Raw genomic sequence first — 122587 nt, 5'->3', positions numbered from 1 at the left:
TGTAACCCCAGTCTAGCCTTACAGCTGAAATCCCTCACCCTTGGAAGCATTATAGTGAATTAATAGCCAACACACAGAACTCTTGAAAGATCTTGCCTCAGCATGCTGCACCACAGCACATCATTCATTGTGCTCCGAACTCCAGGTGCTCACTTAAAGGGGCCTTGGTTTCATGTTTCTGCCAATAAGGAGCAGCTCTGCCAGTGCAGGACTCCCTCAGTGCTACACTGGATTCACAGCACAGGATTGAAGTTTGTCACTAAATGCAGCAGCACATTCCATTTCTGAATTATGGTTCCACTGAAGCTGAAAGAAGCAATGTACAATCTCTTAGCAAGCAATTGAGGATGGATTTCTCCCTCTGTACGTTCAGGTCTCTAGAATGGTACCTCCTGAGCCAGGATCAACATACAGTTATTGTCGTTCCTCTAATGGGAATTTAAGCTCATATGTCCTATCCAGTGGCTCGTTTAGAATCAGATTTATTATCACTGACTTAAATGATGTGAAATTTGTTGTTTTGCAGCAGTACAGTGCAATCCATCCAGTGGCTCACTAAGGAAATTGGATGGTTTAAGAACAGTAAGAAGGAAATGTGTATGAAGCACACATATCAGACTGAAAATTTGCAGAAGTGGAATGTAAATTGTTGCTCCCTGCTCCCAGATGACCACTGAAGATTTATTTTCTGATCTGAGGCAGTGAAAGGCCTTGAGAGCAGATTGGCGCAGGTAATGTCATTAAACGTCTGTTGGTGGAGCTGCTGAGCTCATTAGCTCTGCTGACTCAGCAGCACCACCGCCAGATAGGTTTTGGGATTGCATGTGTTAACAATTCAGGTGTCCACACACCAAGAGCCATGGAAAATTTAGGGAACTGAAAGAAGCCATTCGACCTATTGTATCCATGCCTATTGAAGCAGGCCACCCAGCCTAATTCCCAACAGCCTGGCAAATCACAGCTCGAACTACACATGACGCTATGTACCTGTGATCCTGCAACAAGTAAGTTTTTCATTGCACCTGTGCATGCATGTACTTGTGCATATGACAAATTTGACTTTGACATCCAAGTCCCTCTGCACTTCTACTCCACTCTTCAGGCAGTGAAGTTCACACCTCCACCTGCCGCTGGATGAAAATAAATTCTCTCTACACCTTCTACCAATTACTTTTAACTTAACTGGTACCTTCCAATTTACTCCATTTCGGCTCACCTTCCAGCACTTGGTCCCCACCCCAGAGGGTCACAGCTCTGCAACTCATTGTGGGCACTTTACAAATGCAGTGAGGGGTTGTGCCTTTTCTACACTTTCAGATGGTTTCTCCTTCGGAGTGAAAACATTCTGCTTATCTCTAATCTTTCCAGCAATTACTTTAAATCTATGCCCCCTGTCTGCGAAGGGAAATAGGTCTTTGGTAATACTCTTTCTACCCCCTCATAATTTTATCCAGCTCAGTTAAGTCTCCCCAAAGTTTCCTGTTCACCAACAAAACCAATCCCAGCCTCTCCAACCTTTCCCATCCTGGCAACATCCTTATAAATCTCCGTGCCATCTCCACTGTGGCCATGTCTTCCCTGTAAAGTGGTGACCAGAACTGTACACAATACTCAGGTGTTGGCCTGAGCATTATAAATAATTCAGCATATTCTCTCTTTTCTCATTCTATGTCTTGTCTAATAAAATAATATCCATTTGCCTTTTAACATACCTTATGTGGCTGTCCTGCTGCCTTTACAAACCTGTGGAGATACACTTGAAGTCCCTTTCAGCATATCACGAAAACCAGCCAGCCCTCCATAGACTCTGCCTACACTTTTCACTTCCTCGATAAAGTAGCCAACATAATCAAAGACCCCTCCCAACCCGGACAGTCTCATTTCCGGCAAGACCCTAATCATTACAGCTTAGCAACACTATGACTGCTTTGCAGTAAAATAGACTTTGTTTTTTTGTTCTAATCATGTTTTCTTGTAAAAATTTGGTATTGGTATTGGGTTATTATTGTCACTTGTACCGAGGTACGGTGTAAAACTCGTCTTGCATACCGATCATACAGGTCAATTCATTACACAGTGCAGTTACATTGAGTTAGTACAGAGTGCATTGATGTAGTACAGGTAAAAACAATAACAGTACAGAGTAAAGTGTCACAGCTACAGAGAAAGTGCAGTGCAATAAGGTGCAAGGTCACAACAAGGTAGATCGTGAGGTCATAGTCCATCTCATCGTATAACGGAAGCATTCAATAGTCTTATCACAGTGGGGTAGAAGCTGTCCTTAAGCCTGGTGGTATGTGCCCTCAGGCTCCTGTATCTTCTACCTGATGGAAGAGGAGACAAGAGAGATGACCTGGGTGGGTGGGGTCTTTGATTATGCTGGCTGCATGTTTTTTTCTTGTGAATGCTGCTTATGTGACGCTCTGTGCCTGTGATGCTGCTGCAAGTAAGTTTTTCATTGCACCTGTGCATACATGTACTTGTGCATATGACAAAATACTCAACTTGCTGTCAATTTCCACTCTTCCCTCAATTTCACATGGTGCCCCTCTCACTCCTCTCCCTCTCCCTGCTCTGTCTCCATTCTGGGTAGTGGCTTTGACTACATTAACTATAAGCACACCAATTCTCACAGCTTTCTTCCCACAATGTCTCCAGTGTGGAATCTGTTCCATTCTCCCAGTTTCCTGATCTTTCTTCACCTCTCCAGTATCTCAGCATCTTGAAATATGGATAGGCACGGTAGTGTAGCAGTTAGAGTAACCCTATTACAGTGTAAGCGACCTGGGTTCAATTCCCGCCACTGTCTGTAAGGAGTTTGTACGTTTTCCCCATGTCTGCGTAGGTTTCCTCTGGGTGGTCCAGTTTCATCCCATATTCCAAAGACGTAGGGGTTAGGAAGTTGTGGGCATGCTATGTTGGCGCCGGAAGCGTGGCAAAACTTGCAGAACTGCCCCCAGAACTGCAAAAGATGCATTTCACTGTGTGTTTCGATGTACATGTGACTAATAAAGATATCTTATAAACTTGGAGTACTGCCAGTAGCCAATAAGTTCCCACCCTCAGTGCTGTTACTGGAATAATTTATGAGTTCTGTATTTATTTTAGCTAATTAGGAAATATTGATTTAATTGAAATACACTGGTAATTCTAATGTAGTTATAAATGGAATAATCCAATCTGTGTATTGCAGTCCTCACCCTCAAACCTTACCTTTGTCCAGCATTGTCACTTTGTGTTTAATGCCATTGTGTTCACCAAGGGTTTATACATCTCTTTGTTCCCATCCCACACAATGGGATGGGAAGGTCACAACTGAGGTCACATGTTGAGTGATGGTTACTCATTGTTACCTCTTTGGGGAAGATCTGAACAAGAGCCAATCACCACCCTTGCAGGGTGTCACCTAATATCAGTGAGGGAATCAACAGGGATGAGGTTCCAGCAACAGTGAGCAGGAGATACAGTTCCAGGGGTGTGGTAACAATTATAGTCTCTGCTTGGGATGGAGAAGGCTGGATTGTTGAGTTCAATGGGTGAGGTGAGGTCAGTCAGCGATCTCACAGCCTGAGTCAGATGTTTAGGCTGGGGCTTTTCTCCCAGAGTGTAGAAAGATGAGGGGTGACTTTATAGAGGTTTATAAAATCATGAGAGGGCATAGATAATGTGAATGGTCATAGAGCATTCCCAGGGTAGGGAAGTCTAAAACTAGAGAGCTTAGGTTTAAGGTGAGAGGGGAAAGATTTAAAGGGGATCTGAGGGACAAGTTTTTCACACAGAGGGTGGTGACAATGTGGAATGAGCAGCCAGAGGAAGTGATAGAGGCAGGTACAATCTCAATGTTTAAAAGACATTTGGACAGGCACATGGATAGGAAAGGTTTAGAGGGATATAGGCCAAACATGGGCAAATGGGACTAACATGTGGGCACCTCGGTCAGCATGGACCAGTTGGGCCGAAAGGCCTTTTTCTGTGCTGTATTACTCTATGACTCTAATCTCCCACCACTTTTGTTGCGCTTTATCTAAAAAAATCTAGGAGATTTTGCCGAAACCCTTCCAGCTTCAGAAAACAAATAAAACTGCAGATGCTGGAATCCGTGAATGGTTCTGTTTCAGATCCCTGCAGTTTCATTTGTTTTCCGATCCGGTTGAATTCATTGTGATTCTCCTCCAGGTACGCCTATATTGAAGAAGTTCTTTCTCTCTCCCCGATGGGATTCCCTTCAGTCTCTTTCGCACTCTTCAGCCTCAATGATTCCTGCTTCCCCTCTCGTGAAGGTTCTGGCCAAAACTCACATCCACAGCCACATTACTTTCCTCAGTGAATGTCTCTCTCCCGGGTTCATTGGAGAGCTTACATCCATTTCTCCGCATTGGATTCTGTGCTTGAGACCTAAAATGTCGTCGTGGGCGAGATTTGATGGGTATCACAGAGTTCCCAGTGTTAGTCCCTGAACTGCTCTGCTGTGACTGATCTGACTTTGGCAATCAACAGCCTGCTGGAGGAACTCGGTGGGTGGAGCAGCTGCTGTAGGAGGAAAGGAATTGTCGACGTTTCGGGTCAAAACCCTGCGTCAGGACTTTGCCAATATTGGATAAAGCAGCACAAGGTAAAATCCAAAGATCCTTTAAAACAGCCAAGTCCATCCAGCCTAATATGTTAAGGCAGAAGATCAGAAGCAAAACTGAAATTAGCCTGTCTTTCAGTCATTGTAGTGAAGAGGTTTCCAGCTACCATTTACTGATTGATAGTTTTCCTAATAGCTGAGCATGGCACAGTGGTGCAGCAATAGAGCAGCTGCCTCACAGCTCCAGTGACCTGGGTTCAATCCTCTTCACCAGTGCTCTCTGTGTGAGGTTGCATGTTCTCTCTGTGACTGTGAGGGAAACCAGGTGTTTTGGTTTCCTCCCACATCCCGAATATGTGTGGAGTGGTAGGTTAATTGGCCACTATAAATTGCTTCTGCTGTGTAGGTGAGTAATAGAATCTGGGGGAAGTTAAATTGGTAAACTGGTTTATAATTGTCTCACGTACCAAGGTACAGTGAAAAACTTTGTTTTGCATGCCATCCATACAGATCATGTCATCACATCAGTACATTGAGGGAGTACATGGGAAAAGCAATAACAGAATTCGGAATAAAGTGTAACAGTTACAGAGAAAGTGCAGTGCAGGTAGACAATAAGGTGCAAGGCCATGACGAGGTAGATTTCGGCCTTGTCGGATCATATAAGGCGACCATTCAGTAGTCTTATAACAGCAGCATAGAAGCTGTCCTTGAGCCTGGTGGTACATGCGTTCAGGCTTTTGTATCTTCTGCCCGATGGGAGGGGGGAGCTGAGGGAATGTCTGAATGCGAGAATTTGATGTAAATGTGGGGAGAATAAAATGGGTCAGCGTAGAATTAGTGTAAAAATAGGTGCTTAATGATCAACATAAAAAGCTGTAGGGCTTGTTTCCGTGCTGTATCTCTCTGTGACTCTATGGCTGAATGGATTACCTTCTCTCCAAGCCATTGTATTCTATCCCATCCAGGGGTCTGAAGGCTGAAGGAGAGCTGCATTGTTACCACTCCCTTCCACTGGCTGAGACTTCAAACTGAAGCCCTGTACTTCCCATCAATTGCACACAAAAGATACCATAGTACTCTTCTCCTCACTGTTCTGGAGATATTTATGTGGCAGCTGAAGCAATGTCAAGTATCCCCTCAGGCTTTGGGAGGGTATTCTGCTGGCTAGGAAGAGGTGCTGGGAACCACAGTGAAGGAAGGACACTAATTGACATCTGGTCAGTATCAATCAAGAGCATAGCTGAGACAGTTTTATAGCCCTGTGTACCATCGCGTTGTAAACCATCCCAAACTGTGGGCCACAGAACAAGAAAATGGGGATGTTCTGGTATTTAACATCTTGTGGAAATGACGATTTGTGTGTCCTATTCCTACGTCAGTGTTTCTGTTGTTGTCACCACTCAGGGACTAGGACGAGGGGGATGACAGATCGGATTAGGCTGTGGTTGTCCAAGTAGCCAACACCATTTGTCATGGTGTATACAATGTGGACATCCCCACAATCCCTTCATTGGATGATCACAATCAAGCAGGTACCAATCCTTGGATCAAGGATGTTGCTACGAGGGATTTTACTTGTCTGATGAAGCTCTGTATTAGTGATGACCGTACCAAGTGTTTTGTCAGGGTGAATCCTATGTTGGAACGAGCTTTCCCTGCTCCCTCCTTGCCAATCACTCCTTTCCGGAGATTCATGTCCGTACCAACTCTGACACTGAAGTTGCCAAGTAGGATCAGCTGATCATTGGGATACAGGCCAGGGTGAAAGGAGTTTCTTCCTGCACAGATTCAGAATTGGCTCGTCCATAGAAGACAGAGGGTGGTGGTAGATGGTGCGTTTTCTGCCTGGAGGTCGGTGACCAGTGATGTTCCGCAGGGATCTGTTCTAGGAGCCCTGCTCTTTGTGATTTTTATAAATGACTTGGATGAGGATGTGGAAGGGTGGGTTAGTAAGTTTGCTGATGACACAAAGGTTAGTGGTGTTGTGGATAGGGTAGAAGGTTGCTGTTGATTATAACAGGACATTGACAGGATGCAGACCTGGGCTGAGAAGTAGCAGATGGAGTTCAACCCGGAAAAGTGTGAAGTGATACACCTTGGGAAATCGAATTTGAAGGCAGAATACAAGGTTAATGGCAGGACTCCTAGCCTTTCATACCCTCTTTCATGCCAAGGAGTCCCCACTTCTGCCATACAACCTCTCCTCCCCTTCACCCAATTGCAACGTGATTGAGTAGTTCTAGGACATGACCTTCTTCTGAACATAGAACATAGAAAATTACCTCACAGTACAGGTCCTTCAGCCCACAATGTTGTGCCGACATTTTATCCTGCTCTATTATCTATCTAACCCTTCCCTCCCACATAGCCGTCCATTTCTCTATCATTCATGTGGCTATGTAAGAGTCTCTTAAATGTCCCTAAAGTATCTGCCCCCACAACCTCTGCCGGCAGTGCATTCCACGCACCCACCACTCTTTGTGTAAAAAACTTTCCTCTGACATCCCCCTATACCTTCCTCCAATCACCTTAAAATTATGCCGCCTCATGTTAGTCATTTTCACCCTGGGAAAAAGTCTCTGACTGTCCACTTGATCTATGCCTCTTATCATCTTGTCCACCTCTATCAAGTCACCTCTCATCCTCCTTCTCTCCAAAGAGAAAAGCCCTAGCTCACTCAACCTATCCTCATAAGACATGCTCTCCAATCCAGGCAGCATCCTGGTAATTCTCCTCTGCACCCTCTCTAAAGCTTCCACATTCTTGCTATAATGAGGTGACCAGAACTGAACACAGTACTCCAAGTGTGGTCTGAGCAGAGTTCTACACAGCTGCAACATTACCTCGCGACTCTTGAACTCAATACCCCGACTAATACAACAGGTCTTTTTGGAGGAGGTATAAATCGAAGAAGATGAACATTTGGTGAAATTACCTTAAGAAGAAGAAAAATAAACTGTGAACACTGGAGATATGAAATGCCAGGGGAGAGATTACTGGTTATCTGAAATCAAAACAAAAAATGTTGGGAATACTCGGCAGGTCAGGCAGCATCTCAGAAAGGAGAAGCAGTGCTGTGTAAGAGAAAAAAAGAAGGGGAGATGGAAGGAAGGGGGAAGAGAGAAGGAGAGTCATAGTGCCATCGTCATACAGCATGGAAACAGGCTCTCCGCCCCAACTCGTCCATGACGATCAAGATGCCCATTTAAGCTGGTTCCATTTGCCCTCGTTTGGTTCATATCCCTCTCAACCTTTCCTATCCACATACCTGCCCAAGTGTCTTTCAAATGTTGTTATTCTACCTGTCTCAGCCGCTTCCTCTGGCAGCTCGTTCTAAATATGGACCACCCTCTGTGTGGAAAAAGTTGCCCCTCATATCCCTTTAAAATCTTTCCCCTCTCACCTTAATCTTATGCTCTCTAGTTGTTTGATTTCCTTTCCCTGGGAAAAAGACTGTGTGCATTCACCCTATCTATGCCCTTCATGATTTTATACACCTCTATAAGGTCACCCCTCAAGTCTCAGAGAGGAGTGGAAAAGAGAGGGGATGAGAAGCATTTTAATGGACTTCAGGAACATGTAGGCTGCTGTAATGGGTTGGCTTCAGGCAAATGAAACTTAGCACTGAAGAGGTAGAACTTTGTCTTTTGGCAGAGAGAGTTAGAAGAGGCAAGACATAAACCAGGGAGCACAATTCTAACAGAGGTGGAGGGATGACATGATCCAGAGATACATGAAAGTGACAGGGCTGGTTGAGAATGTGGTTCAAAAAAGCACATGAGATCCTGGGTTTTATTAATAGAGAAAGGGTTCAAGAACAAGGATGAACTAGTGGTTTGGTGACATAACGTATCCAGTTTTGGATGGCACACTATAGAAAAGTGTGGAAAGAATTTACCAAGATGCTTCAGAATCAGAATCAGGTTTATTATCGCTGACCTGTGTCGTGAAATTTGTTGTTTTGCGGCAGCAGTAGAGTGCAAAGACATAAAGTCATAAAAATGCTATAAATTACAAAAATAAATAAATAGTGCAAAAAAGGAATAATGAGGTAGTGTTCATGGATTCATGGATTGTTCAGAAATCTGATGGCAGAGGGGAAGAAGCTGTTCCTGAATCGTTGAGTTTGGGTCTTCAGGCTCCCGTACCTCCTACCCAATGGTAGTAACAAGAAGAAAGCATGTCTCAGATGGTGGGGGTCCTTAATGATAGATGCCGCCTTCTTGAAGCACCACCTCTTGAAGACGTCCTCGATGGTGGGGAGGGTTGTGTCCATGATGGAGCTGGCTGAGTCTACAGTCCTCTGCAGCCTCTTGTGATCCTGTGCGTTGGAGGCTCCATACCAGGCAATGATGCAACCAGTCAGGATGCTCTCCACTGTACATATAAAAATTTGTAAGGGCCTTTGGTGACATATCAAATCTCCTCAAACTCCTTGTGAAGTAGAACTGCTACACATGCCTTCTTCGTGATTGCATCAATGTGTTGGGTTCCAGGGCAAGAATTTTCAATTTTGTGGGTAGACGAGTAGATCTAGGGCTGTCCTTTCTTGGAACAAAGATGATGGTGAGGGGACCTGACAGAGGTCTTTAAATTCATGAAGGTCTAGACAGAGTAGACAGAAACTGCTTCCATTGGCAGTCGGGTCAAGAACTGAAGGACAGAGAACAAAGGTTATTGGCAAAAGTTCTTGATCTCCTCAACCTTTCATGTGGAAAAATGCTTCCTGACGTCACCTCTGAGTGGCTTCACACCAGAGGGTGATGAATCTGTGGAATTCGTTGCCACAGAGGGCTGTGGTGGCCAGGTCGTTGGGTGTACTTAAGGCAGCAATTGATAAGTTATTGATTGGTAAAGGGATTGAGGATTACAGGGAGAAAGCAGGAGAATGGAATTGGATTTTTAAAAAAATCAGCCATGATTTAATGACGGAGCAGACTCTGTGGGCCGAATGGCCTAATTCTGCTCCTATATCTTATGTCTGCTTCCACCACCTCCCTGGCAGCTTGTTCGAGGAACCTGCCACACTCTGTGTTTTAAAAAAAACCTGCTTCATAAATCTCCTTTAAACTTTCCCCCTCTCACCTTAAATCTATGCCCTCTAGTATTTGACATTTCCACCCTGGGAAAAAGACTTTGAATATCTACCCTATCTATGCCTCACATAATTTTGTCATTGTCGAGTTTATGGTCTAATTCTTAGTCCCAGTGTAGGGTCTTGACCCTAAATGTCGACTGTCCATTTCCCTCCACAGATTCTGCCTGACCTGCTGAGTTCTTCCAGCAGTTCATTTTTTTTGCTCCAGATTCCAGCATCCGCAGTCTCTTGTGTCTCTGTCCTAATTCTAGTTCTGTGTAGCTCATCCTAGCCTTTGTTCATGACCTCCTCACCAGAGGCAATAGTCCCAGTCTCACTGCCTTATCAAATCCTCTGGCCATGTTAAATAGCACACTTAGTTCCCAACTGAACCTTCTGCACTCGAGGGAGTACTAGCCCAGTCTATGCAACCCATCCTATTTTAACCCTTTGAACCTGGGTATTATTCCAGTTACATTATCTCTTCAACCTGTTGGCCTTCAGAATAAAGCCACAGCTGTGCACCACCGTGCAAATAAATTAAAACCCAAGGCTATGCAGCTCAATTAAAAATGAATTCTGTTCAATTATTGACTGAAGTGAACCCTGACCACAGTTAGCCACCAGCACTCATTTAACTTAATGGATTCAAGAAGTGTTTAAAATCTGCACAGACAATGGATTGATTTATTGAACACATACATTCATCTTTTCTCATTTCGGAGTAAAGATCTTCTTCTTATCCACGATTATTACTTCCTTTCTTCCTGATTTGAAGACAGCTTCACTGTCGGAAACTGGCTGCCCAACTCCCGGAGGGCAAGTTGCTGATGTACAAATAGCAGCAGATGAGGTAATGTGCCAGTCAGACGCCTTGGGAGTTTAAATATTGATAGGATGTGCAGATTTTGCTAATGCATTAAACCTTTAAGACTTGTTCTGTGAGTTGGATATATGACGAGTGATAGAGACTGACTTTGTATTTAAGTAGGTCAGAAGCGGAGGCAGTCTGCCCAGTTTATTTGTTTTACCAACACCTTCCATCTGAATACAAGATTCCCTCTTCATGGTTTGTAGAAAGGGCATTGCCAGTGTCCAACAATGCAGCATTGAAGACCCCAGACTATGGCTGAGATTCAGCAGTGTGCCGTAACAGTGAACATGTCTTTGGAACATGGGCTACAACTAATGCCCATCCCCAGTTGCTCTTTGGAAGCCTTAAGTGACCCACCTGGCCATCATGGACAGACCAGTTGACCTTCATCTATTTTTTATATTCATTCAAGGGATGTGGGCTGAGCCAGCATTTAATTGCCCATCCCTAGTTGCCCTTGAGAAGGTGGTGGTGAGCTGCCTTCCTGAACCACTGCAGTCCTTGAGGTGTGGGTATGCCCACAATATTGTTATTGTTCCAGGATTTTGACCCAACGACAGCGAAGGAACGGCGATATATTTCCAAGTCACAATGGTGCGTGGCTTGGAGGGCAACTTCTGGGTAGTTGTGTCTACCATGCTTTTGCTGCCCTTGTCCTTTTAGCTGGTAGAGGTCGTGGGTTTGGAAGGTGTGGTCTAAGGAGTCTTGGTGAGTTGCTGCAGTGCCTCCTGTCCCTCATTTTCAGATATTTGTAGGTGGAATGCAAAGAGAAAAGAGGAGGGGGTGACAGGTTAATTCTATCCTCAAAGGCAGGTCAGGGGACATCTGGGGAGGAGAATGAAACACTGATGTCTTTCTTCCAAAATGAAATGAAAAAGTCATCAGCTCTGCTTCTCCACAGGTACTGCCTGACCTGCTGAGTATTTTCAGCATCTGATTTACCAATATTTCCAGTCCTTTGCTAAGGTAGCAAAAAAAACCTGATTTGGTCACAATACGGTCATCTTTATAACATACAGCCAATTCTCACTTCTCCAGGATAATGGAATTGTAATGAATGGAGTTCTTGTGCCTTCAAAAATAGTTCAAAAACATGGATAATATAAAAGAGAATGAATGGATCGAAGGATTATTGTTTTGATAGAAAGAGTAACTAGTTGCACAACTGGGAAGTGCAAGAGACCCCTGCGTTACTGCAGTTCAGGTGGTGGAAATTCGTCCCTACGGAATTCACAAATCATTGCCAGAAAATCTGTCATGTGGAATAAAAGTTTGCTCTCACGATAGCTATGTGAAAAGAGTCAATATTTAAATACAAAAATTTTTTTCAACTCACATCTCTTGACACATATGCAGATTGCACAGCTTCGTGTTACAGAAAATCACAATGCAGGTCATTTTCTAGGAACACAATCCACTTGTAATGCAGGGGTTGCTTCTATGTAAGGTTAGATGTGCCTTATTTCAACGTGTAGATAATGCTTCAAACATCAATTTCAGTCCATATGAAGGGACTCAACCTGAAACGTCGACTGTCCATTTCCCTCCACAGATGCTGCCTGACCCACTGAGTTCCTCCAGCATCTTGTTTTTTGCTCCATGAATTTCAGCTCTCCCACTGCAAAGCAGTGCTCTAAAGAGACTTAAGGGTTGGAGAGAGGATCACAACATCGTAGCATAAATTCTCTAATTCTAGCTTCATTCATGCATAGTTCCTGTTGGGATAGGGATATTGCCAATGTGCCTTCACCAGTTTAAAGTAAATTGGATCAACCAATGACATACTTTGCAAAGAACCTGCGTGTAGTAGTTGACCTGTTACTTCCAATGGCTATTAAGTGTGCAGAATGCATTTAAAACATGTTGGGATTACATTACTGGAACAGCAGAGAACAAGTCTCCAGAGGCTGTCCATTTGTCAAACATTACCTGGGAGCACATGGCTCAATTGGAGAAGATGCAGAAAAGAGCATCCTGCTTTCCCCCATTTATGAGCTCCAGGTTTATTAGGAATTGGGATTGGTTTATTATTGTCACGTACCGAAGTACAGTGAAAAACTTGCCTTGCATACCGATCATAGAGATCAGTTCATTACACAGCAGCACAAGGTAAAACAATACAAAATGCAGAGTAAAGTGTCACAGCTACAGAGAAAGTTAAGTGCAGGTAGACAATGAGGTGAAAGGCCATAACAAGGTAGGTTGTGAGGTCAAGAGTCCACTTTATCGTACTAGGGAACCATTCAATAGTCTTATAACAGCAGGATAGAAGCTGTCCTTGAGCCTGGTGGTACGTGCTTTCAGACTTCTGTATGTTCTGCCTGATGGGAGAGGGGAGAAGAGAGAATGTCCCGGGTGGGTGGGGCCTTTGATTATGCTGGGTCCCACCAAACTGGCTTCCAGACAAAGCTCGTTTGTCCAGTGCAATAGGGAGTTCCCACCTCCCTGCTGAAGCACAACACGTCCACTTTATGATAACGAGCTTCAAATTCTCTTCCTCAAAGGGCAGTGGAAGCAGAGTTGTTGAATATTTATAAGGCAGAGAGAGATAGATTCTTGAAGAGTAAGGGTGTAAGAATCAGATCAGAGACACAAGAGACTGCAGATGCTGGAATATGGAGCAATATGTGAAGGACTGAAGGAACTCAGCAAGTCAGGCAGCATCTGTGGAGGGAAATGGACAGTTGACGTTTCAGATTGAGACCCTTCATCTAGACTGAAAGAAAGAGGGGAGGTAGCCAGTGTGAAGAGGTGAAGGGAAGGGGTGGAGCAAGAGCTGACAGGTGATAGGTGGATCCAAGTGAGGCGGGTGATAGGCAGGTGAGGGAGGGGGGAGAGCGGGAATGATGCCAGAAGCTGGGAGGTGATGGATGAAGCGACAAAGAGTCGAAGAAGATGGAGTCTGATAGGAGAGGACGGTGGAGCCTGGAATAAAGGGAGGGAGGTGGGGAGGGGAACCAGTGGGAGGAGTGTGTGGGAGGTGGGCAGATGGAGAGGGTGTGGGAGGTGAAAGGGATGGGGTGTTTGGGGCCAGGTGGATCAGGAGGAAAGAAACGGGAAAAGGGACAGAGGGGGAGCGGTTACCGGAAGTTTGAGAATTTGATGTTCCTGCCTCGTTGGAGACTACCCAGGCAGAATATGAGGCGCTGTTCCTCTAATTTGTGTTCAGCCTTGACCTGGCAGTGAAGGAGGCCGTGGACAGACATGTCGGTGTGGGAACAGGAAGTGGAATTAAAATGGCTGGCCACCGGCAGATCCAGGCGACCACGGCGGACGGAGCGAAGGTGCTCGGTGAAGCAGTCACCCAATCTGCTCCCAATGTAAAGGTCGTCAATAGCAATGATGAACCTTCTTCTGGAAATGCTCTAACAACCCACTCAGTTGTCAGGGAGGTGCCTCTCTACTGGGGTGGGGTCTTTCCCCTTATTAATTCCCCTCAAACGTCTGTCCAATTCCCTATTGCAAACCCTGTCTAACCCTATTTCCACCGTCAGCCCTAGCTATATAAGTTGCAGAAAATAACAACTCTCTGTGTAATAAAAGATCTTCCTCATATTTCCCCTGTATCTTTTACCCTTCAATTGAAATCTGCATCCCCTTGTCCTTGAACGATCTGCCAATTGGAGTAGCTTCCGTCAAATTTCTCTGTCTAAATTCATTACGACATTGTTCACCTCTGTTAAATATCCTCTCAATGCTCTTCGTTCCAAGAAGAAGAATTCGTCAGCTATCGTTACAGAATTTAAGATCTCACTTCCAAATCTTTTGTCTTTGCATCTAGATTAGGATAATCCAATAATTTAACTTGTACACTAGCAGAAATAAACAAAAGAAGCAGAAAGATAAGGGGGCAGGGAGAGCAGCCTGAGTCTTTCTCTCGAGGTTGAGGATGACTTGCTTCCACACCAGTCCGAGAAGCCTGTTCTCTGAGAAATCCATGCGTGACGCAGCTTGGAGATGAGGATATGAGTCGGTTTGTAAAGAGCAGAAGAACACATGAACACAAGGAAATAGGAGCAGGAGGGGGCCAACAGGACTCTCAAGCCTGCCTCACCACTCAACATGATCATGGCTGGTCTATCCCAAGCCTCAACTCCTTTTCTGTGCCAGATTCCCCACAGCCCTCAATTCCCTGATTTTTTAAAAATCTGCTTTCCCTTTAAGTACCTCCCATGATCTAGCCTCCACTACCCTCCGGGATAGAACACAGAACATAGAACATCGAACAGTACAGTACAGTACAGGCCCATCAGCCCACAATATTGTGCCGAACTATATAAACCTACTCTATGATCAACCCTTCCCTCCTGCACAGCCCATAACCCTCCCTTTTTCTTACATCCATGTGCCTGTCGAAGAGTCTTTTAAATGTCCCTACTGTATCAGCCTATACAGCCACCCCCTGCAGTGCGTTCCAGGCACCCACCACTCTGTATAACAAAACTACCTCTATAATCTCCCCTAAACTTTCTTCCTCTGACCTTAAACTGACGTCCCCTGGTATTGGCCATTGCCGCCCTGGGGAAAAAGTGCTGGCTGTCCACTCTGTCTATGCCCCTCATAACCTTATACACATCTATTAAGTCGCCTCTCATCCTGCATCACTCCAAAGAGAAAAGCCCTAGCTCGCTCAACCTTTCCTCAGAAGACAAAAGAGGAATAGTAAATTCCAGAGATTCACCACCCTCTGCAAGAAGAAATTTCTACACACCTTGGTTTAAATGACCAGCTCCTTATCCTGTCACGATGTCCCCTTATTCAAGACTCACCCACAAGTGAAAACATTTCAATATTTACCCTATATCATGCCTTCTTACAATTTTATATGTTTCAGTAAAATTGCCCCTCATTCTTAAATTCCGGCCACTGCCTGTAAGGAGTTAGTACATTCCCCTCCCCCGTGTGTCTGCGTGGGTTTCCTCCAGGTGCTCCGGTTTCCTCCCACATTCCATAGACGTACAGGTTAGGAAGTTGTGGGCACGCTATACTGGCGCCGGAAAAGTGGCGACACTTGCGGGCTGCCCCCCAGAACACTCTACGCAAAAGATGTATTTCGATGTATGTGTGACTAATAAAGATATCTTATCTTTTGATACCTCTTAATTTGATGATCTCGCACTTCACTACATTAAACTCCATTTGCCACATTTCTGCCCACTCACTCAATTGATCCATACCCTCTTGCAGAGTGACAATATCCTCATCACCCTTCCACCTATTTTTGTGCTTTCATACCTTACATTCTGCCCCCTCCTTCAGATTATTAATATAAATAGTAAAGAACAGATCCCTGCAGTACTCCACTGGTTCTCTCCTTCCCACCTGAAAACAACTAACTTATTCCAACTCTCTGTTTAGTCTGTTTTCGTCAACAGTTCAGTGCTGGTACAATTGGTCATAGCTTCCTTAGAGAAATGTATGGTTTTTGGTGAGCCGTTTTATCATCGGTGGTGGATCTATCTGTGACTTCATGTTCTACCAGTGTAAATTAATTCTAATTATTTGTCAGTGAGCCAGTGTAAATCAAGGCTGTAATCTTAACCAGGAAACTAATTGGCAGCTGGCTTAATCCAGAAATCACTGCCCCAAACTATTTAAATTCATTGTATTTTACTTTAAGGGTAGCATCATGACCCATCAGATCGTGCAACGGTCACACAGCTTCCACTCTCTTGTGCTCAGCCCTGACCTAGGGTGCTATCTGAGGTTTGCATATCCTCCTTGTGATTACCTGCTTTCCCTTTGGATTCTCTGGGTTTCTCTATCAAGACAAGCACTTGAATCCCTTTCATCACCCCCCGTCCCCCACCCACCTACCTTCCCCCTCTCACCTGGACTCACCTATCACCTGCCAGCTCGTACTCCGCCCCCTCCCCATCCTTTATATTCTGGCTTCTGGCCTCTTCCTTTCCAGTCCTGATGAAGGGTCGTGACCTGAAATGTCGACTGTTTATCTCCCTCCATAGATGCTGCCTGACCTGCTGAGTTCCTCCAGCATTTTGTGTGTGAAGTACTTGCTGGACCCACCTATACTAATCTCATTTACCAACACTTTGTCTTTAGCATGGACAGGTGGGCTGAAGGGCCTGTTTCTGTGCTGTATAACTGTATGACTTCCATATTGTATGTGTAGCGGTTAGCGTAACGCTATTACAGCACCAGCGACCTGGGTTCAATTCCCGCCGCTGTCTGTAAGGATTTTGTACGTTCTCCCCATGTGTCTGTGTGGGTTTCCTCCGGGTGCTCCGGTTTGCTCCCACATTCCAAAAGACGTAAAGTTTAGGAGCTGTGAGCATGCTATGTTGGCGCCAGAAGAGTAGCGACACTTGCGGGTTGCTCCCAGCACATTCCCAGTAACACAAAAAGATGCATTTCACTGTGTGTTTCGATGTATGTGTGACTAATAAATAAATATCTTAACCATCCTAAAGATGTGCTAATCAGTTGGTTAATTGAGTACTGGAAATTAACCCAAGTGTCGGTGGGTGACTGGAGAGCTGATGGGCATTTTAGAATGAATACAAGGAAATTAGTAGGGCAATGTGATTGATGGAATTGCTCTGAGAACTGACGTAGACTTTGAAGGGCTGGATGGTCTCCTTCTCTGTTGTGAGAAATTGTAGAATTGTTGCAAACACATGTTATTCAGCCCAATTTGTAGAACAATCCAGTCAGCTTTTTTCTTCCCCCAGAGCATTAAAAATATTTCACCTTCAGAAATATATCTAATTACATTTTGAAATCCAGAACTGAATCTTCACCCTCTACCTTGTAGGCCAGAGGTATACCAATGAACAGCAGTTAAATAAAAACAGGAAGATGGTATTGAATTAATCTGGCACATGATATCTGTGAAAGACATTTGGTTTTAGCTTCATTCCTATGACTGAATGACAGAAAACAAACTCAGTATCGAATTTTCCCCGAGTACCAGTTCCTGATTCGGACATTCCAGTCTACAGCCACACATCTCTACCACTAGATGGAGGCGTGACGTTCTTTCAGTCTTGAAGGAGGCTCACTTCCTGAACCAGCAAGGATGAATTTCTTCGAATGCATCTATCTGAATTCATTGTCCCAACTTTGGAGGAAACTTTGCTAATTCAGCAAGTTATTGTTGCTGTAGTGCAGTAAAAGGAGCCAGGGAAATTTGCCTCCATTAACTTGTCTGGTATCTCTTCAAGACAATATTTTATAAGAGAGTGGACAGAGCCTCAATTTAACTTACTCTAAAGATAATGCAACACCTAACAACTCAGCTCCTCCTCAGAACCCTAGAGTTTTCTCTCTTCCTTCTAAGAATTATAGAAATATACAGAACAGGAGGAGGCCACTTGGCTCTTTGTGCCTTTGCCAGAAATTCCAACTGGTACAAAAATAAATTACTGGAATGTACACAAAATGGATTTCCAGATCAGTAGGTTAAGGAACCAACCAGGATATTTTCAATTTAGTGCTGTGTAATGAGAAAGGGTTCATTAATAATTCTGTAAAGAGGCCCCAAGCAAAGAGTGATCATGATAGAATTTTACATTAAGTTCAGAACTGATGTAGCTCAATGTGAAATCAGGGTTTTCAATCTAAGCAACGGGAAGTATGAAGGTTGAAGGGCAGGTTGCCTGTGGTGGATTGGGAAACTAAATTAAAGTGTATGACAGTGGAAGGCAATGGCTAGCATTTGAAGAAATAATAAAATAATATGAAGTAAAGACACAGCAGAAAAAGTGGTGCAACCATCAATTACAGGAGAAAGATAGTATTAAAGGACAAATCTAATAAAGTTATCAGAAAAAAAAGCAGTAAGACTGATGATTGGGAGTGTTTTAGAATTCAGGTAAGGTTGACCAAGAAATTGATAAAGACAGGGAAAAAAAGACTATGAACGTTGGAGCTTGTGCAAAAGGGAAATGATGAACAAGGGCTAATATTGGTCCTTTACAGGTTCACAATGGGGAATAAAGAAGCGGAAGAGGAATTAAACAAATACTTTGTGGCTGTCTGCGTGGAAGACAAAAAAACTTCCCTCCAATACTGGAGAGCCACAAGTCCAGCAGAAATGAGGGACTAATATAAACTATTATTAGTAAAGAGATATTACTGAAGATGTCAAATGAACCTGAAAACAGAGCAATCCCAAGGACCTGAAGATCTATATCCCAGAATTTTAAAAGCAGTGGCTATATAGACAGTGGATGCTCTGGTAATCATTCTCCAGAATTCTATATTCTGGAATGGTTACTGCAGGGTGGAAGGTAGCAAATGAGACTCCACTATTTAAGAAAAAAAGGGAAGAACAAGGAACTAGTTCACCTTTTCAGCAGATTAGTACAGGTTGAAACTCTCTAGTCCAGCATTCTGTGGTCCAGCAACTCCCTTATCTTGAATCTATAGTACAGATCTATACTAATTAACTAATTCTAAGACTTAAAATTAACCAAGATCTATATTAATCTGTAGTTTATTAACCTACCAGTGCAACTTTTGTGAGCTCAGCCAACAGCTATCTCAGCTGACAGCATTACCGAAATTGCCCTGTATCCTATGGGCTCTAACCTTTTGGATCAAACTCCCAGGTGGAACTTGACGAAAGCATTACTGAAGACCATGTATGCTACATCAATACATGAACCTCATCAACACACTACTCACCTCCTCAAAAAAAAGTCCTATCAAATTAGTCAGGCAGGATCCCCCATTAACAAAGCTATGTTGATGATCCTTGTCTGTCCGAATGCAGAGTCCAGATGAAGGGTCTTTACCTGAAATGTCAACTGTCTATTTCCCTCCATAGAAGCTGTTCCTCCAGCTTTTTGTGTGTTGTTGCAGGTTAATCCTGTCCATTTTAATTTTTTTACACTATTTTCCCTACCACTTACATCAGACTCACTGGCCTGCTATTATTTCTCTCTTATAGATGCTGCCTGACCTGCTGAGTTCCTCTTGCATTTTGTGTGTGTTGCTTCAGATTCCAGCATCTTCAGAATCTCTTGTGTCTCCATTATCTGGCTTATCCTTGCTGCCCCTATTTGCTCTCCTTCAGTCTTCTATGGCCAGAGAAGATTTGAAAATCTCTGTCAGAGCCCCAGCAATCTCCTCCCTTGCCTCCCATAGCAACCTGAGATAGATCTCATCAGGCCCTTGGGATTTACCCACCTCTAGATATGCTAAGACATCTAATACCTCCTCCTTTTCAATAGTAATGGTTCTAAGATCCTGAATTCTCCAGCTACAAATGATCTTCACCCATTGTGGACACAGATGAGAAGTCAAAGTCAGTCAAGTTTATTGTCAAATGCATAAAGTACATGTCAGTGAAAAACTTACTTACAGCAGCATCACAGGCACATAGCATCAGATACACAACATTCACAAGAAAAAACATTAATTATACATGAACTATATCAGAAAGAACACAATTAGAACAAAAGAAAACCATTGCAGTGCGAAGCGGTCATCGTGTTACTATACAGAGGTAGTGGCTAGGGTTGTGCAGGTTGGTTCAAGAACTGAATGGTTGAAGCGAAGTAGCTGTTCTTGAACCTGGTGGTGTGGGACTTCAGGCTCCTGTATCTCCTGCCTGATGGTAGCTGCAAAAAGAATGGCATGGCCCAGGATCTTTGATGATAGATGTTGCCTTTTTGGGGCAGCGCCTCACGTAGATACTTCTGATACTGGGGAGGGCTGTGCCAGTGATATATTGGGCTGAGTCCACTACTCTCTGCAGCTTCTTATGCTCCTGTGCATTTGAATTGCTGTACCAGACCATGATGCAAACAGGATACTTTCAACAGTATTTATCAGTGTTCAGTGACATGCCAAACTTCCTTAAACTTCTAAGAAAGTATTAATTTATGAATCCCTATTCTATTCTAATAAGTGTAACCTCTGTTGTAATTTTTTTTTTGCTTGCTAAATACCTCCCTGAATGTCACAATGAAAAGTTTGTCAAAGTTGCATTAACTCTTGTTTGTCTGTTGTCAGCCACTGTCGCTCCTCCCCATCTCCTCCGGAGCTGCATTCGAAACGGCCACGTCTCTAGAGTGACGTCACCCGGCTGCTCACCCAATCAGGGCGGCCGGAGCCGCAGTGAATGGGGGAGAAAGTTTTCCGACCGAACTTACAGACCTCGTGATGGGGAAGTGCGCGCTCCTGTCACCCGTTCCTTCCCCCCTCCTGATTGGTCCAACGGGGACGATTTCGACCAATGAGAAGTGGTTACTCTTTACCCACAGCGGATTGGATGAAAATTATTGAGTGACTCAGCGTCTGACCAACCAAGAGAAAGTCTGGCCATTACAGCTGAAAAACACTCGATCGTAAACGATTGGCTGAGGTGCTGAGTGACATGGAAAGCTACCAATGGAAAGTGGAAGGTGGTCCCGGAATCCACTCGTTGATCGCGCATTGGTGAATTAGAAATGATTGACGGGGGTTAATCCAATGAGGGATTAGGAAGGAGGTCGACGCTGAAGACACGGAGATACCCCACAACAAACAGCGGATCGGAGTCAGGCTGCTGGTGGTCGGTGATTCGGTGCCGGACGGTGTGTGGCAGTGGGAGTGTCGGCGGCTGCTCGGCTTGTTCATGCTCTATCCATGGGGGTCTGCGGTGTCGGCGGCCGCGGGGCTGAGGTCCCGGTCCTGAACCTCCTCTTGCTGCTGCTGCTGCTGCTGGTGGTGGCGGCGGCAGCGGCAACCGTCGGAGTCCGCAGCGAGGCCGCGCCGGGCGGGGGCCGGGCTCTGAAGGCGGTGGCGGGATCGGAGGTGGCCGGAGCCGGCGTGGACGCGGTGGTGGAGGACGACGAGGCCGAGGAGAGTGAGCCGAGTGGAGAGGAGAAGCCCCGGTAAGGATTACCCACCCCCCAGGACCCCCTACACCCCAGCCCCCCCTCGTCCTCCCAACCCCTTCACCCTCACCCCTTCCCCACCAACCCCTTCACCCTCACCCCCTCCCCAGACAAAACCTCTGGTGACCTGTCAACCATCCTGCGGACAAAATCTTGTGGAGCATCCAAATCTTCTCTCTCAAACGTTAGGGTCCCATTTGGGGATCTTCGAGCTTCCCCTTACTGTGGTATTAGATGATGGAATGGGTGAGAAGACGGTGCTGCTGCGAAGACAACTGAGATCGCAGTTAGAACTAGAGGTGAAAGATCCACGGTGCTCTGACAGAGGAAGTGGTTGCTTCTTAAAAGGTTCATTTTTTTTCTACTCTGAGACGTAGTTCAATCTATTTAATAAACCGGATGCAACCTTACCACAGTTTTCCTCTGCTCTTGAACTTCATTCGTTGTTGCTCTGCCCTGTTCGGCTCTATTTACCATCTTACCTGTTGGATGCCATCCAGATCAAACAATAAAATATATCATGCTCTTTAAGTAAAGTTAAGTGAATGCAATCACCTTAGTAATTATAACATCACTAAGCCAGCCCGTCACCGCCAACTTGTCAGCCCCTGCTCTCGGCTAATTGGATGAACTCTTGAGGTCTAAGTTCAATTTAAAAAAAACCCAAATATAACAGGTGGAACAGTTTCTGATAAGATTTTAGAAGCACTTCATGTGTGGCTATCGTCTTGTTTCTGTGCACCTGAATTTTTTGCACTTGAATGGACTGTTTGTCTTGAGGATGTAACACTTGGTCTTGAACATTTGGCATGTCAATTCCCAAGTCTCTGGAGTGACCCATCCAAACAATGCATGTGATCTAATTTCAGGATTTGTGTGAGGGAGGAAATGAGTATTGGTTTTTATTGTGAGATGTTTTGCAAGACCTTGTTGGTAGACCTCATTAGTATAATGACTCTGTGATCCTTGGCTTTTGTTTCACTACTATTTTTCTTTCACCTGAGGGCAAAACTTGTCTTTACTGTGCATCACCATAAACTGGTTCCACCAAAGGCAGTGAGCTTCAGTAATAAGATTATTGGGAATCACGGTTTCAAAAAGGACAAGGTTGGCATTTAACAGAATATGGGATGTACAAATATAGTGAAATATGTATAGGGAGTGAGTGGGAAGAGAGATCAGAATGGATGGAGGCTTGGCGTACGAGTACTGGTCTGGGCTGAAGAGCCAAGAGTTGTGTGGAAGATTTTATGTTGTACGTTACAAGGTCTTCTCTGTAGGCACCATTTGAACCTAGAAGTCCATGAAAATGGTGTTGAACCTCAACAGGGACAATGCAAATATCACCAACCAAATGTTACTGAAGTTATAGTAATTAATTTTCTGTTATAGCAATAGAATCTGTAAGAACAGTGGTTTCGATGGTGAATACTATTTGTTGGAGGTCCTTGCCTGCCTTGTACTTTAAAGCTACTTGTGTTTGCGTGCAGGTCCCTGGTTATTATTAGTTTGATGGATGGGCGCATTGCAGCATTGGATCCAGAGAATCGTGGGGTCAAACGGTGGGAGCTGGATGTTGGTGCTGGATCTTTGGTTTCATCCAGTCTCAGCAAGCCTGAGGTAAGAGCCAGTGTCAGCTTTTGATTCTGTGGTATTGCCCATTCATGTCTGGTGTTAAAACTCTTAACCATGGCCCTATCACTTTGGCTTGGCTATGCTAAATCTCTGCTTTCCAACCCTGGTAACTGCATCCTATCTCAGTTGAAGACTTCCTCATAATTGCCCTTGAGCTCACTGAAGTGCTTTGGTATCCATCCCACAATGACATAACATTTTAAATTCTTGTTCTTGTGATTAAATCTCCTCTTTGTGGCTTGATCCCATCTTACCTCTAACCTTCTTTAACTGTGAGATCACCTCCACATTTATCGACCTCTCGTGAATCTCCCAGCCCTTAATGGCTTTGTCTTCAGTTAGGTCCCAAGCTCAGATTTTCCCTCCTTAAATCTCATTTAAGACTTATCTTAAAACCTACTGTTTAATCAAGCTTTTAGCCACCTTTCCTAATGCTCAGCCTCTTGGGGCATTATGTTGAAGTAGATATATTTTTACTGGAAATATATGTGTTCTAATGGAAGATTTTGTTGAGGCCTCCTCTCTGGTTGTTTATTTTGGTATACAAGCTACAAATTCATTGCATTCTGGTGAAAGCTGAAAGATTGTGGGATACTTAGATCTACACTTGAGGTTTGTCTGGAAGAAGTACTGCAATGTTATATTAATTCTTAAACCTGTTTTCATATCCAAGTGCCTGTTAAAGGTCTTCTGGCCTGGGTCAGATGAATGCTGAGATCTTTAAGAATGTGTTCAATGTATATTCTTTGAACATCACTGCAAACAGGGCATCTGGCCACTTACCCCATTTGCTCTTTAGTGCTTCTTGCATTAAAATTGGCTTAACTAAATGTGCATTTGGTCATGACAAACAGAAAAAAAATCGCACAATGTAAGAAGTAAAAGCGGGAAAGGTCAGACAATCTCCAACCTGTTCTGCATTAAATGATCTCATACTGTTCCTGTGCATTGTCTACTTTCCCACTTGGTCCTCGTACCCATTGGTTCCTTTTGTTCAAAAATCTATTGACTGGAAACATATTGACATTCCTTCATTGTCATTTGCTCTGAGCTCTCACCCAATAACACCTGGGTGTACCTTAATCTTGAATTGCAGCAGTTCAAGATGAATGCTCGCCATCTCTTTGAAGACTATTATTGATTGACCATAGAGACTGACTTTCCAAGTAATATGCACCACCCATTATTTAATTTTTAGAGAAAAACATTTTGAAAATTGAGGAGTTTTCATTTTCTGATCTGATTCCTGTCCTGTCTTGCCCAGACTTTACTTGCTCCTGTCTGTCACCTTGACACTTGGGTGAATCTTGAGATCAGTTGTATAAATGTGTAGTTTATCCCATGGATGAATGCTGAGCCTGCAGCCACCTACCTGTTGATCTTCAAAGGGCCTCGGGGCTGTTGGATGAAGGGCATGATGTTGCTTAATTTATATTACTCAATCAATATCACTGATTAAATACTATTACCAAGTAACTTGCATCATGTTCGGCTATGTAACAGTCACTGTACTCAATAAATAATCCAATTTGTAAAGAGTGTTTTATATAAATGTGATAAAATCCTTCAGTTATGGACCTGTGCTTCTGATGTGAGGATCACCTGCAGAGGTTCCAGCTGAAATTAAAGTTTGGGATGTATTGTGTAGTTTTTTTCCCTGTAATATAAACCTTAGTATAATTTTGGTAATTTTCTGCTGTGCTCCTTCCTAGCCCTATATATTCTTAAGGTGTGCTCTCCAGGACTATGCTCAGTACTCTAGATCTGGTCTAGCCAGGGATCTGTGTATTTCTAACCCAGTTTCTTGCTCTTTATGTATAAAGGCTGCCGTTCCAAGTGATTTTTTGGATAACTTTTTGTCTGACCACACCACACTTTGTGGTTGGTCTCCTAGGACTCTTTGGACCCAAACAGTTTCTGACTTTAATCATTTAGAAAGTACTCTTCTGTTTTTGTATCTAAAGGTGAATGAACTGGGTTGAATTCTTTTGCCACAACATTACTTTGTCATTAAATTTATTAATTTCTCTTAGTAAATATATTTACAATATGAGGTTTGAATAGGTATTCAATATTGGTATATAATATTGAATTGGTAGAGAGAAAGTAAGGAAACACTGTCACATTCACAGCTATTGAATTGAAATCACTATTGTAAACTATTTGCCCAGATTTTCAGTGAGAAGTATTTGCTCCCAGTTACAATAAATCAAATCTGGCATGATAGTGTCAATTAATATGGAAATTCAGAGGTTTTTGTGTTTGCTTCCTCCTCCACAAGAAACGCTGTATTTCCATAGTCTACAATGTAGTCTGCAGAATTTGATGACTCAGAAGGAATATAGGTATTCTCATTTTATTTCCCTCACGCACAGCAATGGCTGAGTTTGTGGCGCCCTTGCCTTTGAATCCACTCCTTGTACTTGGAAGTGCAGAAATTCAGATTGGCTGTCCAGTGCAATACTGAAGGTGCTTTGCTCTTAAAAGGGCTGTTGTTCAGTTGAGATGCTAAACGGTGACTCCATCTCTTTTAGATGCACAAAAGATCGAATGGCACTATTTTGGGTGGGGAAGAGAGTTATCCTGACTCCTGTATTATGTTCCATGAAATAATGACAGAAGCATTCTGAAATGGAAATGAAAGTTGCTGTGTAGATTATTTCCCAATCCATGATTTTATTTTAATGCATTTCTTCATTTTTTTTTGTGGATGTGGATATTGCTTTCTTCAAGTTTTGTCCAATGACAGTCTTGAAGTACCAGTCATTCTGGTGAGGATGGTTCCATGATGCTGTTGGATGGGAAGTTCCAAGAGTTGGATCCAGCAGCAATGAAACAATGACGGTATACTTGTCAGCCAGGAATTGTATTGTTTGTGGTAAAATATTAGAAAGCTAGGTTAGAAATACTGTGCCTTCTGCTTTCTGGGAATTCTTCAGTACAGTTGGGTCTTACATCATGTTTGATTACAACACTGTTGTTGGATGCCAGAAATCCCCCAGACTTGCAGGAGTTGTGGGTTATGTTTAACTGATAGTTAAAAGTTGGAAACACTCAGCAGATCAGGCAGCGTCTCTGGAAAGAGAAGCACAGTTCAAAGACCCCTTGTCAGAAATGGAAAAATGAGCATACAGATTAGTTTTAAGTAGTCGAGAGGGTCGGGGTGGTGGGGTGGGGAAAGGATGGATAGGAGAAAGTGACTGATAGCAATTGATGCCTAGTAATCCAAGCTAGATATATCACAAGATCATTTTTCTTTATTCACTAAAAACACAGAAGGAGGTCATATTCTGCTCATTGAGCCTATGTTGCCTTACAGAGCAATACCATTCCCTCACTAATTTTTCTGTGTAATGTATTGTCCCCACATCCCCACTAATTTCCCTTCAGATTTTATCATTTCCACCACATGCTGGAGGTAATTTACAGTGGCCAATTAACCAACCAACCCACACCTTCAGGCTGTGGGAGGAAGCAAAACTACCTGGAGGATCTACAAACTCCACTTAAACAGCACTGGAGGTCGGGATTGAACCTGGGTCACTGACACTGTGAGGCAGCTCCTTCACTGGCTGCACCACTGTGCCACCAATTTTGTGTTATTTTTCCTGAGGTGAGCACCATTGCTTCAAAACTGACCTCAAAATTCCAGGCAGGTGTGCAGAATGTAGATTTTCCTGAAATGTAAACGTGGAGCTCTCTACTTTTTAATATCTGCTGACATGACCTGCAGGAGTTGTGAGTTATGTGTAACTGATATTTAAAAGTTGTAAACACTCAGCAGATCAGGCAGCATCTCTGGAAGAGAAGCACAGTTCAAAGACCCCTTGTCAGAAATGGAAAAGTGAGCATGCAGATTAGTTTTAAGTTGTAGAGAGGGTCGGGGGGTGGGGGGAGGTGGGGGAGAGGGATGGATGGATAGGAGAAAGTGAATAATGCTGGTAGGGTGAGACCAGGGGTGCTCGAGTGATAAGCATTTGGTAAAGTCATCTAGTTGATAGATTAGAGGACACAATAGTTAGAAGGGAGAACACAAAAGGAATATGTAAAAACTCTGGATTGCAGAGTTGTGAGAAATGTCCAGTTGTGGTGAGATTGCATAAATTTGGTCATGACATGAGACTTCTGGAAAGATAAAGGCCAGTGTCTTAAGATAAACTCACCTCTGTTGTTAAATTGTACACTTGGGCTTCTGCCAAAATTGCCTTTGATTGGTATTGTTGGATTTGGGTGCGGCTGAAGGTGGAAATGCTGTGATCTGTGGAGTTGCAAAAAAAATTTGCAGCAAATAATCCAATATTTGTTGGACAGTAGCATAATCATCCAGGCAATGGCATCATAGAGGAAAAAAGTCACTGCTCTGATCTTTGAGGTTGGATTAAAGCCCAGAATAGCCAGTTGTGTTTAGGATTTCATCATTTTCTGAACCTAAGAATAAATACTGATGCATGATGCAAGCTGAGAAACAGTAACATTATTGAGAACATTTTTATGCATCCCTTCAATGAAACATAGTAAGTTTTATTCTCCAGATTTCTTACTATTCTGGATAGAATCTTACTTTTAAATGGTTCAGGTTACAACATTAATCAGAGGCACCAGCATCCACTTGCAGGATGCAGCTCTGAAAGTTCGTGTAGGTGCCTTCAAATTACTTCAATGTTTGACCATTCTGCCACGCTTTCTGTTAGTTTACAATGAAACAGAATGCCATTTAGTCCATTTCTCTCTGCTGATTATTTATTTGGGCAAATGGATAAACTAATGGATCTTGGGCAAAATGTTAACATTTAAATGAGATTACAGTAAAACCAAAATATTCATGAACAGCCTCTCATTTACATTATTACATAACTTAAAAACTTTTTAATTTAAAAGGCACGGTGAGGCTTGAAGGATTGTGGTAGGATTTAATCCTCAAGATACTAAGCTTCTAACAAATTATGTAGTGTATCAATTTGGTATTTACATTGAATGAATACACCTGTGGAATAATCAGAGCAGTAATGATCATTGAATGTCTTTAGTTGGTGCTTGTGTTGACTTTTTGCTGTGGCTGAAGAACATTTTAGCTTGCCGTTTATTGCCTTTTGACTGGGTTTCCTCCTCCAGACGTTCTGAAACCTTTCCATCATTTATAACCCATAAGTTAGGTGCATAATGGAATGCTGTCCACTTATCTAGTTGCATGGAGTTCCAATGATTCCCAAAGCTCAACAGCATCCAGGAAACAGTGGCCAGCTGGATTGATACCCCATTCACCACCCTAAATATTTATTTCCTCCATCTCTAATACATAGTGACTGAAGTCTATCATCTACAAAATTCATTGCAGTTACTCACTTGGATTCCTCTAACAGCCCCTTCCAAACCATCAACCTCTACCATCCAAAACATCACGAATATCAGGCACATGGGAACATTGCCACATTTTCCCTCCTAAGTTGCACGGCATCATGACTTGAAAATATTTCATTGTTTCTTTATCATTGCTGCATCTAAATCCTCCTCAAAAACCTGTGGCAGTACCTTCATCTGAAGGAGTGCAGTACTTCAAGAAGGTGCTCTCTATAACATTGTCATTACCAGTGATGCCCAAATACCAGAAAAGAAAGAAAAAAATACTGCCACACATGCTGATCTTTTCAATGATAACATCTCAAGTTATTATGTCATTATTCTATACATGTTCATGGACAGCAGCCTGAGAAAGCAGGGCCTCCAGATTTGACAAAGAATTGATGGATGCTGCAGCAACCTTCCAGGTTAGAATGTAAATGTGATGGCATAATGGTAGGCTGATTTATAGTGTGTGGTGTCTCACCAGATTTACTATTGATCTTTATGGTGAAAGTAAGATGTAGGAGGACAAAATGAGTAACCAGTGCTAGGTTAGGCTGAAACTGAGTAGTTTTGTGTTTGACATGCTGATACCCATTGTAGCCGTAAGAAGTGAGAGCAAAAGTAGGCTTTTCTATATGATCTTTCAATATCATCGTGGCTGATCTCTTGCCTTGGGTCCATTTTCTTGGACTTACTCCATATAACTTGACACTTAGAGCTTAAAAAGATTTTTAGACATTGTCTTGAATATGCTCTGTGACTGAGCCTTCCCAATCCTCTTGGCTACAGAATTGCAAAGATTCACTACACTCCTGGCAATGAATTTTTTCTTGTCTCTATCCTGAATGGCTGAGCCCTTATTTTGAGACTGTCACTCCTGCTTCTAGACACCCAGCTAAGAGAAATATTATCCTTGTATTTACACTGTCTAAATCCACAAGAATTTGATATGTTTCAGGAGATTCTCTCATTCTAAACTCCAGAGAGTATACGTCCAGTCTGCTTAATCTCTCTTCATTCAGCAAACCTGTCTTCCCAGGACTCAATCTGGTGTAATTGTACAGTTCTTCCTCTATCGCAAGTGCATCCTTCTTTGGATAGGGATATCAGACTAGTACACAATATTCTGGTTATGGTCTCGCCTATAAAATTAAAGCAAGATATTTCTACTTTGTACTCCAGTCCTTTACTAATAAAAGCCAGAATATCATTTGCTTTCCTCAAGGTAAACACTTTCTTTTCCTCCTCCTCAGCCTGTCCAGTAACTTTTGACACAGTCCATGTGTCATGGTTTTCCAGGGCTTCTCCACTGTTGAGCTGGGTGTCTGTTCATTTCCCTGGCACTACAATGCAGTGGTAATCCGCGAATTGCTACCAATGACTTCCCTTTCTGTGCTTCAACCATTACTTATTTCCACAGAGAGTCCATCCTTGACTCTCTCCTATTTCTCATTTACAGACTCTCCTCAGTAACGTTTTCTGAAAACAGTTTCAGCAAGGATGCCAATCAGACCCATTTCCAGCAGACTAACACCCTTGATGCTGCATCTACTAATCCTGACCAGACCTTGCACCGTCTCTCATTTGTTATTCAACATATTTGACATTCGTTACTGCTTAAGCAGAAATTTCATCCGTATTGGGAAGAATATAACCATTGCCATCTCCAGACATAACTGTTCAATGCTCTCCAGTTGGATTTCCATCTTGCATCCTCTGCAAATGAGCCCATCTAAAACCATGATATCTGTAACCTAACTTGTACCAGATCCTCACACACTACATTAATCTACAGTAGTAGCTGGTTCACAAGCTGTGATCTTAAAATTCTCATCCTTGTGTTCAAATCCCTCATGACCATACTCCTCCTTATCTCTAGTTTTCTCTTTGACACCTAACTACACAATTGTCAAATCTTTTTCCTCCACAACTTCCGGACTCTACTGTGTCCCTGAAGTAAATTGCACCACAACTGGTGTTTGAGTTCTCATCTGCTGAGGCCCTAGGGTTTAAACTTCCCACATCTCTGCATGCACTTTAAGATCATTATTTTTAAGACTGATTTCTTTTGGTCACCTGTCCAAACAGTTCCTTTAAGTGATGCATTGTTAAATATATTTTCATAACACTTCTGTGCAGAGTTTAGGCATATTTTATAAAGTAAATAAGTTGTTGCTGTTGGCTAAGGGGCAAAACATTTACGAATGACTAAAAGCATTACATATGTGCATCAGCATGAAGAACTTTTCATAGTCTTCTGCTTAATAAGCCAAGGGACCCAGGGCTAACTATTGATTATTTTACTATTGGAATGCAGTTGAGCTGTATTGATTGGTTTGGCAACTGATGGCTTGTACATTGGATAGTTGTGGGACAAGCCTGTAATCATCCTTTTCAGGCATGTAACAGTGAAGCAAATTTGAAAAGAGACGGGAAGTGCTTTGACAACTTTGTTATGATTTCATATGTAGTATATGTGACTGCCTGCAAACACTATTCTTGTGACATGTAGTGTTGACTTCAGTAGATTGAAGAGCCACCGATTGCATTGTTGTCTTTCAATACCTCGCCCCTGGGGAGGTTGCATTCCTAGAACATGGTCTGTTTTGAGATGTTCCATAACACACAACCATGTTTTCTGTGCATGCGTCAAGTGATGCGAGTTGAAAAACAAACTTTATTTATTTACTTTTTTTCATGTATTTCAAAAAAGCAAATTTTTATTCTATCTCCCAGATTTTTTGGTAGCGATTGTGAATTCTGTAAAGGCAAATTTCAGTTACTGAACTGCTGTAATGTGGGGGTTGTCTGTAATCTGTAATCTGACTGTTTTAGAAATCCTGATGGTTTGGCATCTGGTTCACCAGGTTTGTTTGCAATTGTTCCTGCTCGCTGACTACTCTGGGGCCCCAGTTTCCCTGTCTCTTGCCTGTTTTCTCATTCCCACCTCTTGGATTACAGTCCTATTGGATAATGGACCCTTACCCAAAGAGTCATTATGATTCTTGCCTGTTAATGTTAGTATCATTCTTACAAGTTTAGCCAGTGTAAATTGCTCATTCTTACTTCCACTGTGAGAGAGTGCATTTTTGCAGTCAATGTGCCAAGGGTTTTCGGAGAGCATCATAGTTATTTTATACTACTGAGTGCTTTGTTAGGCCACTTCAGAGGCCAATGAAAAATGAACCATGTTGCTATTTGTGTGGAGTTGTGTATGGTTGAGACTGGGCAAGGACAGTAGATGTCCTTTCCTGAGGGACTTTAGTGCACCAGGTGGGTTTCTGTTGTTGCTGTTACTGACATTGGGCAATTGAATCCAGTTTTATTTCAATAACTGAATTTAAGCGGTACACCTGCTGAGAAAGGAGTTGAGTGAGTTGAATTTTGGATTCTGGATAAGTAGCTCTGGCTTCTGGTATTATCTTCAGCCACAGGAACCTCCTGACTGAGCCTACCCTTCTTTCCCAGTGTCTGACAGCATGCATTTCCATTGGGTATTACTGAAGAATGGTCAGGTATCTGAAATTAGGATGGAGATTTTATTACTCTCTCTAAACAAGCTGTTAGTTGGAAGGCCCTTGTAATACATTTTGATATTAACAATCATAATATAAACTAAAGATGGATCTTTGGACCCTACTCTTCCTTGTGCCTGAGCTTTCCACTGAGAATTGGAGATGTATTTGGTCTTTGAAGAAAATTGATGATAACATACATTGGTGATGGACAGTCAGACTTTTTCCCAGGGTGAAAATGGCTAACATGAGGGGGTATAATTTTAAGGTGATTGGAGGAAGGTATAAGGGGATGTCAGAGGTAAGTTTTTGTTTACACAACGTGGTGGGTATGTGGGACAGATACATTAGGGACATTTAAGAGACTTAGATAGCCCTTCATTTTTCTATCATTCATGTGGCTATATGGGAGGGAAGGGTTAGATAGATATTAGAGCAGGATAAAATTTCAGCACAACATCGTGGGCCGAAGGGCCTGTACTGTGCTGTAATGTTTTATGTCCTATAACTTTAATTTTTTTATATATATTGACTTTGGATTCACATCAACTGAAATCGGTAGAATAATCTCCACACCAGCTGTTGATTGTGATCATGAATCTATGTAAGTTTTGCACTTACTGAACTGTCTGCTGATGCACTAAAAGGGTCTTAAGGTGGCATTGCTCTGTTGGCATATGACCATTTTACACAAACTGGAAAGTGTCAAGAATGATTATAGTAACGATATGATGGCTTTAATCTGTTTGACAGGTCAGTAGCCATTTGTACATCTTGCCATTGACTTCAGAATATGTCATTATGTTCTTGTTTCACAGATTCTGACAGATCACCAGTTCCTTGTTGGTGAACATTTGTGTAGCTTGGCATTGTGCTTTGTCATGCTGTGGCAGGCTCTGCCTTTGAGCCAAGTTGCATCTTTGTTGGGAATAAAAACAGAATGTGCTGGTGCTGCTCAGAAGGCCAGGTAGCATCTGTGGAAAGAGGAAAAGTTAATGTTTCAGGTTGATGCCTTGCATCAGAACTAGTAAAGCTGGGGTTCAAACATGTTGCAGAGAAGTGGGAGGGGTGGAAAGAACACAAGGAAAGATCAGTGATAGGTAGAGGGCAGTAGAAATGAAAGATAAAGGGTGGAGATCAAGAAAGGTCCAATGTCGCAAAGGGTTATGTTGTCTGCGAGAGGGCAGTGAAGGCCTTTTAATCTGTTTGTAGAAGATTTAAACAGAAGGAGATTAATGAGGGAGAAAATAGCTGGAGCTGAGACATGAAACCTTGCAATTGCTGAAAATATGATTTTTTAAAAAAAAAGTAGAGATATTCAGCAGTATCTGTGGAGAGAGAAAACAGACTTAACAAGATAGGTTGATTACTTTGTCAGAACTAGCCATTTTGATACCAAACAAAGGGTGATTATCTGAAGTTATTGAATTTAGTGTTTAGTCTTGGAGTCAGACGATTTGATGCTGATCTTTGAACTTGCCTCGATCCCCATTGAAACTGTATAAGAGGCCAAAGCCAGAGATGTCAGAATTGTATTGGGATGGAGAATTAAAGTAACAGGCAACTAGAAGGTCAGGAGCAGTCTTGCGGACTGAGTAGAAGTGTTCTGCAGAGTAGTTACCTAATGTTTGTTTTGTTTTCTGGTAGAGGAAAATACAAGTGATTGCTGCTTCACTTGTAAAGTGTTTTTGGATTTCTGGCTGGTGGGAAGGAAGTGGTGAAAAGGGTGCTGCATCTCCTGCAATGACACAGGAGGGCAATGGGTGTAAATGGAGAGAAGAATGAACCAGGGAGTTACAGAGAGGAGGATCTGTTTAAAATGCTGAAGTGGGAAGGGGAAGTGTCTGTGGCATCATGCTTAGTGTGGATCTGTTGAATGTGAAGACCGAAGGTGAGCACACTTGCTCTGGATGGGAGGAGATGGGCAAAGAACAGAAGTGTGGGAAGTGGAACAGAAAGAGAAAGCTTGATCAAAGGAAGACTCTTGGAAGCACTGGTGTGGAAGGTATCATCGTCATCAGAACAGACTTGAGAGAGTCGGAGAAATGGAAATGTGGAAGCAGTGCGAGAGCTGTGGGGCTCCGTGACAAGCTTGGAGATTCCCACATCATTGACTTCATTTTTTCTGACCTAGCTTTCAGATATTCATTACTTCATTCTGACAAAGGGCCTTAACTCTGATTGTCTTCCCACAGATACAGCCTGACCTGCTGAGTAGTCCCAGCATTTTCTGTTTTTATTTTAGATTTTCAGCATCTGTGATGTTAGTTTGTTTTTTGTTATTTTTACACCATTCCATTCTACTGGTTTCTCTGGCTTTGTTAGATATCTCTCAATTAGGACCCCAAGCCCCAAAACTCCTGTGTTTCAAAGAAAGCCTGTTGAATCTTTCTGTCGAATTTCCCAGTCTTGGCAACATCCTTGTAAATCTCCTTTGCACCCTCTTGTGCAATCATATCTTTCCTATAATGTAATGCCCAGAATTGTGCATAATACCCAGAATGTACACTAACAACTATTTTACGATTCCTGTTGTTTTACTTTGGGGAAATAGCAGAGTTAGAGGGACAGACTTCCTCTATGAATCATTTTGTGGCTAATGAAATCTGAGGACTGTGGACTGCAAAATCTTCCCCCTTCCCCAAAGAACATTTGTGTATCCTGTTCTTCCCAAGTTTAAACTCGACTGCCCTCTGGCATTCTGTGTGATGTTTAAACATTTGCAAGGGGAATTACTGTTTGAAAGCAATGCCACTTGGAAGCATTAAGAATGCCTTCAGTCTGGTATGAGTCATACTAGCAGATGAGCTGGTGAGGTAATGGTCTTTAGAGAGAGAGATAGATGATGTCACCTCCTTTCACACTGCACCTTCAGCATTGCCACCTGCTGAGAGAGCCGAGCTCTGATTTACTGAGCGTTTGTCATTGATAAATTCCACTGCTGATCCCCTTAACTGGAGCTTTTCAATAAGATGTCAGATTGTGTTATTGTAAAATATTTATCTGTGCTTAGCCTTGTGCTCAGCACCCAATAGATGGAATTGATGCAGTGCAGCATCATTTATTCACTGCCTCCTGATGTAATTTGCTGAAGTCATTCTGCATGCAACTACACTATGTAGTATTTTTCAGAGGAGGGAAGAACTTCAGTTAACTTTTTTTCTTTGTTAAAGTATATATTGGATATTGCATCATACTTTGAATCTAATTATCTGCCCATGTGCAAGCACTGCACCTTGCATCATGCATAACAATTTGTTCTTTTTCTGACTTTGGTCTGCATCTGTGCAGTGTAGCCTTTTGTTTAGAGCTTCATATAAACTCTTCAGATAAAATAAAGTTGTAATACTTTACAAATGAACAGATTGTAAATTAAGTTTGCAACAGTGCCTTGTACGTTTCTATTCACATTAGTCATTGTGACCTTAGGAACATTTTTACATAATTTCCTGTTGAAAGCTCTTGTTTAATAGAAGTCAGAACAAGGTATTTAATGGCAAGCTGTGAGGACAGTAAACACACTTCCATTAAGTCCTGAACAATTGCTGATTTATAATTGAAGATCTCGTTCTGTATATTGAGAGTCTGATGAGACATAAGTAAAATACAGAATTCAAATTTTATGACTTCTATTAATAACTGTAATCGCAAACAGCAGGCAAACAGCAAACTGTATCACTTTGGACAGTTGAGACTTCTGCTCTGGAGAGTCTATGCAAGTTCACACCCCAATGACTGACATGAATTGGTTTTGCCTTTAGTGTGTTTCAAGTGGATATGAGAATCTTTATTTGGAATGTGTATTCTCTCTGTTGCTCTTGTTAGATCATCAAAAGCCAATGAAATGCTAATATACTACTTTCTTCCAGCAATTCTTTTTTTTGGTTTGTTCATCCAGAATGACTTGTTTCCTCATAGTAACAACTAATTATTTCTTAATTGATTCTATTGGGAGTCCATTCAACACTAAATGAACTAGTGGAACCAGGCAGTCTAGTGGCATTTAAGAGGCTTTTAGACATAGGGATATGGATGATGTACAGGAAGAGGACATTTAGTATAAAGCGGCATCAAGATAGGCACAACATTGTGGGCCGAATGGCCTGTCCCGTGCTGTGCTGTTCTATGTTCTAATTAATTTGAAGTAGAGAATTTTGTGATGCCACTCTTTTTTACTTTCTAAATTTCCAAAGCTCTTAATTTGGATGTCTTGTGTAGTATGGATTTGTTTCCATGTTATTTTATCTTTCATCTTTCTTGACCTTGTGACTATCTCAACTCCTTTAAAGTCAATGAAGATATGGTTTCTCTGGCCATTGAGGAGATTCAGGAAGGTGTTTCAAACAAAATGAAAAACTTTACTAAATAATCTGTTTTGGTGGTGTTGATTGAGATTATTATATGATGCCCTGAACACCAGGGAGAACTCCCCAGTAGTCATCAAATTTTCTCTTTTGCATCCACATGAGAGAGCATGTATGGTCTGCCTTTAATATCCTATTCAACGACAATTACAAAGTTTAAATGGCATTTGGACAGGTAAATGCATATAAAAAGGTTCAGAGGGATATGGGCCATATGCAGGCAAATGCGACTTGCTCAGGTAGGTATCTTGTTTGGCATGGATGAGTTGGGCAGAAGGGCCTGTTTCCATGCTGTATGACTCTATAATGGCACCTATCATTGACAGTGCAACATACTGTCAGTCCTTTCTAGGCTCCTAAACCCAAGCTTTTGTAATTGTTGCTCAGCCTCTGGGATTATTTAAGCAGAATTTGAATGTTTCCTATTTAAAATTGCTTGGAATGCTTAATACTTTGACAGTATCTTCTAACATTTTTATTTGCATCCATTGCTATTGCAGCACCAGTTGTGGAGTATGTCTCTGCCTTTTCTTTGCTTTTGCGTGAGCAGTATTTTACATCTGGCATTGGCCACCTTAAATCAGGGCAGTGAGTACAGGAGTTGGGATGTTATGTTGAAGTTGTACAAGACGTTAGTGAGGCCAAATTTAGAGTATTGTGTGCAGTTCTGGTTGCCTACCTACAGGAAAGATATCAATAAACTTGAAAGACTGCAGAGAACATTTACAAGGATGTTGCTGAGACTTGAGGACCTGAGTTACAGGGATAGGTTGAATAGGTTAGGACTTTATTCCCTGGAGTGCAAGAGAATGCGGGGAGATCTTAAAGGTATACAAAATTATGAGGGGTATAGATAGGGTGAATGCATGCAGGCTTTTTCCCCTCAGTTTGGGTGAGACTAGGAATAGAGGTCATAGGTTTAGGGTAAAAGGTGAAATATTTAAGGGACATCTGAGGGGAAACTTCTTCACTGAGAGGGTGGTGCGAGTGTGGAACGAGCTGGCAGTGGAAGTGATGGATGTATGTTCAATTGTAACATTTAAGAGAAGTTTGGATAGGTACATGGATGGGAGGGGTTTGGAGGGTGTTACGGACTCAGTGAAAGTCCCTTTAAGATAGAGAGTGTGTGTGTGTGTGTGTGTGGGGCATGCTTACATCAATAGAAGATAAAGGACATAATGACGTTGTTGAAGAAGTCAGAAGAAGGAGAGAGAGAGAGAAGGGAGAGAGACACCAGCCTGCTTTTTTTTCTCTATCGATGGATGAGAAACAATAACTGTGTTTGCCACTGAAATCCATGTATGGAAGTTGGAAGTAATCCGGTGGAGTTCACTTTATTGCTGACCTGTAGAAGGAAACAGGTATTTATGTGTGGACGACCACGATTCGGATGCTTTTCGGGGTGAGGAAGTCACTACCGAGTAAACACTGAAGTGTCGTTTGGGTTCCATCATGGAACATTTGGATTTCGTATTTACTCTCTCTATGTTTCCCTACATCTACGTCTTATCTTCTGACAACGGTGGTTGTTGAAGAAGCCCTTGCTCATGTTTCACCTTATGGCTTGCGGAACTGAACTTTAAGAACCATTCCGGAACTGGGAGTTTGGGACTTTGTCACACACACACACAACGAGTTTAGTTTTGGGGTTAACGTTCGAGGTTTAACATTTTTGAATTCTAACATACTAACATTTTTACTTTTATTTTACGTATTATCATAAGTAGTAATTAATAAAATAGTTTTTAACACTGAATCATGCTCAGTGTGTTTCTTTTGTTGCTGGTTCGTGACAAGGGATATGGTCCAGGTGCAGGTAGATGGGACGAGGTAGAAGATCAGGTGGCATGGACTAGATGGGCTGAAGGGCCTTCTTCTGTGTTGTAGTACTCTGACTCTATCTGCATGCATTTTTCTCCTTGTATTTTTGTCCATTCAGATATTTCGGCAAACTATTTCTTGATTTCTGAGATGTCTTCTGATCTTCCTGCTTGGGTACTACCTACAATTTGATTGCTCCCTGTAAATAATACTGTGCTGAAAATTGGCCATTCAGTTCTAGGAGAAGGAAGGGCAGTATCACGTTGGTTTAAGTGCAACTTCAACATGCTATGTGTTCTGTTGATGTTCACTGCCATCTGTAATGTACCAAGGTTATTGATAACTTGGAAGGTGTGTTGTGAGTTGGGCATGATGTTTTATTCTTGATGTTTCTTTCACTTTATGATGGGCAATCTGGCTTTGAAACATGTGTTCCCAAATCCAATTTAGACTGATTTCCAATTGAAAAAACTAACCTGACTCTAATTATTCTAGTAACCCATACCCCCCTCTTGCATACCTTTTATAAAACTACCAAGTATTTCATTCTTAAATATTAATTGGTTTGGAGTTTATTAATTGGTTCCACACATGGTTTGGAGTTTACCTTCAATGACTGATAAGATATCTTTATTAGTCACATGTACATCGAAACACACAGTGAAATACATCTCTTGCGTAGAGTGTTCTGGGGGCAGCCCGCAAGTGTTGCCACACTTCCGGCGCCAACATAGCATGCCCACGACTTCCTAACCTGTATGTCTTTGGAATGTGGGAGGAAACTGGAGCACCCGGAGGAAACCCACGCAGACACGGGGAGAACGTACAGACTCCGTACAGACAGCGGCCTGAATTGAACCTGGGTCGCTGGCGCTGTAATATCATTACGCTAATTGCTACACTACCCTGCCTGCCCATAGAGTTGCAGGTTTTACTCCACCGTATAGTTATCCAGTTCGCCCTTGAAGGCGACAATGGAATCTGCCTCCACTACAGCTGTAAGTAGCTACACTACGTAAAAACAAAATCTGCATGTCACTCTTAACTCTCTCCCTTTTATACCTGTGACCAGAGTCCTTGTAAATCTTGTAAATAGCTTAAGTTTGTGTCAATCTAGGTTTTTTTACTTTTGATTCTATTGTAAATTTACTGTAAGTAACTTTAGGATTTCTACATTAAATTACCTATGTCCAGAAATCCCAAGATACTTTAAGTTCATGGTGTTGCGTTGATCATTTTTCTGTCTTTACTATTGCACATTCTAGCCATGTTGAGGTTGAGTTACGGTCCTACTTCATAGTGTGTAGGCGCAAGAAAGGTGTTTTGTCTTAGACAGCTTAAACTGATGGGGCTGTCTAAGATAATGTAAACTGCTGCCGTCTGTGACTGTAAACGTGTGTTTGTATCTAGTCCATAGCTTGTATTGCATGTAGAATGTGATTATTACTTGTATGCAGGTCTTTGGGAATAAAGTAATAATTCCGTCTCTGGATGGACACCTTTTCCAATGGGACCGAGACAGGGAAAGCATGGAGGCGGTTCCGTTTACGGTGGAGTCTCTCCTGGAATCTTCCTACCGACTTGGCGATGATGTAGTCTTGGTTGGAGGGAAGTCACGGACAAGCTATGGGTTGGATGCTGACACTGGAAAGGTAACTGAGGATGAGTCTCCTTTATGTACCACCACAGAATGATACAGTACTGAAGTAGGTTGTTTCGTCTGAGGTAGCCATGCTGAAAAATCTCCCAATTCGTTTCAGTTTTTTGCTTGCTCAAAGCCCAGTACATTGTCCTTTCCACTAAATATCAGTTTTGTTTTTCATTGGACTTTGTTACGTCGCAAACAAATTCCCCCGTCACATTTGTTAAATTTCTCATATTAACTTTAGTTTGGAATTGTTTTATTTTGTAAGACACAGACCAATCATGACACTTAAAATTGCACTGTATTAACTCTGCTTAATTAGCAGTGCTGCAGCTCTGTCAATTGGTTCAAGACCTGTATTGGTTTTGGTGTTGGTTTATTATTGTCACTTGTACCGAGGTACAGTGAAAAGCTTGTCTTACAAACCGATCGTACAGGTCAATTCATTACACAGTGCAGTTACATTGAGTTAGTACAGAGTGCATTGATTAGGTTTTGAGCTCATTTCATCCTATGTGCTTCTCGCTACATTGTTCCAGGTAGTTGAAGTCAACCAAGCAGACAAACAGACAAAATCCCTGATAAAAGACCAAGAAATGAAGCCAGAATTCTTTCTCCCTCTGGAGGGATGCTGTCCGAAACCACCTTCCACTAGGTTTTTGTTCTTTTTCTCTACAAGATCTTTTGAGAAGCTTGCCTGAATGCAGGGAGCATATTGATCAAGCTCTTGGTGTGATATCCCATCCAAAGGTAGTTCCCAACATTTCCGATGAAAAGTATTTACCTGAAATGTTAACTTGATTTTTTTTTTCCCCCACTTTGTGGCCGGCTGGTTGTCGCCAGTGTTTTCTGTTTTTATTTGGCTTCCAACAGTATGGTTCTCCTGGACTGGTGGCCTTTTTTTTATGGGCTCGAGTCCTTGAACCCACAATTCTTCTGATTTGGATGAGAATCAGACATCTCTAGATACCAGTGGACTTTGATTATTTGATGCAGTCAGGTTTGTAGCAATTAACATTTCTCATCTTCATTTTTGATTGTTAAATAATAACCTACACTCTGTGATGGAGCTTGTGCAGAGACCCTCTATAATTTGTCAGCATGCATTTGTAATACCGATCCCATTCTTTGGCCTAGTTGAACATTGAAAACGTATGTACTCGTTCCTGTCCCATTTCTAAACTATCACATTACACACCATTACATTGCTTTCTTTGATGTGAGGCTGTACATTTGATAAATTGTACACATTGGTCTTAATCTTGCCAGAGTAAGGATGTGTGTGCCATTATTTGGGTATCTGGGACATTAGTGAACAGACTGCATTACTTTAACCAATAAGATTAGAATGCCACTAAGATAGTCAAATCAAGTGCAGAAAGCGTAGAGGACGAAAGAACAAGTGGATTAAGAAAGAACTTTGACAAAAGCCGTACTTTGGAGGCTGCTGAGAATAAGTTACATGCTGCAGGACCGTGAGCTCCCAGCTTGGCTTTCTGGGCTGGAGAGGTTGATTGGGTTTGCATCTGCAGTTACTGCATCATTCAAAGGATACTGCTGCACTGTTAATGACGACTTCTAAATTTCTGCACCAAATTTAATGTGCAAATCCAGCAAGTTCTTAAAATTAATGGGGAAGCTGAGAGCAAAGTGCTGAAGCAGCAGTAATCGACCAGCAAGTCTTGGAAACTTGCAAACTGTGTTCCAATGATTTCTATTTCATAATGATGTGTGCTGTCAGTTTTCTAGCATCATGTATCTAAAGGCTGAATGAGTATCTTCTCACATTAGAGAAGGGTGCCCTTCACTGCAGTCCTCAAGAGGCAAGTTGGCAGCTGTTCTTGTCACTTGTCTCAGATGAGAGTGACTCCACTGCAGTACCAGCCAATCCAAGTTCACCTACGTGATAAAGCAGGAAGTTGTACCTCGACTGAAGCCCAACTTGGACCTTCCCTGATGCTGTTCGTAATATTGCAATATAGTGTTTCTCTGCAGCTTTGTGCCACCTATCTGGTTTATTGAAAGAGGTTGTCCTCTGCTCTACCCTCTGCACCTGTCCTCCCCACCCTACTCTATCCAGATGCGGTACGTCTGTTCTACAGGGGGTTGCAGCCGCTGGGAGGAGGAGACGACCGACCAGGGATCTGATCTGCTGCTGTTGCAGCGCACGCAGAAGACTGTCAGAGCTGTGGGACCTCGCTCTGGTGCTGAGAAGTGAGTGTGATTCATGGTTCTGCTCAGTAAGGAACCTGTTTTAAGTTGGGGTTGGAGAAGGTGGTGGTGTGTTTTGTGATATTTAAATAGGGGGGGCTTTTGGAGAAGAACATTTTGCTTTGAGAGCTGTGTTTAGAAAAAGAATATTAAGCTAAATGGAGGAAATGTTTATCTCCCAGTCCACCTGTGGCCCAGTACTATTGCAGTTTTACCATCAGCACCAAGCATTTGTAAGTGTCCATGAGCACAAAGGATAGGGTAATTTGGGAGCCAGATGGATAATCGAGCTACAGACCATCCACTAACTCAATGGTTCTTGAGCTGATCTCGCATCACAGGATTAGCTAGTTTTATGTGGCACATCTGAAAAGATAGCAAGTTTTGTTTTAAAATCCAGCAGACTTAATCCCAGTTAAAGTGATTTATTTAATGGTTCTTAAGGTCCACTGTATATGGGCAACAACTAGAAACCAGTTGCTATCACTTATCAGAGGTTTAACTTTTTAGTCAACTTCAGGTTTGGTAGTGCTTTGACTTTAAAAATTCTCTGTAAACTTGGTCTAAGAACTCCTGGTGTCTTTGCACTAAGTTCTATTCACCCATAAACAGAGTGCTCGCTGATTTACTTTTGCTTCTGATATGATAGCAAGAGAACAATTTACTGTTAAATCCCTCCAGTGCCTTTCCATTCCCTCAGTAATCTCCTACAATCTTCCAATATCTGCATTCCTCCATTTCTGACCAGTTGAGAACCCATGTGTTGCCTATTAAAGTTTAGTACCTGGTAACCACACCAATGACTTTTTCCTGATTACTAATCATGATTAATGAAGTATAGTTTAAACTACTCAAAGATTCATTGCATAGTTTCTTTAGTTACACCACTATTATGTAATTAAACTACCCTTAAATTTAGTTTCACAACTTCCAACTCCCCCTGCCTATTTGTATTTAGATATTACTAGCTCTAGATGAATCTGGCTGAGGTTTGAACCGACAAGTGCTTTGAGTACCTGATTCAAGGTCTTCTGTGATGATTATTCTCCACAGTTGTTGCTCCCAATCATCCTGTGGGGCACCTTTTTTATACATTTCTTTCCATACCTCCTTGACATTGTTCCAATTTTGTGGCTAATTGTATAGTGATAAGTTCATTACTTTCCTTGTATGTACTTGGTTCTTTAACCATAGAACCATACAGCACAAAACAGGCCCTTTGGCCCACCATGTTGTGCCATCCATCAAACCACCTTCACACTACCTAACCCTTTCCTCCCGCATATCCCTCTATCTCACATTCCTCCATATGCCTATCCAACAAACTCTTGAACCTGTCCAATGTATCTGCCTCCACCACCACCCCAGGCAGTGCATTCCATGCACCAACCACTCTCTGGGTGAAAAACCTCCCCCTGACATCTCCCCTGAACCTCCCACGCATAACCTTAAAGCCATGCCCTCTCGTCTTGAGCATTGGTGCCCTGGGAAGGAGGTGCTGACTGTCTAATCTATCTATTCCTCTCAATATTTTATATACCTCTATCATGTCTCCTCTCATCCTCCTCCTTTCCAGTGAATAAAGCCCTAGCACCTTAAGCCTCTCCTCATATTCAATATGCTCTAATCCAGGCGGCATCCTGGTAAATCTCCTCTGCACCCTCTCCAACGCCTCCACATCCTTCCTATAATGAGGCGACCAGAACTGAACACAGTACTCCAAGTGTGACCTAACTAGAGTTTTGTAAAGCTGCATCATCACTTCACGGCTCTTAAACTCAATCCCGCGATTTATGAAAGCCAACATCCCACTGGCCTTCTTAACTGCTCTTTCCACCTGTGAGGCAACTTTCAATGAAGTGTGAATATGAACCCCCAGATCCCTCTGCTCCTCCACACTGCCAAGTACCTTGCCGTTTACCCTGTACTCTGCCCTGGAGTTTGTCCTTCCAAAGTGTACCACCTCACACTTCTCGGGATTGAACTCCATCTTCCACTTGTCAGCCCAGCTCTGCATCCTATCAATATCCCTCTGTAAACTCCGACAGCCCTCCACACTATCCACAACACCGCCTATCTCAGTGTCGTCCGCAAACTTACTAACTCAGCCTTCCACCCCCTCATCTAAGTCATCTATAAATATCACAAAAAGTAGTGGTCCCAGAACCGATCCCTGCGGGACACCACTAGTCACTGCCCTCCAATCCGAGGGCACTCCTTCCACCACAACCCTCTGCTTTCTACATGCAAGCCAATTCCTAATCCACACAGCCAAGCTTCCCTGGATCCCTTGGCCTCTGACCTTCTGAAGAAGCCTACCATGAGGAACCTTATCAAACGCCTTACTAAGATCCATGTAGACCACATCCACCGCACTACCCTCATCAATCTTCCTAGTCACCTCCTCAAAGAACTCTACCAAGCTTGTGAGGCAAGATCTTCCCTTCACAAAGCCATGCTGGCTGTCCCTAATCAGTCCATGATTCTCTAGGTGTTCATAAATCCTATCCCTTAGAATCCTTTCTAACAGCTTACCCACCACAGACGTGAGACTCACCGGTCTATAATTCCCTGGCCTATCCCTATTACCTTTTTTGAACAAGGGGACAACATTCGCAACCCTGCAATCCTCTGGCACCATCCCCGTGGACAACGAGGACTCAAAGATCCTTACCAGCGGTTCAACAATCTCCTCCCTAGCCTCTCGAAGCAGCCTGGGGAAAATCCCATCAGGCCCTGGAGATTTATCTGTCTTAATATTATTTAACAACTTCAACACATCCTCACTCTTGATATCTACAACCTCGAGAACATTACCCCTACCAGCACTCCCTTCCACGTCATCAAGACCCCTCTCCTCGGTGAATACCGAAGAGAAATACTCATTGAGAACTTCTCCCATTTCCGCCGCCTCCAGGCACGTTCTCCCACCTTTGTCTTTAATCGGACCTACCTTTACCTTAGCCATCCTCCTACCCTTCACGTACTTGAAAAAGGCCTTGGGATTTTTCTTAACCCTACTAGCCAACGCCTTTTCATGTCCCCTTCTAGCTCTGCTCAGCCCTTTCTTAAGTTCCTTCCTCGCTACCCTATATTCCTCACGGGCCCTGTCTGAACCTTGCTGCTTATACCTTATGTACGCTACCTTCTCCCTAACAAGTCGTTCCACCTCTCTCGTCACCCACTGTTCCTTCACCCTGCCATTCCTTCTCTGCCTCACTGGGACATATTTATCCCTAACATTCTGCATTTTTTTCAAATTCCTCCTGGCTTTCATAATCACTTTAACCCTTTAATCACCTGGTCTTGAGATTATCAGGGTGTCTGTCTCCACTTCTGTGTAGGATGTCTGTTCCCAGACGTGCCTGTCTGTTCTGTTCCGGGGACAGTGGGGTAGCTCACAGGGGTTGTACAGTTGGCTCAGCTGTGTTCTCATACTAGCTGTTCAAGTGTCTAGGTGTCCAGATGTCAAACTGAAAGCTGTCTCAGCTATGTCCATCTCTGACTGCACCTGACCTGAATTATTTGGTGAGCCATGTTATAGATAGAGACAGTACAGAAATGGGCCATTCAGTCCATGAGTCTGCAATGGCCATCGAGCACCTGTTTTTGCGAATCCAACATTCATCCCATTTAATTCTCCCCACAGTCCCATCAATTCCCCTCAGATACGACCACTCCCCTGCACTCTACAGGACAATTTACAGTTGTCAATTAACCTACCAACCTGCATGTCTTTGAGATGTGGGAGGAAGCCAGACCACCAGGAGGAAACCCACACTGTCATAGGGAGAGTTTGAAATCTCCACGCAGACAGCACCTAAGATCAGGATTGAACCTGGGTCTCTGGCACTGTGAGAGACTGGATCTACTGGGTGTGCCACTGTACCGCCGTTTCAGAGGGCAGTTGAATGTCAACCACGTTGTGGATCTGGAGTCGCACCTGGGAAAGAAATCTGATGGCCCTTCCTCTAGGAGAGTGTGGTGAATCTCTGGAATTCTCTGCCCTATAGGGTTGTGGAGGCTAGACCATTGGGGGTATTTGAGGAAGTAGATAATTCTTGAAAGATCAGGGAATTGAAGCTATTGGAAATTAGCACAGAAGAGGAGATGCGGGTTGAGACAGATTATGTTGAATGGCAGGATAGTTTGAGGGGCTGAGTGGCCTCCTCCTGCTCCTGTTTTCTTATATCAGTGAATCTAATCAGGTTTTGTAACATTGCAAGAATTTCAGGCACGGTAGTGTAGCAGTTTGCGTAACGCTCTTACAGCACCAGCAACCCGGGTTCAATTCCGGCTGCTGTCTGTAAGAAGTTTGTACGTTCTCCCCGTGTCTGCATGGGTTTCCTCCGGGTGCTTCGGTTTCCTCCCACCTTCCAAAGACGTACGGGTTAGGAAGTTGTGGGCGTGTTATGTTGGCGCCGGAAGCGTGGCGACACTTGCAGGCTGCTCCCAGAGCGCACGACGCAAAAGATGCATTTCACTGTGTGTTTCAATGTACGTGTGACTAATAAGGATATCTTATCTTATTTGTCTTTACAGTTACTAGCATGACATTCTAGATGTGATTGATTACTTTGTGGCGACTCACCGTCTAGTCGGGCGAACTGGCTCGGCAGTCGGGTCGTGCAGCGTCGGAGCGACGAGGCCCAAGATGGCGGTGGGCCTCGTCTTTCCGAGCGACGGGGAGAACCCGCGCGCGGGAAAGTCCTGATGACGTAGGACTTACGTCATTACCAGTTGTTTTTGGGCAGGAACATTCTCCCTTAAAGGGCCTGCGCAAGGTGGGAAAATAAACCAGTTCTGTTTGGCAATCCTCCAAGCAGAGTCTTGTTTTATTCCGCGGTAGCAACCGCTACAACTTGAATTTAAGTTCTCTATCTTGGTGGGATTAGAGTTCTAAGGTGAATAATTCAGCTGTTGGGATGCAAGTCCACTAACATAAAACTATGTCACCATATTCTCCCTAAACTTCTCTGCTCCTTTAGGACCTTCATTAGCATCTACTGCTGACTAAACTTTTACTTGCCTGTTTTGTTGGTTCATTGTCAGTTTGCTTAAGCCCCTTGGGACATTTTACAATGCGTGGGTAATTGCAAGTTGTTGTAGGCTGTGTGGAAACCAGAATAATTTGTGTACTCTTCAAAAGGTGGAACTTCAGTGTTGGGCACTACGACTTGAGGTTTGTTCGGGATGCCACATCTAGTATCAACTACATCGAGAGTGATTCCAGTAGCAGCCACTGGAGCGGTCGATCAAAAGTCCTATCCGATGTGGAACAGGACAACACCATCAGGGACCGAGTCATAAAGATCTCTGTTTCCGACTGGAAGGTGATGTCTTTCAGTAATAAACGAGGTGGACAGCTGGAATGGGAGCACCAGGTAATGATTAGAAACTTAAGAGCTGGTGACCTGAAATAAAAACCGAAAATACCAGAAATGTTCAGCAGGTCAGGTCTCATCTGTCAAAAGTGAAACAGAGTTAGCATTTCAGGTCCAAGACCCTTTGTCAGAAGTAGGGAAAAAAATTGGGACACTGTTATCGTATCCAAAGGAGATTTTATGTAGGATTGATCAATTTCTAAGTTCTGTGTACTCTGAAATCTCTGTATGCCGAGGTTTGATAGTAATGGTGATGTGTCCTTGCCAACTCTGCTTTGCCAGTTCTGTACTCCAGTTGCATCGGCCTGGTTGGTAGAGAATGGAAAAGTGACCCCAGTCAGCCTCTTCGATGATGCCAGTTACTCAGCCAGCCATGACAACATAGTGGATGACGAGGAGGATCTCGTGGAGGCAGCAAGGGGAGCAGCTGAATCAGCAGAATCCAGTGTCTATCTTGGTAAGAGTGGAGAAGCCAATTGGTTGACCTCATCCAAGGGTGTAGTGCCATAGAACAGTTCAGCACAGGAACGGGCCCTTTTGGCCCACGATGTCTGCACCAAACACAATGCCAAATTAAACTAAATCTTTTTTGCCTGCACGTGATCCATAAGCCTCCATGTCCTGCATATTTGTGTGTCCATCTAAAAGCTCTTAAACGCCACTATCATATCTGCTTCCGCCACTACCCCTGACAGCCCGCTGCAGGCACCTACCACTCTGTGCATTTTTAAAAAAAACCTACTCATCTCCTTTACGCTTCCCCCTCTCACCTTAAATGCATAGCCTCTAGTACTTGACATTTCTACCCTGGGAGAAAGATTCTGGCATACCCTATCTATGCCTCTCCTAATTTTATAAGCTTCTATCAGGTCTCCCCTCAGCCTCTAATGCTCCAAAGAAAACAACTGAAGTTTGTCCAAACTATCCTTGCAGCTCATGCTCTCTAATCCAGGCAGCATCCTGGTGAAGCTCTTCTGTAGCCTTTCCAAAGTCTCCACATCCTTCCTGTAATGGGGTGGCCAGAATTGTGCACAATATTCCAAGTGCGGTCTAACCAAAGTTTAATATAGCTGCAACATGACTTCCTTACTCTTGCATGCCATACCCCTTCTTTACCACCCTATCTACTTGTGTGGCCACTTTCAGAGAGCTCGGGACTTGGACCCCAAGGTCCCTCTTTACATCAATGCTGTTAAGGGTCCTGCCATTAACTGTATACTTTCTGCTTACATTTGACCTTTTAAACTCAACAGCTTGGTTTCCTGATGTGCTACTATCAAGAGCATAAGGAAGCAAGTTGATTGGGGTAATTCCCCACATGGTGAGTTCCAGCCCATTGAGTGGATATTATAAAAGAAGGCACTGTGCTACTTGACTAATATGAGTTGCTGTGTCTGGACTATTGAGAGTCAAATGTTCTACAGGAGAGACTAGTTAGTTAAACAGATGCTCCATGTAGATATTGTTTAATACACACAACCTAACAGCAAATTTATGCACTGCATAATGGTCTCAAATGCCAGTCAGCAGATAGTCTGTGAATGAGTTGGAGGTGAACATGATCAGAGTAGTGGGGCAAACTCCCATGTGATTGTGTTTAAAGTGAGCAGGGAAGAAGTTCGCAGGAGGTATTAGTCAGCATTTGAAAGAGTAAGGAATGTTTTATGTAGTCCAAGCCTCTCCCCTTCCCGTTATTGAAGAGCCAGAGTCAACACGATATATTTCCAATGTCTTCAATTTGTGATTTTTTTTTTGTATCTCCACCCCCCCCCCCACACACAGAATTTAGTGCATTTGGGGTCAGTGCTGTTTAGCAGTAATGTACACTGAATATTACAGCACCCCAACTCTTGAGCTTCTTCCTGACACTCCCAACTTTTCACTTTGTAATTCCAGGTATGTACAAGGGGCAGCTGTACATGCAGTCATCTGTTAGATTATCAGACAAATTCCCATTGATGGTGCCGATCACTGAGGAAAATGGGAAGACTGACATCGTCTCTTTGCCTAACATTAGGTGGAAGCCTCTAATTCGTAAGTTACTTCAGTACTGAAGCAGTACTCTAATACTTTGCCATGCAATAATACTGAACTTCAAACAAAAAAATATATAAAAAGAACTATCATTATGTGAGAAAGCCAGTGCACTTCTATTTTTATGCCCAGTTTAAATACTAATGGTATCCATTTATAGCACAGAAACGGGCTATCGGCCTCAGCTGGTCTATTCCAGTCCTTGTGCTTCTCCCATCTTGCTTTTTCTTGTCCTCTCAGCCTATGTATTTCTCATTCTTATCTGCCTTGTCTAGATATTCTAACCACCCTCCATGCAAAGGGTTTGCTCCTGATGGAATAAGTACACATCATTGCATGCTGTGGCTGTTTAAATCTATTTAACACCTGAATGAGTAGGGCCAGCCCCTCAAACCCACTTTGTCAATCAATAAGGTCATGATTGAACTGATTGTAACTAGCTTTGCATTCCTGCCAAGTCCCTGTAACATTTCACTTATCAAGAGTCCATCTACCTGCCTTAAAGATGTTCAAAGACTACTACTGTCCCTTGAGGAAAAGCCTTCCAAAAGTTTGCATTCTGGAAAGACACATTTTCACTTCATCTGACCCAAATAGTGAACCCCTACTGTAGATATTTTTCAGAAGGTGAAATATCCTCTCCACATCCACCCTGTCACGTCCACATCTCATTCTTTTAAATTCCATTGGATAGAGGTGTAGCCTGTCCAGTCTTGCCACATCAGGCAGCCTATCAAGCAGTTCAGACATTTACCAGACTTGCAACGTGCTAACATTATTCCTTAAATAAGACAAGATGAGATATCTTTATTAGTCACTTGTATATTAAAAGACATAGTAAAATGCATCTTGGTGTAGAGTGTTCTGGGGGCAGCCCGCAAGTGTCACCACGCTTCCAGCGCCAACATAGCATGCCCACAACTTCCTAACCCGTATGTCTTTGGAATGTGGGAGGGAACCGGAGCACCTGGAGGAAACCCACGTAGTCACGGGGAGAACATACAAACTTTGCAGACAGTGGCCGGAATTAAACCTGGGTTGCTGGCGCTGCAATGGCGTTACGCTAACCGCTACACTACCGTGCCTGCCCTGTGACAGCTTCTGAACTGCATGTGTGCATATTTATGGGGAGTCCCAGATTCAATGGATCTGTTATGCCTCTAGTTTTAACAGCACACTAAGGCTCTTAAAATAGGGAGCAACTGGGTTAAGCATTGCTATTACTATCGTGCCTGCCTTGCACTGCCAATACTTTGCACAGTTCTCCAGGTGTAATCTCACCAATGCTCTATTTAACTGGAACATAATCTCCCTACTTTTGTAATCTATTCCCCTAATAATAAAAGATATTGTGTTGTCTTAATTACTAGCTTCACCTGCATATTAGTCATTTGTGAAGCATGCACTAGATCCCTCTGCAGCCTCTCACCACTTAGATAATATGCTATCTGTTTCCTACCAAAATAGATGTTTTCACCTTTTCTCCCATTACACTCCATATGTCAGACCTTTGCTCATTCACTTAATCTACATCCCATTATAGCCTTTTTTGCATCATCAGAAAATTTAGCAACTACACCTTCAATCCCTTCTTTGAAGCCATTTATATAAATTGTAAAAAGTTGAGGCTGTAGCACCGATACCTGTGACACACCACTCTACGTTTTACAATCAGAAAAAGACTTGTAATTGTCAACTCTCCAGTTCTGTTCAGTTCTTCCATCCACACCAGCAATGTTACCTACTGTGCTATGAGCTTTTGTTTTCCACAATAATCCTTACCCCATGAATTTTTTTTCTAAGTACAGCGTCTTCAATAACTTCTATCATTTTCCCTATGATGGATGTTAAACCAACTGGTCAGTAATGACCCACTTTCTGTCTCCCTTTTTTTTGAATAAAGGAGTCACATTCACTCTTTTCCAACAAAGTTAATCTGCAAAATTTAAAAAGGAATATTTTAAGTTTTGATTTTTTTTTTTCTGGTGTACTAGTGGGAAACTCTATTTTGAATTCCTGATAGTTGATTGGAATAAGCAGCACCAGATCTTCCCCACAGAACCCCTGCACCCCAACATAACAAGCAGTAGTTTGTTATTTCGACTCTAAACCCTACCCCCACCGTTGGCTCAAATTCTCACTCATTCATCAATCTCTAAGCCCCTGCTCCCCATTTGCCTTCTCCTATTTCCCATTCTCGCCTTCTCGCTGCTGTTAGGTAAACATTCCTGTTCATTAGCTGTCACCCTCCATTTAAATTTCCCTTTACTACTAAGGCTCTGACGATCTATTTCCTTTCCCACTGGCTTGCATTACTTTTGGGCACTGGTCTGTTAAAATGGTGCAATTTCCACTTTGTCCACCAGGTTGTGGTGCTGCACCATTCTGCTCAATGTATTTTTGAATAAAGGCTTTTAATGCCTTTCAGAACCTTGGTCATGCAATGCCTTGAAGCTTTTGGAGTATTATAGAAAATATGGTGCTATATGTTCACAACCAGCTCTCACACAGTAACCTGATACCTGTTTCAGTATTGTAGGTTGAATGATTAAACATTGCCAGGAGGGTAACAATGATAACTCTCCTGCTCTTCATTGAAATAGTCTCGTCAGATCTTCTGCATGCAATTGAAATGGCAGACCGAGCCTCTATTAAAACCTGCTTGAAAGATGGCTGCTCTGACCATGCTGCGCTCTGCAGTGACAATGGAGTGACAGACTAGATTATGTGCTCAAATCTCCTGATTTGGAATTGGTTTATTATTGTCACATGTACTGAGATATAGTGAAAAGCTACTCTTGAATACTGCTCATACATATCAATTCATTACACGGTGCATCGAGGTAGTACAAGGTAAAACAAAACTGAATGCAGAATGAAGTAACAGCTACAGAGGAAGTGTAGTGCAGATAGACAATAAGCTGCAAGGTCATAAATAGGTAGATTGTGAGGTCAAGAGTCCAACTTATTGTACTAGGGAATTATTCAATAGTCTTATAACAGCGGGATAGAAGTTGTCCTTGAGCCAACCAGTACGTGCTTTCAGGCTTTTGTATCTTTTGCCTGATGGGAGAGGGGAGAAGAGAGAATGTCCCGGGTGGGTGGGGTCTTTGATTATGCTGGCTGCTTACGAAGGCAGCGAGAAGTATAGACATAGTCCATGGAGGGGAGGCTGGTTTCTGTGATGTGCTGGGCTGCGTCCACAACTCTCTGCAGTTTCTTGCAGTCCCAGGCAGAGCAGTTGCCATACCAAGCCGTGATGCATCCAATAGGATGCTTTCTATGCTGCATCGATAAAAGTTGTTGAATGTCAAAGAGGACATGCCAAATTTCTTTAGCCTCTTGAGGAAGTAGGCGCCGATGAGCTTTCTTGGCTGTGGCATCTATGTGGTTGGACCAGGACAGGCTATTGGTGACGTTCACTCCTAGGAACTTAAAGCTCTCAACCCTCTTGACCTCAGCACCATTGATGTAGAGAGGAGCATGTGCACTGCCCCCTTCCTGAAGTCAACGATCAGCTCTTTTGTTGACATTGAGGGAAAGGTTGTTGTCATGACATCATGTTACTAAGCTTTCTATCTCCTTCCTGTACTCCGACTCATCATTATTCGAGATATAGCCCACTATGGTGGTATCATCTGCAAACTTGTAGATGGAGTTAGAGCAGAATCTGGCCATGTAGTTGTGAGCGTATAGGGAATAGAGTAGAGGGCTGAGGACGCAGCCTTTTGGGGCACCAGTGTTGAGAATAATCGTGGCAGAGGTGTTGCTGCCTATCCTTGCTGATTGTGGTCTGTTGGTCAGGAAGTCAGGGATCCAGTTGTAGAGGGAGGTGTTGAGTCCCAGGTTTTGGAGTTTGGTGATGAGTTTGCTTGGAATTATTGTATTGAAGGCGGCGCTGTAGTCAATAAACAATAGTCTAACATGGGTGTCTTTACTGTCCAGATGCTCCAGAGGAGTGTAGGGCCAGGGAGATGACGCCCACTGTTGACCTGTTTCGGCTGTAGGCAAATTGTAGTGGGTCGAGATTGTCTGGAAGGCTGGAGTTAATGTGTGCCATGTCCAGCCTCTCAAAGCACTTGAATGCACAACCTGATTTGATAAGATAAGATTTCTTTATTAGTCACATGTACCTTGAAACACAGTGAAATGCTTCTTTTGCGTAGAGTGTTCTGGGGGCAGCCCACAAGTGTTGCCACACTTCCAGCGCCAACATAGCATGCCCACAACTCCCTAACCCGCACGTCTTTGGAATGTGGGAGGAAACCGGAGCACCCGGAGGAAACCCATGCAGAGACAGGGAGAACATATAAACTCCTTGCAGACAGCGGCCGTAATTGAACCTGGGTCGCTGGCGCTCTAAAGAGTTATGCTAACTGTTACACTACCGTGCCTGCAGTATTTACCACTGAGCCATTGTGAACAAGGAGCACAAATTGATTGCTGCAAGATGTCACTTAAAGTTTTGTTTTATTTTGTATATAAAGATTCACCTGCTAGAACACCAGCGTTGGTCCGGTCTGATGAACATGATAAATGTCTCAGCAATGATAGACATTCACACGAGGAATACAGTCTTGGAGCTTTGTCAATATTGCAGTATCCATATGGTAAGTGTTATAATTTCTGTAAGTTAGTGTTTATGTGAACTTTGCACTACATAATTCCGTACTTTATTCTAGCATCACTTGTTTTTAGTTCCCAATTTGAATCAGTCACTTTGCTTTCCAGATCTCCTCAATTTTAAGGTTTTACAGAAGGTTATAGAACCTGAGCGCAAATGGGTTTACACCCTCAATCTACAGCAATGGGGTTGACTAGATTCTCATTTCAAAGCCCGTCAGAAGCCGGAAGGTGCGGCTGCTTTCTTGATCAGAATCCACTTTTTTTGCTACAACTCTGAACAGAAACCTTGCCTGAAAATGAAGCACAAACTATTCTCATTCACTCTACCAGCAGGGGGTGTTGAGAAGTCGCGTATCACGTTTTGCCAGCATTGTTAGGGTGAGGGGCTGATTGCCCAGATGTTTTCACACCCACACTTGGCATACAGTGCTTTTACCTCTCCCTCTTCTGGTCTTCTCCCATTTTTTTGGTGCTGACTCTCCGTACTTCATTCTACAAGAGCCATCAGCTAGGTCCAGACTCTGACTGCCAATAGCGTTTTCCAGTAGGAGACTGAATTTTGCCATGACTCTAAAGATGAACCTTACCTGAGAATGAATCAAGAAATATCCTCATGCACTATACCAGCATGGGGTGCTGAGAAGCCAGATATCATTCTGAAAGAATTGATTTGTTTCTGATTTCTTTCTTTTAGTTGCAGAGTAATGTTAGATGTGGGGTCGTTACTATTGCTGAAGTAAACACTTCTGTGTTTCTGTTGCTAGACAATGGATTTTATTTGCCCTACTATGGGAAAGAGCGAAGCAAGCGTGACACCCAGATTTCTGTCAGACTCTTTGAAGACCTGAAGCCGAAGAAAAAGAAAGCCACAAGGAAAGACCCCGGCCTGCTGCTGGAGTGGTGGGGGGAAATAGCTGGCACCATCCTCTTCTGCGTCCTCGCAACCACTTACGTTGTTCGTAAGCTTGTCCGGCACCCACCTTCAACCGGAGTACGTACTGAGCGTCATCTTGTCCAAAAATGCTTTGCTTTTAATTCCTGGACTAGTCCGCACTGGATAAATTATCCTTCTCCATTTCTATATCTGATTATTCCTGCGTCTGTCACTGAAGTCCTCCTCCTCTTCTGAATGTGACATCTATAAACTGATATTATTTTTGGTCTCTAGCCAGTACTTGTGGAATTGTGCAATTTTCCAAAAATGTCCCCTGCTCCCTCTTTTTCCATTCTTGCTCTCTAATGTTGATCCTGTAAATTAATCTCACACCAAGCTTTTGGTTATCTTCCCTAATCCTTGTGCTCTGTCATGGAACACAGGAACAGGCCCTTCAGCCCACAATGTTGTGCTGAACTAATTAAACTGTAATTTCTAATTTAACTAATCCCTTCTGCCTACACAATGTCCATATCCCTCCATTATCTGCACATTCATGTGCCCATCTAAGAGCCTTTTAAATGCCTCTATTGTATTTGTTTCCTCTGCCAACCCTGGCAGTGCATTTCCTCCCTCTCAACCTTGACATTTCTACCCTGGGGAACTTGCCACTTCTGACATTTCTACCCTGGGAAAAAGATAACAGCTGTCTGTCTATGCCTCTCATAATCTCAAACTGATAGGTCTCCCCTCAACCTCTGCAGCTCCAGAGAAAACAACCCAAGTTTGTCCAGCCTCTCCTTGTAGCACAGGCCCTCGAATCCAGGCAGCATACTGCACCATTCCAAAGCCTCCACATCCTTCCTATAATGAGGTGACCAGAATTGAATGCAATACTCCAGATATGGCCTAATCACTTTTATAAAGCTGCAACATTGCTTCCTGACTCTTGAACTCAATGCCTTGACTCATAAATGCAGCCACACCATCTGCCCCCTTTATCACCCCGTCAACCTGTGTAGCTGCCTTCAGGGAGCTATGTCTTTTTTGTTAATGATACTACAGTGAAGTGCATTGGGATATTTTACTGGTTTAAAGGATATGTTTCCAGTTGCTGCTACATGTTGTTTGAAAGACCCAATATTCAAGGACTCCACCGGATGGGTGCTGAAATATTCCTGGGTGCTGAAATATTCCTGGGTACTGAAATATTCCTAGGTGCATGCCTGAGTAGTTTTTGAACAGAGATGGAGGAAAGACCTTGGATATTCTACCTTTTTAATTTCCTCCTCTTTACGTTTTTAATTTCCTCCTCTTTACGTTTCTTCTGTCCAGTTCTGAGAGATGGACTAGGACCTGTGGCCTGGTGTCAGGAGAGGTCCATGTGGGCCGATTATTGAGTGGAACCAAGGGGAGACTTGGCAGGTGGAACACCCTTGGCTCCCCCAGTTTATTTGTGTAATTATCCCTCATTCCTGAGACCATTCCTATAAATCTTATGCACTCCTCTAAGCACTGTTTCTCCTCTTATGGTCTGGTGCCTGGAAGTGGGCACTATATTCCTCCAAGGGTAGGTTTATAGAACTGTGTAACCTTTTATTGCTGCATAAGGCCTTAATCCTAACCCATACTATATGCTTTACCTTTGTTAAACTGTCCTGCCATCTTCAAAGAACTGTGCACAAACATTGCTGGATCTTTCTCTTCTTCTATCTCTTTGTACTATTTAGAGTGTATTTTCTCTCCATTCTTTCAACCACATTAAATCTTTTTTTTGCTTTGAATTCCAGTGGCCTTCTGGTCACCTATTCCACCACACTGTCTATCCTTGAAATCTACCAACATGTCCCATTGCTTGTGTTTGGTGGAGTGAGGGTTGACTAACTTGAATTCCTGTGTTTGCTTCCTCTCTGCAGCAAAGGAGGGAGTCCGAGCTACCATGTCAGACTGAAGGTACCAGTGATGCAGCTTCAGAAGCAGCAAAGGTTGAGTTGGGAAGTTCCTCTGGGATTGTTGAATATGTGTCCAGGTAAAATTTGTGTATTAGCGATCATCTGGGGTTCTATTGTATTCCTCATTCTCTGACAAGACCCACTTAATGCTCATCTCATTGAGAAGATGGCGCAAATGATCCTATTTCTGAAAGGACTATTTGAAGTAGACCAGGGGTTAAGTGACTGAGTCAGTGTTTGTTTTTCATTGCTTCATTGTGTTGGTTTCTTTGATGTTCGGTTTTGATACTTCCTCCTGTTGTGGCTGTGCCTCCCCAATCTACAATTTATCAGTAATCCAGGCTGCTTGCAGATATCCACCCGTTTACCTGGCAATCCTGCCGACCCTCCCTTTAATTCCCTGATTAATTCTATAATTCCCAGTATGTTGTGTCGTCTTTCCAAATGTTGTCCAGTTGTGGTTGGTCAAAGGGCTCGTTTCTGTGCTATACAACTCTGATTCTGTAACTTGGGCTAAATCTAAGGATAAACCATTTAAGACTAAGAAGAGAAATCTCTTCTCTCAGTGAGAACTGAACCAGTGGAATTCTCTTAAACATATTCAAGGAGTTGCATATAATTCTCAGGACTGGAGGGATCAAGAGAAATGAAGGAGAAAGCTGCTGAATGTTTATGTTCAGCCATGATGATATTGAATTGTGGAGCAGATTCGAAGGGGTGAATGCTCTACTCCTGCCCCTGTTCTTTTTTTAATGCTTCTATGGATCATGAATATCCATTGGAGGCGTAACTGCTGTCCTTCCCAGATCCATGGCTATATGGTTGACTTCTTCTCTCTGAAATGGGAACAATTGGGAGGGACAATCAATGCCAGACTTAATAACAAGGTCTGAGTCCTTGTGTGAATTGCATCGCAACTTGGATGTAGGTTAATAGCATACTCTTAAGATTTGCTTTTGGGGTGGATTTCCAGACACACAAGTCCTCTTGGGATTAGTAATTGAAACAGTTGTGAAGCAGTTCACATAAGGATACAGATGTTGCTGGAAAGCCTGGCATTGATTGTCCCTCCCAGTCATTCCCATTTCAGAGGGAAGAGTCAACCATATAGCCATGGACCTGGGAAGGACAGCAGATATACTTCCGTTGGATATTCATGATCCATAGAAGCACCTTAGAAGTAGCAGGAAAGTACTTCACAAAATTCCAGAAGTTTTAAATCTTCTAAAATGCTCTATGCTGGATTTTGACATTGTCAGGCCTTGAGATTGACATTTTGTTTAAGTTAGAGTTTTAATGATTAAAGATCAAAGTCATTCAAATGGAATTGACATTCAGATGGATCATGGCTGATCTGAATGACAAAGCAGGTTTAAGGAGGTGAAGAGCATATTCTTAGATTTGTGGTTGGAGTGGGTTTACTTTTGTATTTGGTCCTCGGGATCAGTAATTGCAACAGTTATGAAGCGTCCATTGTAAGTGATATCAGTAATGCAGATGTCGCTCTTTCAGATGTCTTACTGACTTTGAGTTGGTTCAATGTCTTGGACGTGGTGGATTTGGAGTAGTTTTTGAGGCAAAAAACAAAGTCGACGACTGTAACTACGCCATAAAGAGGATTCGACTCCCGAATCGGTGAGCAACCACTGTGAAGTTTCATTGTTTTTCAATTTTTATATTTAGCAGGGGGAGAAAAAATCAGGGTCAGTGAGGTCCATTAGGAGAGAACTCTGCTACTCCCTTCACTTGCCAGCACCTTGATCCACTGCAACTCTTAATTGGCAAGCTATTCTTGTATTATTCAGCTGTCAAGCAAGGAATACCAACCTTGCTAGGACTGCCCAAATCTTCATGAATTAATCAAAAGATTTTCAGGAACTGCATTCTCCTTTTTTTTAAAGTGTAGACTAGATTGATTCTTAATTTGGGTACCCTTGTCTGCAAGTTTTATTGTAAGAACGGGAGAATTAGGAGCAGGAATAGGAGAGACCACCTGGCCCTTTGCTCAACAAATTTCCAAATGAGTTACTACTTATTGTCAAACTGTGACCTGGTCCTAAACTGTCAGGAGAGGCATCTTCCCTGCATCCAGGCTGTCAAGTCCTGTCAGAATACTGTAGGTTTTGATGTGATCTCCTCTTTCTTAACTCCGAAGAATACAGTCCACACAATCTCTCTTCATAAAGTAAAGCTGCCATTCATGGCGCCAGTCTAGCAAATCTTTGCTGCACTCCTTCCTGTGCCTCAGAATAATTCTATCCATCTTTGTGTGCTGACGATTTGGGGGTGGTGTACCCACACCTTACTGTTTGTGATTCTGCAGTGATCAAGCACGGGAGAAAGTCATGCGGGAGGTGAAGGCGCTGGCTAAACTGGAGCACCCAGGGATCGTCCGCTATTTCAACGCCTGGCTGGAGGCACCACCTGAGGGCTGGCAGGAGGAGATGGATCGGCAACTGCTGAAAGACGAAGGGTAAAGAAATAGCAAAGCAACGTATTAACAAGTGTTACACAATGCGTACACTGCAGTTGCATTGCCAGTATTGAAAGGTCATCAATCAGTCCCAAGCTCTGTTCCAAATTAATTGCAGCTTACAAGTCTCCAGTGATGCGTATGTCAGTTGTAGAACGTTAAAAACAAGAGTATTTGACTTGTTCTATTTTCTTCAGGTCCGATTTCTCACATCTTTTATATTCCCCTTTGAAATTGCTGACTTCCCAAAGAAATGCTTGTTTTCTCCTTAACCACCTAACCAACTTGCATCTGTAGCTTTCTGGGATGATAATGGATGTATTTTTAATTTAATGAGTTTTAATTCAAAGATTGTGTTCTCCCAGATCTGTAGACTTGTTTAAATGTTAACTCCGTTTCTCTTTCCAGATACTGCCTGACTCAGTGTTTCCAGCATTTTATATTTTTTTAATTTTTAATTTATTTGATTGGGTATCTAAATCCATTTGTTCACCTGCTCCTTAGCACACTCCCTGTCTTGATTATAATACTTGTGCATGAAGTGAACTGTTTCACTGTTTTGTTAAGCTTCATCCATCAGTGGTCTACCCCTTGTAATCTATTGCAGACCTTTTGACAATTCCTACCTTCAGAATTGGCATCCGCTGGTTTTGTTTCATCTGCAAATCTTGTTTCAAAGTGCAGGTCACTTTTAACTGTGCAACTTTTATATTTTCACGTGCATGCATGCATACATTTGTTTTCCTTCTATATACATTTTAACCTCAAGTATTTCCATTGTGAATTCATGTGCTTGCATTTATAGTGGGAAAAAGGCAACTTTTGCATAAGGTTGTGGCAAGATTTTACTTGAGTTTCATTCTTTCTCTGTTTTGATTTTTCTCAGCACTGAATGGCCTGTGAGTTCTCCAGAAGTGCCCTCCATTAACCAGATGAAGCCTCCATTTGTGGAAAGCTGCGCAGGGAGTTCGGCACCTTCGGTGAAATTCAGTTCCTACTCTATGATAGCTGCAAGTCAGCCTTCTTCATCGGACTTGTGCATGTGCCTGGACTTTTCCACAGACGTCACCCAGCCTTCAGAGCCCCAGCAATGTGACCAGAATAGTCTTCTGTCAGAGTGTGAAACTGAGGGGAATTCCAACATAGCGCATTCCTTTGAATTATTCCCTGCAGCTGCTGATAAAGTCAAGGGCGAGGATAAGACTGCATCCTTTGATGTAGTGTTTGAAGATTCAGGCTGCTACAGGGTCTCCGAGCCAGGCTTTGAGCCATCATGCCAGAGTACAAGCAGCATTGGGAAGCAAACCACCAGCTCTCGCGTGGAGATGAACAGTAGATCTGAGAGTCTGCACCCTGACTGTATTCTATCACGCTCTCCACCAAGACCCACCTCTCTAAATCTGGGTCTGTCTAAAGGAACGGAAGAGAAAGTGAAACAACAGAACTCCCCCAAAGTTTACTTGTACATTCAGATGCAGCTCTGCCGGAAAGAGACGCTGAAGGACTGGATGAATGGTCGCTGTCGCATGGAGGACCGGGACCGAACTGAATGTCTGAGGATATTTTTACAGATGGCTGATGCTGTCTGCTTTTTGCACAACAAAGGACTAATGCACAGGGATCTTAAGGTATAATGAAATGTGTGTGGGACACTGAGTTATCACCTTGAAGGGACTGTTTCTGTATGTGCACTTGTCTGTGAAGTAGTACAGTTTCAAATGTAGGAATTGGTGGAAAGTATGATAAATTAGGAGAGGCACATTAATATTGTGGGTGATCCCAGTGTCTCGAAGGTGTACTCAGACAGGGTTGATAAAATTCGAATTGGTTTATTATTGTCACATGTACGGAAGTACAGTGAAAAACATGTCTTGCATACCGTTCATACAGATCAATTAATTACACAGTGGTTTGAGGTAGTACAAAATGAAACAATACAGAATGCAGAGTGAAGTGTCACAGCTGCAGAGAAAGTGCAGTTCAAGTAGACAATAAGGTGTAAGATAATAAGGTAGGTTGTGAGGTCAAGAGTCTATCTTATCATACTAGCGTACTGTTCAATAATCTTATAACAGCAGGATAAAAGCTGTCCTTGAGCCTGGTGGTACGTGCTTTCAGGCTTTTGTATCTTCTGCCTGATGGGAGAGGGGAGAAGAGAGAATGACCCGGGTGGGTGGGGTCTTTGATTATGCTGACTGCTTTACCGAGGCAGCAAGAAGTGTAGAAGAGAGGTTGGTTTCTGTGATATGCTGAGCTATGTCCACAACTCTCTGCAGTTCCTTGTGGTCACGGGCCAAGCAGTTGCCATACCAAGCCATGATGCATCCGATAGGATGCTTTCTATGGTGCATTGATTAAAAATTGGCAATGGACAGTCGACAGTTCAGGTCGAGACCTTCATCTGGACAAAGTTAAGAACTCCGCAGTGTGGGATACAGTATCTCAGCTGTGTATCGCTTATGTGAAGTGCTGGTGGTTACAGTTCTTTCAACAGTGGTGGTCCTGATGAGATCAAGGTGATCAAAACTAGATGAGAAGGGCACTTGACCCATTTAGTTCATGCATCTAGCAGGAACCCAACACAGACTATTTTCAGGTACTTTACCCCTGGGACTTTCCATGCTTTTAATTAATTGTTCTTTATCTCTGTCCTACCATCTCTTGAGTATGTCCAACTTGTTGAGCTGGTTTATTTTGTTGGTTTGAGAAACGTACCACGATTGCACATGCACTGGTGCTTGAAGATGCCCTCCCCCCACCCCCATCCACTCCAGGGTAACTGCAGCTGGCCAGTGCATGCTGGCCGTACAATCTGCATAATATCCAAAAAATCTGAACCTGTAAGTTGTGTCAATCCACTCCATCCCGGCACCTAGGCGCAAAATCCTTCCAAACAAGTGATCGGGTGGCATAGTTCATATCTAGCATGGCACCTAGGAAATATAAATGTAAGTAATTAAATGTGTCTGCAATTTTAACAGTTAATACCAGTAATGGTGACCATGAGACCATGTTGTAAAGAATGCATCTGGTCCACTAATGTTGTTCATGGGAGGAAATCTGCTACCCTTGCACTGTCTGGGTTTCTTGGTGACTCCATATCTATAAGAGTGTGGTTGACTTTTAACTGTTGTCTGAATTGGCTTCGCAGGCTATTTTGTACAGTAGGAATATAAATGCTCATCTAGACAGTAATGCCCACATCTCAGGGCCAAGTTTCTCTGTAGAGTTTTGCCAGACTTCCTAATTGGATTTATTAGCTACCATATTACATCCTGGTTCTTCCATTTTTGCTTCAAACTCGGCCTCCCCATCTTGTATTTATCCTCCACTCATCAGACGATGTTTTAAATTGAAGAATGTGTTGAATTTCGCGTGGTTGTTTGGCAAAGACTTTCTGATTCTTGGGGTTTTCCAGCAACAGCAGCAACAACACTTGAGTGAATAAGGTGAGCTTGGGTGCTCCAGACAAGTGGTAATAATGAGCTGGGTGTTGGAGGTTTGTTCAGTGCATGCATATTCCTTATCTCTGTGTAACCAAGTCTAATCCAAACAAGTTCTTTGAAATGGTTGTGGAGCTATAAACCTAAATCTGGATTTAATTTCATTCCTCACCCAATTTGGTCCACATTTGCCTTGTATTTTATTCCTTCTTTGGCTAAACTATTTCAGAGGGAGTACTGTAAGCACTGGTTTATCAGTAAATTAGAGTTCTCTGGTGCCACAGCTGAAGGACTTTGGATCCATTAGATACACTAATTGGCAGACTTTCTACAAGAACTTGTTTTGTGGGTGTCATCAAAGGGGAGCATGTAAAGAAACCTATCTTGTTTTTACCATAACATTTCTGTTTGGAGAGTTTCAATAATATGCTTAGAATAGTTACTACAATCTCAACAGTGTAATGTCACACAACAGTGACTAAATAATTCTATTCTTTTTGCCCTTTGCAGCGCTACGTGGAAATGTTCTGTGATAATCAGGACTAGTGAGAGAACTTGAGCCTTGTAGAAGGTTTCAAGGGTCAATAAGCAAGTCACCTGTTGGTGTGTCATTGTTCTGCCTTGCCCTTGTAGTCAGGCAAGCTGATTTGGTCAGTGTAACCAAAGGGGACTCGGATGTGGAAAGTGAAGGTTCTGTTGAAAGATGTGGAGAGTTGGCTAGATGGTCTTTGCCCATCATTTACTGCCACCTGTCACTTGTCAGTCAATCCTGTATGATCACCAGGTCCAGCTGCAGCTTATCACAGGCCAGTTCATTAGCAGAACTGCTTCAATTACAGCTGAGCATTGGAATTGTTGGTCTGTAGCCACTTCAATCCTTTAAAATGGGGAATTTGTGTCACTGAAGTGCTGCCAATGCAGAGTACTGCCATGGTGTGTACATTATTCAAGTTAAAACAACTTTTGAATGAGGTTGTTTTGGTTTAGTCCAAATTGCATTTCTTTAGATAACATCCTTGAAGATCACCCTCTTTCCTGTATTCTTTTGTTTGAAATGGGCTCCTTTTTTTATTTCCTTTTTAAGCCTTCAAATATTTTCTTTACATTGGATGATGTGGTGAAAGTGGGTGACTTTGGGCTGGTGACAGCAATGGACCAAGAGGAAGAGGAGGGGTCTATACTTACACCAATGCCGGTGTATGCCAGACACACAGGGCAAGTGGGCACTAAACTCTATATGAGCCCAGAGCAGGTGAGTGAAGTCATTCACACATTTTCCAGTGAACTTGGTAAATGCTACAGCTGCCCAAGGATGGATGTATACGATATTGATGATATAATTCCTTTTGCAATTTGTAGATATCTGGAAACACTTACTCCCATAAAGTTGACATCTTTTCCTTGGGCCTGATCCTCTTTGAGTTGCTGTATCCCTTCAGTACACAAATGGAAAGAGTCCAGGTAAGCACAGCTGTATATCATCCAGCTTGTGTATTCAAATGGTGGATTGGAGTGTTGGGGACTAGTATGATATGTTTACCTACAAGGTTAAAAAAAACAAATATATATAATTTGAGTGTAGATTTCTACATTGAGTGCAGAACTAGGCAGCAGAGTCTAAAAATTGTGGCAAAGCCTTTTATGAGTGAAGTCAAGAAACGGAGGTTTCATAGAGTTGTAAAGCACAGAAACGAGCCCTTTTGGCCCTACTTGTCAATGCCATCCAAGATGCCTATCCAAGCTGGTCCCATTTGCTTGCATTTGGTTTGTATTCTAAATCTTTCCTATCCATGTAGCTGTCCAAATATCATTTAAATTTTGTAATTATACCTGCCTCTACCACTTCCTCTGGCAGCTTGTTCCATATATCCACCATCCTTTGAGGGAAAAACTTGCCCTTCAGGTCTCCATTAAATCTTTTCCTTCTTGCCTTAAACCTAAGCCCTCTAGTTTTGGACTCCCCTAAGCTGAGAAGAAGACTGATTGATTGCCCTATCTGTGTCCCAAGTCCCATCCTTGAAAGGTGATTGATGTTTGGTCAATTGGATTTGAGGGTGTCAGATCATTGTAATCTAAAGGTATTAAGAAATATGGGGGGGGAAGGGAGGGAAGATGAATGGTGATGTCGCAGATCAGCCACAATCTAATTGACAAGGTGGGCTTGCGGAGCTACTTGGCACTCTCCTCTTCCTCTGAATATGTTCTTTTTTTTCCTTTTCCAAAGGAGGTTTATTCAGTGATTACAGCATCACATTATTACAATACTTCAATATTCCATGATTCACACTATTTATAGTCAATATAGTTTCAAATTATTACGCAGTCATCTCTATCCGGAACACACTCCAGCCCCTGTGGTGCCCACGGGTCCCGGAAGCCCCCAAATCTACTTGTGGATACCGTGTGCTCCTTCTCCAGGGACACATGGGCATGCACATATCCCTGGAAGAGGGGCAGGCAATCAGCTTGGGCAGAACCCTCAACTGCCCGCCGCCTAGACCCGTGAATGGCCACCTTGGCTAGGCCCAGGAGCAAACCAACCAGGAGATCCCATGACCGATCCACCCCCATGAATGTGTCCTTTACCTAGACTCTCTTCCATTTGTTACCATATACCATATTGTAAATGGCAGTCTTCTTGAGAGGAGTTGGGGAAAGTTAACTGAAAGCTGAAAGCATTTTGTAAGGAGAATGGAGGAATAGATGTATGAAGAGACGAGGGACATCCACAGAGTGGATCGAAGGTTCTGCTTCCTAAGGTGCTGTGCAGACTGCCCATGATTTTTGGCTTCCCATCTCTATTCTCTTTCCTTTGACTTTGAAGTCACCTGTAGGTCTCCTCCTGGCTTGGCTGTCACTAGGTAATTCCATACATCTAGGATCCATTCTATCCCCTTCCTCGTCTGTAGTGCAGTTGACAGAAGCCATTTTATCCACAGAATCATCCCTGAATTTTGTCAGTTGTTTCTAATATTTCCTTATTTTATTCACTCAATGGCTGTGGGCTTTGCAGGCTGAGCCAGTGTTTAATTGCCCATCCCTAATTGCCCTTGAGGAGGTGGTGGTGAGCTGCCGCCTTGAACTGCTGCAGTCCTTGAGGTGTGGGTGTACCCACAATGGTGTTAGGGAAAGAGTTCCAGAATTTTGACCCAGCAACAGTGAAGGAACAGTGATATATTTCCAAGTCAGAATGATGTGTGGTTTGGAGGGCAACTTCCAGTGGTGGTGTTTGAGTGCTTTTGCTGCCCTTGTCCTAACTGGTAGAGTTCGTGAGTTTGGAAGGTTAAGGAGTCTTGATGAGTTTTGCTGCAGTGCATTCTATAGATGGTACAGATTGCTGCTACTGTGTGTTGGTGGTGGAGTGAGTGAGTGGTTGTGGATGGGGTGCCGATCAAGTAGGCTGGTTTATCCTGTATGGGATTGAGCTTCCTGCATGTCATTGAAGCTGCACTCATCCAAGCAAGGATCTTGTTTCTCTTTACAGACATTAACGGAAGTTCGGGATTTGAAGTTCCCCTCTTTATTCCTAGAGGAATATCTTCAGGAGGTAAGTCATTGAGGATGTAGTACTGTATGAGGTTTAGTGTTGATTTGTACCAGATACTTGATCAGTGCAAATGGTAGGGTGGCATAGGAAGGAAACTTGGAGGAAATGGCTGTGGTCTGTTCTTTCAGCTCCTAGAACTTGGCTTATTTCCAGTGTAAAGTGATGAGATTAAAATCCCATTTCTAGTGCAGCAAGTTGCCGTATGTCCATTTCTTCAGCAGTAGCAAACAACTTGCATTTGTATTGAATCTTTCAATGTAGGAAAATGTCCCAAGTTCTGTCATTCATTTTTGGACTAAATTTTGACACTGAATCACACACATTGACTCTGCTTCATCAAAGACCTAGGTTTCAAAGAAGTGAGGAATGTAGCAGTGCTAATGTTTAGGGAGAGCGCTGCAGAAGTTTGGGATCCAGGCAGGGGAAGACATGGCGATGCAGTGGTGTGGGGAACAAGTTCACTGGTGTACCCAAGGTGACAACAAAAGGAGGATCTAGATCTAACCCACCTACTGGCCCACTCCAAATGGTTCCAATTTGAAATGGATTTTAAAATCTCATTTAAAATCTAATCTAATTTTGAGGTTTCAAAGCTTGATCTCTTCCTGCAGGGTGCATTCTCAATCTGTTGAGAATTATACAGGGAAGTACGAAAGAACTAGATGGGAATGCACAACCCTGTATGTAAAACTGGGGTATATGTGGCAAAGTATGATGTACCCAACACCCCCCTGCCCCCCAGTCCCACCAACCTCTTTTGGGGACTTCAACTTTGGGAAAGCACCTCATTTGAATTTAAAATACATTTACCTTTTCCCTGTCAGCTTTACTACAATAACAAAAAAAACACAACTTTTAAAACTGTATTTATTCCATTAATAATATAAAGTTATGTTTGATAGATTTATTTTGTCCCAAATAAAATACGAAGAAACATAAATCCAAACCTTAAGATGAAAAAGCACCATTTTGAAAAATAAATGTTAGTTTTACCAAACGTAATTCATGGGTGTACTGGATAGGTGTACTCTGGTGGATAAGTCACAAATCCTCCCCCCCCCCCCCCCACACCCAACCATCTCCTCCAATCTGCAAAAAGTAGACCTCCTACAGATTTTTACAGTATATTGAATTGAAAAGCCAGACAGTTGAATGATGCATGAGACCAAATTAATATTTTATTTCCTAAATTTTTTAAAGAATGTTGGTTAGCTGGCGACATGTGGTATCTCCATCTGTTACAAACCCAGTCCTGGTGCTCAGACATCATGCTGTTGACTTGTAAGCAGTGACAATGCCTGTTTAGCAGTTCAGTGGCTCTAGGTGGGAGAGGAGCATTTTTGTAGGGACAGGATTAGCCCAGGGATGACTCAAAAATTAATTCCTCGGTCAGTGGGATCATCATACTTAAGCAGGCTGACAAGAGATGAGCATTATGAGAGGTGTTTAGCTGCAAATATGACATTCTCACGGGTTCAACACAGGCATTTGATGCTAGGAACAGCTTACTCATGCCCAGTTATGTGTTTGTTTTCTAGTCTGACATTGATTTTTGTTAATCAAAGCTGTTTAGAGGTATGGGTTGATGAAGTTGGGTTTTATAAAAGCCATGATCTCACTGAATGGCAGAACTAGCAGGGTCTGAGATAAATAGCTTTCCCTTGTTCTCTTTTTCATACTTTGCACAATTTCTCTAACCATGTTGCTCTGCAGTTATGTTTGTGCATTTAATCAGTGCACAGCTAACATCAGCCTGTGTTACGGCCAAGGTACATGTCTAAAAATAGCTGGTTCCATTTGCTGTCAGATGAAAGGCAGTAATTTACAATGGATGAATATTCATAGTTCTAAATAGTGCTTGAATTCAAAACATTGTCATAGAATTATACAGCACAGGAGGAAGACGTTCGCCCCATCAATGAGACTTTCCAAGGTGATCAGTTAGTGACATTTCCCAAGTTCTGAAAATATCTGCTTTCAAGCTGATATCTAATTCCATTTTAAAGGTTACAATTTGGTCTGCATGTACCACCCTCGGGCAGAGGATTCAAAGCAGCATCCTCATTGCGTCTCAGCTCCCTGTCCATCATTTCCACAGCTTCATGTGCATGTCCCTCCATCCGCAGTAGTGAAGCATTATCACCAAGGTCAAAAATGATAGCTCACTGTGGTAATCTACCACCCCAATCACTCACTCACTGTTCTTAATCAGCCTGTACCCTTTACCCGAGTTGATTATGTCAGCTGCTTTGCCGTCAGCTGGGAGGGACTGCCCTTGCCTGGTATAGTTTGTGCTAGAGAATTACCTGCTTCCCTTGCTTTCACACCATTTAATGTCTAGATAGCCCCAAGGATCTGTCCTCGGTTCCCCTCCTGTTTCACTTCTACATGCTGCCTCTCGACCACATCATTTGAGAATGCAGTAAAAGGCATAAACCTCACCACCTCTCTTCCTCTGGTGCGCTCTGACTCATCTTACTGCTTGTCTGCCATCCAGTACTGAACAAAGATGTTTTCCATCACAAACCATATCTTCTCCATTACATCTCTCCCCCTGGAGAATAACACAGGTTACACTATTAGTTATCCTCAAAAGTGAACTTCACTCACTAGATACATAAGGAGTCCCTTGTCTCCAGTGCAATCTTATGTAAATCACCTTTGCAACATCCTGAAGCCTAGTGCTCAGTATCAGTCATGCTACTTTGAGCCCTGACTAACAATTCTATAAAGCAAATATAAAACATGACAGAAGTCAGGAGAATTTAACAATCCTCTGTGGAAATTAACTTTGAATTTTTATAAACCTCTGGCACAGCATGAAATGGTGCAGAAAATGCTTTCTCCTGAACCCGGGGAGCGTCCAGAGGCTGTGGACATCATCAACAACTCTCTCTTCGAAGGCTTCGACATTCCAGAAAAGCAGCTGCTGAGACAGAGATCACGGACACTGAGTTCCAGTGGAGGCAAGGCTTTGAGGGGATCAGTATCCTAGCAGCGGGACGTCAGCCTGGCTGACTTGCAGGTTCTTGATCCCTGGTACCTTCCATTTCATTCAGCCGTAAGCAGCCCGTACCTGCTAATGTGTATGAAAACACGTTTTGTGACTCAAGTTGCCAAAGCTTTAAGGGTCAACTGGTGGGCTGCAATGCATTCACACTGAAACTTGGTGTTTCTTAAAAAGAGAGGATCTGAAGTGTATGGGTAAGACTATATGAATCAGAGACTTGGTTTGTCTTGAATGCACTGCGTCTGCACAGGCTCTGCTTAATTCATCACTGATTCCACTGGCTCCCTTTCATACGTGCAGGTGTGTATCAGAGCAGGTGTGTGCACTTTGAAGGAAAATGAAAACTGAAACTTCCTCTCACTTGAAGAGCTCTCCATTGCTGAGCCAGCAGACCCTGCAATTGCATTTCCCACTCCTTCATCTCGTTCTTGTCTCGGAGCGCAATCATCCAAAACCCGGACTCCAGGAAGCTGAAGCAAGCCTGCCATCTGAGCTAAAACGGAATGTGCAAGAAATACTTAGCAGGTCAGGCAGCATCCGTGGAGAGAGAGAGAGAGAGAGAAACAAAACTGCCATTCAAGATTTGAAGTGCAGCTTGCCCCATCTGTCTGCTTGCTGTTTGTTCCCTGGCTTTAACAAAGCTTAGAGTTAGAATGCCTGCATTGATGTAAAGGTGCAACTAATGGTATAGATGAGGCAGAATGTTAACTGGATTTCATTTAAACTAGACAATCTGAAGCATTTTGAAATAATGTTTGTCTTGCTGTGCAAGTTTCACAGTGAAAAGAAAACTTTTGCATTCTTAATGATGTAGAATATATATCTTTACATGTAATATTTGTTACTTCATTAATTGGCCATTTTTCAGGTTTTGTTGAACAAATCCATATGATTTTTGACCAATGACAAATGGGTAAAATTGTCAAATTGTTCTATAATGGTTTGAATTAAAAAGTATTGGTTTGTGAATCATCTTGAAGAGTGGTGGCCAAGACCTGTGCTTAGAATGTGTATGGAAAGAGTTAATGTGTTAAGCTGCAGACTTCGGGATCTGACTTGCAGACAAAAGAAGTATTCAAAAGGACCCATGCAGAGAGCTGTAATATCTCTGTTGTACTGTATATGCTGCTCACTGTGTTTGCTTTGTGATCTGACCTGCAGATTTTCAGTGTTTTCTGCTCTTGATTGCCAGTATTGCATTTTAATTTTGTGCTGCCAGTGTACTTTTCCGTAATTTCTTGCCCTGATCAGAACCATTTGTGCGGCTGCCTTGCATAAATATTGATGTTGATTTGAGGGCTGAGATTAACTTGCTTTGCATTTGTATTTTGCTACAGCTCCTGACCTCTGGTTGCCTGATTTGCTTTGGCAAAGCTCTAGCCTTTGCATTGACCTTGCTTTTAAGATCATACCAGTCGTGAATTTTCCTAGATTTAAGCTTGCATTAGAGAGCAGGAGTGGTCAAGGATCTGTTCTAGAGGATTGTTACCACCAACAGCTGGAGAATTTCTTGTCATTCTTAACTTATCGGACCATTCATACCATGTGGGGATAAACAGTGGCATTAAGTGAGGAAACTACTGCACAGAGCTCTCTCTATGCAAATCTGGATGCCTTGTGTTGTATACATTGCTAGCTACTGATGTGCAGTCTTGCATCATCTGTAGTCTTATTCTTGGGTACATCACATTTGACATTACACCCAGTTCATCATTTTAATGGCGCAAAGCAACTTCATATCTAGGTCACTGAAACCTTTAAATGCACTTTTACTTGTGAAATTTGTGTTGTGATGTTAATTTTGTCCTCGTGAGTGTAGAGGACCACCTCCCCTTCTGAGTTGGCATCAAACACCTCCTAGTGGGAGTGGAGAACTGAGATGTTCTGAGGAGGCTTTCTGAAATTTATTAGTCGTCTTGTGACAGACTGACGAGTGAACAGGAGCTTTATAAATGATCCTTCTCTCTCCCTTACTTCCCCTAAATCACCTTTTTAAAGATGGCTGGTGACCTGTTGTAAACTAGGAATAAAATGAATGCATTTATTAGAGATTTTATCTTTTTTTTAAAAAAAAGGAAATCAGTGCCAGTATCTTCTATCAGTACTGATTGCATGGTCCTCAGTTTTAGAATTGGTTACCCTGAGGATGGCGTTAATTATTGGATAACTGTGCTAAATCCTTTGTATGGGAGTCTTGCCCCATTCTGTCAGTGCGTACACATTAAGCTTCTGCTACTTAGAAGTATTTTTGTCTTGGATCAAAAAGAATTAGTTAAGCAATGTAATTATGTACAGAATTCATCCATAATTGTGCAGTAATTTTATATTAAAATTGTATTCTGAAGGAAAACTTCTAGATGCGACTGCAGAGGGTTTTAGATTTTTTTTGGCTTGTACAGTGTAAAAACTGTAATTGTTTATCAATCCATTTGGGTTGGTGGCAGTGGGAATGAATTCCTTGCAATAATTGGTGCATTGCAACATTGTGACTTCCTACAAGTCGAAGATTCAATAAACTCTTGAATTATGCCTATTATTTTTCTTTTGCAGTTATTGAATCTGGGGGCGAAAGACAAATTGATGGATGAATTTAATAATATATACAGTATACCATATGCCTAAATTTAGAACCCATTTACAGAGCACCACAGATCCTCAGTTCTGTGTTCATTAATTGCTCCAATCTGGAGCGTCAGTGTGGCTTTATTGCACCCCTGATTCAGAAAGTCAGGGTTTAAAACTGTGCCCCTCAGCATGCCAGGTTCAATCTTAACCGCTGGTGCCACCTCTATGGAGTTGGCATGTTCTCCGTGACTCTGTGGATTTCCCCCCAGGATGCTCCGGTTTCCCTCCACATCCCAAAGGCATGGGTTGCTAGGTTAATTAACCACTGTAAATTGCCCCTAGCGCATAGGTGAGTGGAGGAATTTGGGGGAGAATTGATGGGAATGTGGGGAGAGTAAATTGGGATTGGTGCAAATGGGTGTTCAAAGGTTGGTGCGGACTTTGTGGGTTGAAAGGCCTGTTTCCCGTGCTGTGTGAAGACATATGAGACTGCAGATGCTGGAATCTGGAGTAAAATATAAACTGCTGGAAGAACTCAGCAGGTCAAGCAGCATCTGTGGAGGCTGACCTCATGCAGTGTCTTGACCTGGTGTGTTGACCTTCCCTTTGCCTCCACAGGTGCTGCTTGACCTGCTCAGTTCTTGCAGCAGCTTATTTATTTTGCTCAATGCTGTGTGACTCCGACATGATTCCAAGCATTTTCCCCTCCCACTGATGTCAGTCGAACAGTAGTGGGGGGGAAAAGAAATCAAAAACTAGCAGATGCGAGAAATCCGACATGAAAGAAAATGCTGGAAACATTCAGCAAGCGAGGGAGCATCTGTGGAAAGAGAAATAGAATTAGCATTCCACGTCAGAGACCCTTTGTCAGAACTGGGGTTGGAACAGTGGGTAGTTCCCTGTTGTCTCCCTTCTTAAACGGTGGGATCACATTTGGTACCCTCCAGTCTGCAGGAACAATTCTAGAATCTAGAATTTCGGATGAGGCTATTAAAGGTGAGGTAGGAGGAGTTCAGGGCCAGCATGTTCCTGTTAGAGTGAAGGACAAGGCTGGTAGGATTGGGGAACCCTGGTTGAAGAGGGGTATTGACGCTCTGGTCAGCAAAGGACATCCCTTTAGAACAGAGATGAGGAGGAATTTCTTTAGCCAAAGGGTGGTGAATCTGGAGGCCAGTCATTGGGTATATTTAAAGCAGAGGTTGACAGGTTCTTGATTAGTAAGGGTGTCAAAGGTTACAGGGACAAGGCAGGAGAATGGGGTTGAGGGAAAAATAAATCAGCCATGATTGAATGATGGAGTAGACTTGATGGGCCGAATGGTCTAATTCTGATCCTATGTCTTATGGTCTTGTGGGGAAAAAAGTGTATGTCAAATATAGGCAGCTGGGATCAAGTGAATCCCTTAGAGTTTAAGGGATGTAGAAGTACACTTAAGAAGGACATTAGGAGGGTAAAAATGCGACATTTGCTATCCTCGTCAGATAAGGTAAAGTATTGGTTTATTATTGTCACTTGTACCGAGGTACAGTGAAAAGCCTGTCTTACAAACCGATTGTACAGGTCAATTCATTTACACAGTGCAGTTACATTGAGTTAGTACAGAGTGCATTGATGTAGTACAGGTAAAAACAGTAACAGTACAAAGTGTCACAGCTACGGAGAAATTTTGAGAATCTTGAAAGATTCTATGGTAGAATTTAAGGTACAAAGTAAAAAACATTTAGGTAAATACATGGATAGAAGGAGTTTAAGAGGGGAATGGGCAAATGGGATTAGCTTGGACAGCATTGTTGGCATGGATGAGTTGGACCAAAGGGGCTGTTTCCATGCTGTATTACTCTGAGTCCAAATATATTAAGAGCAAAAGAGTAACAAGGGAGAGAATAGGTCCCTTTGAGGATCAGTGTGGTAATCTATGTATGGAACCCTGGAAGATGGGCTAAATGAACACAATATTTGCCATGGAGCAGGACGTGGAAGCTAGTGCCTTCTATAATAAATATAAAAACTGTTATAAACTGGTTTTGTCTTTCTTGTTTGTTTCATTTTCTATTTTCCTGTGTGTCCTTAGCCTTCTACTCCCTATACACTCACGACTATTGGCCAGATTCTACTCTAACTCCATCTACAAGTTTGCGGATGATACCACCGTAGTGGGCTGTATCTCAAATAATAATGAGTTGCCGTACAGCAAGGAAATAGAGAGCTTGGTGACATGATGTCATGACAAAGACTATTGAATGGTCCCCTTATATGATGAGATGGACTCTGACCTCACGATCTACCTTGTTGTGACCTTGCACCTTATTGCACTGCACTTTCTCTGTAGCTGTGACACTTTACTCTGTACTGTTATTGTTCTTAACTGCACTACATCAATGGACTCTGTACTGACTCAATGTAACTGCACTGTGTAATGAATTGACCTGTATGATCTGTTTGCAAGACGAGTTTTTCACTGTACCTTGCTACAAGTGACAATAAACCAATACCAACAACCTTTCCTTCAAGTTTGCAAAACAAAAGAGCTGGTCATTGACTTCAGGAAAGGGGGCAGTGTATAGGCACCTGTCTAGATGCATTTCCCTGTGTCCCAATGTACATGTCACTAATAAATATCTAAATATCTTGTTGCAAATGTACTTCGGCTAAATGCAGGCCTGCACTGTACAAGTGTGGCCAGGCAGAATTTTAACAGTGGATGATCAGTTCACTATTGCTAATTTCTTGATATTATTTAAAAACCTTCCATCCACACACTTCTCAGTCTATTAAACAGGCCTTGTGTTGGAATCTTTCGATTGTAGTTTTATGTTCGTTTGTAATGTGAAAATTTGCTGTTTCAGAACAATTGTAATTGCATGCACTGGCCACTGGGCGGGGGTATGGCCCAGATCTGAATAGTTTCTGCACTTTTCATGACATTGTTGACTTCAATGCCTTTGACTGAAGAGGGACTGTGAACACTTCCATCAAATTTAGCTGTTAACAGAAGTTTGTCTTCATCTTAGTTCATGACATATAAACATGAACCTAACTAGTAGGTTCACAACAGAGTCAATTTCAATAAAGACTAGCGTCTTTAATGTAATGCAAGAAGGTAGCATTACCCCTACACTTATTTTAAAATCTTAGTTCTTATGATTGTGCACCCCTCCTCCAGTAAGTTCCCACTGGAGTGGAGCTAATCCATAAGATGAATGGAAATTATTCAATTTATAGCATCTATAAATTATCTAATTTTGGTGGTAAAGCTGTAGTATGCAGGTGAAGATTGTGTATGTGCATGGTTGAAGCTTGAGTTCCAAGCCATCATGGACTCATTCACTGAAGGAAATATGAGGATGGGCTTGCACTCAACATTCACAAGGCAGAGGCCCCTGCCTTGGGAAAACAGCCAACATAATCGAAGACCTCTCCCTCCCCGGTTGTTCTCCTTTCCCCCCCTTTCCATTGGGAAGAAGATAAAAAAAAAAGCTTGAAACACGCACCGCCAGGCTCAAGAACAGTTTCTATCCTGCTGTTATAAGACTCTAGAGTAGACCTCTTATACAATAAAGATGAACTCTCAACCTACCTCATCATGGCCTTGCACCTTATTTGTCTCCCTGCACTGTGCTTTCTCTGTAACTATAACATTATATTCTGCATTCATTTGTTGCTTTTCCCTTTTTACTATCTCCATGCACTTATGCTTGGAATGATCTGTATGAATGGCACGCAAGTAAAAGCTTTTCACTGTATTTCAGTACATGTGATAATGCCGCATCATGGTCTGGTACAGCATTTCGAATGCGCAGGAAGGCAGGAACTGCAGAGAGTAGTGGACTCTGCCCAATACGTCACGGGCACATCCCTCCCCACCATCTGTGGTATTTACATAAGGTGCTGCCATAAGAAGGCAACGTCCATCATCAAAGATCCCCACCATCCAGGCCATGCCATCTTCACGCTGCTACCATCAGGCAGCAGGTACAGAAGCCTGAAGTCCCACACCACCAGGTTCAAGAACAGCTACTTCCATTCGACCATTTGGTCTTGAACCAACCTGCACAACCCTAATCACTACCTCACTATAGCAACACTATCATCACTTTGCTCTACAACGGACTACAGGTCCTGATGAAGGGTCTCGGCCCAAAATAACGATTGGTCATTTCCCTCCATAGATGCTGTCTGATCTGCTGAGTTCCTCCAGCATTTTGTGTGTGCTGCTCTAGATTTCCAGCATCTGCAGTCTCTCTTGTGTCTACAATGGACTTTGCTTTTTTTTTGTTCTAATAGTGTTCTTTCTTGTATATTTTTTGTATAATTTACATTTTTCTTGTGAATGCTTATCTAATGCTATGTGCCTGTAATACTGCTGCAAGTAAGTTTTACATTGCACCTGTGCAGACACATACGTGCATACGACAATAAACCCAACTTTGACTTTCAGCTTTGACTAATAAACCAATTACCAAACTGACCCTCGTAGTACAACACTGGCCTTCCACTGTTCCCTCCACCAGCAATAAATGTTCACTGGAAGACGTGGACCGATCACCATTTCTCAAGAGCAAACCCTCAGTAAAGGCGGACACTGACGACAGACTTCACCATCACTGTCAGTGAACGATCACAGCCCGACCTGCTGAGTTCCTCCAGCATTTGGTGTGTGTTGAGCAATCAAAGCCTCTGGCCAATGGAGGAAAGGAACGTTTGAGGATCAACACCCCAACCTAGGGAGCGTGCAGAACCCCAGGGTGAGTGACAGAAAGAGCACAGCACCTCACAAACTCATGCATCCTGCCATGCATCTCCTGCCTGATTCGTGGAAGAATTTGGTGGTTCCTCATTCACTTCAGAGTGGAATTAAGTCAACCTCAATTCTGAGGGATTGCTTTCTGCATCTGGTAAGGTACAGCAGGCAAGCTTTAAGTCTAATGTCTTCATTCATTAAAAATTATTAACATTTATTTTATGTTATTGTTAAAAATATTTAAGTGCCTGGCAGCATTTAAGTGATTGTTAGACAGGGGTGGTTAGAATCCAAATAAAAACAGAAAACACATGAAATACTCAGCAGGTCAGGCAGCATCTGTCAAGAGAAAAACAGGGTTAATGCTTCAGGTTAAAGATCTATCATTCGGTCATTCATCTAAACTGTTAATTCTGTTTCTCTCTCCACAGATGTTTCTTGACCTGCTAAGTATTTATATAACTTTTTTTTGCTTTTGATCCTGCAAGAGAGATTAAAAAAGACACGAGACACTGCAGATGCTGGAAATCTGGAGCAACACACAAAGGCGTTGGAGGAACTCAGCGGGTCAGGCAGCACCTAGGGAGGGAAATGGACAGTCGACGTTTCAGGTCGAGACCCTTCATCTGGACTGGAGAGAAAGAGGGGAGATAGCCAGTATAAAAAGGTGGGGGCGAGGGGGTAGAGCAAGAGCTGGCAGTTGATAGGTGGATCCAGGCGAGGGGGGAGAGTGGGAATGGTGTCAGAAGCTGACAACGGGCTGAAGTGTTCTTCTGATCTGTGTCTAGTCTCAACTCGCCAGTGGAGGAGACTGATGGACAGGCATGTTGATGTGGGAATGGGAAGTGGAATTAAAATGGCTGGTATGCGGACGGAGCAAAGGTACTCATCCAAGCGACTCCCCAATCTGTGTCAGATCTTACCAATGTAAAGGAGGCCACACCAGGAGCATGGATGCAATGAATTTATCATTAAAATAAAATTATTCATTGGAGAGTAGAGATTTTAAAAAGTAGTTTTAACTAAAAGAAGTGGATAGGATAGAACAAAGGAAATACCTCTCATGGGGTGAGGCCACGTTAAATGGATTGATGGGGTCATTATCTTTCTCTGAATTATGTGCTGCTGACAGCAAGGCTGTGGGACAGGCCCAGCATGCCAGGCTGTACAACTGGAAAGAGAACAATTAAGCCGAAATCTTGGATGGTAAATTGGTTTATTATTGTCAATGTACTGAGGTAAGCTAAGATTTCTTTTATAATTCACATGTACATCGAAACACACAGTGAAATGCATCTTTTGCGTAGAGTGTTCTGGGGGCAGCCTGCAAGTGTCGTCATGCTTCTGGTGCCATACTGTCACTTCCATGCCCACAACTTCCGTCTTTGGAATGTGAGAGGAAACCGGAGCACCCAGAGGAAACCCACACAGACACATGGAGAACATACAAACTCCTTACAGACAGCGGCCGGAATTGAACCCAGGCATAATAGCGTTACGCTAACTGCTACACTACCATGCCTGATACAGTGAAAAACTTGTTTTGCATGCCATCCATACAGATTCTTTCATGGTATTATGAGGGATAAGCAATAACAGAATGCAGAATAAAGTGTTACAGTTACAGAGGAAATGCACTGCAGGCAGACAATAAGGTGCAAGGCCATGAAGAGGCAGTTTGTGAGGTCAAAGTCCATCTTTTCATACAGGAAGTCCATTCAATAGTCTTCCAACAGCGGGATAGAAGCTGTCCTTGAGCCTGGTGGTACATGATTTCAGGCTTTTGTATCTTCTGCCCAATGGGAAGGGGGGAGAAGAGAGAATGTCTAGGGTGGGTGAGGTCATTGATTATGTTGGCTGCTTTACTGAGGCAGCAAGAGGTATAGCCCTTGGAGGGGAGGCTGGTTTCTGTGATGTGCTGAGCTGTGTCCACAACTCTCTGCAGTTTCTTGCAGTCACAGGCAGAGCAGTTGTCGTACCAAACCCTGGTGCATCTGAATAGGATGCTTTCTGGGGTGCATCTTTAAAAATAGGTGAGGGTCAATGGGTGAGAAAGTAGAGACGCTGGGTGCACTTTCTTGGCTGTGCGTCTACGTGAATGGATGACCTGTAGCAGAAGTGGCCAGTGCTGATCTGTCAGAGAAAGTGAGTTACCTGAAGTTGAATGCAATGTTGAGTCTGGAAGTCTAAAACGGACCCAGACAGAAGATGAGGGATTCTCCCAGCTTGCTTTGGGTCCTGGGAGATTTGAGGACACAGCAGTCAAGGTGAAGCTTTGTTATGAAGAAAGCATGGCGTGTGTAGGATTGTTTTCTTTGGAAGCTAAGATAAGATATTTATTTATTAGTCACATGTACATCGAAACACACAGTGAAATGCATCTTTTGCGTAGAGTGTTCTGGGGGCAGTCCGCAAGTGTCGCCACGCTTCCGGCGCTAACATAGCATGCCCACAACTTCTTAACCTGTACGTCTTTGGAATGTGGGAGGAAACCAGAGCACCTGGAGGAAACCCACACAGACAGGGGGAGAACGTACAAACTCCTTACAGACAGTGGCGGGAATTGAACCCAGGTTGCTGGTGCTGTAATAGCGTTACGCTAACTGCTACACTACCAGGCAGATTCATAGCAAGTGAAACTTACCACAGACAAATGTGAAGTGTTACATTGAAGAAGAATGAGGGGAGGCCATACAGGGGGGCAGAGTGAGGTCTGGGTCATATCTGCAATGATCTTTGAAAGTGACAGTGGTTGAAAAGCAGATCCGATCCAGGACTTTCTTTATCGAGTAGAGCAAGGAAATCATAATGAACTTTGCAAACCACTGGTTCATCCACATCTGGAGTCCCTTTCTGGGCTCTACACTTTCAGTGAGATGTAAAGGCAAATCAAGAGAGGGGAAAGATTTAATAGGAACTTGAGGGGCAACTTATTTTACACAAGGTGACACGAATGTGGAATGAGCTGCCAGGCAATTGGTACAATAATAATTTTTAAAGTGACAATTGAACATTTACATAGATAAGAAAGGTTTGGAAAATTATGGGCCAAACGCTGGCAGTTAGGACAAGCTTGGATGGATGTCTTGGTCGGCATGGACCAGTCGGGCAGAAGGGCCTGTTTCTGTTCTGTATGACTATAAATTAGAAAGTATTAAATACAAGGCAAAGGGTTATAATGTTAGCAGGCACAGCAGTTAACCTGTGGATTGGAGACATTTTATGTTCTGTGTTCTAAGGCAGGGTAGGAGTTCCACAGTGAACGGTAGGGCCCTGGGGAGTGTTGTAGAACATAAGGACCTAGGAGTACAAGGACATGGTCCTCTGAAAGTGGCGTCGCAGGTAGATTGGGTAAAGAAGGCGTTTGGCACACTGGCCTTCAATCAGGGTGTTGCGTATAGGAGTTAGGATGTTATGTTGCAGTTGTATAGGATATTGTTGAGGCTGCATTTGAAATACTGTGTACAGTTTTGGTTACCCTCTTATAGGAAAGATGTCATTAAGCTGGAAAGAGCGTAAAGGAGTTAATGTTGCCAGGACTTAGGGAGAAGTTGGGCAGGCTAGGACTTTATTCAATGGAGTTTAGTAGACTGAGGGGTGACATAGAGGTGTATAAAATCATGAGGGGCATAGATATACACACAGTCTTTTTCCCAAGGAAAGGGAATCAAAGACTAGACGGGATAGGTTTAAGGTGAGAAGGGAAAGATTTAAAAGGGACCTGAGGGGCAACTTCTTCACACAGAGGGTGGTGGGTATATGGAACGAGCTGCCAGAGGAAGTGGTTGAGGCAGGTACAATAACAACATTTAAAAGACAGTTGGACACGTACATGGCTAGGAAAATTTAGAGGGATGTGGGCCAAACGTGGGCAAATACATAGGCATTCTTGAATCCCCAAGGCATTCTACATCTATGTGAAGAGCAAGAAGATAAGATGCGAAAGAATAGGGCCTATCAAGTGCAGTAGTGGGAAAGTGTGTATGGATCCGGAGAAATAGCGGAGGTACTTAATGAATACTTTACGTCAGTATTCACCACGGAAAAAGATCTGGGGGATTGTAGTAAGGAATTGCAGCGGGCTGAAAAGCTTGAGCATGTAGATATTAGGAAAGAGGAGGTGCTGAAAACTTTGGAAAGCATCAAGTTGGATAAGTCGCCGGGACCAGATGAGATGTGCCCCAGGCTGCTGTGGGAGACAAGGGAAGAGATTGCGGAGCCTCTGACGATGATCTTTGCATCGTCGATGGAGACGGGAGAGGTTCCGGAAGATTGGAGGTTTGCGGATGTTGTTCCCTTATTCAAGAAAGGGAGTAGGGATAGCCCAGGAAATTATAGACCTGTGAGTCTCACCTCAGTGGTTAGTAAGCTAATGGAAAAGATCCTGACAGGCAGGATTTATGAACATTTGGAGAGGTATAATATGATTAGAAATAGTCAGCATGGCTTTGTCAAGGGCAGGTCCTGCCTGACGAGCCTGAATTGAATTTTTTGAGGATGTGACTAAACACATCGATGAAGGGAGAGTAGTAGATGTAGTGTATGTGGATTTCAGCGAAGTGTTTGATAAGGTACCCCATGCAAGGCTTATTGAGAAAGTAAGGAGGCATGGGATCCAAGGGGGCATTGCAGTGTGGATTCAGAACTGGCTGGCCCACAGAAGGCAAAAAGTGGTTGTTGAAGGGTCGTATTCTGCATGGAGGTCGGTGACCAGTGGTGTACCTCAGGGATCTGTACTGGGACCCTTGCTCTTTGTGATTTTTATAAAGGACCTGGATGAGGAAGTGGAGGGGTGGGTTAGGAAGTTTGTGGATGACACGAAGGTTGGGGATGTTGTGGATAGTTTGGAGGGCTGTCAGAGGTTACAGAGGGACATAGATAGGATGCAAAGTTGGGCTGAGAAGTGGCAGATGCAGTTCAACCCAGATAAGTGTGAAGTGGTTCATTTTGGTAGGTCAAATATGATGGCAGAATATAGTCTTAATGGTAGGACTCTTGGCAGTGTGGAGGATCAGAGGGATCTTGAGGTCCGAGTCCATAGGACACTCAAAGCGGCTGCGCAGGTTGACTTTGTGGTTAAGAAGGCATATGGTGTATTGTCCTTCAATCAGGGAATTGAATTTAGGAGCTGAGAGGTATTGTTGCAGCTATATAGGTCCCTGCTCAGACCCCACTTGGAGTACTGTGCTCATTTCTGGTCACCTCACTACAGGAAGGATGCGGAAGCCATAGAAAGGGTGCAGAGGAGATTTACTAGGATGCTGCCTGGAATGCGGAGCATGCCTTATGAAAGTAGGTTGAGGGAACTCGGCCTTTTCTCCTTGGAGCGACGGAGGATGAGAGGGGACCTGACAGAGGTATATAAGATGATGAGAGGTATTGATCAGGTAGATAGTCAGAGGCTTTTCCCCAGGGCTGAGATGGTGGCCACAAGAGGACATAGGTTTAAGGTGCTGGGGAGTTGGTATAGAGGAGATGTCAGGGGTAAGTTTTTTACTCAGAGAGTGGTGAGTGCGTGGAATGTGCTGCCGGCAATGGTAGTGGAGGTGGATACGATAGGGTCTTTTAAGACACTGTTAGATAGGTACATGGAGCTGAGAAAAATAGAGGGCTATGGGTAAGCCTAGTAATTTCTAGAGTAGGGACATGTTTGGCACAGCTTTGTGGGCCGAAGGGCCTGAATTGTGCTGTAGTTTTTCTATGTTTCTATAACATAAATAGTACAGAACACAATGTTGTGCCAACTTAGCTATTCCCTCCCACCTACAGAATGCCCATATTCCTCTATTTTCCTCTCATTCGTGTGCTCATCCAAGCCTCTCTTAAAAGCCCCCAATGAATTTGCCTCCACCACCCTATCAGGCAACGCGTTCCAAACACCCGCCATTCTCTCAGTAAAAAACGTACCCCTCACGTCTGTTATGAACCTACCTCCCTCACCTTAAATGCATGCCCTTAAGTAGGACTAGCTTAGATGGGCATTTTGGTTGGCATAGACGAGTTGGGCCAAAGTGCCTGTTTCTGTGCTGTATTATGACTCCATAAGTCTCTGAAGGCCGCAGGAAGGGTAACGAAGAAATTTGCTAAAATGATTCCAGAGATAACCAGGGACCTTGGTTATGGTGGATAGACTGAAGAAGCTGGGGTTGTTCTCCTTGGAACAGAGGAGAGTATGAAGGAATATGATAAAGGTATTAAAAATGGTGAAGGACCTTGATAGAGTAGATGGAGAGAGATTGTTGCCATTGGCAGAGTAGTCAAGAATCACGTACATGGATAGGAAAGGTTTATAGGGATGTGGGCCAAACACGGACAAATGACACTAATTTGGTCTTCGTTCATTAATGGATGATTTAGGCCAAAGGTCCTGTTTCTGTCCTGTATAACTCTGTGACTCTGTGAGTCATCGTCATGGCTATCCTTCGAGGTCGAGGATGATGGTCTTCGTTCCATTGATCTATTTATGGGTTCTCAAGCCCACAGAGTGAAGACGCCTGTGCGTGTATCTGTTTAGCGTGTACTTGATGTTGCACTACAAAAAGCACACGATACTTCACAAATCAACCAACTGATTCCAATGGCATGGAAACCATGACGATTGGAGCTGATGGATTTGTTGCAGCCTTCATCCGCCTTCACAGCCGTTGAGTTCGAAATAACTTCATTCGCCTGTTCCACCATTGAGGTCTTGGTTGGATTGTTCTTTGTCAGGGACCTCACCTTCGACCTTACTGCCATGGGTGACCCTACCAGGAGCATAGCTCCAGACGGCATCGCTCTCGGGATCTCAGGACCACACAAGCTTCTCCACCACAACAAGGTGACAAGGTGACAATCCTACATAGAGCAAAGGTGATCAGTGAAAAAACAAAACCAATGTGTGGAAAAAATTCCTTTTACCCAGTGAGAGTTTAAAGATGAATTGCCAGGGGAGTCAGATACTGTAAGTTCCTGAAGTGAGGGAGAATTGACAGGACTATTGGGAGAGGCTAGTCGAGCAGGAACAGGCAGATTCCTCATTCATAAAGCTGGCACAGACTCAAAGTACCAAATTCCACATTTGTAACCTTACTGTGATTCTTGAAACTAAATGTAACCGAGGTGCATTATGAGATCTCGATCAAATAAGCTAATCTCTCTTAGCAATAAGGAAGCATGGATTTGTGGTTGGGGGTTGCTGAGGAAAAGTCTTGTTGTCTAAAGTTTGGTGGGGGTCCGAAACTCATTGCCTGAAAGGTTGAGACAATGAGAAGTCTTCATCACATTCGAGAAGTCCCTGGATTAGAATCAGAATCAGATTTATTATCACTGACATATGATGTGAAATTTGTTGTTTTGTGGCAGCGGTACAGTGCAAAGACATAAAATCTATAAATTACAAAAATAAATAGTGCAAGAGAAAAGGAATAATGAGGTGGTGTTCATGGGTTCATGGACTGTTCAGAAATCTGATGTTGGAGGGGGAGAAGCTGTTCCTGAATCGTTGAGTTTGGGTCTTCTGGCTCCTCTACCTGATGGTAGTAATGAGAAGAGGGCATGTTGCGGATGGTGAGGGTCCTTAATGATGGATGCCACCTTCTTGAGGCACCACCTCTTGAAGATGTCCTAGACGGTGGGGAGGTTGTGCCCGTGATGGAGCTGGCTGAGTCTACAACCCTCTGCAGCCTCTTGCGATCCTGTGTACCGGAGTCTCAATACCAGGCTGTGATGCAACCAGTCAGAATGCTCCCCACCGTACGTCTATAGAAATTTGTAAGAACCTTTGAGCAGCATATGATGTGCTGTAGCCCACAGGGCTATGCACTGACAACTGCAAACTAAGAGCTGGAAACTGGGATTAGTCTGAATGGCTGCTTTTTCAGTCGACAGAGATTCCTGCTGTGCTGCAAATTTCTCTGATTCATCTCTGCAATTGGTAAGCTGAAGACGTGCTCTGTCAGAAGACCTGCTTATCTCTGGCATTTTACTTCACTGTTTCCCTCGTTTTATTTAACTTCATTGAAGTTTTAAGTAGAAGATGTTCTCTGGTTCCACCTCTTTCTCTTAGCGCCATAATTACTGATTTTAAAGAAAAGTAGAAAAACATCAGAAACACAACAGGGGAGTTCAGAGAGAGGTGACTGGTGGGGATCCTTCTTCAAAGCACCAGTCTCGCCACCCGCAGCGCTACCCTATTGCTGTTCTCCCCGTATGTTTACCGACCTGCTGCGCTTCCAGATGTTGGTCTTGCAGACTTCCAGTGCCTGTCACATTTTGCCTTTTTTTAAACACGCAGCTGATCCTTTCATCATCAATGGACGATGAACAAATCAAAGTTCAATGATGGTAACATCTCTCATTACTGAACACAAGATGGACTTCCTTAACAATTTGTCAAAAATAAATCACACAGTTTATATCGGTATCCTCTCTGTTTGCCAATAGCCTCTATCAGAACGTATGCTTCCACAACTGAAAATGTGAAGAAAGGTGAAATTATTATTTAAGTGGGGTGAGACTATAAATGTGTCATGGTACAAAGTGATGTTGAGGTTCTGGTACAGAAACATGGTACAGCTATTGGGAAATTAATGGAATTATTGCAAGCTATATATCCGGATGCATCACAGCTTGGTACAGCAACTGCTCTGCCTAAGACTGCGGGAAATTGCAGAGTTGTGAACGCAGCCCAGTCCATCACACAAACCAGCCTCCCCTCCATTGACTCCATCTACACTTTCCACTGCCTTGGGAAAGCAGTCAACATAATCGAGGATACCTCTTACTTCGGTCATTCTCTCTTCTTCACTCTCCTGTCAGGGAAAAGACATGAAAGCACATACCAGCAGGCTCAATGGCAACCTCTATCCCATTGTTATTAGACCTTTGAATGGACCTCTCATACGCTCAAAGATGAACTCTTGAAAACAACAACTTTTCCCTCAATGTCAGAAAAACAAAAGAGCAGGTCATTGATTTCAGGAAGGGGTGCGGTTCACATGCTCCTGTTTACATTAGTGGTACTGAGGTCAAGAGGGTTGAGATCTTCAAGTTCCTAGGAGTGAACATCACCAATAGCCCATCCTGGTCCAACCATGTAGATGCCACAGCCAAGAAAGTTCACCAGCACCTCTTCTTCCTCAGGAGGCTAAAGAAATTCAGCATGTCCCTGTTGACCCTCACCAACTTTTATAGATGCACCATAGAAAGCATCCTATCTGGATGCATCACAGCTTGGTACAGCAACTGCGGTGCCCAAGACCACAAGAAACTGCATAGTTGTGGACACAGCTCAGTCCATCACGAAAACCAGCCTCCCCTCCATGGACTCTGTCTACACTTCTCGCTGCCTCGGTAAAGCAGCCAGCATAATCAAAGACCCCTCCCACCCCAGACATTCTGTCTTCTCCCTCCTCCCATCAGGCAGCAGATACAAAAGCCTGAAACCACGTACCTATAGGCTCAAGGATAGCTTCTTTTCCACTGTTATAAGACTATTGAACGGACCTCTTGTATGTTAAAATACCCGACCTCACAAACTGCCTCTTCATGGCCTTGCACCTTATTGTCTGCCTGCACTGCACTTTCTCTGTAACTGTAACAGTTTATTCTGCATTCTGTTATTGCTTTTCCCATGTACTACTTCAAATGTACTGATGTAATGAAATGATCTGTATGGATGGCGTGCAAAATAAAGTTTTTCACTGTACCTTGTTACATGTGACAATAATAAACCAATTTACCAATTTACTTTACCAATCTACCTCATTGTGGCCTTTGCACTTTATTTGTCTACCTGCACTGAAGTTTGTAACTGTAACACTATGTTATGCATTCTGTTTTCTTCTGATACTTATGTATGGAATGATCTGTCTGGATGACGTGCAAAGTTTTTCACTGTATCTCGATACATGTGCCAATGGAAGGGAAGTTTCTGTGCAACTTTTCAGGGTACCTAGAGTAATGCATATACATTGGGCGTCCATATTTAAGGAAGGATGTACTTGCTGCAGTGAAGGTTCAGCTGAATTGGAATCTGCCACACATTGAGACAGAAGAGATTCTGCAGATGCCAGAATCTGGAGCAATACACTCAAAATGCTGAGGTGATGCCTGAGCTGCTGAGTTCCTCCAGCATTTTGTGTGCATTACTGCCACACGTTGAGTAGGCTAGGCCTCTATTCTTTAGAGTTTAGAGGAATGTGAGGAGACCTAATTGATAAAAATCATATAGAGCTCAACAGAAGAGTTATGAGGAAGATGTTTCATGAGTGAGAGTATCTTGAACTAGGGGAATATAGCTTTGGAATAAGGAGTCGTCTATTTAAGACAAATGAGGAGGAACTTCTCTCAGAAGGTTTAGAATTCTCCAACGCAGAGAGCCGTGGAGATGGGGTCATTCAACACATTCAAGGCAGAGATTGACAGATGATTGAACCACAAGGGGTGTGAGGAGTATGGCGAGAGAGCCGGAAAATGTATTGGATGCAAGGTTGGATCAGGCAGGGTATTGTTGAATAGCGGAGCAGGCTTAAGGGGCTGGTTCGCTTCTCTTGCTCAGTGGTTTCTTGATCGTCAGATGTTCCTCTGTATGAAGAATGATGGTGAATGTTGATTGACACTTTGACTGGCATCCTTGCTCCTGCTGTCATGTGCCTCACCTTGAGCACTGATCACTAGCAGCTAGAAAGCACAGGAGCATGAAATGATTTTCTCTCTCCCACCCCCACCTCCCCCCCACACCCCCTTCAACTCCTTCTGCTGATCACAATCCATCCCAACTTAGGGAAGTCAAGGTCAAATCTACTGCTTTTGCTAAATCAGTGGCCACAGGCACATTCACAAATGCATTCTGGTGGGAACTTATGATCTTGTTCTCTATAGTTTCTCACACCAGGCTACAACAAGTAGCTTAAAAGGAAAACTCATTATTGCAGCTGGAAGCTTTTAAAGCATCATTTAAACAAAGCTGTAGTTTCCAGGCTATTTAATCATTTCTCTTTTGTTGAGTTCCCTCATGGACTCGCCGTAGGAACCTATTTCGAAGTGCTTGCCGTTTTCCATTAACGGGAGTCAAGAACATTTTTTTAATCAGCTACTTCCTGTTGCTTTATTGTATGGGAAAAGCATTTAAAGTATATCTTAAAATGAAATGGAAGATGTTTTCTTTGTGTCAGCAGTCAATTGGAGCAAGTTGGGTAGGAGCATACACGAGGCTATAAAAACCCTTGCTATTCTGGCTAGAAGTGGACATACAGGCATGCTAAAGTCTGTAGCAGTGCCCCTCATGGTTCCCCCCCGACCAGAAGACAAGGATGTTACCAGGACTGGAGGGCTTGCGTTATAAGGAGAGGCTGGGTAGGCTGGGGCTTTTTCCCCAGAGAATAGGAAGCTGAGGGGTGACCTTATAGAGGTTTATAAAATCATGAGGGGCTTAGATAAGGTGAACGATCACAGTTCTTTTACCCAAGGTAGGAGAGTCTAAAAGCAGAGGGCATAGGTTAAAGGTGAGAGGGGAATGATTTAAAGGGGACCTGAGGGGTATCTTTCACACAGAAGGTGGTGGGTATATGGAACGAGCTGCCAGAAGAAGTGGTAAAGATGGATACAATTACAACATTTGTAGGGACAGTGACCACCGCTCCCTAACCTTTAGCATTGTCATGGACAAGGATAGGAGCAAAGAGGACAGGAAAATATTTAATTGGGGAAGGACAAATTATGAGGCTATAAGGCTAGAACTTGCGAGTGTAAATTGGGATGACATTTTTGAAGGGAAATGTACCATGGAGATGTGGTCATTGTTCAAGGATCTCTTGCAGGATGTTAGGGATAAATTTGTCCCAGTGAGGCAGAGAAAGAATGGCGGGGTGAAGGAATTATGGGTGACAAGAGAGGTGGAAAAACTAGTTAGGAAGAAGAAGGCAGCATACATAAGGTGTAAGCAGCAAGGATCAGACAGGGCTCGTGAGGAATATAGAGTAGCAAGGAGGAAATTTAAGAAGGGGCTGAGGAGAGCGAGAGGGGGACATGAAAAGGCCTTGGTGAGTAGGGTTAAGGAAAACCCCAAGACGTTTTTCACTTATGTGAAGAGCAGAAGGATGGCTAGAGTAAAGGTAGGTCCGATTCGAGACAAAGGTGGGAAGATGTGCCTGGAAGCTGTGGAAGTGGGTGAGGTCCTCAATGAATAGTTCTCTTCAGTATTCACCAAGGAGAGAGGCCTTAGAACATAGAAGAAGCATAGAAAAACCTACAGCACAATTCAGGCCCTTCGGCTCACAAAGCTGTGCCAAACATGTCCCTACCCTAGAAATTACTAGGCTTACCCATAGCCCTCTATTTTTCTCAGCTCCATGTACCTATCCAAAAGTCTCTTAAAAGACCCTATCGTATCTGCCTCCACCACCATTGCCGGCAGCCCATTCCACGCACTCACCACTCTCTGAGTAAAAAACTTACCCCTGACATCTCCTCTATACTTACTCCCCAGCACCTTAAACCTATGTCCTAGGCCTTGATGACGCTGAGGACAGTGTTGGTAAGGTTAATGTTCTGGAGCATGTTGATATCAAGAGAGGATGTGTTGGAGCTGTTAGAAAATATTAGGACAGATAAGTCCCTGGGGCCTGACGGAATATTCCCTAGGCTGCTCCATGAGGCGAGGGAGGAGATTGCTGAATCTTTGACTAGGATCTTTGAGTCATCGTTGTCCACAGGAATGGTACCAGAGGATTGGAGGGTGGCAAATATTGTCCCTTTATTCAAAAAAGGTAGTAGGGATAGTCCAGGGAATTATAGACCAGTAAGCCTTTCACCTGTGGTGGGCAAGCTGTTGGAAAAGATTCTTAGAGATAGGATCTATGGGCATTTAGAGAATCATGTTCTGATCAGGGACAGCCAGCATGGCTTTGTGAAGGGCAAATCATGTCTCACAAGCCTGATGGTGTTCTTTGAGGAGGTGACCAGGCAGATTGATGAGTGTAGTGCAGTAGATGTGGTCTACATGGATTTTAGTAAGATATTTGGCAAGGTTCCACATGGTAGTCTTCTTCAGAAGGTCAGATGGCATGGGATCCAGGGAAGCTTGGCCTTGTGGATTCAGAATTGGCTTGCCTGTAGAAAGCAGAGGGTTGTGGTGGAGGGAGTGCATTCAGATCAGAGGGCTGTGACTAGCGGTGTCCCACAAGGATTGGTTCTGGGACTTCTGCTTTTCGTGATTTTTATTAATGACTTGGATGAGGGGGTAGAAGGGTGGGTTGGCAAGTTTGCAGACAACATAAAGGTTGGTGGCATTGTGGATAGTGTGGAGGATTATTGAAGATTGCAGAGGGACATTGATAGGATACAGAGCTGGGCTGAGAAGTGGAAGATTGAGTTCAATCCAGAGAAGTGTGAGGCGGTACACTTTGGAAGGATTCTGGGTAGTGTGGAGGAGCAGAGGGATCTGGCGATCCATATCCACAGATATGGACCCCCAGATAGGGTAGTTGAGAAAGCTTATGGGGTGTTAGCTTTCATTAGTCGTGGGATCGAGTTTAAGAGCCGTGAGGTAATGATGCAGCTCTACAAAACTCTGGTTAGACCGCACTTGAGTACTCTGTCCAGTTCTGGTCGCCTCATTATAGGAAGGATGTGGAAGTGTTGGAAAGGGTGCAGAGGAGATTTACCAGGATGCTGCCTGGTTTAGAGAGTATGCATTATGAGGAGAGACTAAGGGAGCTAGGGCTTTACTCTTTGGAGAGAAGGAGGATGAGAGGAGACATGGTAGAGGTGTACAAAATATTAAGAGGAATAGATAGAGTGGACAGCCAGTGCCTCTTTCCCAGGGCACCAGTGCTCAATACAAGAGGGCATGGTTTTAAAGTAGTGGGTGGGAAGTTCAAGGGAGATATCAGAGGAAGGTTTTTTTACCCAGAGAGTAGTTGGGGCATGGAATGTGCTGCATGGGGCAGTGGTGGAGGCAGGTACATTGGTCAAATCCAAGAGATTACTAGGTAAGCATATGGAGGAATTTAAAATAGAGGGATATGTGGGAGGAAGGGGTTAGATAGTCTTAGGTGAGGTTTAAGAGTCGGCACAACATTGTGGGCCAAAGGGCCTATATTGTGCTGTACTGTTCTATGATTCTGTGAAAAGACATTTGGACAGGAAAGGTTTAGTGGGATATGGGCCAAATGCAGGCTAATGAGCCTGGATCAGGTAGGCAACTTGGTCGGCTGGCATGGACAAGTTGGGCCAAAGGGCCAGTTTTCATGCTGTAGAATGCTGCGACAACAACTACCTGCACTGAGAGTACACATTTAACACTGAACCAACCTGAGGCGCTTCACAAAAATTGACTCCAAATCAGAGGAGACATCTAGGGTTTGTGATCAAAAGCTTCATCAAAGGTAAGTTTGAGACATTTCAGAAAAAAGCCAAAGCAGAAAATGATGGAAACCCATCACAGATCAGGCAGCATGTCCCACCCACCTGGGACATTCTCTCTTCTCTCCTCTTCCATCGGGTAGAAGATACAGGAGCCTGAGGGCACGTACCACCAGGCTTAAGGACAGCTTCTACCCCACTGTGAAAAGACTAATGAACGGTTCCCTTATACGATGAGATGGACTCTGGAACTCACAATCTACCTTGTTGTGACCTTGCACCTTATTGTCTACCTGTACCTCCTCTGTAGCTGTGACACTTTACTCTGTACTGTTATTGTTTTTACCTGTACTACCTCAATGCACTCTGTACTAATTCAATGTAACTGCACTGTGTAATGAATTGACCTGTACAATTGGTGTGCAAGACAAGTTTTTCACTGTACCTCGGTGCAAGTGACAATAATAAATCAATACCAATACCATAACATTATTTATCAGGGTTCATCATTGATATTACCTATGAAGGAATGGGTTACTGCAGGGCTACAGTGTAACTGGTGTGATGAACTTATAACATTGATGCCTATTGGCAAGCATGGGACTTTGTTACCCTTGAGATGGACCATTTCAGACTGAAGTAAAGAGTTGCCTGCTTGCTGTTGGTCTGGAGTCACATATAAGACAGATTAGCCATATCAATTAGTGAATGAAAACTTAAAAGAATAAGTGTGGCTGCTGGAAATCCGAAACAAAAACAGGAAGTGCCAAAGACCCTCAGTACTCAAAGATCCTTTGTCAGAACTGGTCTGATGAATGGACTTCAACCTGAAACATTAACTCTGTTTCTCTTTCCACAGATGCTGCCTGACCAACTGAGTATTTCCGGCATCTTCTGTTTTGGATTTGAATTAGTGAGTCACAGGTTTTCAATTACAATTCATAATCATTATTTGTAACATCAGCTTTTAACTTCACATCCCCTGTATTCACTGAATTTGAATTCTCACAGCAGGTGCAGTGGGATCATGTTGAGACTATTAGCCCAGTAATAGTCAGTGTGCTCTCATTCTGATGTAGAACAGAAGCTCTAAGATATGATTATGCAAGTCTTTGCTGGGCTAACTGATTCCATTCAGGACTGCAATTGGAAGCAATAAAACAAATGAAGGATTAGACATGGTTTAAAGATCTTTCCATTACTATGATTGTGTTCTTCCACAGATCAGCCCATATACTCACCATTACCTAGAAAACCTCGTCCACCCCATTTCACTGCAGTGTGATTTGGATGTGATGTCTTGCACATCCAGACATCCACTAATGGGGTTTGAATGTCCCTGCTCATCCATGCATTTTAAATGGAGCTTCCATTCGCCTTAGTCAGGCACTTTCAACACCAGCCCAGGGGAAAACCCTGTTATGCAAGGTGAGTGCTCTGGCTGCGGACTTCCATTAAGGGATCCTCTGAGTCTCAGAATGGTTACAGCAGAGGGAGATGATTTGGCTCATGGAGTCATAGGATCGTACGGCACGCAAACAGGACCCTTGTCCTGACCAGGCCATGTTGGCTGAGATGCCCATCTAGAGTCATAGAGAAGTACAGTGCAGAAATGGTCTCTGCTGATCATTAACCATTCACTTACATTAATCCTACATGAATCCCATTTTTTAATTCAACAAACATCGTGCTGGAGGAACTCAGTGGATCAAGCATTGATCATTGGACATTTAAGAGACTCTTAGATAGACACATGAATGATAGAAAAATAGGGGGCTATGTGGGAGGGAAGGGTTAGATAAATCTTAGAACAGGATAAAATGTCAGCACAACATTGTGGGCCGAAGGGCTTGTACTGTGCTGTAGTGTTCTATGTTCTTAAGCAGCAGCTGTGTGGGGGGGGGAGGGGGAGCGGGGGAGGTGGGGAGGGGGGCCATGCACAGAAGGAATTATCTCAGCTCCGGGTCGAAACTTTGAATCAGGACTGAGAGTGGAGAGGGAAGGTGGCCAGTATAAAGTGGAGAGGGGGAGTGGTGCGACAGGGGCCAGAGGTGATAGGTGGACCGAGGAGGGGCGGAAGATGACAGGTGGAAGGAACAAGGTATGGGAGGGGCAGGGGGTGTGGAGCTGGGAGACGGAGGCAGCCGGGCGATCAATGGAGGCAGACAAAAAATAGGGAGAGAGGCAGATGATCCAGAGACGGCTGCTGGAAGGTGATAACCAAGAACACAAAGGCCACCAGTGCTGGACTCTAATAGGTTAGGGAGGTGATAATGGGAACCATTAGGGGAGAGGTGCAGGGCAGATGGAACCGAAATCAGATGGGGGAGAGGGGAGAGCTGATGGGTGAAATGTGTGGGTGGTAGGTGGATGGGACCAGAAGGAGGGGAGGGGGAGAAACGGATGAGGGGGGTTTGGAGAGGGGTATTTTCTTCTCCCCACAGCACTGAAACAAGCTCTTCAGCTCACTGTCCACACTGACCAACAGCCATCCATTTACACTAATCCTCCTGCCCCCAGAACACTCTACGCAAAAAAAGATGCATTTCACTGTGTTTTGATGTACGAGTGACGAATAAAGATACCTTATTCTTCCCCACACTTCGATCACCTCCCCCAGATTCTACCACTCACCTGCACTCTAGTGGCAATTTACAGTGGCCAATTAACCTACCATCCTGCAGGTCTTTGGGATGTGGGAGGAAACTGGAGTCCCCAGAGGAAGCCCACACATCGCAAGGAGACTGTGCAAAAGTAACACAGGCAGTCCCTGAGGTCAGGATTGAACCCAGATCTCCTGTGCTGTGAGCCAGCGGCTCTGCTAGCTGCCCCACTGTACTGCCCAGCATTGAAACACTTCACACTTCACAGCATTAAATTTCATCTGCCACCGATTTCCCATTCCGTCACCCTATGTATACGGTCTCCTTAAATATCATTACGTCTCTGAGTTTTGTGTCATCTGCCCAAGTCCAGACCTTAACGCTTACACAGAAAATAAATCTTAGGGCAAATCCCTGGAGGTTTCATTCTGTGATCTTGTCTCTATAATGTTTCACCTTTAAGTAGTCTTTCATAACTATCTGTAATAAGTAATAGCTTTCAAAGAAAATTGTGAAATAACATTTACTGGCCCTATGGTTTTTCTCAGGCTTCTTGGAGTGAAATCTACAAATTTTGGTAGCTCCAGGTCAAGGTGAACAATCTTGCTGGGGGAGGAAATGCCCAAGCTCACATCTCACCGGTAGATATCTGGGTGAGTCTTGGTGTCAGTATCTATCAGATAAGATATCTTTATTAGTCACATGTACATTGAAACACACAGTGAAATGCATCTTTTGCGTAGAGTGTTCTGGGGGCAGCCCGAAAGTGTCGCCACGCTTCCGGCGCCAACATAGCATGCCCACAACTTCCTGATCTGTATGTCTTTGGAATGTGGGAGGAAACCAGAGCACCTGGAGGAAACTCACGCAGACACACGGGGAGAACGTACAAACTCCTTACAGACAGCTGCCGGAATCGAACCCGAGTCGCTGGCGCTGTAATAGCGTTACACCAACCGCTACATTATTGATTCGTTGGCCGTCTGCTTTTCTCCACGGATGCTACCTGGCCTGCTGAGTTCCTCCAGCATCATAGTATCTTTCATCTAGATTCCAGCATATGCAGTCCTTTGTTTCTCTATCAGATTATACCTTGGGGTCAACCTGTAACCTTGGAATCTGCAGATACAGTGAGGATGAAGTAGAGTTTCTTGAGGGGAATCCCATTACTTGGGAATGAAATGCACATCAATTTCTGCAAAATCTTACTGCAGTGTTAGCAGTGATCTAGAATAAGTAGAGAGACTGGGAGCTGAATATTGCATAAGCTGAGCAAACCTCAGCTTAAAATTTATCCAGGAATTGAAACTTTTTTTTTGGTTCAGTGAGCTGTCTCCTGAGTATACTTCTAGAAATGATGCACTCACATTTCTTTCAGCAATAGATAGATATGTTAATTAGAAATTTCATTCTGACGGGCATCCAAGCTGTTAATAATTGCTCTATTCACAGCCACAAATAAATGTGGAGAATATTTCTGGCAACTCTTCCAATTGCATCACTCCCACAGCAGGACCAAGCATGATTAAAGATAATATGGAACGTGTTCGGCAAAGTGATTATAGTTTGTAGATTGAGTGGAGAAGTGGAGGAAGAAGTAAATTGTCCATTTGTGTCTGAAGATTGTACGATTATTCCAGGTGGGATATGGATTTGTAAAGTCTGTGCGATCTACTCAGTTCCCTATGGAGCGTTCCATATGGGGTTCAGAAATCCCATTGTAGTTGTCTCTCATGATGAGTAACATAAGAAGATACTAAAATACAGAACCATTCATAACCTCAAGACATTCCACAGCCCTTCCTAGCCAATGGAAATACTGTTTCTTAAGTGTTGTTGCTTCTATGATGCAGGTACAACAGCAAGGTCCACCAATAGCAATGTGTTGGAGATCGCACCACCTGCTTTTAGTTGATGGTTGGGGGTATAATATTGGCGAGGACACTGGGAGGAATTCTCAATTGTTCTTCTGGAAGAATTGACTACGCTAGAGATGGTGCAGAAAAGATTCACAGGAACATTACCTGGAGTTGAGTTATAAGAAGAGATTGGATAGGCTGGGACTGTCTTCCCTGGAGAAAAAGACTCTGGCTATCTATCTATGCCCCTTTTACTTTTATATACTTCTTTAAGACATAGAGTCATAGAGTTGTACAGCAGGGAAAAAGGCCCTTTGGCCCATACGTTTCTATGCCGACCAAAGTGTATTTCAAGCTAAAAACCCGAACCTGAGGGGGGCCAATATCCTTGCAGTCAGGTTTGCTAGGGTGGTTCAGGAGGGTTTAAACTAGTTTGCGAGGGGGATGGGAACTGGAGGAGTAGGTCAGAGGAAGAAGGGGATGGGGAAAAGTCAGATCTAACAAGTAGAGAGGCTTTGAGGAAGGAGCAGCAGAGTACAGGCTATAAAAGTAGTAAGGTGGATGGGCTAAAGTGCGTTTACTTAAATGCAAGAAGCATCAGGAATAAGGGAGATGAACTGAGAGCTTGGATAAGTACATGGGACTACGATATTGTGGCTATTACAGAGACATGGCTGACGCCAGGGCAGGAATGGATATTGAATATTCCTGGTTTTCAGTGTTTTTAAAGGGATAGGGAGGGGGGGAGAAGAGGAGGAGGGGTGGCGATGCTGGTCAGGGACACTATTACAGCTGTAGAAAGGGTGGATAATGTAGAAGGATCCTCTCTAGAGTCAATATGGGTGGAAGTTAGGAACAAGAAAGGAGCAGTTACTCCACTGGGAGTATTCTATAGGCCCCCCGGTAGCAGCAGGGATACTGAGGAGCAGATTGGGAGGCAGATTTTGGAAAGATGCAAAAATAACAGGGTTATTATAGTGGGAGACTTCAACTTCCCAAATATTGATTGGCACCTGCTTAGTGCCAAAGGTTTAGAGGGGGCAGAGTTTGTTAAGTATGTCCAGGATGGATTCCTGACGCAGTATGTTGACAGACTGACTAGAGGAAATGCCATATTAGATCTAGTTTTAGGTAATGAACAGGGTCAGGTGACAGATCTCTCGGTGGGTGAGCATTTGGGGGACAGTGACCAATGCTCCATAACCTTTGGCATTGTCATGGACAGGGATAGGAGCAAAGAGGATGGGAAGATATTTAATTGGGGAAAGGCGAATTATGAGGCTATAAGGCAAGAACGAGAGTGTAAATTGGGATGACGTTTTTGAAGGGAAATGTACTATAGAGATGTGGTCGATGTTCAGGGATCTCCTGCAGGATGTTAGGGATAAATTTGTCCCGGTGAGGCAGGGAAGGAATGGCAGGGTGAAGGAACCATGGGTGACAAGAGAGGTGGAAAAACTAGTTAGGAAGAAGAAGGCAGCATACATAAGGTGTAAGCAGCAAGGATCAGACAGGGCTCGTGAGGAATATAGAGTAGCAAGGAGGAAACTTAAGAAGGGGCTGAGGAGAGCGAGAAGGGGACATGAAAAGGCTTTGGCGAGTAGGGTTAAGGAGAATCCCAAGGCTTTTTACTCATACGTGAAGAGTAGAGGGATGGCTAGAGTAAAGGTATGTCCAATTAAAGACAAAGGTGGGAAGATGTGCCTGGAAGCTGTGGAAGTGGGTGAGGTTCTCAATGAATACTTCTCTTCAGTATTCACCAAGGAGAGGGGTCTTGATAATGCTGAGGACTGTGTTGGTGAGGGTAATGTTCTAGAGTATGTAGATATCAAGAGAGAGTATGTGTTGGAGCTGTTAGAAAATATTAGGACAGATAAGTCCCGGGGGCCTGACGGAATATTCCCCAGGCTGCTTCGTGAGGCGAGGGAGGAGGTTGCTGAGCCATTGGCTAGGATCTTTGAGTCCTCGTTGTCCATGGGGATGGTACCAGAGGGTGGTGAATGTTGTCCCCTTATTCAAAAAAGGTAGTAGGGATAGTCCAGGGAATTACAGACCAGTGAGCCTTACGTCTGTGGTGGGTAAGCTGCTAGAAAGGATTCTAAGAGATAGGATCTATGATCATTTAGAGAATTATGGACTGATTAGGGACAGCCAGCATGGATATGTGAAGGGAAGATCTTGCCTCAGTAGCCTGATAAGGTTCTTTGAGGAGGTGACCAGGAAGATTGATGAGGGTAATGCAGTAGATGTGGTCTACATGGATTTTAGTAAGGCGTTTGACAAGGTTCCGCATGGTAGTCTTCTTCAGAAGGTCAGAGGGCATAGGATCCAGGGAAGCTTGGCCTTGTGGATTCAGAATTGTCTTGCCTGTAGAAAGCAGAGGGTTGTGGTGGAGGGAGTGCATTCGGGTTGGAAGGCTGTGACTAGTGGTGTCCCACAAGGGTCGGTTCTGGGACCTCTACTTATTGTGATATTTATTAATGACTTAGATGAGGGGTGGAAGGCTGGGTTAGCAAGTTTGCAGATGACACAAAGATCGGTGGTTTTGTGGATAGTGTGGAGGGCTGACGAAGTTTACAGAAAGATATTGATAGGATGCAGAGCTGGGCTGACAAGTGGCAGATGGAGTTCAATCTGGAGAAGTATGAAGTGGTACAATTTGGAAGGACAAACTCCAAAGCGGAATACAAGGTAAATGGCAGGATTCTGGGCAGCGTAGAGGAGCAGAGTGATCTGGGAGTTCATATCCACAGATCACTGAAAGTTGCCACACAGGTGGATAGGGTAGTTAAGAAAGCTTATGGGATGTTAGCTTTCATAAATCGTGGGATCGAGTTTAAGAGCCGCGAAGTAATGATGCAGCTTTACAAAACTCTGGTTAGACTACACTTAGAGTACTGTGTCCAGTTCTGGTCGCCTCATTATAGGAAGGATGTGGAGGCGTTGGAAAGAGTGCAGAGGAGATTTACCAGGATGCTGCCTGGATTAGAGAGTATGGATTATGAGGAGAGACTAAAGGAGCTAGGGCTTTACTCACTGGGGAGAAGGAGGATGAGGGGAGACATGTTAGAGGTATACAAAATATTAAGAGAAATAGATAGAGTGGACAGCCAGTGCCTCTTTCCAAGGGCACCAATGCTCAATACAAGAGCGCATGGCTTTAAGGTGATTGGGGGGAAGTTCAAGGGAGACGTCAGAGGGAGGTTTTTCACCCAGAGAGTGGTTGGTGCATGGAATGCGCTGCCTGGGGTGGTGGTGGAGGCTGATATGTTGATCAAGTTCAAGAGATTGTTAGATAAGCATATGGAGGAATTTAAGATGGGGGATATGTGGGAGGAGGGGGTTAGATAGTCTTAGGAGTGATTTGAAGGTTGACACAATGTTGCGGGCCAAAGGGCCTGTATTGTGCTGTATTGTTCTATGGTTCTAATCCCATTTCCCAGCACTTGGCCCACATTCCACTAAATTCTTGTCATCCTTATACCTGTCCACATGCTTCTTAAATGTATCTAATGTACCTGCCTCAACCACTTCCTCTGGCAGCTGGTTCCATAAATCTACCACCCACAGTGTAAAAAAGTTACCCCTCAAGTTCTTATTAAACCTTTCACCTCTAACCTTACAGCTATGTCCTCTAGTTTTCCATGTCCCAACCTTGGGAAAAAGGACCACTCACCCTATCTATGCCCCTCATGATTTTATGTACCTCTGTGAGATCACCCCTCAGTATCCAAGTCCTCCCTATAACTCATTCCCTTGAGTTCTGGTAATATCCTCACAAATCTTTTTCGCACTCCTTCCAGTTTAATCACATCCTTCTTATAACAGGGTGACCAAATCTGAACACAATACTCCAAGTGTGGCCTCACCAACATCTTGTACAATCACAACATAACCTCCCATCTTCTATACTCAGTGCCCTGACTGATGTAGGCCAGCATGCCAAAAGCCTTCTTCACTACCCTGTCTACCTGTGACTTCACTTTAAGGGAACTATGCACCTGTACTCCAAGATCCTTCTGTTCTACAACAGTACCCAGGGCCCTTACATTCAATGTAAAAATCTACCTTGATTTGTCCTTCCAAAATATAACACTTTGCACTTATCTGAATTAAATTCCATTTGCCATTCCTCAGCCCACCTACCCAGTGATCAAGATCCCACTGCAATTCTTGATATTCCTCTTTACTGTCTACGCCACCACCTATTATGGTGTCATCTGCAAATTTACTAACTATTCCTCGTATAACATCCTTGTGAATTGTTTCTGCACCCTCTGTAGCTTAAGCAGTTAGCGTAACGCTATTACAGCACTAGTGACCCAGGTTCAATTCTGGCCACTGTCTGTAAGGAGTTTGTTCGTTCTCCCCATGTCTGCGTGGGTTTCCTCTGGGTGCTCCGGTTTCCTCCCACATTCCAAAGACGTACGGGTTAGGAAGTTGTGGGCATGCTATGTTGGCGCCGGAAGTGTGGCGACACTTGTGGGCTGCCCCCAGAACACTCTACGCAAAAGATGCATTTCAATGTGTGTTTTGATGTACATGTGACTAATAAAGATATCTTATCTTACCATTCTAACAGGAACATGCTGGACGAAACTCTCCCTCTCTCACTTTTAAAAACCTCCCACTTGCCAGACATCCCTTGACCTGTTACAGCCTCTCCCAATCGATCTTTGCCAGTCTAATGCCATCAAAAATAGTCCCCAGTTTAGAACTTTAATTTTTGGGCCAGTCCTATCTTTTTCCATAACTATTTTAGAACTTATAGAATTACGGTCACTGGTCCTAAAGTGCTCCCCCACCGACACATCAACCACTTGCCCAGACTCATTTCCGAAGAGGAGGTTGAGCGTAGCCCCTGATTTAGTAGGGCCATCTGCATATTGCTTCAGAAAACTTTCTTGGACAGGGGCCAAGAAATTACCACTAGCTTGACAAGGCTGAGGTGGTTCTGTAGCCCTGGGGAATGTTGTCTGCTGCTGTAGTGTTTGCTGTGTTCAGTGATGTCAGCAATTGCTTGACATCAAGTGGAGTGAATCAAATTGGCCATAAACTGGTTTCTGTGATGGTGGGGGTCTGAGGAGGATGAATCATCGTCCTGGCACTAGTGCCCAAACATATTGTGAATGCTTCAGCCTTGTACTTAACACTCACAGTGCCAAGCCCCATCATCATTGAGGATGGGGATGATCTTGGAGACACTTCCTCTTGTTGGCTCTTGAATTGCCACTATTCATGACTAGATGTGGCTAGACTGCAGAGCTTCAAGCTGTATTATTGCTTGTGAGATGTCTCAGCACTTTTTATTGCATGCTGTTTTTGATATTTACCATGCATGTGATCTTGCGTTACAGCTTCAGCAGGTTGCCACCTCATTGTTAGATAGGCCTGGATCTTGACTTCCTTCACTCTTCATTGATCCAGTGATGATCACAAGGCTTGATAGTAATTGTAAAGTGAATGATGTGCCAGGCCACAAGGTTACGGGTTATAGTCATGGAGTTATATGGCATGGAGACTGGACCTTTGGTTCAACTCATCCATACTGACCAAGTTGCCTACCTGAGCTAGTCCCTGTGTTTAGCCAATATCCCTCCCCATTGAGGAGGTGGACTTTTCTGCTGTTGCTGATGGTCCACAGCGCACCTCATAAATGCCCAGTTTTGAGCTGTTGGATCTGTCTCTATCCCAATTAGCACAACTGTAAAGCCACTCAACATGTTGGAGAGTGTCCTTGGCATGGAAACAGGGTTTCATCTCCATAGGACTGGGAACTTTCATTTCTACCAATGAACAGATGCACCTGCCATGATTGTTGAGGATGAAGTCAAGTGGGTTTATCCCGTGTGCTGGCTCACTCATTACCTGCTGCAATCCAGGACTGGGAGTGGCACAGTGGCACAGCTAGTAGGGCTGCTCCTCACAGCTCCAGTTAACCAGGTTCAATCCTGACCTCTGGTGCTGTCTGGAGTTTGTATGTTCTCTCTGTGACTGCCAAAGACATGTGGGTTGGGAGGCTAACTGGTCACTGTAAATTGCCAGTAGTGAATGGTAAAAACCTAGGGGGAAGTTGATGGGAATGTTGGGAGAAAACAATGGGATTAGTGTAGGTGGGTGCTTGGTAGTTTCTGTGTTCTCAGTGGGCCAAATAGCATGTTTACATGCTGTATGACATGACCAGTTTGGTCAGTGGTGGTACTACTAAGCAACACTTGGTGATGAACCTTGAAGTCCTCCACCCTGAGAACATTCTGTGTCCTTGGAGTTCAACCCAGAAATGTGTGAAGTGATACACTTTGGAAGATCGAATCTGAAGGCAGAATACAAGGTTAATGGCAGGACTCTTAGCAGTGTGGACGAACAGAGGGATCTTGGGGACCACATCCATAGATCCCTCAAGGTTGCCATGTAGGTCGATAGCGTTGTTAAGAAGGCGTTTGGTGTGTTGGCCTTCATTGGTGGGTGTATTGAGTACAAGAGCTGCGAGGTAATGTTGTATTGTGTTCGGTTCTGGTCACCTCATTGTAGGAAGGATGTGGAAGCTTTAGAGAGAGTGCAGAGGAGACTTACCAGGATGCTGCCTGGATTGGAGAACATGTCTTAAGAGGATAGGTTGAGTGAGCTAGGGCTTTTCTCTTTGGAGAGAAGGAGGATGAGAGGTGACTTGATAGAGGTGTACAAGATGATAAAGGGCATAGATCGAGTGGACAGTCAGAGATATTTTCCCAGGTAGGTGCTCATCAGGAAGAGATTTCCCTGCCAATGTTTGACCTGATTCTGGATCTGGATCCTTCTTGGGATCTGGACTCAATATTGAAGAGCCCCAGGTCTAACCCCTCCAGCCGGTGTACCACTGTACCACACATGCGGTGAGTAATTTAATAGTCTGTTAGTGGTCATGTCCGAAACCAATGCTTTCACTGTTTGTTGAACAAGGGTATTGAAAGCCGAAAACATTCTCACTTCTGTGTTGGAAGATCCACCCCAAGACACATATGGCTAAAATGTGGACCTATCTGTGCCTATTTTTATGCCAAAAATTTACACAAAAACAATTTTAGTCTATGCTAGTCACTTAGCACCCATTGAGAAGGTGGCCTGGGATTTTCTGCCCATGATTCGCTTTTGTATGCCCATGACAATAAATTTGAACCTGAACATTTGCATAGCTGACATCTACCCAACACATTGTTACTGACATTATAAATTGTGCAACCACATTGCCTTCACTGCAGGCATAGTTGGATCTTCTTTTGCAGAAATCTATGACTTTTGTATTCACCCCCCTAAAAAAGCAGGAGTACAGGGTTCAGTAATGAGACACAATTAAAAGACGTCACATCAATGCCCTACACACAGTATATCCCAGCCTCGGTATCCCATTGTCAATGAATGACGAACTAATCAGTAGAACTTCCCCTGACTGATTACAGACTCCATACTGAGCTGTGTGCTGTGATCACTGGCACCTTGCTCAGCCCACAACTTGCAGAGGTTTAGGCAGCTGATCAGATGGGTTTACCGCTCGAATGGCCACACCAGAGAGCATGACGTCCCTGCGTTCCCATGTTTTCTCTCACCTCTCCAGGCCAGGTTCCCTGCTGCTGTACTCCGGGCGCCATGGGGAGAGTTCTTTAAGCACTGACTCACTTCCCAGCGGGATTCATGGCAAATGATGTGGCAGCTTTGAGCTCTGTTGGGAGGTCTCTGTGGGAAGCACACCGATCCTGTTTTAGTGCTGAACACCATTATGCTACTTACAATGTATTTTTGTTCAATTTTGCAAAAGCAGGTGTTAGCAATGTACAAAGAAAAGTGGCATAGATAAGAGGCATAGAGGCATAGATCGAGTGGACAGTCAGAGACTTTTTCCCAGGGTAACAATGGCTAACATAAGGGGGCATAATTTTAAGGTGATTGGAGGAAGGTATAAGGGGGATGTCAGAGTTAAGTTTTTTACACAGAGAGTGGTGGGTGCGTGGAACGCACTGCTGGCAGAGGTTGTGGGGGAAGATACATTAGGGACATTTAAGAGACTCTTAGATAGACACATGAATGATAGAGAAATGGGGGACTATGTGGGAGGGAAGGGTTAAATAGATATTAGAGCAGGATAAAATGTTGGCACAATGTCGTCGGCTGAAGGACCTGTACTGTGCTGTAATGTTCTATGTTCTATGTTGTTCTATGTTCTAAAGTGCACATTTAGTGTATCATAGTCATACAGTAGGGAAACAAGCCCTTTGGCCCAACTCATCCATGTTGACCAAGATGCCCATCTAAGCTAGTCCCATTTGCCCATATTCCTCTGAACCTTTCCTATCCATGTACTGTCCAAGTGTATTTTAAATGTTGTTATTGTACATGCCGCAACCACTTCATCTGGCAGCCCACTCCATATACTGACAGCCCTCTGGGTGAAAAAGTTGTCCCTTGAGTTCCAATAAAACTCTCCCCCTCACCTTAAACCTATGCCCCCATTTCATTCATGATTCCCCAACCCTGGGGAAAAGACTATGTATATTCACCTCATCTGTGCCCCTCAAGATTTTATACCCATTAACAGAGGGTGAACTCCAGTTTCTTAGCAAAACCACTTCCTTCCTTCTGTCCATCTTTGTAATGACTTGGAATTGGAATTGGATTATCATTGTCACTTGTATCAAGTTACAGTGAAAAGCTTTTGCTTACGTGCCATCCAGACAAGATCATTCCATACATAAGTACATTGAGGTAGTAAAAAGGGAAACCGAAAGTAGAATATACTGTTAAGTTAAGAGAAAGTGCAATGTAGGTAGACAAATAAAGTGCAGGGACCACAAGGAAGTATAATTGGAGATCAAGAATTCAACTTTTAGTGGATAAAAAGTCTGATAACAGCAGGATAGAAACTGCTCTTGAGCCTGGTGGTATGTACTCTCAAGCTTTTGTATCTTCTGCCTGATGGGATGGGGGAGAAGAGAGAATAACTGGGGTGGGAGGGGTCCTTGATTATGTTAGCTGCTTTCCCAAGGCAGTGGGAAGTGTGGAAGGAGTCAATAGAAAGGAGGCTGGTTTGCATGATGGACAATGCTGCATTCACAATTCTCTGCAATTTCTTGTGGTCTTGGGCAGAGCAGTTGCCATACCAGGCTGTGATGCATCTGGATAGGATGCTTTCTATGGTGCATCCATAAAAATTAGTGAGAATCATCGGGGTATGAGTCTAAGTCATACCATTTTAACTGTTCACCTACCTTGTCTTAGCCTTGCACCTTATTGTCTGCCTGCACTGCACTTTCTCTGTAACTGTAACACTTCATTCTGCATTCTGTTATTACTTCTTTCTTGTACTACCTCAATGCACTGATGTGATGTAATGGTCTGTATGGATGGCACGCAAAACAAAGTCTTACACTGTACCTTGGTATGTGTGACAATAATAAACCAATTTACCAATTTATCAGATTTGCACTAATATCCTTCTGGAAGGAAGAAATCCTAATCTGCCTGGCCTATATAACACCTCCAGTCCCATTGTCATGGTTAACTATGAGCCTAAGCTAAATGCCCCTCCCTTCTCGGTGATGTCCATAATCACAGGAACAAATAAATAAAATCTATCACAGAGCACATTGATTTTCAGGTCTTCATTCCTGCTCTAAATTGAGTTGAGTTCAGTGGTGTTGCAACAACAACCTCACACTCAATGTCAGCAAGACCAAGGAATTAATTGTGGACTTCAGGAAGGGGAAGTCAGGAGAACACACACCAGTCCTCATTGAGGGCTCAGTGGTGGAAAGGGTGAGCAGCCTCAAGTTCATGGGCGTCAACATCTCAGGGGATCTATCTAGGGCCCAACAAATTTATGCAATTGTGAAGAAGGCATGCCAGCAGCTCTTCTTCATCAGGAGTTTGAGGAGATTTGGTACGTCATCAAAGACTCTTGTAAGTTTACAAGGATCCACGGTGGAGAGCATTCTGACTGGTTGCATCACCACTTGATATGGAGGCTCTAATGCGCAAGATCAAAAGAGGCTGCAGAGGGTTGTAGACTCAGCCAGCTCCATCACGGGCACAACCCTTCCCACCATCGAGGACATCTTCAAGAGGCAGTGCCTCAAGAAGGCAGCATCCATCATTAAGGACCCTCTCCATCCAGGACATGCCCTCTTCATGTTACTACCATCGTGGAGGAGGTACAGGAAGACCCTCACTCAACGTTTCAGGAACAGCTTCTTCCCCTCGGCCATCAGATTTCTGAATGGTCCATGAACACTACCTCGTTATTCCTCTTTTGCACTATCTTTTGTAACATAGTAATTTTTTATATCTTGCACTGTACTGCTGCCACAGAACAACAAATTTCATGACATATATCATTGATAATAAACCTAATTCTGATTCTGATTCTGAAATTCTATTGTCCTGCTTTTGCATCTCCTACCATTTGCCTATTGTTAAAGCTCTTTCAGTTCAACGATTTCTCCTTCCCCTTCACGAGCCATGAAGGTTTTAAACCTCTTGTCCCCTTATTGTGGAACTGCTCCTTGCTAATAACCCTCTACCAACAACCACTACTCCCACATTCTTAACAGAAGACTCCTCCTAATGTGCTTCAATGCCAAATTTTATCCAGTAACTCTCCTGTGAATGTGAATTGTGAAAGGCACCATATAAACGTAAGCTGACTTTGCCTGATCCAGCCATGCCATCTTCTTGCAGCTACCATTTGGCATGAGGTACAGAAGCCTGAAGTCCCACACCACCAAGTTCGAGAACAGCTACTTCCCTTCAAACATTCGATTGTTGAACCAATGGGCACAACCCTAATCACCAGAGTTTAGCAACACCATGACCACTTTGATCACTTTGCACTAAGATGGACTTTTTCTGGTTCTAATTGTATTTTATCTTGTAAAAATTGTGTTTTTTTATCGTTAATTTATGTTTTTCTTGTGAATGATGCTATGTTCCCGTGATGCTACTGCAAGTAAGTTTTACATTGCACCTGGGCAAACATGTATTTGTGCATATGACAATAAACTCAACTTTTGACTTTGACTTTAAGTGATGTCTGGTAGTTAGTAAGTCTGGGGACCAAAACATGCATGAGTCACACTTAGAGCTAACATTGACTCACCAATGTAAGTAAGTCATTTTGAGCACAGTTTTCCAAAGTAAATAATGCCATTTTCACTGGAATACTTCATAAAATTTTCATGCTCCATATGAAGTTATATCACCTCCAGTACTTGGGGGAAAATGACAGACATTCTCATTTTCTTCTGTGTTTACAACGTTAAGTGTGGATTCTGGCATCTCATATTCATCCCGAGTATTCACAGGTAATTACAAGCTGTCTTATTAAGTGAGATTCCATGCCAATATCCGTTTTCATAATCTTCTATAGATGCATCTATTCTTGAAAAGACAACACTAATATTGCACACTTATGTGCGATTAACGAGTGCAAATTTCCTCGAGTCCTGCTGTTATTATGGATAATTACATCTTCAGATTATCTTTTGAAGTGATTGTAATTGATTACATTTTCTGAAGATCTCAGAGGTGTTTAATGATTTTCTTTGTGACTTGGTGTTGGAAGGATGCATTTAATGAGCTTGTCTTGAAGCTTTAATATGTTCCCTTCCTGAGTTTTCTATTATTGGCTGTATTTTTATTGAGTGGAATCTCTCCTTCATACAGTGCAAAGTTTTTAAATTCATTTTTTGGAATATGCATGTCATTGACCACCATATATTGGCATTCCTCATTGCTCTTGAGAAGTTAGTGATGAGTCCCTTCTTAAGTCAGTGTAGTCTTTCTGGTAAAGGTGCTCCAACAGTGCTGTTGGGGAAAAAGTTCTAGATTTAGACCTGGCAATGATAAGGCAGTGGTAATATATTTTCAAGTTAGAATGGTATGTGAATTAGAGAGGAACCTACAGTTGGCAGTGTTGTTCCCATGCACTGAAGCCCTTCTCATTCTGTGTGATAGAGGTTACAGGCTTGGGAGATGCTGTGAGAATAGCCCAGGTGATTAATTGGAGTGAATTTTGTAGATAATGCATAATGCAGTCACTGTGTACCCAGTGGTGGAGGGAATAAATGTTTAGTGAGGTAGGTGGGGCACTAGTCAGGTGGGCTGCTTTATCCTAGATGGTGTTGAGCTTCTGGAGTGTTGGAGATACTCCGCGTCGCTTGGATGAGCGCATTCTGTCCCCAGTGGTGAAAAGCCTTGGGATGTCAGGAGGTGAATCACCCACAGCAGGATACCCTGCTCTTGTAGCCATGATATTTTTGTGGCTGTTCCAGTTAAATTTCTGGTCAGTTCTGAGGTGAGTGACTCAGCAATGGTAACGCTATTGAATGCCAGTGGTAGGTGGTCAACAAGAGATGAATGAAGCAACATATAAAAAGTGCTGGAGGGACTCAGCAGGTCTGGCAGCATCTATGAAGGGAAATGGGCAGTCGATGTCTTGGGCCGAGACCCTTCATCAGGACTAGGAAGAAAGAGGGCAGAAGCCAGAATGAAAGGGTGGGGGGTGGGGGAGGACCACGAGCTGGCAGGTGATAGGTGAGTCCAGGTGAGAGGGGGGAAGATAGGTAAGTGGGGGAGGGGGGGGAAGTGGGAATGATGTGAGAAGCTGGGAGGTAATAGGTGGGAAAGGCAAAGGGCTAAAGAAGGTGGAATCTGATAGGAGAGGACAATGGACCTTGGAATAACAGGAAGGAAGTGGGGAAGCAGAGGCAGGGTGTGGGTGATGGGCAGGCCATTATGGCAGGGAAGGGGAAAGAGAAGGGGTAATGGGGCCAGAGGGATAAGGAAAAACAAAAGTATGGGAGGAGGGGGGGAACAGAGGGGAATGGTTACCAGAAGTTAGAGAAATCAGTGTTGATGCCATCAGGTTGGAGGCCACCAAGATGGAATATGAGGTGTTGTTCCTCTGACAGATGACTGAACGTAGAGAAACAAAGGACAAAGCAGATACTGGAATCTAGATGAAAAACACGATGATGCTGGAGGAACTCAGCAGGCCAGGCAGCATCCGTGGAGAAAAGCAGGTGGTCAACGTTTCGGGTCAGGACCCTTCTTCAGGACTGAAGATAGGAAAAGGGGAAGCCCAATGTATAGGAGGGAATAGCAGAGCAGTGATAGGTGGAGAAAAGAGGGGAGGCGGGGTGGGCACAAGGTGGTGATAGGTAGATGCAGGTAAGAGATAGTGATGGGCAGGTGCGGGGGAGGAGGGGAGAGCAGATCCACTGGGGGATGGGTCAAAGGTAAGGAGAGAAAAAAAGTGGGGGTAGAAAAAGCGAGATAGGTTAGGAAAGGGAAGAAGAGGCATGGTGGGGATTGTGGGGGGCACGAAGGGGTGTGGGGATTACGTAAAGTGGGAGAATTCAATGTTCATGCCATTAGGCTGAAAGGTTCCAAGATAGAAAATGAGGTGCTGTTCCTCCAGTTTGCGCTTGGAATTTTCCGACCAGGTGGACCATGCCTTCTTCCCTTTCCGAGCCTATCTCGCTTTTTCCTACCCTCTTTTTTTCTCTCCTTACCTTTGACCTGTCCCCTGGTGGATCTGCTCTCCCCTCCTCCCCCGCACCTGCCCATCACTATTTCTTACCTGCATCTACCTATCACCACCTTGTGCCCACCCCGCCTCCCCTCTTTTGTCCACCTATCACTGCTCTGCTTCTCCCTCCTATACATTGGGCTTCCCCTTTTTCTATCTTCAGTCCTGAAGAAGGGTCCTGACCCAAAATGTTGACCGCCTGCTTTTCTCCACGGATGCTGCCTGGCCTGCTGAGTTCCTCCAGCAACATAGTGTTTTTCATGATGACTGAAGGTGCCTTCAAAGATGCACAGTTCTGATGAGTCTTTTAAGAATATGGAGAGGTGGTTGTTCGCAGAAGGATACTAATGATCTGTATGAATTTTTGCAATAATCTAGTCACCATTATTAACACATTTCTGATTTGTTTAATCAATTGAATTTGAATTCCACAGCTACCATGGTGAGATTTCAACATGTCCCTAGATCAAATGACTAGTTTCTGGAAACTGGTCTAGGAACACAAATACAACTGGGAAAGTGTGCCAGGGAAGAGCAGATGGAATTTAACTTGGGCAAGTGCAAAGTGTTGTATTTTGGGAAATTAAACTAGGGTAGGACTTACATAGTAAGTGGCAGGGCCCTGGGGAATGGTGTAGAACACAGAGACCTCGGGGTAGGTACATCGTTCCCTGAAAGTGGTGATACAGGTAGACAGGGTGGTCAAGAAGGCATTTGAGATGCTTGCCTTCGTTGGCCAGGGCACTTAGTACAAGAGCAACAAACAATCTGCTGGAGGAACTCTGCAGGTCGAGTTGTTGCTCTGGACTCCAACGTCTGCAGCCGTTTCTGTCTCCATTTAGTACAAGGGTTGGGATGTCATCTTACAGCTGTACAAGATGTTGGTGAGATCGCACTTGGAGTATCGTGTGCGATTTTGATCGCCTAACCATAGGAAGGATGTCATTGAGCTGGACAGGGTGCAGAAAAGAATCACAAAGATGTTCCTGGGACTAGAAGGCTTGAGCTATGACTGGGGCTGCTTTCCCTGGAGCATAAGAGGCTGAGAGGGGTGACCTTATGGACGTTTATAAAATCATGAGGGGCATAGGTAAGGTGAAGGGTCTCAGTCTTTTTCCCAGGGTAGGGGAGTCTAAAACTAGAGGGAATAGGTTTACGGTGAGAGGGGAAAGATTTAAAGGTGTTTTTCATACAGAAGCTGTTGGGTATATGGAACAAGCTGTCAGAGGGAGTGGTAGAAATGGGTACAACAACAACTTTTAAAAGACATTGAGATAGGAAAAGTTTGGAGGGATATGGGCCTTCAGATCTTTGCCAACTATTCTGATTAGTAAGCCCTGGAGTTCCATACATGCTGAGAAATGTGGGAAGTCTGCGACGTACTGGCTGATTCAGAAGGGGAGATCTGTCAGTTTGCTGGATACCTCATGGAAGCTAGTAAGAGAACCTAGTGGCACTACATGTTTGCTCTGCCTGCTCAGACCCAATGCAGGGCCTGAGTCCCCAATGAAATCAGTGGGAAAGATTCAGAAGGCAAAGGACAAGATAAGTTACTTTGTTTAAATTATTTTGCATTGGTTTAATATTTTTATTAATTTATAACTATTAATATGTGTTTTATTTTTTATTATTATTTACCATTATTTAGTAGTTTTAATAGCTTTAAACTTTCTCTCAATGTCAGAGACACATAAATGTGAAATGACTCATTGACCCCCCTGTGTTTTGTCCAAGAATAGTAGTGTGAGCTGATCACAAGAGACTGTGATCTCTCAGGCTCAACCACCCCTGGCAAAGCACTTGCTGTCAGATTGGTAACTGGCAGCTTCTCCACCTCCGTAGGGCTTGCTTGAGTCAAGCGGTAGGTGTTTAGAGAACAGAGGAGCAGCATCTGTCCTCCTGCCTCAATAAAGATAATGCTGGCAATGCTGCCTTCTCCCTACAGCCTGTCTCCCCCAACAGTCTGTCTCCATCTCCTGTATCCCTTTTCTCCCCCATTCCACCTGGTTGGATTGGCATTGGAAACAGCTACATTTCCAAAGCCCACTCGGGAAGCATTCATCTGACTGGGGCTTGGAAGCAACTTAACAGCCACCCAATTCCAATCACAGTATCTATTGCTCCTCGAATTTGGGCAATAGTCCTCAAATGCCTTGGCCTCCTGTTTTGAATGTGATGGGTTTAAAGTGGCAATGGCAAATTATAACCTCTGAAGGTAGTCTAGATATATCATGTTATTATTAATTTGATCCATTGTATTTAAAGGCACAGTTATTCATCTGCAAGAGTCCAGGAGAACACAAAGCAATGTAATTACTATAGACGAATTAGAATCAGTGAAATTCTTTGCAGGTAAAATATCTCTGAGCGACATGATAAGTCATGTTTGAGCTGCCGACATTATATGCTGTAAGGGCTACAATTCTAAATCTGATGGTTATGCTTGCCAGTTTTTTTCCTGAACAATCCAAAATCAATTGCTATATTTACCCCATCCTGACAACTTACCCATCTCTAAGTCATTATCCATTTTCCCTTAAAGGAGGGAGTCTACAACTTGAAAGTATCCCGTATGAACCATCTGGTCTATGCCAGTGTTCATGCTCCACATACAGTATCTCCATCTGACACCATCAACATGTGTTAGTCACTTCACTCTGATGTGTTTGTCTCGGTTTCTCTCAAATACATCAGTGCTAATTGTTTACTTATGGGAATGAGTTCTTCATTCTTACTGCTCTTTGAGATAAGATGCTTCTCTTGAATTCCCTACTGACAATATGAGTGATTTTATTACTTAATGTCCTAAGTTCTGGAAACATTTTCTATAAATCTACCATTTCATGACTTTAAGGATCTCCATTAGGTCACTCTTTTCCAAACTCTTTGTTGGCATCGCCCTATGAATGGTTTAGCTTTGCCTCCACACTCTAGGTAGAAAGACATTGCAGGCCTCAAATAGTCTGTGTGGCAAGCGAACTGCACACGTGTGCACCACGAGTCTCTTACAACAAGTTGCGTCAGACCCTGTATTGGTCATACAGTCATTGAGCTATACAGCATGGAAACAGGTTCCTCGGCCCAATTCATCCATGCTGACAATTGGAGTGCCATGAACATCGGCCATTAACATGCAGAGCAGGCAGACCATGGCGGCAGTCAGCCTACAGTGCTGATTTGATGCTGGATGGATAATTTGGAGCTCAATGCTCCATCGCGAGCAGTCAGCAGCAAGAAAGGCCCAGCATACACTGCTGGGTAATTGGAAAGGATCAACTGCTACCTCAACGTTAGTAACAAAAACAGAAAATGCCGGAAACACTCAGCAGATCAGGCAGCATCTGTGGAAAGAGAAATAGAAACTGAAAAATTCATTCTGTTGAACAATAACACAAGGAAATAAGATAAGACATCTTTACTAGTCACATGTACATCGAAACACACTGTAAAATGTATCTTTTGCGTAGAGTGTTCTGGCGGCAGCCTGCAAGTGTCACCATGCTTCCGGCATCAACATAGCATGCCTACAACTTCCTAACCCATACGTCTTTAGAATGTAGGAGGAAACTGGAGCACCCAGAGGAAACCCACACAGACACAGGGAGAATAGCATAATCAAAGACCCCACCCACCCGGGTCATTCTCTCTTCTCTCCTCTTCCATTGGGTAGAAGATACAGGAGAAGATATGATGAGAAGGACTCTGACCTCACGATCTTCCTTGTTGTGACCGGGTTAGGAAGTTGTGGGCACGCTATGTTGGTGCCAGAAGCGTGGCGACACTTGCAGGCTGCCCCCTAGCACACTCTATGCAAAAAGATGTATTTTGCTGTGTGTTTCGATGTACGTGTGACTAATGAAGAAGAAGAAGAAAAATCTGTGCCAGTTCCCAATAGCCCTTATTCCCTGATCTTTCAAAAATTTACCCACCTCTACTTTAAATACTTATCATGATCTCGCTTCTACAACACTCTGTGGAAGAGAATTCCAGAGATCCTGTTCCCTCTGTGAGAAGAAATTTCTTCGTATCTCAGTTTTAAACGTCTGGCCTCTTATCAGGAAACTGTATCCCGTTCAACAGATGTTACCTGACCTGTGCATCCAGCAGTTTTTGTTTTTGATTCAGCTTTCCAGCAGCTGCAGTTTTTTGGTGTTCTCCTCAAGGTTAGCTGCTGATTGGTTTCTGCTGAGGGTTAGAGTGATTCTACAAGTGTTTGCTGTTCATCCTTGCAGAAGCCAACAGGGAGAAGAGTGGGCGGTGCCGTAGGGCATTTTGCTGACTTCAGAATTCTGCACAAAACAAGTGTGGGTGGAGGAAAATCAGAAAACCGTACATGCTGGAAATATGAAATGTAAACTGAAACTGCTGGTAGTGCTCAGCAAGTCACAGAGTCATAGAGCTACACAGCATGGAAACAGACCCTTTGGCCCAACTGGTCCATGCCGACCAAGATGCCCCATCCAAGCTAGTCCCATCTATCAGCATTTGGCCCATAACCTTCAAAACCTTTCCTATCCATGTACCTGTCCAACTGTCTTATAAATGTTGTTATTGTACTTGTCTTGACCACTTCCTTTGGGAGCTCATTCCACATACATACCACTCTTTGTGCAAAAAAGGTTCCTATTAAACCTTTCCCCTCTCACCTTAAACCTATGTCCTCTAATTCTTGATTCCCCAACCCTGGGGAAAAGACTGGTGCATTCACCCTGTCTATGCCCCTCATGATTTTGTACACTGTATAAAATTTTATTCACCGGATAATTTTATATATTTATACACCACAAGTCAAGCAGCATCTGTGGAAGAAGTTAATGTTTCATGTCAAAGACCCTGGAAAATAGAGAAAACAAGTTGGTTTTAAGTTGCAGAGAGGGCAGGGAAGGGATGAATAGGACAAAGGGAATATTTCCTGATAAGGTGAGGGCAGGGTTGCTGTGGGGATAAGATGCTAGTGAGGTCATCCAGTCAATGGGTTAATAGGGACAGTTAGAGAGAGGGAGAGAGACTCTTGAAGTACAGCAGGATTGGGACAATGAGCCGAAGGCCTGCAGATCAGGACAAATTGTAGAGAGAAGGGCTCCCATAAGGAAACGTATCTGCCCTGAGTGTTCATGAATCACATATTAGATCTGAATCTCTGTAGGGCTTGTGACCAGAGAGAGATGTCTGCCTTTTCAGAAGGGCAACTTCACTCCACCTGCCACCTGTCACACCCACTTCTGCATTGACAGAGTGGGGTAAGATCATTGTGGCAAAAAGCTTCCACGATGGCTTTGGAGATACTTGCAACATTTCACACTTAAGTAAGAGAGGTCACTGGTGCTGTTTTTCAAGGAGTGCTGGCATTATTTCATTCTTTCTCATCAGAAAGCAAAGGGAATGCGGCTTTACAAGGATTGCTAGAATCTGCTTGGTGCGATTAATCGCACGCATGTTGTTGTTGCTGCATGTTAACTCTGCCTTGTACTGGTCCCCAAGGCAAAGATGGCACCAGAGCGTGGTGACTCGTTGCAAGCTGCTCTCTGCAGATCAACTCATTCCTTCTATTATAATTGTTCTACTCTTTTAAATCTAAATTCTATGCCTCTAGGAATTACTAATAATGTTCTTTTAAATCTTCTTACAGGGCTGGCAATCTTCTTACCTCCAGGACTGTCTGATCTCCCTAGTACGATATGATGGACTTTTGAGCTCACAATCTACCTCGTTATGACCTTGCACCTCATTGTCTACCTGCACTGCACTTTCTCTGTAGCTGTTACACTTTACTCTGCATTCTGTATTACCTCAATGCACTGTGTAATGAATTGATCTGTATGAACGGTATGCAAGACAAGTTTTTCACTGTACCTCAGTACAAATAACAATAATAAACCAATTCCAATTCCAATTCCACTCCTGCAATGTCAAGTGATGCAGGCCAGTGCCTGGAATCTTTGGCTCTAGTTACAGTCTCTTCATTTTATAGCAGTTGGCTACCACTGACATTCGAGTCTCAAAGTCCTGCAGCACAGAATCAGGCTCTTTGGCCCGCCATGTCCATGCTCACTATCAAGAACCTATCTATACTCAGGAGACACAAGAGACTGCAGATGCTGGAACCTGGAGCAACAAATAATCTGCTAGTGAAACTCAGCAGGTTGAGCAGCATCTGTGGGAGGAAAGGAATTCTTCCCAGTCCTGATGCAGGGTCTCGACCTGAAACATCAACAATTCCTTTGTCCCAGTCCTGCTGTACTTCAAGAGTCTCTCTCCCTCTCTCTAACTGTCCCTATTAACCCATTGACTGGATGACCTCATTTACATCTTATCCCCACAGCAACCCTGCCCTCACCTTATCAGGGATATTCCCTTTGTCTTATCCACCTCTTCCCTGCCCTCTCTGCAACTTAAAACTAACTTGTTTTCTCTATTTTCCAGGGTCTTTGACATGCAATATTAACTTCTTCCACAGATGCTGCTTGACCTGTTAAGCTATACTAATCCCAACACGGCAAATCAAAGGGTGTATGACAAAGACCTAACCAGTAACTAAATGCCCAGTGTGTCAACCCATGACACGTGAGCATCACGTATGGAACAGAAACCTCACCGCCACATAGGATTTGAGAGAAACCAAGCCTCTGTGGCCTGGTCTCATTAGAGTCATACAGCAGGGAGAGAGACCCTCTGACACACCCTGTTCCTGCTGATCATCAAATACTCACCTACACTCATCGATTTACCAGCACTTGGTTCATCACCTTCAACTGCTTCTCCAGGTACTTCTTAAATGTTGTGAGAAAAATGTGGTCTGATCTGGAGGAGTCCAAGGCTTGTGGCAGTCTGTACAACCTGGTTATCGAGAGGTGGTGGACTTGGCCACCAGCCATGCAGCTGAGGAATAGGAAGAGAAAGAGGAGGAGGTGGATCTAGCATCCAGGAGGCATCCAAGCTGCCAACGATGGACGTAAACACATTTCCCCATTCACTTGCCCTCCCCACATCTCCCCTTCTCTCTGTCAGAGTCTGCTGACTCACAATGCGAAGACAAAAGCTTTAGATACAGCCTTACCTTGAAATCGGATTGGACCTATTTAAGTATGTTGTAACATTGCAGTGTGTAACATCAGTGCCAACTGCACCCCTCCAAAAACTTGCTAACTTGGACAAAGAGTTCTTTGAAAGTGTGCTGTTGTATTTGCTGTTGTGTGCAGTAAGTCTTGAGCTGAGATTCCCAACAGGGACTGTATGAAAAGGATGCAATTGCTGCCCTATTGGTTGCTGGCAAATTCATCAGACATTAAAAGACCTCTCCTACTGGCAGCCACAGAACAGCTATAAAAAGAAGCTACCACAGCAGTAGCATCATAGAGTTATAGAGCACAGAAACAGACCATTCGGCCCAACTTGTCCATGCTGACCAAGATGTCTGTCTGAGTGTCCCATTTGCCTGTGTTTGGCTCATATCCCTCTAGGCCTTTTCTGTCCATGTATCTATCCAAATGTCTTTTAACCATTGTAATTGTATCCACCTCTACAACTTCCTCTGGCAGCTCGTTCCATAGACCCACCACCCTCTGTCTGGGGCACGGAGAAATGCACGTGGCCATCCCTCAATATAATTGCCTTGGTCTGATGGAGTTGGATGTAGTGAGTAGTCCCACACACCACCGTGAGATGAAGGACTGCTCAGTGAGACAGAGAGTGCTGGGTGTTGCAGCAGATAAAAAACCTGCATTTGTTTGTGGACCAAACAATAATGTGTTTGAAAATAACCCAAGCAGTGCAAAGTAAGGGGGGCAGAAGTTTCCATCTTATTTGTGATCTAAGCTGATAGTGCTCCTTATGGCTGTTGTTCTCTCAGTCTGGGAGGCCCAGTCTCGGTCAGTAGGGGATGAGAGACCTGTGGCAAAATTACACGTTTGCCTGGTGCTGCATATAAGTTGGACACAGCAGTACGGATCCTGAGTGGAAGTACCTGGTCCAGTCTTGCAAAGGTTAAGATTTCACCCAGAAATGATTGCTATCCCGATAAAGTTGCAAGGTTCTTAAAAAAAACGTTGCAAAAAACAAACTGCTGGAGGAACTCAGCGGGTCAGGCAGCATCTGCGGAGGGAAATGGACAGTCGACGTTTCAGGTCGAGAACCATCCATCAGAAAGACTGAGGAGAGATAGCCAGTAGAAAAAGGTGAGGGGAATGAGTGGAGGAAGAACTGGCAACTAGCTCAATCCAGGTGAGGAGGGGTGATAGGCAGATAGAGGAGGGAAGAGTGGAAATTGTGACAGAGGAGACAAAGGGCTGCAGATGATGGAATCTGATAGGAAAGGAAGGTGGAGCTTGGAACCAAGGGAGGGAGGTGGGGAGGGAGGTGGGAACAGTAGGGGGAGGGGACCCTGTGGGAGGAGCGTGTGGGGGACGGGCAGCTGGAGTGGGTGGAGGAGGGGAAAGAAACAGGGTGATGGGGGCTGGGGTGAGTGTAGGAGGAACTGAGTAGATCAGGAGGGGAGAGAAAAGGGACAGAGGGGGAGCAGTTTACCGGAAACTGGAGACTGCAGTGTTCATGCTGTTGGGTTATAGACTACCCAGGCAGAATATGAGGTGCTGTTCCTCCAGTCTGTGTTTAGCCTCACCCTGGCAGCGGACGAGGCCGAGGAAAGACAGGTCGGTGTGGGAATGGGGAGGAGAAGTATAATGGCTGGTAACCGGGAGCTCCGGACAGCCATGGCGGACGGAGCACGGGTGCTCGGCAACACAGTTGCTCAACAACCCAATTCCTCGGTAAAGTTCTGCGCATTGTGACTTTTTCCGTAAAGGACAAAATCTATTTTGTACTAACATATTTATTGCTAATATCATTTTTCAGTCTGGGTGTTTCATGATCTGTCTGAAAATCCATCAAGAATTCCTACTGTTTTTCCTTTAAGTGGCTTTGATCTCAGCTTCTCAAACTGATGCGGAGGTGGGTGCTTCTAGTAACATATTTTTTCGGTGACAAGTGCCAGGGAGGTGTTAGCATTTGATGGATCTGGAACATTAAATATGTTACAATGAATGACAGAAGAAATTTAATTGACTCTGAAGATGTTTTGGGGTGTGTGACAGTATTATGATGACACATTCTACAATTGTACTTTGTATGTTTCACGTGAAGAGGTCACCAAAAGCATATCCTGCCATCATTTGGAGTCTTACTGCTGAGGATCGACTGCTGCTGACAAAGCTCCTGTTTGAGTAGAGAGGTAGTCTACACTAACATGTTTGGAAGATCTTGTATGAAATTGAAAGTTTTTATCATTTTTTATAACATTTCAATATTTTGAAAAATAATATCTTATGTGCGGCATCTGAAAAGTGCAAGACCTTTAGCTGACATCTTGCAATGCGAAAGGTGATATTGGGTGTTGCAAATGTTTGTTTATTAGCAGAGGTCCAATGGGGAAAATACCTCTGTGTGACAATTGAGGACTACTGGAATTATCTGCTCAATGTAAGACTGTTACCAACAAGACAATTTAAGGATCAAATACACAGGGTACAGGATAGGTATGTCCCGATTAGAAGGAAGGACATGAATGGGAAAATAAGGGAACCTTGGATGTCCAGAGAAGGAATGAACTTAGTCAAGAAGAAAAAGGACAAGTATTTAGAGCTTCGGAAGTTAGGATCAGACAGAGCACGTGAGGACTATAGAGAAGCTAGAAATGAACTCAAGAAAGGAATTAGGAAAGCCAGGAGGGGCCATGACAAGTCCTTAGCAAGTAGGATTAAGGAGAATCCAAAGGCATTCTATACCTACGTCAGGAATAAGAGGATAACGAGGGAAAGGGTAGGACCTAAAGAAGGGAATCTATGTTTGGATGCAGAGGATGTGGGTGAGGTTCTGAATGAGTATTTCTCTTCAGTATTTACCCAGGAAAGGGACATGCAGGACGCAGAAATTGGAACTGAGGGCAGAAACATGTTAGGGCATTTAGAGGTCAAGGAGGAGGTAGTGTTAGATCTCCTAAACAGTATTAAGGTGGATAAGTCCCAGGGGCCCGATGGGATATACCACAGGTTACTGAGGCGAGGAAGGAAATTGCTGGGGCCTTGACCAGTATCTTTGTGCTCTCTTTGACCACGGGTGAGGTCCCAGAGGACTGCCAAGTGGCTAATGTTGTTCCTCTATTTAAGAAAGGAACAAGGGAAAATCTGGGGAACTATAGACTGGTGAGTCTCACGTCAGTTGCAGGGAAATTGCTGGAGAAAATTCTTCGAGATAGGATATACGAGCATCTGGAATCCAATGGCTTGATTAGGGAAACCCAGCATGGCTTTGTGTGGGGCAAGTTGTGTCTTATTAATCTGGTTGAGTTTTTTGACAGGGTGACGAGAGAGATCAATGACGGTAGAGCTGTGGATGTCATCTATATGGACTTCAGTAAGGCATTTGACAAGGTCCCACATAATCAGTTAATCAAGAAAGTTCGGATGCATGGGGTCAGTGGAGAATTAGCTGCGTGGATCCAGAACTGGCTTGACCTTTGAAGGCAGAGGGTGGTGGTTGAAGGGACTTATTTGGGCTGGAGGCCTGTGAGTAGTGGTGTTCTGCAGGGATCTGTGCTGGGACCTCTGCTGTTTGTGATGTACATAAATGACTTGGATGAGTATGTTGATGGGTGGGTTAGTAAGTTTGCAGACGATATCAAGATTGGTGGAATTGTGAATAGTGTAGAAGACTGGCGATGGATACAGCGTGATATAGATCAGCTGCAGATGTGAGCAGAGAAATGGCAGATGGAGTGTAACCCAGATAAATGTGAGGTGTTGTACCTTGGTAGGACTAACGTCAAGAGGCAGTACACTCTTAAGGGCATGACCCTTAACAGTGTTGAAGAGCAGAGAGACCTTGGGGTGCAAGTCCATGACTCATTGAAAGTGACTACACAAGTAGATTGGGTGGTTAAGAAGGCTAATGGAGTGCTTGGATTTATTAATCGGGGTATTGAGTATAGAAGTCAAGATGCATCTTCATAGAACTCTGGTTAGTCTGCATTTAGAGTATTGCATGCAATTCTGGTCACCTCACTACAGGAAGGATGTCGAGGCTTTAGAGAGGGTGCAGAGGAGGTTTACTAGGATGCTGCCTGGATTAGAGGGCATGTGCTATCAGGAGAGGCTGGACAAACTTGGGCTCTTTTCTCTGGAGGAGCGGAGGCTGAGGGATGATCTGTTGGAAGTGTATAAAATGATGAGGGGCATAGATAGGGTGGACAAGCAATATCTTTTTCCCATTATTGAGTGATCCAATACCAGAGACTATGCATTGAAGGTGAGAGGGGGTAGGTTCAGAACAGATGTGAGAGGTATGTTTTTTACTGAGAGAGTGGTGGATGCCTGGAATGCGTTGCCTGATAGGGTGGTGGAGGCAAATTCATGGGTGGCTTTTAAGAGGGGCTTGGATGGGCACATGAATGAGAGGAAAATGGGAGGGATATGGGCATTCTGTAGGTAGGAGGGAATAGCTATGTCAGCACAACATTGTGGGCCGAAGGGCCTGTTCTGTGCTATACTGCTCTATGTTCTAAGACAAAGGTAGGGTGCTAGTGAGAGAGGGAGAGTCTGCACATTTATCAGATGTCAGTGGGGTACAAGAGCTTAATGACTCCATTACTGTGTATAATTTACGTTTTTCTTGTGAATGCTGCTTATATGATGCTATGTGCCTGTGATGCTGCTGCAGGTAAGTTTTTCATTGCACCAGTTCATACATGTACTTGTGCATATAATAATCTCAACTTTGACTTTGACTTTGATTGAACTGGTAATCCACTGTACTACACACATTGCTTCAAATCTCCCAAATGCAATTGGGGAATACGATTAATTAAATTTGGAATGAAAAGCTTGGATTGTTAACTACGACCACACTACTACTAGATTTGTTGTTCATTAACTTTCTTCAGTGAAGGAAATCTGATGTCCTTACCTGGTCTGGCTCCTATGTGAGTTCAAACCCATGGCAATATGGTTCACTTTTAACCACGCTCTGAAAACGTCCGGCTAATTGATCAGTTCAAGAAAAGTTAGGGACGGGCAATAAATATTGGTTTTAACACACCCTCTGAATGAATGAAAACCATTTCCACTCATCCCATGTGCTCAGTGTGCATTCAGCGAGCAGCTGCCAACTCTATTCATGATGTAATCAGAGGCAGACTTCATTTGAATAAAGTAATCATTGAAATATTCAATGAAAGAAAAGATCTAGCTTTTTTCCATGGCAATCCTTCTTATTTTTGACAAATGCTAATGATTCTACAGTGTATTACAAGGCAGTAGGTGTTTTGAATCAAAATATAGAATGATATTTCTGACCATTGGGTTCTCAGCTTCCCAAGTGGAATATATTGTTCCAATTTGTGTTTGGCCTCTCCGTAGCAATGGAGAAGGAGAGACAGGTCAGTGATAGGAGTGGGAAGGAGAGTTAAAGCGACATGCAACTGGAAGCTTGAAATGGCCATTGTGGACAGAGCACAGGTGCTCTGCAGAGCCTTCATCTCATCATAGAGTCATACAACACAGAAACAGGCCCTTCAGCACAACTTGTCCAATCTGACCAAGATTCCCATCTAAGCTAGTCCAATTTGCCCCCATTTGGCCCATATCCCTCTAAACCTTTCCTATCCATGTACTTGTCAAGTGCTTTTTAAATGTTGTTAATGTACCTGCCTCAACCACCTCCTCTGGCAGCTCGTTCCATATACTGACCACCCTCTGGGTGAAAACGTTGCTCTCAGGTTCCTATTAAAGATCTCCACTCTCACCCTAAACCTATGTCCTCTAGTTCTTGATTCACCAACTTTGGGAAAAAGACTGTGTGCATTCACTCTAACTATGCACCTCATAATTTTATACACCTCTATAAGATCACCTCTCATTCTCCTACGTTTCAACTCCCAGCCTGCTCAACCTGTCTCCACAACTCAGTCCCTCGAGTCCTGGCAACTTTCTTGTAAATCTCCTCCGCATTCTTTCCAGCTTAATGGCAACTTTCCTACAGCAGGGTGACTGAAACTGAACACAATATTTCAAATGTGGCTTCACCAATGTCTTGTACAACTGCAACATAACATCCAACAATCCAACTTCTATATTCATTGCCCTCCCTTTGTTTACTGTCATTGCAGTAAGACCAAGCGCAGAGTAGGTTGTCGCTTTGCGGAGCACCTGCGCTCCGTCTGCCAGGGCCGTCTGGAGCTCCCGGTTGCAAGCCTTTTTAATGCCCCTCCACATTCCCACACCGATCTGTCTGTCCTCAGCCTCCTCCACTGCCAGGGTGAAGCTAAATGCCAACTAGAAGAATGACACCTCCCTACAACCCAACGGAATGAACATTGATTTCTCCAATGTCAGGTCATTCCCACCTGCCCAACCCACCTCCCTGATTTGCATCTGCAGCCCTTTGTTGCCTTCTCCTGTCACTTGCTAGCCTCTGTCGCTATGTCCGCTCTCCCCTCCTCCACCTGCCTGCAACCCCTCCTCACCTGGACCCACCTATCACCCGTCAGTTCTCACTCCATCCTTTCCCCTCACCTCTTTATACCGGCTATCACCTCTCTGCTCTTTCAGTCTAGACGAAGGGTCTCAACTCAAAATGTCGACTGTCCATTTCCCTCCACAGATGCTGCCTTACCCATT

At 43.6% G+C, this 122587-nt stretch overlaps 1 protein-coding gene across 1 annotated transcript; it reads left to right on the top strand.

Annotated features, from left to right (window-relative positions):
• The first annotated feature begins 21006 nt into the window (after window positions 1-21006).
• On the top strand, window positions 21007-72221 carry eif2ak3 (eukaryotic translation initiation factor 2-alpha kinase 3). The gene is made up of 17 exons (XM_052042396.1): window positions 21007-21368; window positions 22862-22991; window positions 39507-39701; window positions 41775-41908; window positions 47055-47289; window positions 47572-47746; window positions 49186-49323; window positions 53811-53933; window positions 54714-54940; window positions 56740-56852; window positions 58288-58410; window positions 59099-59248; window positions 60135-60876; window positions 63776-63943; window positions 64051-64152; window positions 66176-66238; window positions 69057-72221. Exons 1-17 carry the CDS (start codon window positions 21121-21123, stop codon window positions 69231-69233), a joined length of 3243 nt encoding a protein of 1080 aa, XP_051898356.1. The 5' UTR covers window positions 21007-21120; the 3' UTR covers window positions 69234-72221.
• The last annotated feature ends 50366 nt before the right edge of the window (window positions 72222-122587 follow it).

This window comes from Pristis pectinata, chromosome 2 (assembly GCF_009764475.1).
Source record: "Pristis pectinata isolate sPriPec2 chromosome 2, sPriPec2.1.pri, whole genome shotgun sequence".
NCBI lineage: Eukaryota > Metazoa > Chordata > Chondrichthyes > Rhinopristiformes > Pristidae > Pristis > Pristis pectinata.
Note: the sequence above shows the minus strand (reverse complement) of the source record. Positions and strands in the feature narration are given on the sequence as shown.

Coding starts and splice junctions, on each gene's coding strand:
- eif2ak3 (XM_052042396.1), top strand. CDS start 21,121: ATGGGGGTCTGCGGTGTCGGCGGCCGCGGGGCTGAGGTCCCGGTCCTG. Junction 22,992..39,506: donor CCAGTCTCAGCAAGCCTGAG/GTAAGAGCCAGT, acceptor ACTTGTATGCAG/GTCTTTGGGAATAAAGTAAT. Junction 60,877..63,775: donor TAATGCACAGGGATCTTAAG/GTATAATGAAAT, acceptor TTCCTTTTTAAG/CCTTCAAATATTTTCTTTAC.